Source organism: Pygocentrus nattereri, chromosome 27, assembly GCF_015220715.1.
Source record: "Pygocentrus nattereri isolate fPygNat1 chromosome 27, fPygNat1.pri, whole genome shotgun sequence".
NCBI classification, from domain to species: domain Eukaryota; kingdom Metazoa; phylum Chordata; class Actinopteri; order Characiformes; family Serrasalmidae; genus Pygocentrus; species Pygocentrus nattereri.
In genome coordinates this window covers 13,608,002-13,752,180 of record NC_051237.1, presented here as the reverse complement: position 1 = coordinate 13,752,180, position 144,179 = coordinate 13,608,002, and the positions used below count along the sequence as shown (strand labels likewise).

At 42.4% G+C, this 144,179-nt stretch overlaps 2 protein-coding genes across 6 annotated transcripts; one reads left to right on the top strand and one right to left on the bottom strand.

Moving 5' to 3' along the window:
• The first annotated feature begins 16,489 nt into the window (after positions 1-16,489).
• On the top strand, positions 16,490-20,326 carry actb2 (actin, beta 2). The gene is made up of 6 exons (XM_017703173.2): positions 16,490-16,643; positions 17,993-18,122; positions 18,230-18,469; positions 18,805-19,243; positions 19,344-19,525; positions 19,616-20,326. The coding sequence occupies exons 2-6, from the start codon at positions 18,000-18,002 to the stop codon at positions 19,757-19,759; spliced, it is 1,128 nt and encodes a 375-aa protein (XP_017558662.1). The 5' UTR covers positions 16,490-16,643; positions 17,993-17,999; the 3' UTR covers positions 19,760-20,326.
• Positions 20,327-58,582: 38,256 nt separating this feature from the next.
• Positions 58,583-123,850, bottom strand: tnrc18 (trinucleotide repeat containing 18). 5 transcript variants are annotated; one of them, XM_017703170.2, is made up of 30 exons: positions 123,656-123,850; positions 121,803-122,143; positions 106,606-106,764; positions 97,759-97,863; positions 95,206-96,915; positions 91,863-91,965; positions 90,122-90,324; positions 89,416-89,562; positions 88,806-88,993; positions 87,492-87,891; positions 85,768-86,748; positions 84,837-84,988; positions 84,167-84,300; positions 83,873-84,019; positions 83,604-83,784; positions 82,733-83,105; positions 82,168-82,428; positions 78,850-79,080; positions 76,939-77,327; positions 76,434-76,562; positions 74,084-74,225; positions 73,548-73,665; positions 67,670-67,745; positions 67,075-67,183; positions 66,247-66,363; positions 65,650-65,808; positions 64,075-65,378; positions 63,724-63,960; positions 63,219-63,293; positions 62,882-63,088 (listed from the first exon to the last, which is right to left on the bottom strand). In XM_017703170.2, exons 2-30 carry the CDS (start codon positions 122,011-122,013, stop codon positions 62,882-62,884), a joined length of 8,748 nt encoding a protein of 2,915 aa, XP_017558659.1. In that variant the 5' UTR covers positions 122,014-122,143; positions 123,656-123,850. The 5 variants fall into 5 exon arrangements, with proteins under 5 accessions (XP_037391331.1, XP_017558659.1, XP_017558658.1 ...); XM_017703169.2 differs by having other exon boundaries at positions 74,084-74,228; positions 123,656-123,849; XM_017703171.2 differs by having other exon boundaries at positions 74,084-74,228; positions 88,806-88,990; positions 123,656-123,849.
• Positions 123,851-144,179: the final 20,329 nt, after the last annotated feature.

Genomic DNA, 144,179 nt, shown 5'->3' with positions numbered 1-144,179 from the left:
AGGAATAAAATATGTTAGCTTAGTGTTGTGTTTGCTACCTCATTAACATGAAGGCTCAAAGTATTTTCTCACACTTGTACTTTACAGGTGTGGTGCACAAAAATGTCAGGGGTGGGTTATCATGCCACTGTCACTGATGCCAGGTTGTTTATATTGCCAAAGAGGCTTCACTGTCAGTCATTATGCTTTCTGACATGACCACACAGTTCTGAACAGACAGCAGATCTGAATTGTTCGAGTGTTTATCTGCTTTTAATTTGATATTGATATATATTTTTAATAATATAACACGAAAAAAAAGAACACTTATTCTATGGCATATCTTTACTATTAAAACAGTATTTTAAACATTTGAAACCATGTTGATATGGGCTTTTAATAGGATGTTGGTTGTATTTAAACTCAGCCTCATTACTTATTACTTTATATTACAACCCCAATTCCAGTGAAGTTGGGACGTTGTGTAAAACATAAATAAAAACAGAATACGATGATTTGCAAATCCTTTTCAACCTATATTCTATTGAATACACTACAAAGACAAGATATGTTTAATGTTCAAACAGATAAACTTTATAGTTTTTTGCAAATATTCACTCATTTAGAATTTGATGCCTGCAACATGTTCAAAAGAAGTTGGGACAGGGGCAACAAAGCACTGGGAAAGTTGAGGAATGCTCAAAAAACACCTGTTTGGAACATTTCACAGGTGAGTAGGTTAATTGGAAACAGGTGAGTGTCATAATTGGGTATAAATGTAGCATCCCTGAAAGGCTCAGTCATTCACAAGCAAGGATGGGGTGAGGTTCATCACTTTATGAAGAACTGCATGAGCAATGCAACTGCAAGGACTTTAGGGATTTCATCATCTACAGTCCATAATATCATCTAAAGATTCAGAGAATCTGGAGAAATCTCTGCAAGTAAGCGGCAAGGCAGAAAACCAACATTGAATGCCCGTGACCTTCGATCCCTCAGGTGGCACTGCATTAAAATCCGACATCATTCTGTAACGGATATTACCACATGGGCTCAGGAACACTTCAGAAAACCATTGTCAGTGAACACAGTTCGTCGCTCCATCTACAAATGCAAATTTAAACTCTGGCATGCAAAGCGAAAGCCAGATATCAACAACACCCAGAAACACTGCTGGCTTCTCTGGGCCCGAGCTCATCTGAGATGGACTGACACAAAGTGGAAAAGTGTCCTGTGGTCTGACGCGTCCACATTTCAAATTGTTTTTGGAAATCATGGATGTCGTGTCCTCCAGGCCAAAGAGGAAAAGGACTGTCCGGATTGTTATCAGTGCAAAGTTCAAAAGCCAGCATCTCTGATGGTGTGGGGGTGTGTTAGTGACCATGGCATGGGAAACTTGCACATCTGTGAAGGCACCATTAATGCCGAAAGGTACATACAGGTTTTGGAGCAACATATGCTGCCATCCAAGCCACGTCTTCTTCAGGGACGTCCTGTTTATTTCAGCAATACGATGCCAAGCCACATTCTGCACGTGTTACAACAGCGTGGCTTTGTAGTAAAAGAGTGCGGTTACTAGACTGGCCTGCCTGCAGTCCAGACCTGTCTCCAATTGAAAATGTGTGGCGCATTATGAAGCACAAAATACGACAACGGAGACCCCGGACAGTTGAACAACTGAAGTTGTACATCAAGCAAGAATGGGAAAGAATTCCGCCTACAAAGCTTCAACAATTAGTGTCCTCAGTTCCCAAACACTTATTGAGTGTTGTTAAAAGGAAAGGTGATGTAACACAGTGGTAAACACGCCCCTGTCCCAACTTCTTTGGAACGTGTTGCAGGCATCAAATTCAAAATGAGTGAATATTTGCAAAAACAATAAAGTTTATCTGTTTGAACATTAAATATCTTGTCTTTGTAGTGTGTTCAATTGAATATAGGTTCAAAAGTATTTGAAAATCATTGTTTTCTGTTTTTATTTATGTTTAACACAACGTCCCAACTTCATTGGAATTGGGGTTGTACTCTGTAACAAATTACACGGGCAGATAATGTTGCATGTTTCAAGCATGTGTCCTAAAACAAGCAAATTATCAGCCAGTGTAGTGAGATAATTTCATTTTACTAATGAAATGAATTTACATAATTTCAAATTACTTAAGTAAAAAGAAGTAATAAATAAAAATCACTCAAAAATTTAATTCATCTCAAAGTTAAAAATATAAAATATACCAAAATATATCATTTTTGCAGTGTACAGCTGCACTACTCAGGAGCCTTAACTTATTTTTAAAAGTGCATCCACTGGACCGCCTTCTCGTCTTTTGTCTAGGGCCCTAGAATCACTAAATACACCCCTGACTATAGTAGTAATCTCAATTAATTTTTAAGATTTAGTTGGAGACAATGGGGTTAAATTCCTGAACCGTACAAAAGATAATTGCCCAATCAGGATTTTCCCTCATTGTATCTAGATAGATACAGTTAATCAAGCTTTCCCATTGATTAAGACTTAGGAGCCGAGCTGAGCTAAAATCATCACTGGAGTTTCCTCTGTTGTTCAAAATCACATTTACCCTATTTTGGCATTGTCAAAGTTATCAACAATATTGAGCAATGACAATGAAGTCAGTTAAGCCTCCCATTCACACAAATACATCACTAACCCTGCCTGCCTTAAGAATAAGGATGTCTGTAGGGTCAACAAAGTTATCCACATGGAGATTTATTGAATTCCTATCAGCAGAAGGTGAAAGCCCTCTCCCCCACCCCCTGCTGATTGCATACTTTGCTCTTGAGAGAAAGATAAAGTGGCACCCAGAGAGAAGGAGATAAGGTGGCTCTCCTATGTCTAAATACACATAGTAAAATGCCAAAGGCCTTGTGAATGTTAGCATAGATAGGGATGAAAAGTTTGTTGGCAGTGTCTGGGACCGCTTGTCATCCAGATGGTGATGCCTCCTGATGGCTGGTGAATGGCTTGTGGTGGTGCAGCAGTACAAATATCTCCAGCTCATACATCTGAAGCTAGTATGGGTCATCCATCAATGGTCACCCCGCCATACTCCAACCCACCCCCACCATACCCTCAGAGCAAGCTTCACTCCCTTTCGTGCTGCTCCAATCCCATTAGAAGCCCCCACATGAAAGACCGGGGAAATGCCTTCTCCCAGATTAAAAGTGATCCCATATGGTTTATTGGGACTAATTAGGAGCACACAGAGAGACGCCTGGAGGTTAATTACAAAAGACTGGATTACAGTAATTATATTTAAGCCAAGTCTCAGAAAGCTGGGCCCATGTGGACTCCCTGCACCTATTAAGACAAAGTTTTGTTGTTGCTGTGATTTAGACTAAGCTTGTTAAGTCTTACATACAGGGCTATAAGCTGCAGTTATAATCTGGTGAGCAACTAAGTAAGTCCTTTTTGTTTGTGTTTTCTGAATTCTGGAAACAAACACGATTGAAGATGAAACTGTTTATTAGTAATGCCCTATAAAAAAAACTACTTAAAGAGTTTGTGGCATTGTGTTGTGCCACTGACATTCAGCCTGCATCTCTTGAGCTTTGGCTATGAATTCAAATTGGACGCAGATATCACTCTTTCTTCCGTCGTATTCCAAACCTTATCACATATGTTCCTTTTCCTCTCTGGGTTTAACTGATATGTTTTTTAACTTGTGTCAGGAGAACCTTATCCCTCAGTTCTCACTCACTCAGCAGCTTTTCCGGATGGCTGAAAGAGGAGAGAGTGCACTATCATACAGCTCTGCAGCACAGACCGTATAAAGTTGGCTCGTATCTCACCTTACACTGCGGCCACTGCTCTATTGATCTGCATGGGCAGAGAGGCTCCGTGACGGATGAAAGAACAAGATCTGAGGATAAAGCCGCTGATGCAAATGTGTGAGTCTATATCCAGTCGGCGCTCAAGGTCATTTTCACAGCAGCCTAAACATCAGCAGTGAAGGAACACGCTTAGTTTGAATTCAGTGGAATATGTCCATCGCTGTTGTTTAGCTTTGTACACATCTCACTCATGATCTTTAGATATGGGCTCTTTGAGACCTCCGTTAATTTTGTGTTAATTCATGGTTTATTCATATTCCTTTGATGATATTGCGCAAGCTCAACAGTGGACAAAAACAATAAACCCACACCATTTTTTTAAGGCATGAAGCAAAAAACAGTGACTCATGCAATAGGGAGTGTTCAAAAGCAGTTTTCTCTGAGCACTACCACCCCACCTACTGAACATACTGAAGTACTGCATCATGACAACATGTCTTCTAGGAGACAACATTCATTTACAGTGGTGGACAGCAACATAATACATGTACTTCATTACAATACTTTTTTCAGTATCTGAACTTTTATTAAGTACATATCATTTTATGCTTTCGCTCCACTACATTTTACAGCAAAATATCCTATTACTCCCCTACTTTTCAAAAACTAGATTTCCCACAATATACCAACTTTCTTAAATCAAATACATACAGAGCACCTCTACTAAATACCAAATCACCAAATTATAGCTTAGTAATAATAACTAGGCCAGGGCAACTCTTTCAGCTTTCAGAATCAAAGATTATGCTGCGCGGGATATGTTAGATGCCTGGAGTTTGGATGAGGGTTTTACCCATTTCCTAAACTGAAGACAAAAAATAGGAATGTTGGATTGTTAGAGTATGTCGCAGTACTGTTATATTTGGTACTTAAGTACTATTAAAAGCAAGTACCTTTGTAGTTCAACTCCAGTAAAAAAGATAAATACACTCTTAAAACATATGTGTTAAAAATCATTTTCTCTCTAGACACATCCATATGCTCGGTTGTAGATGACACATTTTGTGTTCCTTTTAACACGAAAAGTGTTGAGATATTTTGATACCCAGTTAAAGCTCACACATTTTGGGTTACTTTAAACACAGAATGTGTTAAATCAGAAAACAATATGACACAAAAAGTGTTAAAGTGGATAACACCGGCTAGTGTGTTATTATAGAACATGTCACTCTTTACAGTCTAGAGCAGTTTAATTTTACTAGTGTAATATTTCTCAGAGAGTATCTCTGCTTTCACTCAAATACGCAATTTATGTCATTTGTCCAACGATCTGTATAGCCAATAACCATTTTAAAGCATGCTTTTCTCACAAGTATTCCCTGTCTGTGTGGATTTTTCTCAAACACTGAATATGTTGTCTTGAACCAATGAAACAGACACATACATACATGCCATTTACATAGATCATTATGTGTAGACCATTTTACAGAACCTCACATGTCTGATTAACTCCTGATGATACTCAATGAGTGTTTGTAAGATGGCTGCTGCTTTCAGAGGCGTCCTCTGTCCATTGCTGTCTACAGTTCGAACCCAAGGCTTTTCTCTTATCACCCAGCTGTCTACAGCCTTGCACTGCCATCCCTCCCCCTTCTTTCCAAACACAGCCTCTTTGGCTCCTTGTGGTCAATAAGACATTTTCGATGCTAATGATATGCACTGGGCCAACAAAGAGCTGCAAGCCTCCTAGAGGGCTCCGTTCTTCAACCCACAGCCATTCAGCTAAAAACACACACCACCCACAGTCAGCTGTTTGCTCACTTTTTTACAGCTTATTAAGCAAGATGATTAAAAAAAGGTTGATTAATTGCATATTATCAATGAAAAAGTATATTAGCATTGATAATTATACTGTCCAAAGACGCTGATCAGGAGTCTCATCTTTTTAACTCTAGAGACACATACCATCTGTTCAGAAAGACCACTCATTAACATCTGGCACAGATGGCCAAACACACTCACATACACCACACACACACCACACTACTATTGACACTCTACTGATACCCAAGACAAGTCTGGTCCCCTTGGCAGAGTGCCTCTTTGTATGCTGATTACTGGTGTACACCATGAATCCTGCCCAATGCATGTTCGCTTCACCCATGTGGTGTCTGATTAGCAGAAATATTATTTTTTCATCTCTCTCAGAATCATAACAATCGCCACAAAGGTCTTTCATCAATTAGAATACAGAAAATCATAACAAATACAGATACAATGAACAATGAGCCTTGAAGGATATTACAAAATGATTTTATTCATCATTATGTACACTACTATATAAATATACAAATAACTTTCGCCATGTGTAAAAGTTTGGACATCCTTCCTGTTAACATTTTGCCAGGTGTGCCCAAAATTTCTATGCAAATATATTAATATGACTGAAAAGTCCTGCAAAAATGAAAAAAAGAGGCCTTTTCAAAACTAGTTATTACCACTGACCCTGACATTGTCTGTATCATTAAGCAGAATGCATTCAAGCAGTGTTTGGCCAAGGGAGTGGGCGTAGAGTCCAGCTGCAGCTGGCTGGACAGGGTGGCCAGAGCTGGTTGAGGGGGGGTCTCTAGGCACCACCCTCTCTGCTCCTGCTGAGCCACGCTATTGTGATATGAGATGGAGCTCACCACTGCCCATCTGCCCAGCCCACCCTGACACACATTCTCTCATTCATTAGTCAAACAACAATCTGCTCCCCATGGCACTTGCCATGCTAACACACTTCCCTACCTGGCTCCACTCCATGTGTGTCTCATCTGAGGAACACCACATTGTAGGAATGACAAATGACCATTTTTTTCCACATCTGCAGATTATTCAAGACAGATACAGTGTTTACACATAGGAACATTTTTTTTGGCAAAAATGGCAGAAGGGATTGCTGTAAAAGTGAATTCTGCCACCTATCTTTGAAGTGGTGCAAGTGCTGCAGCCCAGTCAAAAACTTCTTTGCTTACTGTTGTTCCTGTCCAAAAAGACTTCACTTAATATATGATGCAAACAGACTATGATGATTTGTCTCAGCTTATTTTTTATACTTTGTGTTCTTCAAGCTATTAATATTTGTAGTTGGGAGTTTTATAGGAGAAAAAACAAGTTGCAGCACAGAAACCTGCTGGTAAAAAGTTAATCATTTAAATGGCTGCAAGGTAAGCCCTGAGATCATACAATCTCAGTAACACCCGCCTATAGATAGTATAGCCAATACCACTGAAGTACACTTTGCTCTGTTGTAAATTGCATAGCTGCGTTTACAACCAAACTGGCTTCCCAAACTAGTGAATGAATGATTAGTCCAAAGGAAAATGGATTGCATTGCCAGTGTATTGCAAAGGACATATTGAAAAAGTAATATTGAAAATAATTTTTGTATGAGAGTATAGTATTAAAAAGACCCCTGTATGTGAAAGTAAACAGGACTGGAAACCATGTAGAGATATGAAGCCCATTGTGCTCTGCCTTTCACGCTGCATATCACCCACTATGATATCCGAGTTACACAACAGCCAAACAGCACATCACTGAGTTATCAGCTTACACACTGCTGTTAACCAAAGGGGAGTGCTTTGTGACAAGTTTCTCTCTTATCTGAGGATCTCTCTTCCTGTAGTGTGTGAGAGCAAGAGAGAGAGAGAGATAGGATAAAGAATCTGAAACGCAGACTTTGCTGCCAACCCCCACCCCCCGTGTCAACCTTCAACCCTTCAACCTTGCCTTATTTAGGCAGCCAGTGTGTGCTTAAGGTAAGGGGTGGGCTGAGGGCTGAGCTTTACCTGTAGTAAACATCATAGGCTCAAAGGCTTAGCAGGGATTGTGGCTTGCGGCTTCTTCCCTTGGTTCCATTGAAACAGTCATAAAGTGGGACAAAGGGGGCGTATAATTGACCAAGGCCATAGGCTCAGGGGCTGGGAGAGAGGCCTGCTGTTACCTGGCCTGACACCTGGCCCATGCTCATGCCTCTCTCTCTTTCTCTCCTCTCTGTCTCCAGCTGGCGCTCCTCCCATCACTCATGCCGACAGATTGGATTGCCTTTTTAGGGAATGGCTGTCACAGGCTTGCAGTGAGCGGCACTGGATTTCCCTTCCTCTGAATTGTCTCTCCCCCCTGCGGCCTGGACCTCCATCTCTCCTTCTCCTTATCCTCCTCCTCCCTCTGTGAGCTGAGCCTCCAGAGTGCTTGGAGTCAGCTCACTGCCAGAGCAAAGGGGTATTCATTAAACATTAAAATCCACAACACTGCAAATGAAGAGTACACGTACATATTGCAGTCTTGAACGTAGAACTCAATGTATTGCTTTGAACCAACAACTCAACCAAAGCAACTAAAGCACTGCTTTCATGAGCCTGCAAAGCAAAACACTTGTGTGAAATACAACATTAGAATTATACTCAACTAAGTAGCACTGTATAATGGATCATCATGTAAGTTCATACTCCACCAAACTGCATGCCTGAAACAGCACACAACTGCCTCAAACTGTCGAATGTGTCAAGTTGCTTATATGACACTGTGTAACATACTGTTACAGACAAGAGTACATTGTATGTCTATAAACAGTAGTAGCACCAACCTTGAAGCCTGATATGTATTTTTACTTTTTATGGGTGACATTACGTTGCTGTATGTCAAGGGGAACCTCTTGACATAACCCTTAACCAAACTATTGCTTGAAGTGCTCTTTTCCCTTTTGGTATGGGATTATCGAATTTAGGCAATGGTCACACGCAACTCTTCCAGACCCTGGAGAATACTGATGCCCATTGCAGAAAGACAGATTCATAGGCTTCTTATGATGGGAGAGATGAAAGAATAGGGTCAAGGGGTCACAAGTGCTGGCTGCAGCAGAGCAGCCTACCACTTTGCCCAAAGCATGGCACCAGTCTGTGCTCCTCTTAAAGGCCTCTGACTGACCTTGTGGCAGGCAGGCTGGCTGGAGTAAGTTGGAAGGAATGAATGGCTGATGGTAGGGAAAGGAGCAAAATAAGAAAGCAATGAGGCTTCCCACTGCAGTGGAAGAGCGGCAAGGAGAGAGGCAGCCCAGTTGGAGAGACAGCCAGAATACCAGATGTCTCTGGTTCAACACCCTGTGAAACCACTGAGGCTTTTAGACTCAGACTCTGCAGTGAGTTTCCATACACACCAGAAAAACAAGAGAGGCGATAGAGAGAGAGAGACAGATCCCTCATGGTTCACTGATGCACATGGAAAACGGTCCCTCACAGAATTCTTCCTCTTGTTCTGTCAAGATCGCACAACGTTACAGCCCACAAGTAGGTCACAACATAAGAGTCACTGTTGGCTGCAACAAAGTTGCCTCTGGATAATTGATGAATTATAATCCTGAATAACCTAAGCTTGTGTGGAAGAAAAATCAATTCAGCTGAAACAGGGAAACCCTCATTTAAAGGAAGTACTCATCTGTTTTAACTTCATGTAAACTCTTTTTAAATGAAGTGCTTCTCCATTTTCAATTGCCAAAGCACTCAAACATAGTATGTTCTTCAGAATTAGCATGGGGTTACATGTGCTGATGCTTTGGAAGGCAACATAGTAACCAAATAAATTTCAGCTGTTTGAAACTTCTATTATGTAAGAGAGGGACAGAGAGAATGGGGTTCCTGACCTACATTCAGTGGACCTGGGTGTGCCAGAGTAGATAAATGAAAATGAGAATTCTGAGACACTTCATTATGATTGTAGACTTAGCGAAAACATTTTCATGCTTTGGTTGAATAGGTTTTTTCCAATCCCAGTCAAAAACACATTTTTTACATCTGAAGTCCAGGAAAGGGAAGTTATCTGAAACAGGACTCTCCATTTTTACAGTAACAGGAAACTGAGGCCAGTGAAGACTGAAGGGATATGCATGATCATGTTTTTTATGTGTATCTTTTTTCTGTTCTCCTCCTTTCTAACCACAAACAACACTACACCAACACAGCCGATCAAAATATCATATGTTCCCTGAGGTTTTTTTTTAACGATTAGATCACAGCCATTAAAAGGTTAATGATCCGGTGCTCACATCTTAATTACAAGGTCATCACTGCATGAGCTAATGATAAATTAGCTTTTGTTACATAAGAGCTTCATGTTACTCTAGTGGCAACCCCGGGGAGTTTCTTACCACGCCTCCCTCAAGAGAAAATAAGGCATCCGTGTAGACATTGGCACAGCTAGCCCTTCACCATCAAATAACAGTTATATCCCACAAAGTCAAGTTGATGATTAATTATATGAGTTTAAACCAATACATGCTTTAATTAATCATTTGCAAGAGTCAGAAACATGGCCTTTCTTTGCACAAACCTCTTGTTTATGGACAATATTAGGAGAACAATTAACATTTCTAAGAAGCTTTAGCATGCATAGACAGGCTCTTCATTCTTTGTAGCTAGAACTTTGTGCCTCTAGACCTTCAGGAGCAATCAACAGTCAGTCACTCTTGACAGTGGTGTGTTTTTTGTGAGTTAAGCTCAGCTTAATCAATAGAAAAAATGTAAAACTTAAACCTGAGAGACAAAGAGGCAGTGGTCAGTTTAAAATGGCTTTTTGTTGACTGCTAATGCACCGCTCTATACAGAACTGATATTTCCTCTTACAGATTTAGCTTCAGGAAATGACAGGGTGCCTCACTGCTTCTCATAAACTAAACCTGCAGACACTTTAGTTTTCAGAATATTAGGTAACAGAATTTAGTACAGAAATGAGCCAAAATAGTAAACAGGTTTGGGGAAACGTGTATGTGCCAGAGTCCACAGAGAGAAACACGCCCAGCAAAACATAGCCGGCTGACTGTACTGACTGAGCTCCACGCTTTGATGACTAAGTTTGGCAATAGCTACCTGCTGTTCCTGTCCATATATGGAACCTGAGACACAGAAAAGGAGAGAAGCTCCGCCCCCAAGGCCTTGAGCGGGCAATTGTTTGTCATCTAAACAGCGCAAGGAGGGGAGAGCTTGGGAGAGATAGTACAGCAGAGTGAGAGAATTTAACTGCCGTTGTGAGTCTGTGCATGTGAGAAAGGGTGTTTAAAAAGTGCTTACGTTGTTGAAAAGATTAAGATTAAAAAAACCTGTTGATGGGAAATCTACAAACTTAATGGAGTGTAACAATGTGGACCAGGCTGTACATACAAACATGAAGTCAGTCATGCTAAGTTGATACAAAGCATCAGTCATCTTTTCCTCTGCCAAGGCTGACTATATAAGGCCAAGACTTCGCTGTCATCATTTCAGGCCACTTCCTCTGTGTTCGCTGTGATGAGAATCACTGGCACACTATTTAACTTCACCTCTCAGAGTCAGGAAGGAGTGCTGTATCTCTACCACAGAGAGAACAAGAGAAAAAAGAAGAATCGACAAAGTCAGCTTCTTATAGTAAACTGAAATAGCAGAAGGAGTGAAAAAGAAAGACATAACACTTTACAGCCCATGTGAAGCAAGCCATACTCAAGCACACAGTTCACAGCTGCAGCAAAATAAAAAATGAAAATCTTCTTTGATTAAAAATCCCTAGCATCGCTTGGCAAGCACAACTTCATTCATTTGGCCCGGCGGTTTCAATCTGATTTCCTTGAGAAAGTCCCATGTGACAGAGGCCTTGAATTCTTGACATTGTTACCATGTGACACACTTAAAGATTTCCTTTTATGGTGGTTGCTGTTACATCGGCAAGAGGGCGAGGCCTCCACACTGCCAAAGTGCACAGTCTAAAGCTAAACTTTTGAGGAAAGGACCCATGGGTGGACAATGTAGGGCAATAAAAACTACCATATATGTTTTTGGCTCACTTCTTGATGCTGATGTAAAATGCTTTAAAAGTCCAAGACTGTGTATGGTGCTCTTTCTCACTAGCTCTATGTTTTAGGCAAAACAAGCCCAGTTATTGTTAATCAGTTTTTGTTTGGAGGTACTGAAATATTGAAGCTTACAAGCTTATATATCTCTATTATAAGTCTTTTTCTGATTTGACTTCTCTGTTAAAAAGTATTTGGAGGGCTCCAAAACAACTCAAATGCAAAAACCTGCTTGATTTCATGATTGTGCCACTAAAGGTTTGCAATAGTGCCCAGGTCCAGCCAAACACAACAGGGTACACTAAGGAGATAGTTGTTTAAAATGTGACCACTTAAAGTGGCCTGTTTGTATTGAGTAGTGTAGTCTTTTCCCACCACGGTGTGAGGCAGCAGCTTGTGGCAGGGCAGGATTAAAAGCAGTTGGCACATGCAGCCGCTCTGTGCATTCCAACGCAGGCCAAGCCCTCTCTCAGCTTTAAATACTTGAATGTGATTTCCTGTACAAACTTGCAGAAAAAAATGGTATCCCTGAGAAATTCACTTCCTGTTCAGAATGCTTGGGTCATTCCCTTATTTGGCAACTGAAAGTGGCCTATGGCTGCAGGCTATATCTCTCTTGCTGTGGAATCTATTTTGTTTTAAGCCTGAATGGCAACATCTATTAATGCCAGTACACCAAATTTCATTTGAATTTGTTTGAACTGCAAAGGGTAAAGCACAGCTAAGCGGTGGCGAGGAGGAAGCCTTTTACATTACGCATGGACACTGATGTCTGGCTAATGGTTATTCTAAGCAGAGGTGCTAATGTGGGGCTGGATGTTACATTTACAAAACCCAAATACAGGTCTCTGCCAGATATTGACGTTGGAACTGGGTCTTGCAGTCCAGTGCCTTAGAGTAGGGCTTAGTCAAGGGAGAGGGGTACTGGGGATGCCACACCTCAAAGCTCTCTCACGTAGTGATGTCATCGAAGCACTCAAGGTGAGTCAGCATTTCATAGCCATGAGGCAACGTAATAAGGCTTCTTTAGTGACTGATACATAAGCACTGGTTTCACCAGTTCCTACCCAGCATCAGTTAGTATATTAAGTTCAGCGTCATTATAGTAAATGGGTGGATTTGAGAGTCATCATTGATTAAGCACCATGAGTGATGTCAGTGCAACTACTATAACGGTCCATGATCGTGTATTATTATATGATTATTTGTAACGCTTGCTGAAGAGGCTAAGCCAATGGTTTCATTTACTATTGTAGCCAGGCCGATGTTTCAGTTGAGATTTGTGGATGTGGAAATGATTGACAATAGAGCAAGCAATGACAAACTTTCTGTTTCTTGTAGACGTTACTCAGCATCCTGAAGGCTTAAAGACCCTGTCAAAAGTGTAGAAAGCTCTTGACTCTCAAACAGAGATCTTTAAACAACAATAAGCATGCAATAAACATGCAATGGTTGTTTCTATCAGTACACTCAAGCTAAGTCCATGGCACAATTTAACAGTTTTAAGAATGCTGCTCAGCAAAGTAATCCCTTCATGCTGGTTTTTAAGGCAAAGCAAGTACTGGCCAGGACACACTGGTGTGACTCAGAGCGAGGCCAATCCCCTTCTAGGCCTACCCCACGCCAGCAGACAGATGGTGATGAGAAGATTAGCAGAACCAGGTTTGTGGGGGAAAACTATACATTGCAAAAACTGGCCTATCAGTCTAGTTGCATTTCACATCCCCCAATCTTTCCCTAAAACTCTATACATTAAGAGGCCAAATCTGTAATCCATGCACATAATGAGATTGAGACTATCCTGAATGCAGTAGTTCATGCTAATCAATCATAGATGCCTCAAAAGAGCCTACTTACAATCTGCTGCCTAATTACAAAGGTACGCATTTTCATAAATTACATTAAATGTTCTATACATACACTAAAATGTTCATAATGTTCTCCTTTATGTCCTGGAGTGAATGGCTTTGGACTGCACCACTATATTCACTTCAGAGACTGCACTCCATGTGAGCGCCAGTTTGCGGGTATCTCAGCAGGATGCTAATAAGCCACTGATCTGCATTGATCTGCCTGCACTGGAGCGAATGTTACACATGCAGCAGGCACACTGGCCATCACACCAAGGTGATGCCCAGAGCATGGCCCTAAGTGGCCCCACTCTAAACCATGGAGGTTGATAAGTCCAAACTTGGAAGTGTCACCATGCCAAAGACAAAGTGAGAAGGCCAAGCTGGTGACGTGGTGACATGAGCCTTTCCCCACCTTGTAAATCTTTGCAGCCATAAATGGCACCTGTGGTCCCCTGTCAACTATCACCAAGAAGAGGAAGCGAAGCAATGATATGGCGACACACAAGACACTGTCACCACTGATACACTTAAGAACACAAATGAGGAACAGTGGATTTTTTAAAAATTGTCACCAGTATCATATCCTGTTCCAGGGCCTTTTCTAATTGCCAGTATGCATCATTATACAGTGCATTTCTTTGTTGTGTTCAGTCACACTAGGGCTGTTGTTTAAGAACATACGGCATCACAACTGAAAGTCTCTCACAAACACCATGTTTGTCTTGCTAAACCAAGGTATAGCCCTCTCAAAGTGAGGAGTTAAAAACATTTGCATCACTTGTAGGTCAAAAGGGGTAAAAAGTGTCTCTTTAAGGGGTGCAAGGAAGAGGATATGAATCCATCTGGGACATAAATTGAGGCCTAATCCAATCTGCAGACTAAGAGGCCAGCTGGTAGAGTAGAATGTCTTCTGCGACTTCTGTGCTCTTCATTTGACTTACAGGCTCTATGTAGCCAGTGAAAATGCACATTTAAGTGATTCAAAAATCAATGTATTGCAGAAGCAATCAGTAGTCCATTTAAAGTCACTGGGGAAGCCACTAGATGCTAAGAGGGCGTGTCTGGAGAACATTCCAGGAGGAAGGGTGTAGGGTGGAGCATGTTTCTGTGTAATCCTTACAAATGCTAATGCAGAGGGATAGGCTAGTTTCTGTGATGCTGACAATAGGACACTGGTCTTTTTACTGTCGGAGTAAGGCTACAATATCAACAAGTGCTCACTCCTACATGAATGTAAGACATACAAAAATTCAAACCAATAATTCCTCAAACCTTCATGTTTCATATTATTTCCAAAGAAAACTCCCATGTTGAACAGTCGAGATCATGAGACTATTCTAATTGGTTCTAATATGTCAACAATCTGATGGTGTTAGGTCTTCAACTTGCAATGCTAAGAAAGTGGAATACGTATCTCCAAGATCAATACAAAAGGGAGGTGGTCCTCAAAGGAGTGACAGCACATCTGGAGTGTCAGGACCACAAATACATTCGGACAAAGATTAGGACAAAAGTGACAATAAAAATGACTTTAACTGAAATGACAAATTAGTCTACACAGGGGGAAAAGGATTTTGTTTACTTCTCAGTGGCTGAAACAGTTCTCAGAAAACATAAATTTAAATATTCAAGGTGTACTTTGTGTGGGGGGACTAGTGACAAGATATCACTGCATATCAACTGTGTCATTACTTTACATGCTTTTCCATTGAATAAAACTGTGCTCAGAAATTCAATTATTCAAATATTAACTTAAAATATTCTGTACTTTCACTCACAAATATCAAAAATGTGAGGACTTGCATGGGACAAACTAACATCTTTGATTACATTCTTTAGAGTAAAATACGTTAAATTCCTAAGGTGGAAAAACAACCTTACAAAAACGTGCTAAAGCAATGGATGAGGGCACAGGGAGAACAAGTGTTCTGCTTGGAATTGTGTAAACAGAGTCCTTCAGCTAATGTGGCATCTGAAAGCAGATAGGATTTGACATAATCAGCTGTTTCTCTTTATAACTATCATTCACAAATGTCTTGACTCATGTCTATAAGCATTACTCACTGGTTACATATTAAAAAGTCACATGAACGTCAGGGTCGTCCTAAACTGCAGAAGACTGTGTCTTTTACTGAATTATTTTAAATGGGCTCAATAAACACTTTCCATTACTGTTTTTTTTTTTTTTTAAACATTTGCAAATATTCACCACATTGATGGTGCCCTTTAACTATAAAAGCGTTCAAAAACTTACGAAGAAGCAATTTATACGAGCAGCCAGAATTAAGTTAAGAGACACAAAAAGCGGAATCACATCTGGGAGCACTTTGAAGGTAAAGGCTTGGGTCCATATAAAGTCATAGACCACCCTTCATAAACAGCATTATTCTTTTGAGTGTGTCCTGACTCTATGAAATCAAAGACAGCCCTGTTACTTCTGAATCTAAGAGTGAGTGGACTACACTAAGGGTTTAGACCCCCTCTTCATGGTTCCAATACATACATGCTCTCTGTCCTTCTGAATATAGCAGCTAAGCTATCTGTGCAACTCCCCTCCTTAACAGGTTGCAGTGAGGGGTATTTGAAGATGATTTCTCATCTACATATTCTAACATACAGCTAGTACAAATAAAAGAATAGGAAGGCTGAATGGCTTGCTCTCACAGCGTTTTATTAGAGTGTAAACACATCATGAAACCATGTTAGCCTCTATCTGGGTGCCGGTGTCCAAACCTTTTCACTTGCAACCATCAAGTGAGACAGTAGGTGCAAACGAATTGTATAAAGACGTATGAAACGGCACGATCTCTACCAAATACCGCGCAACAAGGTTTTTAATGAAGGCATTACATATAAAAAGCCATATTTCATCAGGGTTAGCTAGGCCTCTTTTCCTCTACAGGCCTAGCTTCCCCTTCTTTCACTCTCAAGTTGCAAGCAAGTGTAGCAATGTGCACGCGACAGCCGGGTGTGTGACGCCGGACCAATCAGAGCGCCGAGCTCCGAAAGTTTACCTTTTATGGCTAGAGCCGGGCATGCGACTCGGTATAAGAGAGAGCGCCCAGCTGTCCTCCCTCACTTTGAGCTCCTCCACACGCAGCTAGTGCGGAATATCATCTGCCCGTAACCAATTTTCTAAAGCCGACAACCCCCCCCATCTTAAGGTGAGTTTCTTTGTTTGACATTTTCTCTATTTACAACAAAAACAATTAATAGTCATAAATTTGAAACCGCTTCATGAATTTTAATTGTGTAGTGGACTCGGAAGCTTGAAGTCTGTTCAGTTTCAGGGTAGCTAAATTACAGCTATTGTGTTAGGAAAGGATGTTCTTTACCCATTTTTTAAAACTGGGCTCTGTAAACTGGCGAGTTTTTCTCCATCCGACGCTCAGTAAGGCTAAACGCGTGGCTCAGACGGCTGTGCGTGCGCCATTCCCTGTGGCCCCAAAAACTCCTATATTTGGAGATTAAACCTTAAGTGGGCGGTTTTCTGTTGCCTGTTGCAGTGTTTTTAAGGTTTATCTGCCCGTTTGTCGCGGTTTCTCCGCCGTACTCGCGGCGTGTCGGGGATGCCGGGCAGGGGAAGCTCTTTGTGCCTGTGCTGCAGCAGGGTGTGACCTACTTAACTGCCCGCGCTCGCTGGCTAGCATGCTAGCCGGCATTTGCTAACTAGCCGCCCGGTGGTCTGTCACGCTAAAGTGAGCCAGAAAGGCGGGTCACTCAAGCGCTCGACCCCTTGAGTGCAACAATGAGGTGTTTAGTCGAGTACTGTGGCGGTCCGCCGTCTGAGCCGGCCGTGCCGGCCGTGCCGGTCACTGGCTGAAAACGGGCAGAGTCCCTTTTCCTCAGCGCGCTGCTTAAAGCGAAGCCGGCGGTTGGCCGAGTTCAAGGTGTGGCCCAGTATCTGATCACTGAAATAACGGTTTAGCCGGAGAACCTCGGGCTGTGGCTTGTGCAGCAGTAGTTTAATATGTACTACATTACATGTAGTTTCCCCCAAATCAGCTGTTAAAGCCCAGCTGTAACTAAAGGGAACAGCTCCATATTAATGATCTGGGAGAGGCGGCCGGGTTTAAAGTGGAGCATCACGACCGGCTGCAGGTCTGTGACGCAGTAACGTTGGGCAGGTAACCTGCGCGGTTTACTGACTGCCTGTCGAAAATCCGCTGAAGGGCTTTTAGCCGGCTGAGCGGGGAGGATGCGAAAGTTGTTCTGGGAGTGGCTTTGGGCTTGAGTTTCGAAATCTGTTCCTTTTATTGAACCTTTCTGCTCTGGCTGAGTGCCACACCGCAGAGCGGCTCAAACCATTGCCTTTTATGGTAATAAGGAGAAAGCGGAGGGACTTCCTTTGTCTGGCGAGTCTGGTAGCGCGCATTGTTCCGCTCTAGTGCCATCTAGTGGCCAGAAAAATAAAATGCAGGACGGAAGAGGAAGTTGTTTCTTGTCGGTCACGTGTTTCATTTGAGGCGTTGCACGCTTTTTAAAACTTTTTTTTTTCTCTTCTCCTCCCCAGTTCAGCCATGGATGATGAAATTGCCGCACTGGTTGTTGACAACGGATCCGGTATGTGCAAAGCCGGATTTGCTGGAGATGATGCTCCCCGTGCTGTCTTCCCATCCATTGTGGGTCGCCCAAGACATCAGGTATGGTTTATTACTTGTAGTTTTTTCAGTATGTGAACTTATTTTTTTTGTGGCTTTGTTTCTCCACACCTTGTTGATGCTGACTTGACTGGCTTTTCTTTGTGCAGGGTGTGATGGTTGGTATGGGACAGAAGGACAGCTATGTTGGTGATGAAGCTCAGAGCAAGAGAGGTATCCTGACTCTGAAGTACCCCATTGAGCATGGTATCGTCACCAACTGGGATGACATGGAGAAGATCTGGCATCACACCTTCTACAACGAGCTGCGTGTTGCCCCTGAGGAGCACCCCGTCCTGCTTACTGAGGCTCCCCTGAACCCCAAAGCCAACAGGGAAAAGATGACACAGGTTGGCTGACTACTGAATTGTTCACCAATTGTCTCATGGCTAATCTTGGAATACTTTGGTCTCTTCAGCTCTCCCAATTCATTCCTTCATTCATTTTCTCCAGGCTTTATCTCTCCTGAACTCCTGAGTTTCTCTTCTGCTGGAAGCAGCAGGTTATTTCTTTTCCCCCCTGCCTGGTCTTTCTGTGCTCTTGCTGTTTCTGCACCCATTCATGTTGAATTGGTTTCTCTGCACTCCTGCATTTTCCTAACTTTTTTTATTCTAACTCCTGCATGGATTGTTGTGGTTTACTGGTTTAAATGTACAATGACTAAACACCAGTGTTTTTATTTCAGATCATGTTTGAGACCTTCAACACCCCAGCCATGTACGTTGCCATCCAGGCTGTGCTGTCCCTGTACGCCTCTGGTCGTACCACTGGTATTGTGATGGACTCTGGTGATGGTGTTACCCACACTGTGCCCATCTACGAAGGTTACGCCCTGCCCCATGCCATCCTCCGTCTGGACCTGGCTGGTCGTGACCTGACTGACTACCTCATGAAGATCCTGACCGAGAGAGGCTACAGCTTCACCACCACAGCCGAGAGGGAAATTGTCCGTGACATCAAGGAGAAGCTCTGCTATGTTGCCCTTGACTTCGAGCAGGAGATGGGCACTGCTGCTTCCTCCTCCTCCCTGGAGAAGAGCTATGAGCTGCCTGACGGGCAGGTCATCACCATTGGCAATGAGAGGTTCAGGTGCCCTGAGGCTCTCTTCCAGCCATCTTTCCTGGGTAAGTAGACTGTGCAGTAGTCTACAGGTGGCTTACAGCTGTAGTTCAGTTTTACTAGTTCAAGATAATGGAGTGGTTGTCTAATTGCTTTGTTCCTCAGGTATGGAGTCCAGTGGAATCCATGAGACCACCTTCAACTCCATCATGAAGTGTGATGTGGACATCCGTAAGGATCTGTATGCCAACACTGTATTGTCTGGAGGTACCACCATGTACCCTGGCATTGCAGACAGAATGCAGAAGGAAATCACATCCCTGGCCCCTAGCACAATGAAAATTAAGGTGAGCATGATTGAAACACATTTGCTCTCAACAGGTAGTTGAGTGCTAAAGCCCCTGTTCATGTGACCTAATGGTGTTCATCTTTTGCAGATTATTGCCCCACCTGAGCGTAAATACTCTGTCTGGATCGGAGGCTCCATCCTGGCCTCTCTGTCCACCTTCCAGCAGATGTGGATCAGCAAGCAGGAGTACGATGAGTCTGGACCCTCCATCGTCCACCGCAAATGCTTCTAAACAGACTGTTACCACTTCACGCCGACTCAAACTGCGCAGAGAAAAACCTGAAACGACAACATTGGCATGGCTTTTGTTATTTTTGGCGCTTGACTCAGGATCTAAAAACTGGAACGGTGAAGGTGACGGCAATGTTTTTTGGCAAGTAAGCATCCCCGAAGTTCTACAATGCATCTGAGGACTCAAAGTACTTTTTTGTTTTTGATTTTCTTTTTAGTCATTCCAAATGTTTGTTAAATGCATTGTTCAAACTTATTTGCCTCTATGAAGCCTGCCCAGTAATTGGGAGCATACTTAACATTGTAGTATTGCTTGTATGTAAATTATGTAACAGAAAACAATGTCTGGGTTTTGTACTTTCAGCCTTAATCTTGGTCCTTTTTTTTTCTTTTTTTGTGTTACAAAATGGAAAACAAAGCTTTACCTTTACTCAAAACAAATGTTTCCATTCCCCTGGGCAAATGTAAAAGCTGTATGGAACGTGGCGGTGCCAGACACTTTGGTGGGGCCAACCTGTACACTGACTAATTCAATTCCAATAAAGTGCACATGTGTAAGACATCCTCATTCTGTCTCGGTCCTTTTCATGATCAAGCAGTTACACCAATTAAGTCGGGTTTGGGGGGGAGGGTGGCAGGAGGGTGTCAGCTTTCATTGGAATGAATGGTGGCTATACTTTGCCTGAAAACAAGCAGCCTCACACTCTTAATGGCTATAGATTGACTACACCCAGGTTTGGGCTGTAAGAAATTCAAGACATGTTTTTGTCCTTTTTGGAGAGGAGTTAATTGCTTAATAGTTCAACAGGAATTTTTTTTTTTTTTTTTTCTGGTCTCTGCCTAATATGGCCTTAGTGTTGCCAAGACTCTCATACATTGAGCCTGGAGCAATGGTAGTATCTACATTCTCTTGGTTTGCTACCAATGTAGCATATTGGTCTGTTTCACCAGTTTGGTTATCTAAAGCTTGAACATTAATTTGATCAGCATAATTAGAAATCCTGACCAAGTACAGTCTTGGACCCTCTTATACATCAGTGTGAAGGTTAGGATAACTTGAATTAACCCTAATTTTGACAACTCAAACAAAGCCAGATGGTTAAGACCAGTATGTAAAATTTGGGCACCCCTGGTCAAATTGTGTTGGCTGTCTAACTGCAATAAGTTGACTTTCTCTACAGGGACAAAGCTTAATATTTCAGTGAAATGTTTCTTCCACAGTTGGAAGAAAACCTGGCCTGTGCAAAAGTAACAGGTTCAATTCAGCTCATAAATGATCAGATGAATGTAGGAGGTGTGGGGCCTCTGGATAGATTTTGATCTGTTAGACATGGTTTTTCCTCCCCTTTGACAGAATGACTAGGGAGCATGAGAGCATCTTGATCATCTGTGACCCCTCTCAGCCAGCACGGCTCATGTTTCAGCCCCCTGTCTATGATGTTTCATTGCCAAAGCAGACTGCCTCAGGATCTTCAGAATGTTTGCTGTTTACAATAATCACTCTTTAATGTCAGTATTTACAATGTTGTACTATTTAAACTAACTTCCACAGAGATGTACTGAATCCAAATACAGCATCAATTTAACATTTTTGATTATTTTAACATGTATCTGTACTGAATAACGCAATACACTGGTAATAGTAAAAAACTGGGCGCAGTTGTTTAAAGATTTATACTGCTCATATTCACATTTTGAATCTTGACTCTTAGAGAGGGATGACAAGACAGTAGAAGAAAAGCAGTAGTGATGGGAACCAGACATCTGAAGCATTTAATGCCTCTAAAATCTCCTGCCTCTAAAATAGCCAGAGGACGATTTCATAAAGTGGGCATGAATACACTTCCTGTTGCCTGAGACACTGTTTAATTTTCATGGCAGGGAGGTACATGCAGGGTGTCTAGATTTTCTAGATTCACCACTGCGTCACCACCATCAACATTACACACACTCGTAATCCTACACATAAAACTGAGAGGGCGTCGATTATTCTGGATAGCGAAACGATGTATTCGCATTGTACACACACGGTGACTCCTGGTTCCGGTCAAAGGGAATCAAAGTCAGTACATTTTAATGCAAAGAACCGTCTCATACTAAAACATACTGAATTACTTTCTTTACATTTCAAGATAAAAAACGGAGCCCTTCCCCTTTAAATGTAAGGCGTCTTGCTGAGAGTGACTTGCAGTATTTCAGGCGTCAATTCGTCAGTCAGAGCAGCAGATGGCGCTGCGCTCATTCAGCAGACGCGGCGCGGTCCTGTCTTGCCTTCAGAAAACTCAGCCACACGAAACTACGGCAAGAAAAACCTCCGAGCCTGCGGGAGACGGAGCGCGGTGTCGGAGTTTTCTCTTGGGAGGCAATGAAAGATGCTCCATTGGAATGAAAGTGGCACGAAGTAGAATAACAAAATGCGGCGCGGTCGTATCGGAGCTCTGCTAACAGCGCACGCCAATAAGAGGCTGTAGTTTTAGGCGCATGTCTCGGAGAGCTGGAGCCCCTTTGGTTACTGATGGAGTAGATGCTGCCCTAGTTGCATATGATTTACTCCAAGCTGCTCATTGTGCCCTGACAGCACTTGATGAAATATGATCAAGAGATTGTTCCTGCTGAGCCTCTGTGCCTGTGTGTGTGTGTGTGTGCCTGTGTGTGTAAGAACATAAGCAAACGTCACACAATCTGTTTTTCCACCCGTCGCATTTTTTCCCCTCTCAGAGCTGCAACTATGTACAATCTTCGCAGTTATGGTGCTTCTAACCAAACGCGACAGCCACGAGCTTTTAAAGCAGTCCTCGCTCTGTGGCGTTTAAATGGATGCCCCCATGACAGCTATATTCTTTTAATCTGTTTATTATCTCCAATCCAATTTTAATTTAATTGCACAGAGAAATCAGGTCATGTCACCCCCCCCCCCCCCCCCCCCCCCCCCTTCAACCCACGATGAATGGGTAAACCTGGCTGGAAAACAAATTACATTTAACTATGTCATTCATTAAGCTCAGTAATTCACAGCCTGGTGGAAATGTGCGGCATTAAAGACATTCAGGCAAGAAGACCTGTCTCCTCTACCACCAGCAGCAGCAGCAGCATTCACCTACAGCTGAGCCTCCTGTGTGGTCAAAGGCGCCCACTGTATCAGCAGTCAGGCGAGCTTTCCTGACCCTTGCTGATCTCTCCATCTTCAGATTCAGGACTCGTGTCCAGTCCTCTCAGCGCAGAGACTGAAGAAGAGCGGGCCACAGTGCACTGTGCACAGTTTGGTTCTTTAGTCAAGGCAGTGGCTCTTTATAGAACCATTTCGTGATTCAGTTGTTCCTTACGTGGTGAAATGGTTCCTCGGACCGATGGAGAATGTGTTGTACACGGTTCTGTACTAAAGCACGAAGTCAGAGAGGCCTTTCAGCCTGTTAGCTAGCCGAGCAGCCTAGTTCTGGTTAATAGCATAGCTAAATTATAAGCCCCTCAGTTTAAACAAAAGGCGGGCTCCTGCTTCATCGATATACTCGGTGGTCTACACGACCAACACACGAGTCAAAGGTGAATTTATTCCACTAAGCGCGGTGTTTTTCCCGTGCCGTGGCAGTAGTACGCATCTCAGTTGTTGTGAGGCGGTCACATCTGCGCGTACATTGTGTGTTTTACCACACTGGTCAGCCAGAATGGATTCTTCCATTATCATAAACTTGACATTTTAACAGCAGAAGGACCCTTTTTGGAACCCCTGTTGGAATCATATACAGCACATTCTCCATCAAGCTGAAGAACTAATTTCACCATGCAGAGAACCATCGCCTTTACGAAAGAGCCCTTGGAGGACCATCTTTTTTAAGTGCGTAGGGAAATCAGCACTTACAGAGATGTTGCCCTTTTACAGCAATCTGCAGTTCAAAAGGGACCAGTCTAGTGCCAGTTTACAGTCATCAGCAGTTCTCACTGATGGGTTCTAGTTTTACTGTAAAACGTGTGGCCTTACGTTCAGGAGGGCTTAATTTCACTGTGGTTCAGGGACACACTGTTTGAGTGGGAGAGCGACTGAAAAAGGTGGGAGGTGGGGGAGGACAGGGGAGTGTGCTTGTACAGACTGTTTGTGAAATGGAGGGGCTACGGTGGTATTAAATTCATCGTATTACAGGGGCCCTTCTGGAGTCATGGCGAAATGAGTGCTGGAGGTCTCAGAGCAATTTTGCAGGCTCAAGCTCAGCAGTGCTGTCAGGCCTGTCCTCAGGCCTCAGCCTGTGTGACGGGGTCCTCACTGCACACCGAGACTCAGTCAGGAGCTCTCACAACCACAGGCTCTCTGAGCCCCCCTTCTGGACTGCACAGCAGACTGAGTGGTACAGAAACCCAGGTTTCGCCCATGCTAACCTAAGACTAAAGCCAGAATGTATGGAAGGCATTCATTGAGGCATGTCAGTCTGAAGAAGCTCACCTCAAGGGTCCATATCATGGAAGATCACATTCTCCTAACTAGCGGAGTTAATGAGAAGAGTTAGACTGCTGTAAGTGTTCACATCACAAAAACACTGAATTTAAAACGTCTTCCATATGTGGACTGAGGAGTGAATAGTATGCTTTTTTGGTTATTTTTTAACTTCAGTAGTGTTTACATCAAACTAAAAAAAGTTTTAAATTGTGTTTTTTTGATGTCACAAAAGACAATGCGTTTATATATACCTGCTTACAGCAGTTAAACTCCCCCCTTACACATTCAAAGTTGAAGGAGTGTTTCAGCCTGAACTGCTTTTCCTACAAGGCAGCCAATCAGGCCAGAGGTAATTTACATATACCAATCTTAAAGGCATAGTAACAATTACAAAGTGTAAAAAAGTGAATTAGAGCTGTTTTGGGTGCACAAAACCACACTAAAATCCTAAGTGGACATAGAAAATAATACAGGAAAAAATGCATAACATGAGCCCTTTATGAAAATAAACTATTAACTTGTTTGACTTACAAAAAAATTAAATAAATCAAATCGTTGTCTTTAAGTAATTTACGTGAGTAAAACAGACAAGAATTAAATTAATTATATTCAAATAAATTACCCTGAAATGTTTTTCAAAGTTGTTCCTTCAACAGCTACATTTTATGTTGAGGAAGACTTGTGTTCACTTTAACTGATGAAATGGAAATGTACAGCATTATTAATCTCCTATAACGACATATTCTGGGTGTAGTTAAATGGGTAATGACACATTTCAAAGGAAGCTGAGTAATGTTTGTTTGACCTTGAGCTCTGACTTTTGATGAGGCTTCCTATTTGCAGGTTTCTTACTGGAATTTTAAATTCTGGCACTTAAGCTTTGTTTTCAGCTGGAAACTCTTATCTTATATCAGAAGGCAACTTTTCAAATTAATTTTTTTAGAAACAATTAGACAACACAGTTTAGCCAATTCTTTGCACTTTTTATGTAGAGATAAATTCAACAGCACTACATGATCACTAACTGAACTACAATGTGAACTACAATGTCCATGTGTAATTATTTTCCTTATAGCTTGACAGGATAAATGCAATAGAGGACCCTTTTTAAAAGTCTAATCTCAGTAGAAAAATCCTCGTTACTACAGTCATGTACTTCAACACCTGAGTAATTACAGGTATGTAAATATTTTTCTTTAGGTTTTATTTTTCCCCAAATAAAGTTTAAGTGAATTTATGCCCCAAACAGTTCATTTATAAATGACCATTTCCAGCCTCTCTATATCATTAGAGTTTTTGTTACTGGCCTTTAAGACTGGTATATTTAAGTGACCTCTGATTTGATTTCTTGTGTTATGCATCTTTCAAAAAATAAACAGAGCTCAAATACTCTTCATGCCTTCAGCTTCAATGGGCGGGGATAAACTACTACAGGCCAAACAGGTGGATATATCTGAATGCACTGGTTTTTTGTGACAGCACAAGAACAAGTAATTCAAAATAGGACACATATGCAGCTTAGTTTCTTATATAGACCTATAAACCGGGGAGTGTTATCTTTTGAAGCTTTACATAATACACCAAACTCCTTATTTCGAAAAATTCAGGAAAATTCTTTTTTTCGTGATATGGGCCCTTTAATTTTTTATGCTTACACCAACAAGAAGAAATAATTCATATTATAAGCAGTTGGGCTCAAAAGTGCAGCGATTGTTATCTTAATGTGGAGGCACATCATACTGCAGACAAGCAAAAATTTTCACAAAACACATTTCCTACCTACTGTGTTTCCAACTTCACTGTAAATTGTTTGATTAAAAGCACTGCGAGAGTGCCGCTGCAGAGGAAATTGATAAAGATTTTGTCTTGTGTTATGGATGAAGCTTTTGGGAGAGGCTGCTCTTTAGAACCGTTTCATTACGGCCTCGAATAGAAAACACAGCGACTGAATGGACGTGAACGCTGACTCTGCAGCTATTAGCATATCTCAGAATGGTTTGACTTTGTGAATAATGAATCATACAAATGAATAGATTCTTTGATTCTAGGTTCAATATCCTTGGGGATTATAGATTTTCTCAGCCATCATAGGAAACCTATACAATGTCTCGATTCATTGCACATTGCATTCATCACACCATTCATTATGGCTCTGCAAAAGCTCTTCGTGCCCTTGGATGATATACATGGTGTCACTCCACACTCATACATACAGAACCCAGGCACTGTAACCACTGCTGCTGTATTTCATTACTGTAACATGGAAAAAAAGCCTAACATACTGCAGCATGCCTGAGCCATAATATACAGTTTATGCATGTACTGCTTTGGGATAATTTGCTTGTTTTTCTCTGAAACACAAACACAGTTTTTGGAGTATGACCAGATTTTCACTGAGAGCGTGTAATCATGCAATATGGCGTGGTGATGATCACTGAAAAATTGTGTTTATGTGGCTGACCACAGCATTCTCTGTCTCCCTGGCCAGCTATATGTAAACATAACACATTACAGTGTCCACTGGAATTATTGGCACCCTTCTGTTCATCAGCTTGATCTTCATATGAGAGAAATCACAGTTGTAAGATTCTGTGGCTTGACAGATGAATACACACAGCTACAAGTACAAAACAACCAACAACACAGTGCTCCTTAAATTCGGTATGTACTCTGCCATTTGTTAATAATTTGGACACTGGGCTGTGAGTGTGATCTTCCAAAACTTTTAAGCCAAAACTTTTCCAGCTTTAGGAGTGGAATGAAAACAACATGGTCTTCCTGATCATGATCAGAATAGCATGTGTTTTAAGTAAATGTTCTCCCACAGACCTGTGCTGACACATGGCTGGGGCCCTGAAAAATTCTGAAAAAAGGTTGAAATCTAGGTTGAAATTGCCAATTTTTTTGGCAAAATAAATTGGAGGGGACTGCATTCACACAAACCTGTCTGAGCGCAATGTTCAGCTGCTTGGGCCACCTAGTGGCAGCCCCGGGAAGTTTTCCCTTTTTTCCCACATTATGGGTAGCCCTGTTCCCACATAAGACCTTTTCACACCTCTTAGCCTAATAATGCTGACTAATTTACTGCCATCAATGTTCTCACTACTGGCTTGTGGAATTGTAATAAATGTATCTTCCATTTATTTATAATAATAGAACATGAGAGGGAGTGTGTTATCGCAAAATAACATCAAGGCTGTGATATTATTCGCAATAACACATCACCTTGAGTGCTTTCATACAACAGTTAAATAAATAAAGTAATAAATAAATAAATTGGGCCGCGACTGTGGCATTTCATATGTTTTAACGTTAGCAGTTCCTTACACCAAATTATAGTTCCTTAACAAGCAGCTTACTCCGCTCACTCACTGAACAGTTTGCTGTAAGCCCAGCCTTTTAAAGTATGGACTGAGCCATAAAACTGCTGCAATATCAAGTTTAGCTCAGTTTTGTTAATTTTTGCTATTCAATATTAATGTTGTTTAGCCAGTCTGTAAAGCATCTTACAGCCCATTTTGTCATTTCTTGCTAATTCCAGATTGTTTACGTGTTTTTTTCTGTCACAGCTGCCGACTGAAAAGCTGCCCAGTGGTGATGACAGTTTCAGAATTTAGTGTAGTCTCATCTTCAGAGTCTGACCAAATCAGCGGTGGCTCAAATGTGATCTTTAAAGTGTCCATTTTCTGTTTGTGACAAAGTCAGTAAGTAAAAACGTTCAAATGTCTTGAGCATCTCCTACAGCTGTCAAAGTTGTTGCTTAGCAACAGCTCTCAGTAGAGTGATGGAGTGTTTGTGGGAAAAAAAAAGTGCTGTTATGGCAAAGTGACAGCATGGTAAGAATGCTTCTCAACCAATCAGCATGCGTGGCCAGAACAAACTGTTGTATATAATACAAAAATGAACCTTTTTGGAACTCGAGGTCATCCATGACGCCCTGTTTCTCTGATGTTAGATCCCCGTTGTCAAATTCTCTAATAATTGTTGGAATTGTAACTTCTTCAAAAATCTTCACTATTACAGCTTTTGTCTTCACTTGTTTTAGTTTATGATGTGCATGTGCATCTTGCCCCTGTGCACAATGATGAGGGTTCAAGAAGAAAAAGGGTCTCCCATTTTCTCTCAGTTATATTTTAAAATGTGGATTTCATCTTGGGGCCATGAAGTTTTAAAAAAAAAAGTGAAAGTTACTACTTCTTTGGCAAAAAAAAGGCTTGCCATAGACTGTAGAGGTGGATCTGGCAGGAACAGACGGCTGGTCATGTAGGCCACGGCTTTGTCAACTATAGTTATAGATGTGTGATATTATGAAACCCTGGGTACCTTGTTAAGAAATACAGCATCATGAAATCTGGCTATTTCTGCCAGAAATCTACACTGGGTCATTGCTGGTTCTTCCAGGAGGATTGTGATCCGAAACATCCCTCCAGATAAACACAAAAATGGCTCAGTGTCTACAGATCTAAGCTTGCACCCAGACCTGAACTCAGCTGAAAGCCTGTGGGGTGAGTTGAGGAGATCACAAGTGAGGGCCAAGTCCTCTAAGGATCCAGATTTATTCTACATGGAGGAATGATCTCAGATACTTTGCTTTCTCCAATTTCTTGAAGCATTTTAGGGGAAGAATTCTATTCAGGTTATAAAGTGTCAATCATTTTTCATCACAACAAGACCTTTTAAGGAAATATAGTGGATTTTCCCTCCAAATGATGGCATCAAAAAGATTATATAGTTTTCTGATGGTAAACATTATCTAGCATCATTGTTAATCATTTATATTAGGGATGTATCATAGCTGATTTGAAATAAAGTGCAGGTTTATTTAATGCTGCTGCTGCCTTGGACTGAGTAGCATTGCAGTAGAGAAGAGTGTGTTTTGTTTCATGGCAGAAAAGCACTTCTGTACAGCTGTAGTTTTGCTCCTCATTTGTATCTTTCAACATCAGTCTCTGCACTGTAGCTCAGTGTCAGCAGAACTCACATCCGAGGAGCTCACGTGTGGAGTTTGCGTCTTATCTGAGTTTTAGTTTAGTGTCCTCCAAAGCCAGACAAACACTGTGCAATTTTGGAAATCTTGTTTTTAGGTGGGTCACGCTGTACATTAGAACAGACCGTCACATACGGACAAGGCCTGCGATTTATATACGCTCCATCCATGCTATGTGAAATGCAGCTCTACAAACAGCTCTGTCTGCGAACAACTTTAAAATGAATCTGTTTCATTCAAAATAACACGCTGCATGCCGAGTACTGAGCAAACACACTGCAAAACTGTGCAGCTCTGCTAACACTGAGCCCTGAAGCTAAAGCAGGCAGTGATGTTCACGCTAGGGCAATATAGTCTCTCTACAGCCTCTTTTGCAAAAAAAGAAAAATCACTGTATTAACGCTTATTCTATTTAGTTAAACAAAGTAAAGTCAGCAAATTGACTTTGGTAGCAAATGTCGACTTCTTTCTGTCTCTGTCTGGCTAGTATTCAAGTGTCTGCTAGCAGCTATGATTGAGCTAAAATCACACAGTGTAGGTCTTGTGGGAATCTGCCAAGGTGGATCAAGGCCAAGTGATCAACGGTTTTGTGTCTGTAACGGTCTCAGTAACATTTCTCTGTATAAGCAGATCATCTTTCACTGCATTTGTGCATCTGTATCACCGTGGTGACACCCAGCTGGTCATTGGATATGGGAATGTTGGTATCGGTGCATTTTTTTGAGTACAGGTAAACAAGCTTCATATTGATCCAACTCCCAATATCACTATAAAATAATGTATGTCCATTTGTAATTGTTTTGGATATGACAAGATTTTGAAAACAATAACGACAGATAGAAGAAAACACATTCTCATTCTTTAATAAAGGTGGAATTAATCATTAATGTATTAGCATATGACTGGATTTGCTGCAAATGATTATTGCTGCAGTCTGATGCTGCTTCTTGGATAGAAACTTATTAGATTTTCAGTCTTTAGTGCACTTGTGATATTTGACCTGGGCCACAGCAGGAAAATTCCTTATTACTCAGAGGTGGATGAAGTACACAAATCATGTACTTGAGTTAAAGTAGAGATACCCATGGTAAAATATTACTCCAGTAAAAGTATATTATAAATATTTTATTATCATTTTTGTAACAAAACTCTTGCTTCATTAACTCATTTTAGGGGAAAATACTCCAGCGCCACTCTTGGTAAATCAATCTTTTAATGTCTATTAATATTATCATAAGCACAAAACACTGAAGGCACACAATTTCCATGAGGTAGAACCGCATGGCTCTGAAATAACTTTTTGCAAACAAGCAAAGTTTCAGTTTAAGATTTATTTTAAACTTAGTTAGAAGCTTAAAAACCTTAATCACAGGTTCTCAAATGAGTTTTCCTTTCCTATATTGCATCTGTAGGTCTTCATAAACTAGCAAATTTAGTAAACAAACGTAATAGTAAAAAGTTTACTGCAACATGAAAAAGTTTTTGTATAAATTAAAAAAAAAAGACAGATGCCAGTCACAGCTGCATATGTGTACATATTTCTATATTGTGGTCTATTTGCACAAAGTTAGGTTAGTTCCATTAATTATGTTTAAAATTTAAAAAATTTATGCTGCTGCACTGACATCGAACTGTGTGCTTGCACTGGGTCGGTGTGACCAACAGATCAAAACAAGGTCAAAACAAAGGGCGTGCTCTGCCCTGATTGGTGCTCTTGCTTCATGCTTCTTTCGTTTTAACAGGTTATGTTTTTATACGCACATAAGCCAAAAGGAACGTCAGATTTCGCATAATGTAGTGGAGCAAAAAGTAAGATATATGACTTAGGGGTAGGGGGTGAAAGTAAAAAGTCACCCAAAATGGAAATATACATGAAAAAACTACTTAAGTGCAGTAACGAATTACATTTACTTAGTTACTGTCCACCACTGTTATTACTACACATAGTTTAATACTGTACCACCGCATACTCTTTATAAATGATAAAATTATTAGACATTTGATCCTGGCATTATGCACGTCATCTCTTCACAGTCTTCTAGCCTGAACTGTTTCCACTGTAGCACCATGTCATGCTTACCCATTTCAAGTGATGTAATGTTTACAAGAATAACTCCATCACCCAGGCTCTGTGCTATCGTGCACTGTCAGAGGAGTTCTAACTCCACATACTGGCTCCAAACACTTACTCCAAGGCACACACGCACACTTCACTGACGTATTCAGACTCCCTCATTCTCTGCAGAGGAACCTAGTCTGCGGAGGTGCCGGCTGCACCAGCTAGCCAAGTTTGAATGTATGCTCGTTGCAACATATTTACTAAGCCAAGGTTTACACATTACTGAATTACAACAGGTTCCAACACAAGCCTGACATCTTAACAATAGCAGAATCCTCTCAGATACTATATAGGACCATTTTCAAAAAAGTTCTTTGCAGAACCAAAAACAACGCATTCTCCATTAATCCAACCTGAAGAACTCTGCAAAGAACCATTTACGCATGAAATGGTTCAAAACAGAATTCATGGTTCTAAATAGAAATATTGCCTTTACTAAACAACCCATGGAGAACCATCTTTTTTAAGCATGTAATATTGCTAAAACCAAGGGAAACCATCTAGATCGCACAAAGCAGAAAAACACATGACCTAGAAAAAAGTACTGTTGCAATGTTAAAAAGCCATTGTTAATGGTTTAGAGATCACCGTTTTGTCAGCTGGCCATAAACTGCGGTTTAAAAAGGTGTGAAATATGAACAAAAACAAACAAAAGCTTTAGGTGTTCTTTTTTTTTTCAATTCAGTTTTAGAAACATAAATGTGAACATGTTATTCTCCACCGTCTACAGTACCCCCATTTTTAAAGTTTCTCTTATATTTGCTTTGCTGAGCCAGTTCATGGCCTGAAAGTGAGAGTAAATGTTTGTACACAAACAAAGATCACACAGGAGCGTTTGGGTGGAATGTCCAGGCAATGCCCAAGACATTTACAGTGAAGCCTCAAAACAGGAATCCTGAATTCTCTGTAAATAGCAGCAAAAAGATAGACGATAGAGTCCACGAGTACAAAAGAGAGGGGTAGAGCAAACCTTTTACCCCAGCCTCTGCCAGATGCTTTCACAACCAGCTCTGTGCTCAGCCATCTTTTCTGTCACTCCCTCACCGCTTGACATTTGCAGAGGAAATGACAAGACAGAGGCTATCAGGCAAATAATAGGCTCTTTGTCAAACCAGGCAGCATTGCAGCTAACTAACACATCACAAGCTGGAGAGGAGATGGGCTTAGCCATGCGCAGCGCCTCATGCCACCCTGCTGGTGACACCTGTGGAACTGAGTAGGAATTCCCCTGAGATAATGAAAAGAGATACAAGGAGAGAGCAAGAGATTGTGTGTGCTGTAGGTATATATGCATGCATGCAGGTTCTATAAAGGATGGAAAACGTGTTTTCCCAGAGTAGTCTCAGCCAATAGGGGCCCTGAAACACATCACTGCTTTATTTGACTTTCCAAATAGAAGTGTCAGAAATATTCCAGCCTTTGAAAGTGATCTGCATACCCCCATGCTTAGGAAAACCAGAGAGTACGGCCTCTGAGCGCCGTCAACTGCAGCCCTGAAGATACGGAACAGTTGGACTCCTACCTTAATGGGCCCTGCGTTACAGTGGGATCATGGTTAGCCTGCTGCTCTCCAGATGTGGTGCTTCCAACTCTATACTCATCAATCAACTTGTAGGGACAAAAACAGAGCTTGAGGTAGGAGAAGAAAAGACCTAATGTACCTCTGCCACCCTCTATTCACTCAGTCACCATCACTGATCTGGACAAGACCTAAGCAAAGGCAGGGTTATTGTGAAATTTCACACCCTGCACAAAAGTGCTTAACTATTACCACAGTGGGGAGCATTATATATTTTACGCAACATAGGAAACTATTAAAAAGCAGTAAACCCAATGATGGATTGGCCTTTGTGTGAGTGGAAACAGTGTACTGCCATACAAGAGATGACTAAACATCAAAATGGTGGTCTAGTGGCAGGGAACAGGAAGACAGTTCCACCCAGCTCTCTCTAGGACAGAGTAAATACAGACTTTCCTTCCCTGGCACCACTTGACCAGCAAACTCCACCTACAGCAATAGTTCCCAGTTGTGGTTCTGGTGTCCCTGTGAAAACATTTAAGTGTGTTTCCTGCTTTAACACTAATGATCCAACTAATCAGCTAATTAACAAGCCTCTCCTGAGGTGAAGTGGATGTATTAGAGCTGGGGAGAAAGGGCAGGGTAACTCTAGCAAATCAGGGCTAACCTACAGCACAGATAAAACTCAAAGCTTTGGGTGCAATTCCAGTTGGTTGAAGCTTTTTATGCAGGCTAGCAAAATGGCTTAGCCAACTGCCCTTGTCTTTCTAGCAGCGGTGCTCTTTGGCAGCATAGCAAAAGACCCAGGAGTCCTGTGGAGCTCAACAGGGCTGCAAGAGAAGGTGTGCAGAGGGGGCATCTGTTTCCACACTTTGAGGCAGGTCAAAGTAAAACTGCAAGGTTGAAAGCCCCATGTTACCCTGGAGTATCTCCAGCCTCTCGTGGAATGGCGGGTGGCATCAGGTGCTGGCACACAGGGGGTGAGTCAGGGCTGTAGCAACTGAGAGGAGGTCGGGGCGGAAAGTCGACTCCTCGTCACTCTGTGCACAGCTTGTTGTTTGCATGCCCCGACTTTCATTTGCATATTGATTCAGTCGCTCAGTCAAGCTGAAATAGTAGCCCCGTGCTGAAACGTTCTCTCAGCACTTTTAGCTTCATCCACTTCACAACTCTCTCCTCGGGTTAGAGGAGTATTACTCTGGTTTTCATTAAAATTCAAAATCATTTTAACAGCTTTCCTAAGTGTGGACTGTCTGCATGCCCTCATGTCTCATATTAGTGTGTGGAACGAGTAGGAACACATGCTGCATCATTAGCGGCAGAGGAGCTGTCTTTTGCTTGCACATGCATTGCAATTTCATTTGATCTTTTCTGGAGATGCTTTTGTCAGATGAATAATTGGGGAGTATGATGTAAATGAAGCTGACAAATGCATTTCACTCATTTCTTTATTATCTGTTATTAGAAATATTATCACAATCAGAAAAATTGAGTGGAGAAGTAATAAATGTGGGGGATGAAATAAAGAGGGAGCAAATTATTCATATGGAGAAAACAGAAGTGCAGCATCCACCCCCCTGCTTCTTCACTTGGCCAGTTATAATAAAGCCTCAGGATTTTCATTCCAAACGCACAACGTGTGGTTCTCCTTTTCGGCTGACAGATGGTTGTACACTATCACACATACTGTGCCACCACTCACTGAAACCGACCCAATTCTCAGCTAAGATGTGAACTGAAAGTGGCTGGAGATCACCCAAGCATGGAACACATGAAGTGTGGCTTGAAGATCATTTAAACATGGAGCTCTTCAAAAGGGTAGGACATCAATGTTCACCGTTATTTTCATTGCCAACCACATATAGGCCAATCTTTGCCTTTCAGCACTTTCCCATCTTCCCCATGTCTATCTAAGGAATGTCTGGAGCTTTTAGGAGTTCACCCCTGCTGCTGTTGAACAGTTCTCAATCACAAGAGCAAAATTGCACCCAAACATACCTTGGTCTCCCTGGTGTGTGTGGTGCGCTGAGGATCCTGCAGAAGCTGAATTTGCAGCACTGATGGTGGGTCTGCCGAGCAGGCCTGTCACTATCTGATTACTACTCAACGACCTCCCTCCCAACCACCCTGACAGTGGGGAGGTGAGGAGCTTTTATTAACACCTCGGTCTGCCACCTCGATCGCCATGGCCGGCCTGCAGACAGCAGGGCCCGGCTGCTAATTCCATATAGATCGGCAGTAATTTGTTAACTGCGAGCCGACGGGGAGGCAGAGGCAAAAGCAATCCTCCTCTCTGATGGTTCTATTTTCTCCCCAGCCAGCCTCCCCTCAGTCCCGTGTACTCTGGCAATCTCTGGGCTGAGTGCCCTGCAGGATTTAAAGGTGGCCATATTGGAGAACATAATGGCTCTTGATCAAACCACTGCAATCACCCCTGCACCCCCTCACCCCTCTACAAAATGTAGCATTTCACCTGCTTTGATTTCCCTTCAACTGGCTCGCCCTCACACAGAGTCTCCTTCGAGGAAAAAGCTGAACTAGAAGTGAACTACTTGGCTTCTCACTTCAATATTCCCTCATAAGTCATCTATGACATATAAAGCTTGTTGTTGGTACAGTCAATAGGAGCACACTGCACACTAATTCCTGGCCAGTATTCAAAATGTCCATTTAATGTGGACAAATGGTTGAAGACGGATCATTACAAGCTACTTCTAATAAAATCAGTGAGTTAATTATTTAAGTAAAAAATATATGGCACATATAGCCCAAGATCAAGACATTCATATACTTGATGTTGTGTGGTAGAGAATTTATAAATTTGCTATTTAAGTCCTATTTTAGTCATTCAACATTTATTAATTACCTTACTTTACTTTTACCAATCATATCTTTTTTAAAACATTTCATTTTAACCTCTTATGTTTTTGTTTAACCTTTAAGCTTAAATTAACTAGCTCACATGCATCTTGCTATTAGAAATGATTAAGTTGCTTGTGTACATGTGGATTTCTGTGTGACCCAAACCAATTAAACAACTAAACAAACAACTAAATAAACAATTATAATGTATACTGTGTCTGTCTGTCTGTCCTGTGATGGACTGGCGACGTATCCAGGGTGTATCATGCCTTCCGCCCGATGAAAGCTGGGATAGATTCGAGCTCCCCTTGCAACCCAGAAGGAGAAGCGGTTTAGAAAAAGAAGATAAACAATTATATATAAGTATATATAATTGTAATTTTGTAGCTACACACCATTCAATAAATGTTTCCGCTATCTGTTCTTGGAATTTTTGCTTACATATAGATCTGTATTGGCCGTATTAAAGAAACTTCTTAACTCTGAAATCTTATCTCTTTCGTCACCACGACAACTTCAGTTAGGATTCAATTTGGGTCAGAAGCTATTACAGAACAATAGTTTATAAGTTCATAATCTTATCCTAACTCCAGATAAGAAAACAGTATTACAGAAACATCCTAACAAAATTTCCTAAACTGTGCTACTGTAAGAAAACCACTGAGGTGTCTTAACTTGTTTTAACCAGCCATTTCTACTGTTTTATACAGGGACAGGCAGCAGTTGACTATAACTCGCATAATGAAGTTACATTTATCTACACTGTCTAGCTAACTAACGTGATTATTTTGACTACGTGTTTATGTTTCAGCTGTGCGCATATAGTCGGTTGCTAGGTAAAAGACGCTGTAGGATAAGATAAAATTCTTAAAATACAATAAGTTGCTAAATTTGCTTCTGTAGTACGAATTTGTGAAAAATAATATCTTGACCTGTCAGATGTTAACATAAGACAAAAAAACATAAGCAGTTTCTGTAACATGGCCCCTGTATTATATGTAAACTTGTCAGATGTCTGTATTTACACTGATCAGTTATAACATTAAGTTATAAGTTTAAGTTCAGTGTCACTGCTAGACTGAGATTAGTCCACCAGCCAAAAATATCCAGCCAACAGCGTCCTGTGACCACTGATGAAGGACTAGAGGACAGTGAGTGCACACAGCGTTTAAAATCTCCAGCAGCACTGCTGTGTCTGATCCACTTGTACCAGCACAACACACGCTAACACACCACCACGTCAGTGTTACTGCAGTGCTGAGAATGATGTCCAGAGAAACAGATGGACTTCAGTCTGTAACTGTAGAACTAAAAAATGCATCTATAGAGTAAGTGGAGCTGATAAAACGGACAATGAGCATGAAGTCATAATGTTATGCCTGATCAGTGTATACAGACAGGTGACAAAGGAAAGGAAAAACTGAATAAATGAGTGGATAAACCTGAGTGCAGATGCTTCCTGACAAGCGTATTGCATGATACAGTAAGCATCCTACCATGCTCTGTGGCACGTAAAAAAATAAGGTAACATCTGCATTTAGATCTATGAGAAAGACATCAGTAATTAGGGTTGTGAACTACACTCAAAAGCCCACATTCAGTGTCCATAATGCTTGCACATTAGTGTTATAAGCATGATGCGATCATACTGTATCAGCTAGAACTGTAGTGTAGTACTGATTGCAATGTATTGTACTGCACTTGTGTATTACATTGTATTGTACTGCACTGTTCTGTGTTCAATGCTGTTCCTTTTTTTAGGCTAGCAGTATCTGAGCTCGGCTTTCTCTCTAACCTATTGGTAACTAGCAAAGTTACTTTCTCTAGATAGACAAAGCACTTCTTGTAAGTCGCTCTGGATAAGAGCGTCTGCTAAATGCTGTAAATGTAAATGTAGAACAGTCTTTACAAAACTGTATAGTGAACCTACAGTGAAAAAAACAAATGGACATTCGAGAGTTGTAAAAACATCCTGTGACAAAGAAGGCAACGACATTCTTAGTTTTATTGTAACTAACGGCAAATAGTTTTTGTTCAAATGATGTCAAGACTCACCAGGACTTAATTTTATTGGATACCAGTGGAGATTCTGAGCTGTCATGTTAGACAGAATTTTCCTCCACCATCATCAAAACACCAACTGAGAGAAGAAAAGGTGCTCACTCCAGTACAGTTCCAGAGACTTGTGGAATCCATGTCAAGGTGCATTGAAGCTGTTCTGCCACCACCAACACAAACTGGCCCAAAGCACTTTGTGTTGTTTTTCCTTTAATTTGTCACCCATCTGCCCTTTTTAACTTTGTGCAAACCTCCACAGCCCTGGTGGGCAGCATGCACCATTAATCACTCAGTATGCAGCTGTGGCCGCGCAGACGTGGCGAAAATGAGACTGGCTGCAGTCATCACTTAATGGGAAACCAAGGGGAACCCAATGCCATTCTACAAACATCTTTCGCCGCCTGCCATTCCGTCCTAAATTGCTGTGGGAACATATGCTGATAATAGATAGCCTACGTGAGTATGCGTGCTGTCGTGGTCAACACATCTCTTTATGTATCAGGGTATAGCTGAATAAATGCTCCTCCGCAAAGAAATGCTGAGGAATAAATTGGAAGCACTTGACTGCAGATTTCATTATGAAGTCTGCCGATAAGGCCGGTGCTTTGAGGGGTGAATAATGCACAGATACTATGTCAGCCAAATCGGCTGTGCTTGATTCCCATCATGCTAACACATGGTGTGATTTGACAGTACAAACCATCTGTACTTCCGTTTCGAGCCATTTCCTTAATGTCTTTGGGAGACAAAAAAGAAAAATCATACAACTGGTCGTTTTGGTTTTCAGTGATGCCCTAGTATTTTACCCACAGCTTGCTGTTTGAAGCAGAATGACACAGTGCAACATTAGCAGTGCTCTGTGTGTCTCTCCTCTCCCTCAATGGGAGCCCAGAGACTCAGTGACAGCCGGAATGAGGGGGTTGGGCACTAATGTATCCACACGGCGGGATATTGGAACAACAAGGTAAATGGCTCTCTGGTGAGTAGACAAGGTCCATTGCACACACACCCTGTGTTTAATTTGTGTTCTGCTATACACCCGTCCACAAGCACCCTCCCGCACACATTGGGGCTGAGCTTCATTTGCCCCCACCTCCTTAATGACAGACAATTCCCCCAAGCAAGGTTACAATATGAACAGGGACCTCCTGGAGGTTTTGTGTCCTGTGGTGAAGGCTTCGGTTGGGAGAATGTAGTCAGAGACATCCATCTGCTGCTGTGGACTGTAGTGTTGCCATAAATTCTGGTTCCCTCCAGGAGGCCAGTGGATGGACAAGGAGAGATATGGGCAGGACCTCAGAGGCCTTTCATCCCCAAGCAGACATCGGCCACTTGCATGCCGTCAGCACCACTGGCAATAAACAGGAGGCCTTGAACTAGGAGAGAGAGGGAGGCAGGGAGGGAGGGAGGCCAAAAGCGAGAGAACAGGAGAAAGGAAAGAGAGGTTATGGTTTCTATATCTGTGATCGCTTAAGCAGCCTTTCTCTCCATCACAGCAAAAGCCCAGAGGTTCAGTCTTCCCCTTTACCAACATTCAGACGTTTTCAGGCCCAGCAATCATTTCAACACTATATCACAACATATGATGGAATAAGGCTGTAAGAAAATGTTTGGTTCTGCAAATGGACGCTCCTTTCAAAAAGTGCCCACTTTGATGGAAGCTTTCAGCTTCAAGGGCCGCTGTGCCCTGTCATAAAACACAGCCGGCCATCTCTCAGTTCCAAATGTACGTGACCCAAGAGGTTGTGACAGAAGCTCTCCATGCAATCATGCACATTTCAACACAGAGGCCATTTCATGGCTGGACAGTCATGACGACGCACAAAATGGACCCTAGCTATCAAGGAGGAGGTGGGAAGTCATCCATTAGGGCAGTGTGTTCCTTTCAAAAAGAGGATGGGCTTGACTCAGACCGCAGGACGCTGTCATCTTCGCCCAATCTCCACACACAGCACGCTTTAATTGTCCCCTGCCTCAGTTCATTAAACGACCATTCCAGCTAAATGACTCCTGAATCCTTCATCATGAAGGACGGTATGAATATTGCATGGATGCTCTCCTCCTGTTTTTTTTTTTTTGGTGGGCCTTATTAGCATAATGAAGTCGTGCAAAGGGCTCCTCAAGCTAGCATGTGAGAGAACATAGCAGTAAGTGAACAAGGCTGTACTGGCGCGATTAATTGCTTTGAGCACCGACAGCTGAGAGCCACAGAGCAGGCCTAATTCTTAAATGGCTCGTGTCATGGGAAACTGAGTTTTCCTTTTGTTTTTTATAAAACATATTCTTCACTTCCCAGTCCCACTGTTTTTGTGATGTCATGAAAACCAATAATTTTGACATATATCCATCTGTTTAGCCTACAGCCTAAACTTAATTCACACTGAAGTTATAAGGAGTGTTTCAGCCTCAACTAAGTTGCATTAATCGCAGAACACAATCAAACTACACTCCCTCTCAGTCACTGATTCTTTCATTTTGTTTGTATGTGTGTTGTATGCTGTTAGCTGTTTACCTTTCAAACACCGAATAATTTTCTGATTTTGGATTAAATAAACTGCACAATTAACAGATGAATATATTACAGTAAGGAAAAGCAAAACTGGATCAGCTGCTGTCGTTGCTGAATATTAGATATGTGCTAAACAGGGATAAGTGAGTTAATACAGTTTGGACGCTGTGAATATTACTGTCTCCAGATGTTGAGGCCTACATGAACAGTAACAATACTGGCTATGCACTGCAGCCAGTTAGAACAATCTTAAAGGCACAGTAACAAGAACAGCCTATTTAATTAAGGGATAAATAAATGAAGTTGATGGCTTTTGGCCCCACAATGAAGTCACATAAACTTCATAAGTGGACCTCTTTAAGAAAACAAAAGCACCCTCTAAACGTCAACACGTATCAGAAATCAGAATGCAATTTTCTTACATAACACGACCCATTTCCAAACCAAGCAGGCTATTTGGGCAGGAAATAATTGTGGGTGTGACATGATTTTATTTTGTTCTTCAGGACTGGATTTTATCGTGAAAAGCGTGTGAAGACAGGAGGTCAGCAGATCTGTTTTACAGAAAAGCTTGATTATAATGTGTGTTACTTCAGTTTTTAAGACGTAGGCAAGATGAAGCGCTGGTTAGCAGGCTAACCACTTCACTGTGTTGGCACCACTCTCTCTTTTCTAACACTTTCACTGCAAAACCAAGAAAAAAAATGCTTCAGGAAAGACGAAGTCAGGTTAAATAAATCTGTGCATGAGTGTCATTTCCTAATATTTGAGAAGGAGATGGACTGTTTGTGTGGCTCCATCATCACCTCACCCCCACTTACAGCTAGCGCTGCCAACTTCCAGGGGGAGGGGGTAGTTATCCAATAACCAGGCCCATGTATTAAAACACACAATCCTGAATTTGATAGATTTTCTTTGTTTGTTTGTTTTGTTTTCTGTATGTTTCAGCAAGAGGAACATGTGTGATCATTATTAAAGAATGTTATATGGGCATATATTATTTATGGTATGTATTATTATTATTATTATTATTATTATGAGTAAAGTGGCAAATATTAGTTACTACTCAGTTACTGTTTACACTATATGAGACCTTAAATATGATGCACTTTCACTTTCATAGTAAAAATAATCACAGTGTATCTATCAGTGTTGGGGAGTAGTGAACTACATCTAATTAAACTGTAGTTTAACTACATTTTGCAGTGGTTTACTGGTAGTTTAACTACATTCATATTCAATTCAGTGATTCAAGTAGTAAAAATGACTTTTTTTATTACCATTTTTAGTAGTAGTTATCTATTGAAACTACAAACAACTGTGGGCCATGAAAAACTAACAATCCTTGCACTGGATATCTATCAACCACATTTGGGTTTTATACACAACCCTCAGGGACTTTAAAAGACCGAGAGTTATATGATGCAGACCAGCCCACCTTAAACTCTAACTGTACTTCTACGAGCATAACCTTTTTCTGAAATCTGTGTATTTTTATCGCCTTCTTTTCTTACTCTTATCTCTTATTTATGTGCTACACTGAGAAAACGGTGGTTAGATAGTGATAAAACACAAACTGCCGAAGGTTTTTGTCTTAAATGCGACACAATCCTGTCAGACAATATGCTGCAAACGACGCTAACGTTAGCTGAGTACCTTAAATGAGCATGTCAGCATTTCTCACAGCCCACCTGCTCGGGAATCTCGCCGACCCCCTTAACTAGCCTTTCCATGCCTCGGTGTGTCTGCAGGTCTTGTCGCTACCGTCCATATTCACACAGTTCACGTATGGAAGCCGTGAAAACAGAAGCTCGCTAAGTTATTAAACTAAACAGTGCCGCAATTTCACGCCAGCGACTGGCCATAAGTCTGAAAGCGCTGCATCATTTAAGGTGGAACGGGAAATGAGAAGAAGAGGCTAACTTCAACTTCATTTCATTTCTATCCATTATACGAGTTACAACCAGCAAACCAGGCCTTTAAACTTCAGGTGGGGGTCGCTAGTTTAGCCCCTACATTACTACATACAGTGCCCTCCATAATTATTGGCACCCCTGGTTAAGATGTGTTCTTTAGCTTCTAATAAATTGAGGGTTTTTTTAAATAATATAGGACCACGATGGGAAAAAGAGCAAAATCCAACCTTTATCTCAAGTGCATTTATTCAGTAGGAAAAAAATCCCACATTAAGAAATAATTGTTTAACATCAAATAATGTGTGCCACAATTATTAGCACCCCTGATGTTAATACTTTGTACAACCCCCCTTTGCCAACAAAACAGCACCTAATCTTCTCCTATAATGTTTCACAAGATGGGAGAACACAGAAAGAGGTATCTTCGACCATTCCTCTTTGCACAATCTCTCTAAATCATCCAGCGACCTGGGTCCTCTCCTCTGCACTCTCCTCTTCAGCTCACCCCACAGGTTTTCAATGGGGTTAAGGTCTGGGGACTGAGATGGCCATGGGAGGAGCTTGATTCTGTGTGTGGTCAACCATTTCTGTGTAGATCTTGCCATATGTTTAGGGTCATTATCTTGCTGAAAGACCCAGTGACGACCCATCTTCAGCTTTCGGGCAGAAGCCACCAGATTTTGTTTTAAAATGTCCTGGTATTTCAAAGCATTCATGATGCCATGCACCCTAACAAGGTTCCCTGGGCCTTTGGAAGAAAAGCAGGCCCACAGCATCACTGATCCTCCCCCGTATTTCACAGTGGGCATGAGGTGCTTTTCTGCATACTCAGCTCTTGTGTTACGCCAGACCCACTTACAGCATTTGTTGCCAAAAAGCTCTATCTTTGTTTCATCTGACCAAAGCACACGGTCCCAGTTGAAGTCCCAGTACTGCTTAGCAAACTCCAAACGTTTACGTTTATGATTGTGAGTGAGAAAAGGTTTTTTCCGTGCATGCCTCCCAAACAGCTTGAATAGAATTAGAATAGAATTCAACTTTATTGTCATTGCGTATGTCACAGGTACAAAGCAACGAAATGCAGTTTGCATCCATCCAGAAGTGCTTAGCAGCAATATAAATATTTATCTTACAATGTACAGTAATTATAGTATATACAGGTTAAAAAAATATGAGGGGGTATGAACATGAAGGAGGTTATACAGGTTATAAACAAGAATGTACAGGTTATAAATATGAGGGGTATAAGTACTATGAACAGGTTATAAATATGAGGGGGTATAAAGTACTATGAACAGGTTATAAATATGAAGGGGGATAAGTATGTACTTATGAACAGGTAGAGTATTTACACAGTATATACAATAATGCGCAGTATATGCAGCAGATGTAAGTGCCGGTAAATGGTGTTGAGTGGTGTGTAAGTCTGTGTGTACAGTCCATTGTTATTTAGATGTCAGGAGGCAGAGTTCAGGAGTGTGACAGCTGTTGGGAAGAAGCTATTCCGGTACCTGGTGGTCTTAGTCCGGAGGCTCCTGTAGCGCCTCCCAGAGGGCAGGGGGGTGAAGAGTCTGTGTGCTGGGTGACTGGGATCTTTGATGATTTTCCCAGCCCTCTTTAGACACCGCTTCCTGTAGATGTCCTCTATGGCAGGAAGTGGTGCACCGATGATGCGCTGGGCAGTTTTCACCACCCTTTGCAGCGCCTTCCGGTCTGAGGCAGAGCAGCACCCGTACCATACTGTGATGCAGTTGGTCAGGATGCTCTCAATGGTGCAGCGATAGAAGTTCACCAGGATGTCTGAGGACAGGTGATTCATCCTCAGCCTCCTCAGAAAGAAGAGGCGCTGGTGAGCCTTCTTTACCAGCTTGGAGCAGCTGGTCGTCCAGGTGAGATCCTTGGAGATGTGGACACCAAGGAACTTGAAGCTGTTCACACGCTCCACTGCCGTCCCCTTGATGTGGATGGGTGGATGTGGGTCAGCATTCCTTCTGAAGTCCACAATGAGCTCCTTAGTTTTCTCAGCGTTGAGCAGAAGGTTGTTAGTGTCGCACCACTCAGCCAGACGATCCACCTCCTCCCTATAGGCTGTCTCATCGTTGTTTTTGATGAGGCCAAGCACCGTGATGTCATCCGCAAACTTAATGATGGTATTGGAACCATCGACAGGCTTGCAGTCATGGGTGAAGAGGGAGTAGAGGAAGGGACTCATCACACAGCCTTGTGGTACACCGGTGTTTATGGTGATGGTGGATGAGCAGTGGTTGTCCCACCGGACATGTTGGGGTCGGTTGGTCAGGAAGTCCAGTAACCAGTTGCACATGAGAGAACTAATACCCAAGTCTGTGAGTTTTGTGATGAGTTTTGAGGGGATGACTGTGTTGAATGCTGAACTGAAGTCTACGAACAGCATCCTGATGGAGGTATTTTTATTGTCCAGGTGTGAGAGGACAGAGTGCAATGCTATGGAGACTGCATCTTCTGTGCTCCTGTTCTGGCGGTATGCAAATTGGTGGGCGTCCAGGGAGGGGGGGAGACAGGATTTGAGCTGTGCTAGGACCAACCGCTCAAAGCACTTTGTGATGATGGGGGTGAGGGCTACCGGGCAGTAGTCATTCAGTCGTGATGGTTTGGAATTTTTGGGTATCGGAACGATGGAGGTGGTTTTGAAGCAGCTTGGTACCACAGTACGGGCCAAGGACAGGTTGAACATGTCCGTCAGCACTCCTGCCAGCTCACCAGAACATGTTCTGAGAACACGTCCAGGGATGCCATCAGGACCCTTCTGCTATCCTATCAGCTCGGTGTATGTGTCGTCCTGCTAACTCAATAGCGTTGTCCGGGCAGCCGTTGTTTAGCCATGTTTCGGTGAAAATCATGACGTTTGAGTCCATAATCCGTCTGTCGTTGGTGATGCAGAGCCGTATTTCGTCCATTTTGTTAGCCAGAGAACGAACATTGGCGAGGAAAATGCTGGGTAAGGGCAGCCGGTGTGGTATAAGCTTTAGCTTAGCTCGTAGCTTAGCTCGTAGCCCTCCGCGCCTACCTCGCCTTTGTTTACGTTCTCTGCGCCGTCTGCGTGCACTTCCGCCCGGCCGGGAGGAGTATGCAGCCTCCGGTGTTCTGGAGATCTCTGGAATGAGTCGGAGATCGGCGATAAAACTGTCGGAGGTTTGAGTATTGATGTCCAGAAGCTCCTGTCTGCTGTAGAACAGAAACGCCGAGCAATTCAAGATAAATAGTCCAGTCAGAAGTAGATAGAAAACCGTTAAAAAGCAGATTCTGGAGAGACGCTGAGCCTCGCGTTGTTCACGCGCCGCCATCTTGGTCTGAAGGCGTGTAGATAGCGTCTGATGGTTGTTTTGGAGACTTCGTGACCCCAAGATGCTACCATTTGTTGCAGTTCCGTAACAGTGAGCTTTGGAGAACTTTTTATTTCTCTTATCATCCTCCTCACTGTGCGTGGTGGCAAAATAAACTTGCGTCCTCGTCCAGACTTGTTTACCACTGTTCCAGTTGTTTTAAACTTCTTAATAATTCCTCTGACAGTAGATACGGACAGGTGTAGGTGAGTGGCTATTTTCTTGTAGCCATTGCCTGACCTGTGAAGGTCAACACACATCTGCCTTACTTGAATGCTATGTTCCTTTGTCTTTCCCATGTTGAAGAGAAATGGCCTCTGTGTCACGTCATAATTATACCCCAGGGAAACAGGAAGTTGTGAATTGCTAATTAAATGTTCCTACATACTTTGATTAACTTCGTAAACTACTGTAGAAGTGACAGAAATTCTTTAATTACATTTATTTCCTAAGAATTGTTAGGGGTGCCAATAATTGTGGAACAGGTGATTTTATGAAGAAAAATGATTTCTTAGTCAGGGATTTTATTTTCCCCCTAAAACTCTACTTGAGTTAAAGGTTACATTTTTCTACAATTTTCAGTGTGACAGTATGTTTCCACAATAAAAACTGAATTTATTTTAAGGCTTTTGACACATCTTAACCAGGGGTGCCAATAATTATGGAGGGCACTGTATACACACTTATGTAAGGTTGATCTGAGTTTCCGCCGTTTATTAGATCTCGCGCGCTGTCAGGCGAATCGCTTTTCCAGGTTCTCTTTGGCTGCGAGTCTCTGTTTGGGTCCTGACCTTCACATGACCGGCGGGCTGGGAGAACTGCCGCTTCCTTCTGTCTCATTCAGATCGTCTGTCCTGCAGTCTAACCTGTAATATTTCTCTCCCACAGGTTTGCACTGCACTGATTCTCACAACACGGAGCAAAGCGCGTCCCTATCAGTCCAATAATAAAACGTCTTTTACTTTCCCATTATGGGATGATTCCGCATTTTACTGGACGGCAGGTTATAAATAAACAGGTGTTTTGAGCCCCTAATGCAAATATACCAATAAACAGTAACTACTAAGCTAACTGCCTAGCCAAGTGTCTTGGCTCCAAAGAGAGAAACCAGCACAAATATAATGAACTGTATTCATAAGTAACAGTTACATTACGCAGAATTCAAAGCAGTGGGTTGATATTTTTGTGACTAAAATATGAGAATGTAACTTTGTAAGAATATGATTTTGTCACAGCTCAGTACAGCACCCTTTCCATCACTGTTTTTCATTAGATTTGTTTCTAACCAATCGTCCCACAGTTACCGCTCTCTTTTGGAGGATCTGTAAAATTTGCAGAAGAAATGATGGACAGGAGACTCCAGCTGATGGCTGGGTAAGAAAAAGAGTTTGACAACGTAAATGTTGCATTTGATTGTTTGGACTGGAAAATGACTGACAGGTGCCCCGCCCACTTGCGCTCCTTCTGAATGCTTTTTCACAACTGAATGTTCTTTTCTTTTCCTCCTTTTAAAAAAAGAATCAAGCAGAAATTGAACTTGCACACCTGAAAGCAAGTTTTTTGCTTTAATTCTTTTTCTTGATTCTCCTGAGAAAAATTCAGAGGTACAGACATGGAGAAGAACTACAAGAAGAGCAGCTACGCACACCTGCCGTATGGAGATGTTTCTTACAGGCCAGGGACGGTGACACTGCATGCTCATGATGGCCCTCTGGTTATGTATGCATCAGCTGGAGGACAGGACGGTGGTTCCTTGTTCCCCCGACATGTGGGAGAAAGAACACAGAACTGGGATGAACCCTCCAAAGAAGCCAGGGCCCACAAAGTTCCCACCACTGCCTGTGAAGAGTGGAGCTGGAAACTCGTCTGTTTGTCAAGGCATTGGCATCAACATGGGTCCTCCTGTGAAATGCCACATGTTGCCAAATGCAGGTGAAACACTCGCTGATAAGGTTGTTTTTAGGAAGCCCCAGCTATCAACAAGCTCCAAGAAGTCCATCCTCGTCCAAGCTGGAGCTCCTGTGCCCAAACCACAAGTGAGTTCTCTGGAATTTTCAATACAGGGTGTGACTATTCCATTGAAGCCATGTTCAAACCCTGCTGGAGATGAAGATATGAAGATCCCCCTGGCTCCTCCTCCATCACCCATCCTGCAGCCAAGCCCTCCTCCTCGGCCGTGTCAAACAGAAATTGTGAGCTCTTTGGACCTTTCGATACAGGGTGTGGCCGTTCCACTGAAGTCGCGTTCCAACCCTGCTGGTGATGAAGATATGAAGATTCCCCGGCTCTTCCTCCATCACTCAACCTTCAGCCGAGCCCTCCTCCTCAGTCATGTCCCCACCGTGCCAAACAGCGGGTTGCACCAGCCAGCAGGATCTTCAGATACACCTGGTCCAAGTGGTGCAGCTAAGCTCCACCACTGTGCAGCAGAGTGTTGAGCCCCAAAATTCTCAGGGGGCACTCAACTGACCCCACCTGCTGACTTTGTGAAAGCATTTAGGAAGGCAAAGCTGGAAGCTGAAAATCAGCAAGAGAGCCAGCACAAACAAGACGTACCAGCAGGGGAACACAAGGCTTGGGTGGTGCAGAATTATAATGAAGGCCAAAAGCATGAATGGATGCAACTCCTTCACTGAGGATGATGATGGTTCTCACCAGCCTGATGAGATCACTAGCCTGATCTCACCTGCTTCTTGGGTGTTCCTTCTCCCTGAGCCTGTCTGAGGAAGAGGAGGAGGATGAAGAAGAGTGAGATTTGAAGACGCAGATTTGAGACACTGAGGATGGAGATCTTCTAGACTGGACCTAAAGACAGCAAGCACCACAGCACAGGATACCACCAACCACCCTTATGCCCAAGGCCAACAGTTTCCTTCACTACAGAATCACCAACAAAATAATAAATAAATAACAAATTGTTTTCTGCAGCCTTCTTCTGTTTGTTATATGCATAGGTTCAGTTGAATAAAGTGTATAAGTATAATTTAAAAGTATATTAAAGTATAACCCCAATTCCAAAAAAGTTGGGATGCTGTATAAAATGTAAATAAGTGTAGATAAAAACAAAATTAAATTAAAATTAAAATAAAACTTGTAGCAGGACAGTGTAATCTCATGTAGTTTGTTAAAGTAAACATTAGACTTTGCTTGACTCAATATCATAACATGCTGTTAATTAGCTTCTCACAAAATTTGTAGGTTTCTATAAAAAGTACCAGAATTAAAATGTAGTACATTCCATCAGTATTGCTCTGTGTGTAAAAGATGTGATATTATAAAGCCTCACCAAGAATAAACAGTGTTTCTGTAGAAAATCCCATTCTACCATTTTACATTCCATTTTAATAAATCAACACACATATAACAGCAGATCAGGGATCAGTTCTGGCTTTAAAATAGCCTCGTGCCATTGGAAAATATCACTCGCCTCTTTAGACACATGTTCTAGACATAAATATTGTCATGCTCTGTCCTTTTCTAAGTGTTACATAAGTTTATTTAAAAACAAACATCTGCAATGGAAAACCAATGTAGATCAGCTTAGACAAGTTTAGACCAGCATGGAACTCCTGCTGGTTTTTGTTGTTTTTTTCAGCAGTGATATCTGTTTAATAAATAACAGATAACAGATTCATATGATTCTTATTTGTCCCTGCAGACCTTCAAGTTGTGAGGATCCAGAACATGGAAAGTAATCTCTGCCAGGTTTAAACAGACAGTGGTCACTGTGCCCTTCAGTCTGTAAAGGTAATGTGACACTGCACTTGTCCTTTACACAGAAATAGACAATAAACCATCAGGAGTGTGAAGCCTTGACAGATATTGAAGTGTGTCCAGTGTCTTTAAGTGTCTTTGCTACGGTTGGTCCGGGTGCTTTGCTGGACAGTCATGCTGTAGTCCATGTTTCATGAAGTCTATTTTTCTACAGAGGACATTGCTGCAAAATCTACATCACCGCTGGGCCTCTAGAAGAAGAGAAGAAAGACAAAAAGACGTAAAACTTTATGATTTGTATACAGGTGTGCACACAAATAATCACATCAGAAACACAGGGTGGAAAAGACCTACATAGTACACTCTTAGCAAAAGGATTTCTATATAGTACTAAAAAGGGTTCTTTGGCATGTAACAATAGTGGAACCATTTTTTGGTCCTATATAGAACCTTTGCCTTGTCCAAATTTATATTACTCTTTTTTAAAATTGACAGAGCGTTCTTGTAAAAACATGGTGGCATAATGGGAAGCGCTGTCGCCTCACAGCCAGGGTCCTTTCTATGTGGGGTTTGTATGTTCTCCCTGTGTCTGCGTGGGTTTCCTCTCACAGTCCAAAGACATGCAGTCAGGCCAATCGGACATGTTAAATTGCCCCTAGGTGTGAGTGAATGTGTCTGTCTGCCCTGCAATGGACTGGTGACCTGTCCGGGGTGTATCTTGCCTTCTGCCCAATGACTGCTGTCTCCAGCACCCCCTGAGACCCAGAAGGAGAAGCGGCTTAGAAGATGTGTGAGTTAATTCATAATTATTAAGCAACACAGAGCAAATAAGTCATCGATTCCACCATGTACATTCATTCATTCATTGCTAGCATTGCTGATGTAGTCTATATATATATATTAAAGACAGATATATTAAAGACATAAATATTAAAGATGGCATTTTGGTACTGAAGGGTATCAGGCTGATATCAGTAGAAAATGCTAGATTGAATACTGAATGGAAAAAAAAGATAAAACTGATCCATCTTGTAACAAATCTAGCCTGAAATAGCACACACTCCCACTGTGTGATGTCGTTAGCTGTGTGTTTATTCCTGTGGGGTATCATGTTAATGTTTGAGTAGTTTGAGCTTGACAGCCTACTTTTACTTTTTAGAGAAAAAGTACTGTATCAGTATCAGCTGAGTACTCAGTGCTTCAATCTCGATGTCTGTGTCTGAAAAGGAAAAGTACCATGCCGTCTCTAATAAATATACTTTTTGATTTCAGAGGGAAAAGGCAGACACACAGACATGTGCACACACACACACAAAACAATATGTAAAATACACAGGCAAATGTTTGAAGTGCTTAAAATAGTTAGCATAGTGTCTGTAAATATGTCCATATAGGGGGCTGGGGTTGAAGTGACACATATGAAGCCTAATTGGCAGCTGGCAGAAAAGACGTCCAGATGTACTTTCTGGAACAGCAAGGTGGAATAAGCTGGTTGCAGTCATGGAGGGGAAAGTCAGAAATGCTCAAAATGGTCTTTAAATTCCTCGTTGGTCTCAAGTGCACTAAACATTAGTTTGTGTTTTGCTAAGCTATATCCTCTTCCAATGCATATATAAAAGTAGTAGAGTTCACTGTGGCTTCATGACTTGCTACATGCTTGATGACAAGCAGCTAAATATCTAATTTATTATTTATGGGCATGGTGGGTAGCGCTGTCGCCTCACAGCAAGGAGGGCCTGGGTTCGATTCCCCGGCCGGGTGACTGGGGTCCTCTCTGTGTGGAGTTTGCATGTTCTCCCTGTGTCTGCGTGGGTTTCCTCCCACAGTCCAAAAGACATGCAGTTAGGCCATTTGTGTAAAATGATCAAATTGTAAGTCGCTCTGGATAAGAGCGTCAGCCAAATGCCAATAATAATAATAATTTGTACATTTACCATGTTCTGTTGGTTAATGAATGGGGGTATATTTGGCAAACAATGTAAATAATGGTGAAATGCTTGCCATGATCATGGTTGTACTATTAGACGAAGACACAGGATTTTTAAAGTTTCCTCACCCTTTTTACAGAACCTTCCTGGTCTTCCTAGTCTTCCAGGGTCTCCAGGCATCTCTGGAGTGTGATGCTCACAGTAAAATCATGGGGGAACATTTTGTTCAGCACTGTTGTGACTTGCTTGTCTGCATCAATTTGTTGGAGGTCTTTCATTTCCAAAAGGTTGTTAATGTTCCTGTGTAACAAAATGTGTTAATTGCATGACTTGCAAAGGCACGAAGTACCTACCATTTCAGACCATTTGAGAGAAGGGAATTCCATCAAAATCTCTCTTGTAAACTGGGAGAGGATATATGTCCTACGCTATCCTTGTCTTTGTCATCTGATCCTGTAGAAGCAGCATATCTGGTCGGAACCTTCTTTACTTCATGAGCATTTGTCTGGACAATTTTTGTGATGCTTTGATGTTTCCTCCACCCATACTTCTTCTGTTGCAACAGCACCATTAACCTACATGAATTCATAAAAATTTACCTACGTGAATTGACACAGTGGACAATAATGGTGACATAAGCAATTCTACCCATGTAAAGCATGTATGTTCCCTTGTAATTACAGCAGGCCTCCCCCTTGCGTTAAGTAGACAACCAGAATCTGAAATCCCAAACTTTGTACTTATCCTGGCCGCTTCCTCATCGTTTATCAAACATGTTCTTTAGGGACTTGTGTAGAGTATCCAAACAAGCAGATTTCAAGGCAGACATATAGATCTCATAAAGCCATTTATTCTAACAAAATATTGCTGCTCTCAGAAAAAAAGCTCATATCCCTAGAATGGAAACTTCACAGGAGAAGGAAAAAACATATTTAGCCTTTAATGTAGGTAAATGGAAGTAATTTTGGGCCATTTCTTTGGTCCATTCATCATGATTTTCAAATTATGTCAAAAACTGAAAAATTGTGTTCCAAGAGCAGCAGTATGTGAGGGATTAAATAAATGCTGAAAATATTAAATGCATACATAACCTGAGCTTCTGGGTTCAGGGTCTCTCCTCTCCAGTACAGCCAACACCAACATGGGAAAAAGTTAATACCAGATGAATTCTGTGTTGTTGAGCAGCTTACTTGAGCATCCCCCTCAAAGATCCACAATTAAATGTACAGATGTCAAAAGATGACACTCGATTCGTTATTTCAGCTGAGTTAATAGACTTGTAAATAAACAATGAGAACTGAATTATTCTCAGACTGGACAAAGTTATTAAGCCACTTTACAATGTACAGTACAGTATATATTTTGGCAGAATAAGTACTTACTTGCGTGATTTGCTTGTTTTCAGTTTTTCCAGAACAGACATAAAAATGCTTCGAAATGTTAAGTATCAAAGTCTCTGCCATTTGCTCTGTGAAATTCCCTGAAGTTGCTCCATCAATCTTATGCTTATGGAATAATGAGATGCAGAGATCCAGAACAAGATCATTAAGACCCAGAGAAAAAACAACAATATTTTAGACCTTACAGTGACAAACTGTAAAATATAATACAAATAAGCACCCTGCAGAGAGAAGAAAGTGTTAGTTTGATAAGAATTTAGAGCTATTTCACGTTGTGCATAATTCACTGAAAATTCATATATATATATATATATATATACTGGCTCTACAAGGCTAATGTAGCTAACATGTAGTGGAAAATTATCAATGTCAATTGTATAATAAACTGTGATGATTTGGCACATGTTCAGCATTGATATTATGGATGTAAGACTGCATTACTAGTCAACTGTGCAAGTCCTCCAGCTCTTGTACAAAGTCATTAAAATAACCTTTCGATTTCACACATTTCCCGACTAGTGAACTTGGCTAGTGTGTATGTACTTAAGGCCAAATCATCTCTTCAACATTCTCACTTTTAGTCCAACTATTTTCTACTGAGGATTAAGTTTTCTTGCAACATGATGATGCGGGGTGATGTAAGTCATCCCGCACTGTCTGTGTCACAGTCAAGGGTACGATAGTCCACTTCTTCACCATAGTGCAGGGCCATTCAATGGGTAGTTGACCACACACCAAAGGCATGTAAATGCTCTCCACTTTGGTAAATCCTTCCAATTTCCACTCTTTACCGAACTTAACTATATGAATCTCCTCAGCATATAACAAATCAAGAATGTAAAATTCTCCAACTTTATACTGGACTGTCATGCTCCAAGTGTTTTGTTTTCCACACTGATTCTTCTAAGCTTGCAGCATCTCTTGCAACAATTTGCCTCAGTTGAGAAGAGAGTGCTTACAGAGGTATTTCTGTCACACCATCTGAGACTGCTTCAGAATTCAGAGTGGTACTAGACCGGGACTAACAACGCTGTGTCATTTGGTATCACTTTGCAAGAGTTTTAGCAATATTCTAGTAGTTGGTGAGACGAGAGGAATTTGAAATCTAAAACACTTGTGTGCCTGAACCAAGTAATGGATGCTCTGTATGAAATCATCAACAATCTTTGAAAACCTGTCAGACACTAGCTAACATGTTTAATAACAAGTGCAAATTATGTCATATAGTGATCGCAGTAACAGAGAGAATTCCCAGTAAGTATTCCGTTTAGGAACAAAGTTTCCTGTTAGGGAGGGAAGAAGGTGAAACAACACAAGTTTTTCAGCAGCTTTTCCGTATATGCTACTTCCCTGCAGGTTTGCCTGTTTAAACAACACCTGCTTGTGTGTAACATCATTTTATCCAAAACTCCTGGAGTCTTTCATTCAACTGCTGAGTTGTGATCAGTAACCTTGGAACATGTGGAATTAAGGAAGAAAGCATTAATATTAGTTGTTCAACATATCATGTGTGCTCATGTTAATTTGTGACTTGTTAAAATTCTCACCAAATATCAAGAAACTTACTGGAACCACTAAGAACACAATAGATTTTAACAGCAACCAATGTGGGCTTTATCCAACCGCTCCGGAATTTTAGTGACCAGCAACCACAGATCACTGAGGAAGCAACACCTCTTTTAGAATGAATAGGATATTTAAAGCTATTTGTTACTTTGAACTGATTGACAAGAACGCTGTGAAAATGAAACCTATTATTAATTTATATTTGGAGCCCATCGGTCAACACGCCTCTGCGTGTGAGCTGCTTTCCTGCTTGAGCACAGGAGGTGTAATGGACTAGGTCTCTCTCTCTCTCTCTCTCTCCAAGGAAGAGGAGTAGGTTTCTCTCTTACTCTCTCTCTTTGAGTAGGCATCCCTCTCTCTCTTACTCTCTTTGAGGAGGAGTAGTAAGGGTGCCTCTCTCACTCTTTCTCTCTCTCTCACTCTGTCAGTGTAGAGAAGGTCTCTCTCTCTCTCTCTCTCTTTGAGGAGGAGTAGGTATCCTTCTCTCTCTCACTCTCTCTGAGGAGGAGGTCTCTCTCTCCCTCTCTCTCTCTCTCTCTCTCACTCTCTCCTTGGAGGAGTCTCTCTGTCTCTCTCTCTCTGAGGAGGAGAAGAAGGTTTCTCTTTCTCTCTCTGGAGGACAGATGTCAGTATTTGTCTCTCCTCATCAGTTAACCCTCTCCACTAAAAAAAGTTAAAACAACAGAGGATTTCTTGTTTTATAAAGGAGGACAAACGCTCTTTTACTCCTCATGCACCACCGACTCCTGAGGCCACTGGAAACGCACTGACAGTTCAGTGCGCTGTGTTCTCTTAATTCAGCCGTGTAGGCCTCAGCATTTACACATGAATAAAATATTTTACTGTCAACACAGTTTTATATCTTTGTGTTTACTTACCTGTGGCAGTAGATGTGCTGTTTTGATATATTTTATTCATGCAGAAGAGATGTACACTATGAATCAAATAAACTGAACACTATTTTTTTCAGCGTAAAAGAGGCGACACACAACAACACCATTAAAATCAATTCCTGTTGACAAACAGTGCCTGTCCGTGGGCGCAGGGTGAAACATGTTAAAACTTAATCTTATTGTATGTTAATCATAGTGCGTTTCGCTTCAGTCTTTTACTGCATTAAGGGAATCTATGAGAAATGATGTGGAGCTAAATAAACAGGATACAGTTTGTCTAATAAAATTAAGAAGCACTTCCATTAGATTGCATTATGCTAATTTTATTCCATTACAAGGGAAATCAAAGGGATGCATCCTCAAACCTCATCTTTATGGTTACTGGAAATCTAGAGGCTTTTTTCCCTCTTGAAGGGAAAAAGCTTGTTTTAGGTTGAGGAGAATCTGCTGATACAATGTAAGCCTTCTGTCTGGTTTCACAAGCTTTTAGTAAAAGTGATGCTGTGCAGTTAATTGACGCCAATGGACATGTTTAAGGGCTGTTGAATGGTTTCAAACAGTGACCCCAGTCATTCTAGCCCACGGATAATGCAGAGGCCATATCCCAGAGCACACTTCTATGTCCCTCTATATGATGAAATAGTCTGTTTATTAATTGCGCACACTAAAACAAGTCTGTTTGTCAGGGCAGTGATGTAGGACCACTCGGAGAATACATGTCTAAAGGGCTAAGATTGCATATACCACTGTACTGTGGTCATTAAATGGCACAAGACACTGAAATGTGCGTCTGTTAACATTTTCACTGGGGAACGTGAATAGTTAAATAGCAAATTACTGAAAATCTATACTTGTTTATGTAAAGATTTTCATAGCATTCTTCAGTATTTAGTCCTGCTCGAGTTAAATGACAGGCAGTTGCAAAAACTTTTATTGGTGACTACAGCAAAACACATTTATCTTTTAACAGAGTGGTGAATTTCACCATAATGGCTATAAACCACAGAGGAGCAAGTTCCACTCCAGCTCTAATTACTGGGCTCTCTGGTCAGCTGCATGCACTCAGAAAAGCCTGCAAGGGGCATCAGTGACAGGAGCTGTGAGAATCTTATAAAAATTCAGTGATCCCCGTAGACCTACCCAACAACAAATCATTCAATACATTATAGTGAGGACAGTGTGGTCATTATGTGTGCTTTACTAAGAAAAATGTGAATGACCTATGCCAAATGAATATTTATTACATGATTATAAACAGTTTTAATAGCAGTATAACAACGTGTTTAAGCCCCGAGTGCATAGTCCAACGTGCAGGGGTGCAGATTTGGTCAGATTGGTGGAGACCAACAGAACACTGGTGGGGACCAACACTGAAAGGCTATAACCTACGTGGACACAGATTACTAGTTCCAAAAAAGCCTGGACATTATGTGAAATGCTAATTAATTTCTGTTCGATGTGTATTAAATTGTTTTACATTATGAACTTTGTTGTTGCTTTTTTTGTTGTAAACACTCATTTGAAATACGATGCTTGCAACACATTCCAAAAAAGTTCGGACAGTAGCATGTTTACCACTGTGTTACATCACCTTTCCGTTTTACAGAACCTAATAATCATTGGGGGATGGAAGACAACAACTGATGAAGTTTTGAAAGGCGATTTTTTTTACAAGTCTTCGTTGTTGTGTTATGAAGTTAATAATGCGGTAAATATTTTTAAAGAGAGTCAGTTCTGGACTGCAGGCAGGCCAGTTTAGCACCTGCTCTCTCTCTCTGATTACCCAGCAATGCAGTTCTAACATGTGCAGAATGTGGCTTCGTGCTTTCATGTTAAAGTAAGCGATGCCTAAAAAGCAGCATTTGTTGTTTCAAAATGTGAAATAATCAGGAAGGTCCTTTTCCTTTTCAGCCCAGAGAATACAAAGTGGCTTGTCAGACCACTATACACATTTTCATCATGCATCAGTTCATTTCAGATGAGCTCGAGCCCAGAGAAGACATCAGTGTTTCTGGATGTTGTTGGCATGATGCCTACTGTGCACAGAACAGTACTGCTACTTTCATGGTTGCAGTGAAGAAGAGCATTTAATGACAGTGGTTTGTCAAAGTATTCCCATCACATGCGGTAGTATCCATTACAGAGGCGTGTTGGTTTCAAATGCAGTGCTGTCCAATGGGGGCAAAGTCATACACATTCAGTTGTGGTTTTCAGCCTCGTCTTTTATGCACAGAGATGTCTCCAGCGGGCCAATTACCTAAAATTCTTATAATTGCTCACTGAGAAAAACTATTCTTAGAATGTTGGATTATTTGCTGATGTATTTTTGGCAAAGTGGCGAGTCTAGTCTCACCCTTGCTCATAGAGGACTCTTGTCCTCTCTGGACGCTCCTTTTATACATAACCATGATTGCACCACCTGGTTAAAGTGACCTGTTTAGTGTTGAGTTGCTCCCGTCCCGACCTTTTTAGAATCCGTTTGAGGATGAGTATATATTTATGAAAACAATGAACCTGATCAGATAAATCATTTGTCTGTTTTCACTTTAACTTTTTTTGTTCAAATACAGGCCAAAGTAGATTTATTAATCATTGTGCTCTATTTTTATTTGCATTTTACCTACAATCCCAATTTCATTGAAATTTGGTTTGCACAACACTGCCACAACAGAAAAGTTGCATATTTTTATTTAATATTTTTTTTTATATCTACACTTTGTAGTGAAGATATAAACAGTTTGTACATCCTCAGTTGAGTTATTTTTATTATTCAGAAAATCAACAAAACAAAGTTAACAGATACTCTACAGGGAGAGGGCATTTATGGCGGCGTGGTGGCACAGTTGGTAGCGCTGTCGCCTCACAGCAAGAAGAGCCTGGGTTCCATTCCAGGCTGGGCAACCAGGGTTCCCTCCGTGTCTGTGTGGGTTTCTTCCCATAGTCTGAAGACATGCAGCCAGGCCAACTGGATATGCTAAACTGTCCCTAGGTGCGAGTGTGAATGTATATGTCCGTCTGCCTATGATAGACTGGTAACACGTCCCGGACGTTTCCTGCCTTCTGCCCATTGACAGCTGGGATAGGCTCCAGCCCCCATCCCAGAAGGAAAAGTGGCTTAGAAAATGTGTATGTGTAAATTTCTATTTATTTATTTGTGAGGTTAAACAAAACAATATTCAATGGCCTTTGCACAGGCCACAATGTTTCACCCCCTCCTGAGGAACACGTGTTCTATAGCACTCAAAGCACTGTGGCACATGGACAAGGTTTTGGAGCAGCCCAGTGTGCACACTGTGCCTTTTTTCTTAGACAGTCGTCTGTTTTAGCATGTAATGGCAATGCAAGATGACTGGTGTGGGAGATTTAATGGGAAATATTATCAGTGATAAGTTATGTACTTTTTTTTTTTAACAGCCATCCCTCTACACCACAAAAATCTGCTTGTATAATGTCACACAGTGGGACTACATGCCCCTCTCAACCCCATTACCCCCCGCCACACACACACATCCCCAAATTTGCATGTAATTGGGTGCAGTGTTTAATGCTACTGACAGAACACCAGTACAGTTTTCACAATGTTTATTGATGAACTAGAAAATTGAGTTGCTAAAAGAATTGGAAAGAACACTGATTAAGCTGGTTTCTTCTGTTAAAAAAAAAAATACACAATTCCATGAAGTTTACACACAGGTCAACAGCAATCTTACAATTGGTTTTCAATTCTTCAAAAATGTATCTTATTATTTTTAACAGGATTAAATGTGTGTACAAAGTGTATGTCCCCCTCTCATAAAGGACCATTTACAAAACCATGATGCTTTTAAAATTTCAAAAAATCATTTTAAAACTATAGCTTTTTTTTTTTGTAACAGGACTTTACCAATGCTGACGGACCAGCAGACAAAGACCAGCGAAGGACCAGCCTCCAGTCCACACTCTCTCGCTCGCTCGCTCTCTCTCGCTTTCTCTCTCTAACAATCTTCGTCCCTCACTAGCAGCTACCTCACAGAAACCACATTCAGCAGTATTGCACATTAAGCATGGAGGACGATTGTTCTGAGAGGGGGAAATGTGACAAGATAAACCCCTGACTGGATTAGAGAAACAAAACGAAATGAAAAAAAGAAAAAAAAAAAGGCCAACAGAATCATGCAAACAGCAAAACCTATTCAGGTCTGGCTCTCCTATACAAGAGCTTTTTCTAACGAGCCAGTTAATCCTTGTACATTATTATAAAGGTGTCCAGACACGACTGGACATGTAGCAGAAGACACTTATCCACTAAACTCATCCTACATGACTGCTACCAGCAGAGGCCACTGTCTCTCAGTGACCACAGGATGGGGCAAAGGGATGGACTCAAAGCTGGATTTAACGGACACCGTGTTGAAGACACAGCAAGCAAAAAATATAGTTTTGTTGATTGCTCTGCTCTAATATTATTCCTAGAGGCATAAACTCTATTTCTACAACATGCAGACAGAAATACTCTAAAAAGTGCTTTACAGCTTGACTCAAGCTCCAAGTAAACGTTTGTTTTGAGGGGCACTTAAATTGTACAACTTGATAAAGACACATATCTAACACAAAAATAAGCATATTTCATATATTTCAGAGTTTTGGACCATGATTGCTTGCTCAATGTTGCTTCAGATTTTTTCGCTGATTTTAAAAGATCATTGGCACCATTTCAGTCAGCTTTGGGTCTGTTAAAAATCCTCGACCAAAATAATCAGAAGACTCAGAAAAAACAGTCCGAACCTGATATAAAGACAGAATATACAATTTACCTCGAGACCACATATAATGATTAACATGTTAAGAAATAACCTATTGAATATCAACAAGATATCATCTCTTTAAGAGAGACTGGGCAATGTTATATGAAACATGAAAAAAAATATTTCAGACACATTTACTGATATACTTTCTCTCTCTATATATATGCAATAGTGTCAACACATTTCTACAATATAAAGACGTTCTGAAATACTGAGTAGGCCTAAATCACTCTGGGTTACAAAGCCCAGATGTTTCTAGTGTCTGTTCCCCTTGTTTTTTTTTTTTACCCCTCCCTTAAAAATGAGAAAAAAAAAAAAAGAAAAAAAAAACCTAAACCACTGACTAACATTTCGGCCGAAAGCAACGGGGTATGAATAACAACGGAATTAAGGTCAGAAATGGTGCTAAGCACATTTAGAGATAGATGGCCTAATGTGAACCTTTAAAATATGGCTGAAAATAAGGACAGCAAAGGAAAGGAGGATGTGGTGAGCTGAAGAAAAGGGAGGTAGAAGAAATATGGCAATGAAAAGATTTGGCTGGATAGTTTACATATGGGTGAGATTTCAACAGCAAAGCTAAACCTCATGAATTTACCCATGTACTAACCAAGAATTCTCCCAATTCACACGCATTCAGATTCATATACACTGGAGGAAATTTTAGTGGCTCAGATAGATGGATGGACCTACTACAGTTGGAGCAGGTTATAAACAAACTTGGAAAAAAAAACATGCCAAATAAAAACAACATCCCCATAAAACCTCACCCTAGAAGGCCTGAAACATGCTCACAAGGAACACTTTCCACCCAGTATCAAATACAATACAATTTGACTGGATATTAAAACCATGTCTGATAATTAGACAACATTCATTCTTTCAACCACAATGAGGCACCCAAAAGAAAAAAAAAAAGAAAAAAAAAAAATCACAATTAAAAAAAAAACATGAGTGTTTGCTAGTCTGAAAAATATTCTCAGCACATAATGATGCCAGAAATCAAATACATTTGATTGGTCTTGATTAGAGGAGCAGCGAATAAACAGCCTGGTCCTGTATCGGCGTGTACGAATGCCTCTGGTGACTGATGGTGCTTTCTTTGGAATACAATATCAATCAGAAAGACCTATTTACAAAAAAGCAACATTCAAACGGTGTGACTGGGCCAACATTAAGCAGCCTCTGGGGACCAAGGTTAAGGCTATTAAGGCCATAGACCAATACCAGCAGGATGCAGGAATGGGTCAGAGGGACAGATCTGGGCAGGCAAATATAGAAAAGCAGGTTTCAGCACAGGGGTTTCCAATACCTCACTCTGATTAATGATGTATTTTGTCGCTGTTCTGTGCTGCTTAGCTAGTCACATATTCCAACAAAGTGCTTTCATTGCATTTTAGAAAGAAGAGATTGGGCAAGGGATTACAGGAATGCTTAAAAACAGAAAGTTAAACATAAAGCCAAGCAACACAAACATGTCTGTCAAAGGGTTTAATTTAGCAATAAGCTAAAAAAAGCCTGATCAGGTGGTGATCACTAAGTACAACTGGCAGTCATAAAATACATCCTCTGTTGGGGATTGTCAAAGAAAATTTGTCCCAAGACAGACTGGAAGGGCAAAGTTTAAGTGCTTTTTGTTGTAAAACTGCAGTATTGGACAACATCTGAATATCAATGCATTCCACAAACCCAACGTCCTGTAATAGTATCCTCAATATTATTATATTCAAAATTACATTGCATTGTCAATGTAGTGGGCATCTGAGATGAGTTTCAGTAACAATTTCTGAGATCCTTGATCTAAAACTGAGTTCCTGATTTTCACTTAATTTTGATCTCTTATTCACAGTTTTGTTAAAGCTTTTTTTTCTCCTTTTACCACTTTAAAAAAATTATTTTTCACATAAATCTATGGTACATGAAAATAAAATGTGGGTCTATACTGTATATAGAGTGTACGTCTGTATGTATTTACAAATGTAGCTATCTGTACAACGTTTTAGCTCGCGACAGCCCATGAGTCATACAAAGAGCCCTTTCTGCCTCGCTGGAGGACAGGGCCATATAAATATTCTGATAGATCTTTTGGGCTGCTTGGTGGAAAAGTGACTCACACTTTCCTGTGAATAAACAGTGCAGTGTGCAGGAACAGCTCCGGCTCCAGCACAACAGATCTCAGACCTGTCCACAGGTCATAAGGCCTGGGGCAGTCTGTTCTTCCTTTTTTTTTTTTCAAATTTTTTTTAAGGGCTTCAAATTGTTCCCCTACCCATCCTCAAGCAGAGGTGTGAGTGTGAACTGCAGCTTTAAGAGTCTGGGCTTGTGTCAGCTGTCCAAGTTCATTAGTCGGCCATTGCCCCATTAAACTGCAGCATGGTTTTATCGGGAGGTTGCTGGACAGCAGAGTGGCTGACAGGGACAGCTTCTCTGGGTGGACTGAAGTAGTAAGTGTGACATTCACTGTCAGTCTGAATCTCTTCCTCCAGAAGCTGGTCCCTGGGCCCTCTAAGCTGGTTCCCAGCAGGTCCCTCCCCATCACCCAGCAGACTCCGTTCCACTGGACTGCATAGTTCCAGCTCCACCACTGACAGCTGGAGACAGAGGAGCTCTGCTGTACCGATGTACTTGACCTTAAAGACAATTCTGACACGTTCAGTCTTCGTTTTCCCAAAACGGAGCTTTGTAAAAACCAACGCTATGGCTTATCCACTGCGCTCTGTTGAGGACTGCTTAGGCATGTCCTCCATGTTTGCCTTCTAAGCTTGTCCACACATGTACTTTAACAATACTGACAGATCATGAGCTGCCGTTGACTTGAATTTGTCCAAAGTGTTTGAAACCAAGTATTAATCTGTCTCAGGGACGAAAATAAGAGTAGCCCTCAAATCTTATCTGCATTCTCCCTCTAGGCCTACAAGTACCTTCACCATGACCTCTGAAACCTGTTCTTGGCAGGAGAATTCCACTTAAGGCTGCAACATCTATTTAGCCCTTGCTCATCTTGTACAAAGATTTTCTCTCAATGTTGTGGTGCAGCTCTTGCTGGCTGAGCTGAAACATTCAGGTGTTGAGAACACTCCTCAGCAGATGACAGGAACCCCATCAGTGTTGAAAATCATTCCGGTGGTGGGTTCATAAGTGCCAGCCAAGTAGTAGAGGTCCTCACTGTCCTGGTACTTCTTGGTTTTAATCATCTGTTCATACTGCTCCAGGCTAACCACCAGACACTTGTGAGAGATTGTCTGAACATCGTTCTCATCAACGTGAGAGGACTGGTACAGGGCCCGCTGCAGAAAGAAACATACTTCAAGTTAGATATTATCTTTTTCATTTATTGAGTGGGAGAAAAACCATGTATGTGTGTTTTTAATTCATAAATATACATAGAGTTTTACATTACAACTTAAATCTACTTACTTCCATGAAATCCTTTCTCTGGTTGGAGGCCTGCAGAACAGCAGGAAGACTCCTTCCAGACAACTGATCCCAGTTCTGTCAAGTTTTTTTTTAAGAATGGGAAAGTGCAAAATTTTGAAAATACACACTCTTAGCAAAAAAAAAAAAAGTTCAGAATAGTACTGAGAAAGGATTCTGTCACAGAATGAGTATATTATCCACTCAAAATGACTAGTAATAATTATATTACATTATAAGAGTCTCTCTTTTTGGTGCATTACAGAACCATTTCTAAAAGGGTTCTTTAAAGAACCATATAGTACAGGTTTCCCATTATGGAGGCTAACCATTTGATCATGTATTCAAAAGGTTCTTTGAGTGTTGATGGTTCCTTATAAATCCACTGATTTTACAAAAGAATCCTTGAACCTTTTATGTGTAGCAGGCCTCAAATAATGCATTCAAACATTGTCATTTATAGTCAGTTACAAATCTATAAATCTTTAAGAACCATAACAGTAGTAACCTTTTTGTCATGAAGTTTCTTTCCAGGGTTGGTTTCCTCTGGATGGTAGAACCATTTGACACGAACAACCATGTTGTTCCCCCAGGACTCCCACATGCTCTGGATGTGACCAATAAATGGAAGATTGGGTCGTCCAGCAGACAGGAAAACAGCGCAGTCTCCAATTCGGATCATTTCTTTCCCACGCATGATGGCCTTGTAGAAGAGCTTCTTTGCCTTGCCCTTCATTCCCCGTCTCTGCAATCAAAATACAAACGCTTTTCAGTCTAGATGAAAGTTAACCAAACTGGAAATGGGATATAGGAAATATTCACTTAAAAACATCTTGAGAACTGATCTCTGCTGACACACCTGAGTAGGTTTCCCAAACCACTTCCACAGCTGTCTAGCTGGAAGAAAGGCAGAGATTTTGGGTCTGTTCTCCACAGAGGGCAGTCTCTGTCTCTTGGCCAGCTCCTTTGTGGTAGGCAAGTGGATGCCCTCTCTCTTCTTAGGTCGGCCAACGCTCTTCTTCACCTTCTGCTGCTGTTTCTGTTGCCTCTGCTGTTGCTTGGGAGGGGCCTTCTGCACCTTAGGGGTGGTGACTGTGGGCTCAGATTTCACATCTAGCTTCTCTTCTACATCCTCTTCCTCATCTTGTGGCGGAGCCTGTTCTTGAGAAGATGGGGACTGAGGTGCGACAGGAGTCTCGTCATCTGAGCTGCAGGATGACTCCTCGTCACTGGTGGTCGAGGAGGAGGAAGAGGAGGAGGAAGAATTGAATCCAGCAGATGAAGAAGAGCTGCTAGTGGAGGAGCTGGACGAAGTGGGACTGGAGGCCCGGGAGCTGGTAGAGCTGCTGTCCTGCTTGGCCTTTTTCTTCTCCTGCAAGGTCCTTCTCTCCTCCTCTCCCTCAGACTCTGAGCTGCTGCTACTACTGCTGCTGCAGCTGACTGATTGATCCTCTTTCTTCTGCTTCTTTTCCCCAGAGCTCTTTACCTTCACAAGGCCCTCACTTGCACTGCCCAGTTTACGGATGCTGTAGGTTGACACACTGTCAACATTCAAAGCCTCAGGCTCAGGTTTGACCTTGGGTTTGGGTTTCAGTGTTTTTTCTGCAGGGGTGGAGGTAGTGACAGTAGTGTAGCTGACGCCCATCACAGCCTTGTTGTCTCTCTTGGTGGGGTTCTGGCCCTCCATCATCATCAGGGCTTTGGTCTTTTTGGTCTTGGGGGACATTACACCCTCATGGTCCAGCTTGATCAGAATCTCAGTCTGAGGCTGCTTGCGTTGGCTTTTAAGCCCAAACCCCGCGCCCTCATCTTCACTTTTCCGCACCCGCTTGATAGGCTTTGCCTTTCCACTCTCATTAGTGGATATAAAAGAAGCTAGCGAAGCAGAGGGGTCATTATAGAGATCCACGGAAAGAACTTTTCCATAAAGTGCTGATGAATAGATGGACTGGGGCTGTGAACGTACTTTGGCTGGGGTCTTGGCTATTGTGGTTTTCTTCTGGCCTTCGGCAGTTATAGAAATGGAGGGGCTGCTTGTGGTGGTCGGCTGGGTCTTACTGCCTGGCCTTGGGCCACTTTTCTGGGCAGACAGGGGCCTTTCCTGGACCTGTGGAGCGGCTGATGTATCAGCTTTTTCATGCTCTTTTGGAGGAACCTCAGGCTCTGGAAAGCAGAACAGAGAGGAGGGCTTTAATATGCCTGAGCACAACACTGACCTACATGGAATGCTGTGAAGCTAAAAGCTGACACTGTTCTGCCAGGAAGCTTGTTCACCCCAGCCATAAGAAAATGATTTAATATCTAAGAAACCACCAATCATATCCACCATCGCCCAATCAGTCTGTTGCATTTCATCAATTCCAGTACAGCCAGCTGAATATTCTTTAAGGTGAAAACAATAAAAGGAGTGACAAAGGGTTCATGTTCAAATCACCTGATTTGGGTTTAGGTTTTCTCCCTCTCCCCCTGTTCTTCGGAGCAGGATCCTCTGTGCTTTTGGGGGCTGCTTCTTTGCTCTCTGAAACATCCTTACTGCACTTCCTGCCACGCCTTTTAGTGCAAGCCACCAGGAGGGCAGGAGAAGGCTCCGCACCTGTGCAGAAGCACACTTTCTGTTTAGTCTGCATTATTAACATACAGCACATACAGTAAACAGAAAAATTCAAAACAAAAATTGACATGCACTGATTCTCTTCATGTTTACATGAAACTTATGCTTTACATTTTGCCCCCCCCCCAATTCATTAGTCTAAGTAAGTACACACCAAGACTTCACTTTCAATATAAATTTTTAAAGAACGCTGTCAAAACGTTGCACAAAAATACAAACGTGTCAGTCTAAGAGCTGATCAACTGCAATCCAACAGCAATTTAAAGGAAAACATCTCTTCCATTGAGTCCATCACATCTCAAGTACGAAAGTAAACATATCAGCGACTGCCTAGGCCCCAAATCGAACACTGTATTCATAGTCCATTAGCGTAACATTTAGATCTGGGCTGATGATTCACACAATCCCTTGAACACTCACATTGGATCTTGTAGTCTGGGGGTAGCAGTCTAATGTGCGACAGCGGGATCCGACCAGTGTCCCCATCATCAAACTCCACCGTAATCAAGTCGTCCACCTCATCCATGTCGGGGCTCCCTGGAAGCACGGAACAGGGAGAAAGACTGATGTGCAGGAATGTATATCACCTCAATTTACATTTCCACTGAGTGAGATGGCAAATCCTCCCATGCAAATGACAGTCAAAAGGAGAAAACCACCAATTTCTCAGATGCGTCTCGTGGGCCACTGCGCTGCACACAGGGCCCTTTTTATTCTTGTAAGCTGACAGCAGCAGTAGCTACGGCCTCCTTTAAGAGTTTTTTTGACAAGCTTCCAGCTCACTCCTGCCTTAGTGGGAGGGAAAATAAATAATAATAGAAGCGGAGGGCTGCATGAAACTAACCACATCATCCTTCATCCCCCTGGCCCCTGCACTTCCCCACCTACTCTGGCAGGCCTGCTGGCCTTAGCTAAAAGCTTCAGATTAAAGAAAATTAAACAAGCCTCTGCCCTGAAAGGTTAGCTGTACAGAGGACAGTAGAGATTTGTGCCTTTTTTGTTGTTTTTTTTTTTTTTTTTTGGCACCTGAGAAAGGCTGAGCGAGTCAGTGAGTCTATATAAAATGTGCCAATTGATGTGCTATTACAGTTACAGGGGGTGGGAGAGAGAGAGAGAGAGAGAGAGAGAGAGAGAGAGAGAGAGAGAGAGAGAGAGAGAGAGAAAAATTTATATATATATATATATATATATATATATATATATATATATATATATATATATATATATATATATATAAAAATCTCTTACCTCTGACAACTGTGCCAGGGTAGAGGCAACGGTACTGCTGGCTCCAATAGGCTGCAATCCTCGTCCCCTGGGGGAGGTACCTCACAGAGGGGGGCTTTACATCGATAATCTGGAGGACGGGGGTGGTGCGGCCCAAAGGGAAAAATTAAATCAAGACATTTGCGCATTTTGCAAGCTATGCTGTATGTGTTCATCTATATGCAATGCACATGGACTACTGTCTATTCTAATTCACAGCTGAATGACTCATACACTGCTTTTTGGCAACGCAACATTTCTCTTTTGTATATAATCCATCTGAGAGAGTGCTATGGCTGGGGTTGCTTTTGGCTGAGCTTCTACTTCCTACGGCCCATTAGGAAGGAGAGGTAGAAGCTGAGAGCCCTTACTGCCTAAACCAACAGTCAGAATTAGTGGAGCAAAACATGCCCTTAGCGTAGCAGGAGTGGAAGGTGCTAAAGAGGTCCTATGTTAGAGCATGTCCAGAGCCTGTTAGCGAAGGCAGAGAGCGGGCGCCCCCGGCCATGCCGCTGTGTGCTAGGACGTGCACGGGCCTCATTAGCGAGTGGCGAGGACAGTGTGTGGAAGTACTGACCGCCTCCTGCAGCAGCTGCTCCAGGCAGTAGATGTGAGGCCTGTTCCCTCGTTCGCCTTCAACCACCACGCTGTATCTGCAAGACACAAGCTGCCGTCATTAGCACACAACCTGACCGCCTTAGCCTGACAGGCGAGACACTGTTGAGTGACCTGCTCCAGTGAGAGAGAAAGAATACTCACAGGTACAGACACAAGACATGGACCCCTACAGGGCATTCAGCTAGGAGTACAGTAGACTTCAGGAAAGTTTTGAAACACCTGAGTAAGCAATATACACACACACACAAGCAGATTCTAAAAATAGCCTAAATAAGAATGGCCACATATCTCACTACCCTGCAAAATATTAACACCACAGTATGTCAGAATGTCAGAACAAAAATAAACCAGTTGACAGAAATAGGCCATGTGTGGTACGGTGCATAAGGGGGGGTAGAAAGTGTGCTGTGTGCCAGAGGAGGGATGGACAGGACTCAAATGAGAGGGTCTGAGAATGCTGGAGCTGAGGCAGTCTTAACATGAAGACAGGGGTCCTCAGAGGATGAGACAGACAGGGCTTTGAGCTGCCCTTTATCCCCCCCAATACCCAAAGGCTTTCTCTGCTGCCTTCACTCAAACGGTGAGCTTCTCCCCTGGCACTAGATTCAGAAGCGGCTTTGCTTTTTAAAATTTGTTGCCTGATAAGTTCATCTTGTCTATGACTGTTTCATTTTTTTCCCCGGTTAAGAAGCTAGAAGAAGCTAGGTCAGGTGGGCAGAGGAAAGATAAGACAGAGGCTTTTCATTACATAGTGCCTGACAGAGCCAGAAGGGGTACTACCCAGCCTCCTTCAACCAAAAAAAAAAAAAAAAAAAACCCTCGGATCTTGTATTCTTAATAAAAACTCTGCAAGGCTGAGTCACTATGTGGGAGTTGATATTTGGTGAGTCTAGAGTAAGAGGACGGTTAGATCTCTGCAGTATTAATATTGTAGCCAGATGCTTTTCAAACCATTACACAGACAGGAGGGGGTCAGTAAGCGCTTGTTTGGGAGTTATTAATATTCCATATATACAGTCGTATGAAAAACCCTTAGCATGCCTGATTAAATTGCATGTTTTGTTGATTTTATAAGTAAAAGGTAAGTTAACAAATCCTCTACAGAGGACACATCTGCACATCAATGCACGGTTAAATTTAAAACACTGAAAGGGAAAAAAAACAAGAAAAACATGAAATGAGGCCTGTGTAAGTGTTACGGCATTTTCTATGAATACATTTGCCGAAAAATATTTAATTTTTTGTTGGGGGGGGGTGGGGGGGGGTCAAACTTTTGCATACAACCGTACATTAAATAAAAGGTGTGAGTGAAGTGTATAATCCTTTAAGATGCAGGTCAGAACACAGTACAACAAAACAATAAAATGTTTTAGATTGGAAGCAGGCCTCCTTACTTATAAATAATTTAAAAATGAACAACTTAAAAATAATACTCAACGCCACCACCCTGACGGTCAGATGCTTGACCTCTTCTCATCTGGATGCATGAGGGTGCCTGAAGGTTCAGCGTGGGCACAGAGCCAGCTGTCAGGCACGTCCGTCAGAGTGGCAGTCCTATTACTGAGACACGGGCCCGCAAGGTGATCTGGGACCCCCTCCTCCTCAAACACTTCCTCCAGCCTGGCCCCAGACACACTCATGAGCAGCAGACTCTCTTGAGAGGCAGGCTGAAGGGGGAGGGGGGGGTTGTGCTGCTGGGAACAGCCGATCGCCCGTGTCTGGAGGCTTCGCTTAAATTCACACCAGCTGCTCCCTGACGGGAGAGGGCGTGTGATTGGGCTTGAGATGCTACTAGCAGGGTTAAAGACTGAATCCTCCACACAGACTAGCAAAACAAGCAGGATTTACTGAGAAAATAGTCAACAGGGCTGTTCATGTAAAACTACCTATTTTTGTAAGAAACCTACAATTAGAAACCTACAATTAGGGGTGCATCAATAAGAGAATTGTGGGCTGATTATTATAAACATATCCAACATTTTTCCATATGCATATCTACCAAAGCATATAGACAGTTGTATGCAGAAGTTTTGGCACATTTTATATTTTTCCTATGTTAAACTTAGCAAATAAATAGAAATTGTGCACTAAAAAGCGCAAGGCATATTTAATAATGTTCCCTGTAAAAGATGCTTTAATTCAATTTCACTTAAAAAAAAAAAAAAAAAAAAAAAGTGTACATCCCTTCCTGCAATTCTAAATAAATACAGTGTTTATTGTAAAATAAATTAATTAAACAAATCCTGAAAAGCTTCAGGGTTTTTGAGGATTTGTAACTTTCAGAATTAATTTAAACTTTTCAGAGTGAGCATGGAACAGTAAATCAGGCTGAATGCACTTTAAAAACACAATCTCAATATGAGTAATGAGAATAGTATTCGAGAAAAAGGGTAGCCATGAATGGGCACAAAATGCTACTTGCAATTTACAATTTTCACATATACAGAAATCTCTGATTATGAGTGGAACCGAGGACCAGAACTCGTTTTCTTAAAGAAGGTGATAATTCCTGTTTTCACACATTGCCCCAGAGCTCAGAGACTCAGTACATAAATAAAAAATGGGAAGTCACTGAAGGGTGAAGAGAAAGCTTCAAATTATTTTCCCATTACCCATAAATAATGGGCCAGAGCCATTAGCATGGCCTGCACGTCACGTGAATGACAATGGGCCTGCCAGCAGTCTTTTCTGTTCTCACCGTGCAGGGCTGGTGAAAAGCAGTGGCTCAGGGGAGACATGACCACTTCTCTCCTGTCCTTCTGGATTCCAGTCCTAATTCAACACTGATCGCTTTAATTACTGACCCCACAATTTAACAGTGAGTGGTTATGGATATGGCCATGCATGCAGACAGTGTAATGCAGTTAAGGGGAGGGGCTACAATTTGTTCACACACATTCATACACCTTCATTATGGTGAAGGGTAATGAACACGGGCACAGGAGTATAAGCAGCAGTGGCTCACACACGTCTGATGGCCTCTGTGTGGACTCTCAATCTCTGGCTGCGTTTAAGGTGTCGTGTAGCACATGCTGCTACAGAGCGGAACAACAAGCGATCTGTTCCAGTAGGCTCTTCTGCTCGCGCCTCGCCCTCTCCACAGTCTGGATATTAAATCTCCTCACAACCAGTTCTCACTGTCGTACTAACCATGCTCCTTGAAGAGCGTGGCTGAAGGCCTGTGATTCAAACACAGCTCTGCACAAAGGCACCTTCCACTGCAGGGAGGAGGATATTTTTAGCACAGGGACAGTTTGTGAATGAGAGAGAGAGAGAGAGAGAGAGAGAGAGAGAGAGAGAGAGAGAGAGAGAGAGAGAGAGAGAGAGAGAGAGAGAGAGAGAGAGAGAGAGAGAGAGAGAGAGAGAGAGAGAGAGAGAGAGAGAGAGAGAGAGAGAGAGAGGAGAGAGAGCGAGGAGAGAGAGCGTTACTAAACGTGACCGTTACATCTCATTATCTCAACTGCTAAATGAACCAATAAAAATACGCCTCTGCAGAGCTGAGTAACAACGATAACTCTCAACATCCGTTCTTATTCCAAACATCTGCTCATCACAATGTAAGAACAAACAGGACTAGGTTTTCTTTCTCCTAAGGTGGAGTGTTACTTGACCCCTCTGGCTCAGCAGCCTACAGTCATAGATGATGAGGGGAAGAGGGGAGGGAAGGAGATACGTGGGTTTCCAATCAAGACCACTGAACATCTTAAGCCTCATCACTGTAAGACTTGCATGCTAACAAGGACTACAGTGATTAGCTGATACCAAAAAAATAAGGGAATACTTATATCAACTTGTCATTTGAGATACACAGCACTTTAACCCAGTGCCATTGCTAGAATTTTCCTTGGGGGGGGGGTGCAGCTAGGAAACATTATATACATTTACATTATAAAAATTATATACCAGAGACATCGCTATAGTGACGATGACAACCACAAGCCAGCCAACTCCACTGAAGCTCCCATAACCAGACAGAGAGAGAGAAAAGAAATTTTTAAAACACAATGTGTTTTCTGACCTCACATAGGTCATAATAGCATATATAACATAATAGCACTCATTTAAAATTAGTGTTATTATTTAATATTATCACAGTTATTAAAGCTGACTGCAGTGCAGTCATATGCTGCAAACACACACAATGTGACTGAGTTAATAAATGTAAATAAATGAAAGCAGTAAATGCATTCATTGGAACATAATGGGTGTACTAAGAAAAAAAACATGGTGCTGTAACTGTTTAGAGGACAAAGCTGAGTTATGTCTGTAGCTGGCAGAAGGATTTTTGTTTTGCTTATTTTCACTCTTGTGAAGGACATGCAGCTTTGCTTAACTTTGCAGATGATTGCGTAATTGTAGATCTGTGTGTTGAGCGCAGTATTGATTTAATATTACAGCCAGTGTCATCTACTAAACATAGCTAACAAGTAAGGTCAGCCACTTTGGCAACTTTTGGCTTGTTTTAGTAAATCGCAAACAATGAACAAGAAAAGACAATTAAACCGTTAATCGCGTTTATATGATAATTAACTATCAGATAAAATGACAGCCCTAACCTCGCATTTAACTGCCTTGCTGACAGCAAGTCACAGCAGATAAATCCTATGTAACCACACACTCTCTTTACAGCACAGGGATTTGATGGTTAAGAACTGATTTTCTTGTCTTTTTTTTCCTAGCAGTAGCCTATGCTGGGAGCTAGCCCAGCTCAGCTAAACTAACAGTCTGCATAAACACTCTAGCTGGGTGATGTCGTTTTGTGCCTTATTGCAGCCTTTGTGCCTAAGAATGTAAACGCTGCATCTGCTGCTGAAAAATTTGTGATAACCTAAGCAGAGTTTTAGCAGTCCTCAATTTTGGGCTCATCTTGTATTATATAAGAAGTCAAATTTGTTTTTAAAATGTTAATTTCACATTTGTATAAATTTCCTTTTTTCTGAGCGGTCAGAAATCTAAAGCAGGGCCATACGCCCACTCCCCCCCCCCAAACCCTATAATCTATGTCCATGCTTTTACTATTTTATACTTTGACCCGGTGTCATTCAGAAAACGGCTAGCTCAACAAGGCCGCCACATTCTCATACCTTACAAAAACTGTTAATGCAAAATTATTGCTAAATGTATTTGACTGCATTCTCTTGATTTGGCCATGATGAAAGTCTGTTTCCTGTACACCATTAAATTATATTTTTAATTAAGTAAGGAAATGGCTAAATAATTTGACTCATTCTCAGTGACATGGTAGGCTTTAAATTTATTCCATTAACTGAAAATATAAACTGCAGATAAGTTAACTGCTGAAATATTCATTTTTGCAGCCCTAATGCTAATGCAGATCAGGAGCTGTTGAGGGCTGATGCTCTAATGAAACTAAAAATGCAGGACAAGGCTTTTTACACTGGGCAAGTGTTCACTTTAGCTCCCCACGCCAGATGCTTCAACACAGATTTTTGCCTCCAAATGTGATTAGCCCTCTCAGAGATGACTTTGAGGGAAAGTCTTTTCATCTTCAGTGGTGTGCACCTTGTGTATGCTTGACTACAACAGGCTGCGAGAGAATAATACAGCAAAGAAAAAACACAAAACAAAAGCAAATAGTATGAAGAGATGAAACGTATATTTTCATCAGCTGCAAAAAGACATCCAAACCCCATTTTTCACTCAACCCTGTTTCCCAGAAATTGGTTCAGTTCAGCTAAAATAATCATTCAATGACCTTATAGGAGTTATAGCACAGGGCCATTGTTTAGAGGGTAGGTTAGGGATGGAACAAGGGAAGAGAGATGAACAGAGCACAAAAAAGCAGTAAAAGTGAAGTGGGGGTGAGGGTCTCTTACATGTCAGGTGAGTGGACGGTGTTGACATGACCAGCATACAGCAGCTTGTCATCCATGGGGATGAGCACGCGGAGTCCATCTTGCAGCTCATCTTTGTCTATCACACAGTTCCGAGGCGCTGCACAGAGAAAGGCAGACACAAAAGATGAGCAAAACGGTGTTTTTGTACTAAGAGATAATCACTCAGCCAATCCAAATACTGTCATCCCAGCTAAATGCTGTCTATCAGGTAAACTCCAGGTGCAATAACATTCATCTATGCATATTACCATATGAATGCAATCAAGCTAAATGAATTGTCAGATTTTTAATGCCGGATTAAGAGAAGCAAAAGCGTGAAATGACTCTTGCCTCCTGTCACTCAAAGCCATTTGCTTTTTAACTGCGACTTGCGGGCAAGAAAAAGAGGGGTGATTTAGTCGTAAAACAGCAATTAAAAATGGGAGAGCACTGATGAAGAGCTCAACAGCCCTGCTGACGGAAAAGGTGCATGAACAAGGCTGAGAGTTGTTGAGAGAGCGTGTGGGTGTACTTACCAGGAGTGCAGGGTCTTTCGGGCTGAGCGCTGGGAGGAGGGTTTTCGTCCTCTGAGAAGCTGCTGTCCTGGTTGGGCTCAAAGTCCTCATCAGCTGCCATGCTCTCCATCAGCTTGCTAACAGCACCCCCTTTTCCTCGAGCCTGCTGGGGGAATTCAAAAAACATGCAGTGTGGCCCTTTAAACAATATGCACCAATAGGGATTTTTCTAATTAGAAAAATTAATATTAGACATATATTAATGCAGCAGTATTGGCTATATTACCCGATCCAATTCTGATCCTTGTTAAGGCTAGCCGCATGTTAAAGTGTGTGTGTGTATGTGTGTGTGTTTATTACACACTTTGGCTTATTACAACTATTATCAACTATAATGAGTTTAAATTAAAGTGGGGAAATTTAGCCTAATAACTCAGGAACCACCTGTAATTGAGCTGGACTAATCAAAAGCAACCATGTGCTGTGTGCATAATACAATTACAAATAACTGGCAGTCTGGCTTAAGTCAACCCAGAAAAAATAGGATTTGCTGGTGACCTTGGCCCCCCCCAATTGATAGTGGATCAATTATTTTTTCACAAAACTGTTTAGCTCAAACTGTACGTAAAAGGGGTCCAAATCCAATTTATTGCCCAAATCAGCGGTTTTGGTTGTCACTTTTTAAAAATGCAACCCATCTCTGCCATCGGTCTGAACAGATCACTCTCCTGAATTGCAAAAGAACACTGATCCACCCAGCATGCTCATCCAATAAAAAACGGCTGTTCTCTACCATTCCATAACATTTATAGACCCTTTTTATGCAACATCTGTAAGTGAGCTGTAAGTTTACAGAAAAGAAGTGTTAAAAAAAGGGTGATTATGCACTGTTTTAGAAGCTGTTTCCTTCATTTACCTGCTGTGAAAAATAATGCTAGCAAATCAATTTCAATGTATACTGTACAAATAGACTTGATCTATACGAGGCTCTTTCAACCTCTTTGCTTTTTCTCCTGTGAGGGGTCTGTTCATGCTCACATAGAATGTGTGTGTAATGAATGTGACTGAACATGCCAGATTAAATGTTTTTTACTGCTTACACTGCATGATGTATGAAGAAGAGATTGGATTAGACAACTTTTATCTGCAGGTAATGTAGTTTCAGAGAAAAGAATAACAATGCATTCAAGGCAAAGAGCATGGAGTATTTCAAACATCTTAGAGCAATATGAAATATGAAGGTAGAGTATATAAAACACCATAAGAAAGAGGGTCAGAGAGTCCCACTATGCTCATTTTAAAAATGTAGCCATTTAATCTGGTATTTTAAAGCAGCTGGCAGCTTAGTATATTTTACTTAAATTAGATTTTTCCAACTTTAATATACTTGAAACGTACACAGCGCCACAATAATCCAAATCATCAGATAGTCAATATTAACAGACACAGATTAGGATTGCAGGAGAGAAACTTGATCAGGACATCCCTACGCACCACTGAAAACACCCAAGCATCGCTGGTTTAATTCCATGTGCTTGTGTGGCGAGAATCGATTCAGTGAAACCCATTTAGATGAGTGACAAGCTCGACATGCCAGACACAGGATTCTCCATTTCAAAAATGCCAGAACTCCCAGGGGAAACACCCGCACCTCAGGATGCCACATCAGAACATGTGATTTATACATAAAACGGGGAAAGAGTGACTGTGGTGAATTTTAAAACGCAGCCCACATTTCTCCCTCACAGAAAAGAAAATAAATGTCTATAGAAACAGATAAATGAGGCAGGGGGGCAGGGAAATGGATGGAGGGAGACATCCTTTAGTTCATTCTGCTCCCCTCCCACCGAGTGTGCAGTCTAATTAGGCTTGCTGTTCTCTCTCTCTCTCTCTCTCTCTTTCAATCTCTGTGCAGTGGGTTTTCAGACCAGTGCTGTACAGCATGGGACAAGGGCCTGGCCAAGCTCATTCAAATGCATGGCTTTTCCCAGCGGTCTGCAGGAGGGGCCTCCAGCCTGCCAGGTAAAATTATTCTAATCCTTTTCAGTTTCCTTCTCCCAGGCTTGACTCTCACTCTCTCTCTTTCTCTCTCTCCCATCACCAACAGCAAAGAGCCTCACGAAATGGCTGCTCCTTACACCTCCTCTTTCAAATATTTATCATCCGGCCTCTTGTCTTTGCACCGTAAAAAATTATCACTAATGCTGCATGAATCATATATTTTATGGAGTAATGCATCAAGGCCGGTTGCATTAAGGGATTTCAGAATTTAAATGTTGGTAGTGGGGGCTAACTGGAAAGGGAAAAGAGAGGGGTCTTTATAATCATTAGCATGATCTTAGTGACTCACTCACTGCCAGGTGGAGCTTACCTCTCGGGCTTTGGGCTTGACCTTGTTCTTGCGACCTGGACTCACAGGGGGCGCTGCGCTGCCCTCTGAGGGAGTACTGGGGAACTGAGCCAGGGGCAGATGCAGGGGGCTCTCCTTCAGCCTCTTCTTCTGTAACACCAAGAGACAAAACTAAGCCACCAGCACTAAGAGAGCAAAAAGCTTCACACAAGTATGTGACAGGACACAAGCCAGAGTTATTCCCAGACATTGCAGCCCATCACACAGCAATGGATGGGGGCAATAAACATTAACAGGCCACCCTGTTCACAGCACTATAAAAAGGCTGAGGGAGGATGTGGAGGGAGGGACAGCGATGGCTGGTAATTGTAGCCTGGCAAGCTACAGTCATCCTTTCGCTTCCAACAACATGACATTCACAGCAGGAGGTTTTTCTTGTCCTACAAATGCAGCAGGACACCTGCTGCCATGCAGCATTGCAAGCTGGCAGGGAGGGCTTTCAATACATTAATAAAGCAGCACCCACCTTTCCCAGTGCTTTCGGGTCCTTGGCCTTAGGCAACTCCTTGGAGCCTTGCGGAGAGGTTTTGGAACCACGGGCCACTTTGGCTGCAGTTGGTTTTGAGGGGGAGATGGGGTTAGCCTGGGCTGCATCATGGAGAAAGATGCGCTCACTCCTGCGGCGGGTCCAGCGATCTTCGTCACTGCCATCAGCCGGGAAGTCCAAGTTGAGCTCAGGTGGAGGCTTGGGCTTCTTGGGTTTACGGCCACGCTTGCTAGGACTGGAATCTTCGCGCAGCACGCTGGCTGGGGGTAGCAGAGGAAGCTCTGGAGTGGACCTCTTGCCGTGCAGAAGAGATGGAAACTTACGGATCTTGATGTCAGTCTCTGAGTCAGTGAACTCAAACTCTGTGCCTTGAAGAAAAAGAAAAAAAGTCAGTATTAAATGGTTAAAACATCCTAAGTCTATAGAGACACGAATTTACATGCATGCGCTAGAGTTAGACATAATTCATCTAAGTGCAAGAAGTGACTTAATTATCCCACATGTAGGCGACATTCACCAATCTCTTAGTTAATTAATCGATCAATAGCCAACAGGCGCTAATATAACTATTATTCCTTATTCAGTTCATCTACTTTGGCTGACACCATCATTCAAAGACCTGTCTGCCTGAATAGCAGTGTTGGGGTAGTTACTCAAAAAAGTAATTCATTAAAATTCTCTCAAATTGTACTGGTGAATTACTTATTACCTTACAGAAAAGGCAAATCTTCACATCTATGTTACTATAAAACCCATATACATCTGTACCAGCTGGAAAATACAAGGGAAAACACCATCATTTAAAGGTTCACCAATCCCGACTTCTACAATAAACACAAAAGACTTATAGGTTCTCTACAGAGGACGTGTTAACTTATTTAATTGCTTTTTCTGAAGTAAAATATGTACTTTCACCAGAGTAGCCCAACCTTTCGCATATGACTGCTTCAAATACATTCCACACAATTAATATTGTTCTCTTAAAGACATGTGAGTAACAGAAGTAACAAAGTCTGTATCAAGTCAGTAACTGTAATGCAATTACATAAACTTTTACTGTAATACATTACGATACTTTGATACAGAGAAAAGTCACCATAATGTGTTGCTTTCTACAACATTAAAGTGCAGCAAATCAAAAGAAGCCATATTGCTCCCAATGCTTAATGTAGTGTATAGCAATTTGTCTGCCTGTGTAACAGGATAGTTGTAGAGCAATTAAAGCAAACAGTGAGTTTATAAGATATCTTTTTAATTGATGTGTGAACTTCATCAAGCAACTGTTGCAGCTTTAAAGTGTAACCTAAGATATGTGCTGGAGGGAGCCAAGTGGATCCAGATGCTGAGAAGAATATCAAGCACTAACGCTGCTGGGCCACTCTAGATTGGGGGCTGGAGGGGGTGTTAATGAGAGGGGCCGGGGCTGTCTGCTGGAAGGCCTGCCACGAGCCCCTCAGGGTGTCCTCTCATCATCACAGATCCACAGCAACACTTCATCAAAGCAAAGCCCAGTCAGTGTCACATGATGAGCAAGGGAAAGAAAGGCCCACTCACACTCACTCACACACACACACACACACACACACACACTCTCCCTGAAAGGATAATGGCGCTCCAGTATCCAGGTGGCACCAAACTGATGTGTGTCTATATTCAATAACACCCCTACTGAGTGACTGCTCCAAGCACAATGTGTTTTCATCTGCCGGCACCTTTTCAATTTTACCACACACACAAAGAGAGGCAATAACAGTGCATCGCCCAGTCACCAAGGTATTCATGTCCCATGGGCTTAGAAATACTGTTGATCTCGCGTTCGAGAGATTACAGATATATGAAAGGCGCTAGAAAAAGACCACAGAGCCGTGCGCAGGGGCAGCTTTCACTCACCTAGCAGGCTCTGTCTCTCCTCCTTCTTCTTGGCTTTCTGTTTGGCCTCCAGCTGAACGAGGGACAGGGGGCTGGAGGTGATGGGGCTGGGGATGGCACTGGCGGCAAAGCGAGCCAGCAGGCCCAAACCGCTCTCCTCCAGCGAAGAGGAGCACAGCCCGTCGCTCTCATCGAGCTCGTACTCCTCTTCATCATCCTCATCCTCGTAACCGTCCCTCTCCGTGAAGTACTCTACGGTGAAAGGAGAGGCGTTAAATACGTTTGTCAAAACATCTGAAGCGTGTTGAAATGGGCTGCACTGGACCTGAAGAGTCCCTCAGACGGAACTCGCGCGGCGATTGTGCGCATTCAGTTAGAAACACGGCGCAACACGTGGACTTTCGCCGCATCTTCCTCTGGCTGTGAAAACCATCTGGAAGACGCGCATGGCTGTGAATACCAAATCACGGCTATTCATCCATCATTCTGTCTCTGCCACACAGAGGACTTCCCAGGACTTAACACCGCAACTGGCTCTCCTCGGATACAAACGCTCCTGAGCAAACACAACCGCCCGCCCACTACTACACAAGATTACTCGTGTACGGGGGGAGGAGGGTGGAGGGGGGCAAAGCTAGGCTTCATGCGGGAGTGAGCGACTAGGCTGGGTGGGCAGCATCTCGCGAAAGACAGCTTTCACATCGGAGGCAGCTGCAGGGCAGGACTTCACTCAGCGCGGCCGCTGGCTTTCAGAAACGAAGGGAAATGTAAAGATTATGTGGAGAGGAAAAAAAACTGGACTAAGTAAGAGCTGAATGGCGTTTTGCTGAATGGGCTCTATGGCTGGAAAATGGAAACAGGAATAACCCACGAGCACTGCAGAAAGCTGGACGCGGGTTACAGGCAGAAAAAAAAAAAAAAAAAAAAACACTGACTAAGAAAGTCATCAATTATTAACGGCCCTGCTCGGTGGAGCTTGTCTAAACTGATAAAGGGGGAGAAAAATTCTCAAGGACTAAATGTAAGACAGTAGGTACCCGCTTTAACCGACACCCCCCATCTCACTTTCACGGAAGGGTGACGGACACATTAGAAGACAGAGGAGGACACAAGACGCACAGAATGTTCCAGAGTGGTTAGGTTTGCTGACAGGAGGAATGAGCCGGTTAACATATGAGGGGAAGAAGCGCATGGAGTTTCAAAGCAGACAAGGACCTCTGGCTCGTTACGCTGTGCAAAATAAAAAGAAAAAAAAAAGGACACAAACGGTTAGAAAGACACCACACGTTTCTGACAACGGTGTTAAGCGTCTTAAGCAAGTGGCACACGCAAGTAACGGCAAGCAGAGGATGAGCACAGGTAGAAGCAAGCGAGGCACACAAAGCAGGCTCTGTGAGGACAGACCTCCATGGCTCCTGGGGCTCTGTGGCTGCTCTGAGTCGCACTCATTCAGGGACAGAGAGGAGTTTGGGCCCTTCGCCTCTTAAGCCATGGTTATATCCTTCCCTGTCCTACCCCTGACTTTCCCGCCACTATCTGTTGAGATCTGCACTACACAGCAGATAAGGAAGCTGACAGCCAAAGCAGTGAAATTGAATGGACTCTACAGAGGCAGAGAGAGAGAGATAATACACAGCCACAGCCTGGCCTCCAGAACCTAGCTCACACAGGCAGTACAATATTTCACAGTTTAAAATTTCTGTAAACAGTCACTGTGTAACTGACCGCACATTATCTGAATGCCATCTTAAACCTATTGCCATCAGGTCTTCTTACAACATCTGCCGTTTTCCACCAGATGGCAAGAGGTTTCTTGTTCCAGTTGTGTAGCAGGAGTATCCCCGTTATGCATTTAGGGGTGGCAAACTAAAAATGAACAAGAGAGCTGTGAACCCATAGACTAAAAAGACCTGCATTTATTAAAAAGAAAACAAAACTAAAGGCTAAACATTCCATATACCATCTAAACCAAGAGTCACCAATCTTATCTGCAGATGGCTGGCGGGTGACAGGTTTTCATTACAATCCAGCAGAAGCACACCTAATTCCACTCTTTAAATCAATTGGTCCCAGTCTTCAAATTGATTTGTCAAAGGAGGCGTGCTCCTGCTTGGCTGGAAGGAAAACCTGCAGGGCACTTCAGCCCCTTTTGGATAAGGCCGGTGACCCCTGATCCAAACCTACTAAAGGCATAACCATGGCTTCTGGGCACAAGTGAATTTGTGAGAACATATTATAAGATACCTCATTCAGTTTTTTTTTTTGTACTGCAACACAACATAAGCACAAATTTCGTAGAAATGATTAATCGAAAAGTCACAGCAAGAGAGGGTGGTGGCCTACTTACAGAACATTGCCCATGGCTCAGGTGACATGGATAGTGACCTCACGTTGCACAGCTGGCTGCCCTACTCCGAGCCAAGCGCTTGGCTTCTTTTTTTGTCGCAGCAGGACAAGCAAATGCACAGACCGAAAAACATTCAAAAGTGTCATGGGTAGGAGAAGGGGTCAGAGGTGGAGGGATGGCCAAGCAGCTGCAGGGAGAGAGCCAGCAGTCTACAGAAGCTAGGTTATTCATTTCTTTTCTTTTCGTTAAACAGAAAGCTCCCCATTTTCCAAATATCCCAGATCATCAACAACAGACAGGCATGACTGTCTATAAACTGCCTTTTCACTTTGAAAATGCAAAAATATTTACCTCACGTTTGGCAATGAATGTAAAAAAGGACATGCACTAAACAGCTGTCCTCAAGATTTCAGCAAGGCACTTTTGATATGTGGATATAAATAAGTATAAATAAAGTGAGCACACTTTTGATGAAGCAAAAATATTTGCCTAGACACACTCCTCTCTGCAATCTTCAGTCTCTTCAGAGAGTTCTACAGTTTGAGTAATGCTTGTGAAAAGGGATATTTGAATAACAGGAAATGAGGAATGTGTAGAGTATTGCAATCTAATATTCTAGCAGGAGACGTAGCGAGAGAGACATTCAGTGAAAATTAAAATCAGCATGTTTAATAAAGCTTGGGTACCAAACTGCAATACAATTAAGAAACAGTTTCCACACAACCACACAAGTTTTAATGTACAATGCTACATATATGCCTCAAATGGAGAGACAAACTGGAAGGGAAAAAGAAAAAAAAAATATAAAAGAATAAAAAGGACTCTAAAAAAGAGTCAATAATATTATATACAAGAATACAAGAGGTGAGGTAGAAATACACCATAACTATATGATTATGGCTTCTCAGAATAATGCAATCAATAGCCATGGCAAAGAGAGGCTCTGGGGGCCTGAAAGCAACTGTGTGCATAGTGAAGGTTTATTTAGTAACCTTGGTCAAATGAGTCCTCGGAGGAGCTGACTCCTGCCTCTTGCAGTAATAAAGCAAAGTGCTTCTGTTTCCTCTCTTTCGCCGCCTGTTTCGTCTTGATTGAAGATGAGGATGATAGAGAGACTCTCTTGGATGATGCGCTTTTCTTCTTGGATGGAGTGCTGCATAAGCTTGGTATCTGCACACAGGACCCAGGTCTGCCCAGAATGGAACGAGGTGGCCAGCCCTCCTTTATGGAATCCTCCTCTTCAGAATCAGTGTCTGCATTACAATTACACAGAGCTTAGGATTTATGGTGGCAATTCTGAGGCAGTGCTCAAACTGTAATGAATTTCAGTGCAGATTAAAAACACAACAAAGGCAGATCCACCAGACTAACAACACAGTCTCAGTATTAACACTTGGCACAACGTTCCCGCAAAAGCCTTATCCGCATCAACAACTCATGCAAATAAACAGAGCTCATCAAAGCCAATATGTCTTTCTACTATCAACAAACTACAGCAATAACAGAAATACCATGGCTAAATATACTACTAAACCAAACACGATGCATTCAACTTACTGTTAGAGTAGCTGCTGATCTCTGACCTCATGGGAGAGTAGGGAGATTTCCGCTGGCCTTTCCCCTTAAGGCATGGGTCAGAAGTCTTTGACTTGGTAGCCATTTTACTTTTACCTCCTTTAGAGGACTTGTGAAAGAGACCAAGATCTTTGGACAGGCTGGACTTTCCCATCTTGTTTCTCATGTCTATATCTGGGAGCACAGGGAACCTGCTCCCAGAGGTAGCCCTGGACTTCCCTGAGGAGCCCTCCACAAACTTACATGAGACCTTGTTAAGTTTACCCAACTTTGTGAGGGACAAGGCCTTGTCGAGCTTCGAAGCCAGCTGCTCCTGTTCGCTCACTCTGCTCTTTTTACTACCCGCTTTAGGCACCTGTAAAAAGCACAGTTCTGCGGTTAGAAATGTACACCTGGTAATATTACAAGAGATATCATTTATCGACTGTTTTCTTGCCATATTTAAATACAGTTTGAACACATAGTTTAATACACCGGATGTGTGATGTATAACCTCAAAGAATGCCAGGGCACAAACAGCTGGTACTGTGCCTCATGTAAAATCATCTAAATGCAACCTATAAAATTTTTTAACAAATAGTTGTACAATGTAAGGTGAGAAACTCGCATGCCTGAACATTAAGAAGAAAAAAAAACCTGCCAACGTTATTCAATTAATGACTTATTCAAGCTGGGCTTACTAAATCTTCATAATAAACCTAAAATGTTCAACTTTCTTTTTTCATTTCTCAAATTCAAAACTGTAATAAAAATGAATATATATATTATAAAATATTGTAGATTTAAGCAATCAAATAGAAAACACGGTTCAAATGCTCATCCCCGAATGGGAAGTCACTCTGTGAGGACACACCTCGTGAGAGCAGCTGGAAGACGCCTCCTGGTCATTCCAGCTCTTGCTTCTCCTCTTCAACTTCGGTGTGGCAACATCCACCTCTTCGTCTTCCTCCTCCTCCCGGTTGGATGTGCGGAAGCGCTTCCTCAGTACTTCTCCGCTCTCAGAGTCCTCAGAGTACAGTGCACTCCTGGGCAGCCTGCAACAACAGCATATCGCTCAGCTTTGGAATCAGAGTTTTGCAGCACAGCTGGGCTCTGTTTGGGCTCGGGCCCACGCACACTTACTTTCCACACTTGCCGTCCAGCTTCCCTAAGGTCGGAGACAAAGTGCAGAGCCCATGCTTGCGCTTTCGGGGTCTGCCTGGGCCTCTCCTGGACAGGTTCCTGTTCCTGTCTTCATGATGGAATTGTTGCTGCAGTTGTTGCTTCTCGCTAAAACCACAATAATGAAACTGAGAAATTATATGTCCATACTCACATTATTCGTTTTAAAATATTGTTTAATAGTCAAATCATCAATCATCATGGAAAAATGGACACAAGCTGACACACAAACAGGGGTGAAGGTGTGCAACTCACACTTTGTCTCTCCGTCTCTGCAGTCTGATCAGCTCTCTCTGCTTGTCTTTGTACCGGCGCTGCAGCTCAGCCAGTCTTACGCGGTAGTCCACCTCCATGGCATCCATCCCCTCCAGAGAGGATTTGGAGAACATCTAAGAGTGAGAGGAAACTACATTACTGCCCATGGCTGTACTTCTGATCCAAACTCTGACACACACACAGACACTTTACTTTATCCCACTCTGTCTCCGTTATCCCTTGATAACAGCAACCATTCATCCGGACTAAATAAGGTCTCACTCTCCTCACTCTCAAGGTGCCCAACGGGAGACAGAGCTTGCAACAAATTCCTCTCACAGTTTGAAATCACTGGAGTGTTACCAATACACCACCCACATCTTTGCACAAGCTGGATATGAGTAATTTTCATATAAACATTATCCTTATTACATAACTCAGTGAAGTGGTTCATTGCCTTCCCTGTGCTTCAAAACTAAGACTACATATTCATCTTACAAAATCTTCTTAACAACCTTAAAATACATATACACAAAACAAAACAAGTTATTCCTGTGAAACGCCATTCCCTGAGAACACTGCCTTTAAGGCAACAATGACCCCCAGCCCCGGCACATGAAAAAAAGCTTGAGCAGCCTGAGGGAAAGATTGAGGAGAAATGAATGCATACAGGTTCATCCTTCTTCTGTCTCCAGCTGTATTTCTTGTTGGGGTCAAGCTCTCTGGGGAGGCGGATGCTGACTTGAGGGAGGCACTCGATGGCTTCCAGGAGCACTTGTCTGCCAGCCTCCAGGAGACTCTCTAATCCATAGTGCATTACGCCTGCACACACACATACAATCAATACAAACATTCATTACATAGAGTTCCATACCCCACTGCAGGGCAACCTATGGTAATACATCCCGAAAATATGGGTATTTTCAAGATACTCAAATGGATCTTGAGTGTTATGTGGAAGGTGGCACAATGAGCTTGTTGCACCTTTATTTCTCTTTTAATCTACTTATTTACTCTAAAATATTGGGGTAGTCGTGGGCTGGAACTGGCCCTGTGACCGGAAGGTTGCCGGTTCAATTCCCAGTGCCGGCAGTCCATGACTGAGGAGCATGACACCTAACCCCCAATTGCTCCCTGGGCGATGTGGATAGGGCTGCCCACCGCTCCGGGCAAGTGTGCTCACTGCCCCCTAGTGTGTGTGTATTCACTAGTGTGTGTGTGGTGTTTCACTTCATGGGTGGGTTAAATGCAGAGGTGGAATTTCCCCATTTGTGGGATTAAAAAAAAAAAAAAGTATCACTCAACTTAAAAGAAGTATGATGCATTAGTGTGTCAGATAAAAGGAGAGAGTCATTGGCACAATCCTCATTTCTGCAGCAAGAGCTGTGCTCGTTCACTGGAGCTGAAAGCATTCTTGCTGTGCACCACACATTTTACTTTCCAATTCCAGGGTGAACAAATCTATGCATTACCCCAACCACTCACCCCCCACCCTTCTTCCTGCTCCCTTCCCACAGATGCGTGTGGCCAGAATGAGCTAAATCACAGACTATTTGCTTCATATTAGTCATGTTTCAAGTTGTTTTGGAGCAGAGCCTTACCCTGCGAGATGTCCCTCTGCTGCCTTTGTATCTCCAGCTCAGCCATCTGGCTGAGGAGGGCCATGCCCTCGGCTGCACTGGACTCGAGGAGGCTGATGTCTGCAAAGCACGCTGTTCCAGAAGACAGCGGCTCCGTCAGGGAGGTGATGGCTCCCGCCCGGGGGAGCTCACTTGCTGTGACCAGAGCGAGCATGCCTGCCATAGGATCCTCTGATAGCATGCCTAGTGATGCAGGGGAAGGCTGGTGGCCGTGAGGGAGGGGCAGATTGTCACATGATTGTTCCAGGACTTCGGGAGTGTCGGAGTTGGGTTCTTTGAGGTCATGCACTGAGGTGAGCCCGTTTGTGTGAACGGATGGTGAATTTGAGGGACCAGTGTCACAGTCTATAGGGCAAGGGTCTGTGTAATTTGAGGATGGTGTGCAGGCTGGCTCTGGAAGGGTGATGGAACTCTCAGCAGTTTCCAGTGCTGGGCCTCTGTCAGAGTCCCGTCCTGATATTTGGTACAGCCCAGGGCAGCCTGAGGAGGAGAGAGCCACTTTGTTGTCTTGGTCTTCTTCGTTCTCCTCTGGTGGAACGGGTGAAGCAACAGCTCTGGAACAGGTCTCTGCTTCAGGTGGAATATTAGAGTCTTGGCTTGGGACAGGAGCAACAGCATGAAGAGGCTGCCCACAGCCATCCTGGACCACACATTCCTTGCTTTCCTCCAGGCATGGCTCTTCTTTCAATGGCATACTGCTGTCCTCCATCGATTCAGGCTCCCTGGATGCCTGCAGAGCATCTGCCGGTGCTGGAGAACACAAATGCCTAGGCTTGACATCAGCCGGCCCGGCCAAGCGCTCAGAACCCTCGGTCTGCAACGGCACAGCTGGAGCGAGGCCGTCTGCATCAGCTGCAGCAGCCGCAGCCGGCTGGAGGAGGTAGGAGTAATGGCTGCCGAATGGCGCCGTTATTGATTGGTACGGGTAGCCAGGAGGAATTTCTGCCAAAAAAGAAAAGGAGGAAAAAAAGGAGAGGTCTGAGTGGCTTGGAGTGCTTATGCAAAGAGCAGAGGGGGTTAGTTCCTCCACGACAGAGTGACAAAATGATTAATCACCCCACACACTCTACAGCATGGGGGCTTTATGAAACTTTCATGAGCCAAATGGCCCCAGTACAAGCATCCCAAAAGCCCTTATATACACACACACACACACACACACACACACACACACACTCCAAAATGCTCATGCATACTCGCACGTTCAGAGAGAGCATAAATATCTATTCATTCCACGCACCAAGAATTTTTAAAAGGGAGAACGTCAGGGGAAACAGGCACAAAAGTGCTGCTATGGGTAAGAGGTCTCCATCTGATTGGAGTGGCAGCTGGTAATCCCATATGTGGGGATATTTACAGCCTACTCATTAAGGCTCCTGTAGGCTGCACATACTGACATGAAGAATGGCACTATGGCTTTGATTGCCGTCCTGTGTGGATTCCTAGTCCACGCCCAGAAACAGAGGCAAAAACAGGACAAAAGAAAGTTGAGCTTGATGGACCACAGCCTTCATCTTTCATATTAAAAGGCAAGAGCTTATCACAAGGTATGCTAAAAAAAAAACTTCCATTACACCACATTGAGGGAAAAAAAAAAAAAAAAATCATAGAACTGATGAAAGTTTATAACCATGTATGCAAACCAGTTTAATTATAGAGCACATTACAAAACGTTATCTGCTTACCAGAATACATAGATGGGAAGGAAGCAGGCGACCGTTTCTGCAGGTCAAGCATCTCTTTTTCAGGCACCTCCACAGTCTCCTGTTTGGGGTGGATAGGGGACGGTGGAGGGGGTGAAGCAGAGGCAGGACTGACAGGGTGTGGGGCAGGGGTAGATGGGTGGGAGTAGGACTGCTGGGGTAAGGTGCTCTCCCCTTTAGACCTGTCCTCTGACTTCAGGGTAGTAACAGGAGAGGGCAGCGGTGTGACTGGCAGAGGTGTAAGTGCCTTCCTGTAAGAAGTAGAGGGAGTCGGGGAGCGTGTTGGCGGCTTGCGAACATGCAGGACTGGAGCTTTGGTCCCCTCTCCGCCTCGCTTTTCTGTTTTGTCCTCCAGGTCTGCCCGCTGTTCTTTAAGTCTCTCCTGCAGAAACAGGACAGGAGAGGACAGTCAGGAAACTACTTCTACAAAAAATATTCGCACAACCTAAGCTAATTTACCCCAAACATAGTGGACCAGTCAAGACATGTTTAGTTCCCAACGTTTGCTTCTTTAGTTTTGCACTTAAGCCAAAAAGTCAATGAAGCCAGCAAGTAAAGCCAGTAACCTAAACCTGCATGCCCAAATTACACTCTTGTCTAAAACTGAATATAGTTGTTAAGTAATTTCAGATAGACTCACATATTTTCTGACACTGTATATGGCTGACATGCTGTAATGGACAAAAGTCTATTGCAGATTTAAAAACAACAATTGCACCTTTCTTGGAGCCTGAATTATGGCTATAATTTAATCATTTTTTTATGTAATAGCATGCATCAGAAACAGCATAAGCCAGTCGGTTTGAGATCACTTAATGGCTGTGTCTGAAGCATAATAAACGCTGCCTACTCAAACAGTATTCTGAGGCAGGAAGGCACCCAGTCGTGTCCGAAAAAATAGCAGAAAACACTAGCATTTTGTGACGCATCGCTGCCTTCAAAGTATGTCTCAGGTGTAATTTAGTTGCAGGGACCTTCATTACAACACTGCCTTCTAAGATATAAGCTTATAAGACAGCACAGGTAGCAAAGCAAAGCATCAGGACTGCTGCCTTCAGTTTAAGTCACAGCCAATAGCATCATTTAGGCTTGCGGTTTAAACAATGCTAATGGTTGGAGTATCAGCTCATGCTTGCTCCAGTGCAAAACCTTGGACACTAAACATGCAGTGGTTGATTAAATCAGATTTTTTTTGCAGAACTGTTCCTGCAAATTATGTGGAATGGTAGTGATTAGAGGAACATTGACCCTGATGCTGTAGCCACACCCCCAGAATAAGGAGTTGTTTTCCCTTACCACAAACTGTGCGTTCCTCTGCAGCTCCATGACCTGTGCGGCCTGCTGCTGGATCATATAGAGTTCCTGTTGCCGCATGAGCTGTTGGTGGGAGAGAAGCTGCAGCTGGTGGGCGTGCTGCAGACTGCTGCCTGCTGATGGGTACACTGCCGACCACAGTGGGGGGCCGCGCTCCAACATCTCTGCTGCTGCAAGAGGAGGAGACATTAGTGCTGCACATGCCCAATATGTGACAAAGACTGTGCTCCTGACAAGGGGATACATAATACTCTGTGATATGGGCATAAATGCCCGCACAGCACGTTCAGAAAGAATAACAAGGATGCCGCATACAAACATGTCAGACGTCTCACCTTTTAATTCCTGGGAGGTGCTACAGGTTCTAAATAACTAAAACACCATGTTTTCTGAATACAAGTAATTAAACTTGTCCTACTTGGTGTATATTATTATGGGTAACCTATAGAATTCTCTGGTCATTGTAAGAATGAATTTATGATTTTTACTATCCATACATCCTTTTGCTGTCCCACACTGTGTCAAGTATTCAGTATCTATCCATCTATGTACCTATAAATAAAAGCAAGAGAAAAGAAAGGAGAAGACCTACTGTAGTGTGGAAGGTGCTCAGTGGGAATGACAACCAGCTGTCCTGTCTGGGGGTCCCGGGCAAACTGGTAGGGTGGGGGGATTGAGCCAGGCAATGTGGGAGGGTAGCCTGGAGGCAGGGCTTGGTGGAGAGAAGGGGGCCCCAGACCTGCATGTTGCACAGAGGGGAGAGACAGCTGGGTTAGAGAGGTTGAGCTCCTCAGAGGCTCAAGTTGATGGTCCATTTGTGCTGGCTCACCGGTGGTTTCATGCATGCTCTGGACCTAATCCTCCAGAGAGCCACTATACTTACTGTAACGTCACCTCAGAGCTTTCAGCACAGACCACCCTCCACTGCTGCCAGCAGTTTCAGCACTTTAATTGCTGTCATTTTCTTAAGAGATGCTGGTGCTTTTCCAGTAAATTCTAGACAGGAATTTTAACGTCTCTGAGCTGTGATAAAGCTGCGCTGTTTGCTGTTATTTTTGGAAGGTTACAGGGCCTGCAGGGCCTGGGTGTCTTTCTAAGAATGTCTCAACCCTGAGCCCCAGACAAAAAAACACCAGCACCGCTTGGCAGGTCAACAAAGACCAAAAGATGAATGAATTCAGCACTCAGAACTTACACTTTCCCATACCCTTAAAATTACAAGAGATGCTACTCCACACAGATACGTACTTCAAACACTTATTCTTACAACTTATGTAATGTAAAAGTTTAGCAGGTACCGTATGGAGAACCAGGCAGCCACATAGAGGAGGCTCCAGTGCGGGGTAGCCAAGGGTGGGAGGCCAGATGAGAGGTGGGGTCAGCAGGCCAACGGCCTGCCCCAGCTAGGGCAGGCCCACCAGTCACCATCAGGTTTGGGTTCAGTCCACTTGCAGATACCATGGGAGGATGCAACTGATAATCTGCTAACTCCTTACTCTCTCTGGAAATTAGAAACCAAAAAGAAGTATATATAGGTTTAAGCTCTAGGAGAACATGTTTAAATCAGATCAGTCAAATGGCTTGTTTTTGTGTAAAAACTAAAAGAAAATCAAACGCAAATCTCAAACCGAATCAAATCGTTACACAAGTTTATTGCTGACTTCTCAGGTGACCACAGCTGTAAACCGTTCAGGCAGCCCTTTAACACATTCAGACTGGTCAGAGCTATAAAATATAGACATCTCATCATGCCTCAGCAGTCTGTGACTGTTCCTGAATTAAATGTAAAGTGCAACGCTGAGAGCAGCATCCTGCTGAGAAAGCTGGATGTTTTTATAAGCACCAATTTCCACTGTGGAAAAGGCTGGCATTTTCTGCCACTCTAAATGACTGCAACACTTTGAAAATAGACTCAGAAGAGATGGAAAGTACCCCTAAATCCATCTACTCTTTAAAGAATCTCATGCTGAGAGAGACACTAATAATAAGAAAAAAAAAGCCATCTTAAGCCTGTGAAGAGAATCAAAGCTGCAGGACTGAGCAGATGTGTTCACAGACCTTTGCAATAAAACTCAAACATTTCAATAATGAGATGTTTTTTAATTAACTAACTCTAGTCTATCCTGGCATTCTCGAAAGATTGTATCAGCTTTCTTGAGAAAGAAAATGTCTTTTTTGGCATATCCGCCTCACTCTGGCTTCTAACCAGCCTAAGCAAAGCCTTAGCACCAATCTCTGAGGTGCAGATCTTGCAGGATCCAAAAAGCACATTCACCTGTCACTAGTTTAAGTAACTTTAATGAGTAACCTTCAAAGGAAACATCCTTTCCTTTTGCAGCCCTAATCAGTAGCTCCCACTTAACTGCATGGCCTTCAATGCCATCCACATGCTCTTTGAGCACTTTCTACTCCTTCTCACTGTCAAGAGCCAAAAGAGAATCTAAATCTACAAGCTTTAAGACATGGCTTACTTATCAGAAAGCATAGATGGCAATATATGATTCACATAAACTGAATAGAGGAGAATACATCAGTCAACAGAATCAAGAAGAGCAGAGAGAATATAATAGTAAATGGCACAAAAGGCTGACATTCTGAACTCCAACTTCTATGACAGAAGCAGACATTCAACGTACAAACACTGAACATGCCTTTTCCAACTCCAAATAGCTTAATGTTTCTTTACTATTACATTTCCCTCTGCTCTTCATGTCTGGCTTCCCACAAAAATGACCAGAGGCCAATGTGATTTTAACCCCCGTAGTCTCCTTCAGAGCAACATAGCATCTTTCATCACACTATAAAATTTATGGTCTGTGAAACATGAAACGAGTTTGCAGAAGCTCCCCCAAGAAAAGAGTTATGGAATAAAAATGGCAGAATTCATAAATATAAAACAGGGGAGGGAAAGTTCTGGAGTCCTCTACAAGAGCATGAGCTATGTGATGCCGCCAAATGTTAGTAGCAATAAGCCCAGACAGGCAGGTCTTTCCCCGTCAGGCTTTTAGAAGAGCTCTACATCAGCAGTCAAGATTTCACCTCAACACTTTCTCCTGCTCGCGCTCTAGGCGTCCAGATAGAAGGCGGTCATTGCGGTGACGTGCTCTCTCATCTCCTTGCTCCTCTTCCTCATGGCCTGGGCCTGTGGGACAAAAGCAGCCAATCAGAATAGAGGACAGAATGATCAATCTTCAAGCTCTGCCATGAGGTCCTTCTGGTTTTGTGACCAAGGCATTATTGACCATGACGGCACAGGTCTGGGCACCCTCTTGTGCTATATAAAGACTCTTGCATTTTAAAGAGAGTCACTGACTTTTCAAAATTTAATTCAGAGTGGTTTCATGTGTAATGCTTCGTTCTAGTGAAACTTACTGAGCAGAGTGGTAGTGATGGGAACCAGATGGCAGAAGTGTTCAATGCCTCTAAAAGCTAGATCACGAAAGTTATTACATGAAATGGTTACGAATATGCCGCCTGATGCCAGAGGCATTGTTTTATGATATTACTGAGATTAGAGTACGGTCTAAAACATATTTCTTTAAAATACACTCAAGGCAGAGAGCTACATGCAGTGTAAGGCAAAACTGCACCCAAAGGACAACTTGAAATATTGGTAGAATTCCCTTTTAGCCTGCAACACTTTAGAGCATATAATGGTAAACAGTCTCACTAATATCCATTTGGTAACCATAAAAGTTCAATGAATATTTGGAACTTGTGATGGACACATGTCGAGAAACAAATAGCTGCTTATTAAATCACTCAACGCTTGACACAAAAATGTATTCTACTGGAAACATTTAACACAAATGAGCAGCAGGCAACAGTGCAAAAGACAACTACAGCAAATCAATATATAAATATTTATTAAAAAATGCACAATTTTCTAACTACATTTACTTGCATCACCAAAGCAATATAAATACATTTTATTTCTTTAGGTTAATAAATAGTTTTAAAAAAAAAAAAAGCTCAGTAGCCCAGTGTCACATAAACGGTCTGTCCAATAAATACGCCATCAAATATTTGAAACAGTTTGAAGCACTTGTCTGATCATTTTTAATGCAATCATCTGCAGACAAGACAGGATTCTGATATCATGCAAACCAATACACTACACAATTCTACACAATATGCAATAACTATACAAGCTTTAAGCACAGGACAGGAGAGAGTACACAGGGGAAGGGAATAGAAACAGATCAGCTGTCAGGCCACAGCAGCAATGACTTATGCTGGTACTATTGACAGTTCACTGATAATTAGAAACAGTCCTTCACAGCTTAACCACAAGCATGGTCAACTGCAGACAACACAGACTGAAATGTCTGCATGTGCAAAATGAGTAAGGTATAAATGTTATAATGTTTCACGTGTAAACCGACTGTCATATTACAGAAGAAAAATGCCACATTAGTGAACATCATATGACAGAACGTCATATTTCCAAAGGAAAATGCGTTATGATTTCCAATTCACACAGACCAAGACAACGCGCACAGAATAAAAACTTCACTTCAAAAACTTCAGAGCCATCAAGCAACCACATCAGCACTGTAACAGCATTATCTCTTTGCTCTTAAATGTCAGATGGGATCAGAGGATGGGGCCCAAGATGGACAAGTCAAACATTTCTCAATCATGTTTACACTCCAAATACCAAAGAATAATAAATAAAGATGTAGACCCACGTTTACTTCACCATGAATGTAGCCAGAATCCCCGAGAGCGATTCAATGCAAGTGTATTGAACATTCCTGAAATTGAAAGACACTGGCAGAAAGGACACCACGCTCCTCGACCTTAGACAGGACGCGAGATCTCAGTCAAGCCCCAGGGGAAAGGTTTCAGTCCGTTTCCAAGGTTACCAAAAACCTGACCAAGACGCCATCGTTGGCATCAGAAACACTGCAGATCACTTCAGGAAAGCTCTCTTGCAACAGTTTTTTTTTTTTTTTTTAACATAAAATTGTGTAAAATCAAACACTGCTGCACGAGAGGGCTAATGTTATTACTACATTCCCTTTGCACTCAGAAAGACATAAATTAATGCCCCTCTTTCCCCATGCCTCACTCTCTCCCTCTCCCTAGGCTGATTCTATTGCTTAGCAACAAACCTAGTCTTATTAGAACTCAGTGCTTGTTTACAGCTTTTAGTTCTGCTCTGTAAATTACATTTCTAATGCAGGCAGGCAGGCTGTGTCTTAGTCAGTGAAAGGTTTAACACACTCCGTGTTGCTAGCGGGAAGCAGTTTGGGCCAAAGCGATAGTGCAGCTCATGGCCAGGATCTGGAGCCTCTAGTGAGTGGCATTGAAAGCATGTCAGCTCCGCCTCTCATGCATGTTTTGCTTTCATACGGAGGGCAAAACGACCTTGCTGTTGAGGCATGGCCAAACAAACAGCCTCTCACCAGATGAAGACAGACAAGGTTGATGGGTACTTTCTTAATTTTTGCAAATAAATTTCAGACTTTAAAGCATGCATCGAGCTTAGGACTGTAATAATACACAACTTTCAAAATACAATACATCCATCCATCCATTTTCTAAGCTGCTTCTCCAACTGGGTCAAAATACAATACATAATGTTTTTGGAGCACAATATTATTTCCAGCACAGAATTAGAAAAGTAATGGTAGCTTTTACATTTTTCGGTAATTCCCACCGTTGGTTCTAAAGACAATAAAAGCTTGATGAAGGGATAACTTGCTCAAGTCATTTTCTTAGAAGACATTAGATAAGTAAGTAAAGAAAGAAAAACTAAAGTGTGATATCTTTATAGACGTAAACAATCTGCTCTTGTATTTTTGTAAGTGTGGTTCCTCTGGAAATGAGTGAGGGGACATTTTCTAACATTGGTTAATCACCTTCGTAAATTTTCTGCTCCATTCCAGTTACATGTTATTGCTGCTCCATTTAAGGTGGAACAGATAATTCAAATAAGAGGCTGGCTAACGTTTAGCTTTGCATTCTCTCCTCTCTTTGGTAACTCATTTGGCTAATGTCTTCACAAGTCATTTCAGGTATTAGAACAGTTATTGGGTACTATGAGCAATGTCTACACACTGTTTTATAATTAATTAACTTAATGAATATTACATTGATCAACTAATCCATTACGCCCCATGCAGTTTCCAAGGAAATCTCTGGCCACTATCATTCAAAGATTCTTCTTGTGCAACAAGCAATTCATTCTTTCATAGTACAATGAAACCGAAGTCATACTGCACGCAATCTGCTGGAATGACAACGTGCATTATATCAGTATTATGGGTCATTATGGGTTCTTTTTTCCCCTCCAAATACATCACAAGTCATTGGTTCTGTAACTGAAAATCAACTTTGTTTTTTACTTTAATATTAAAGCAAAACAGTGTTTTACCTTTCATGCCTCCCCCAAGAATAGGTCTGTCTCGGTCCGATACAGAGCTGGACTTGTTGCTGTCCCTCTGTCTAGCCACAGCCACTGCAATGCCCACTGGGGGGTGCCGAACTTCAGCCTCCCCCTGAGAGGAGTTTCCGTCCCGGCCAAAAGACTTGGCACTCTCAGGCCTCTCGGGCTCTCTCTTTAGCTGCTTTCCAGGCTGCTGGGGTGGCAGGTGCTGAGCCTTGGACCTCGAGTGCTGACTGGCCTCGGGCTTCAGGTTGCCCAGTCCACCAAATGGAGTGCTGTTATCCGTGACCTGCCTAGAGCCTGCCTCGCTCGAAAAGTTCCCACTGTACTTTATGAGGCTCTGCATGGCAGACACCTCACCATGGGACTCTGGGCTGCTTCTGCTGCCCGCAGGTCGGGCTGCAACCACTGGGTCTAGGTACATGCGCTTGCCCTCCTCATCTCTCCTAGGTCCGTGGATGTGCTGGGCTGCCAGAGCAGCCATGTGGTTGGTGGCGTAGTTGCCTAACTCAAAAGGCTTCCACTTGGCCTCGGCTGAATGAAGAACGGTGGAGTCTAGGCCAGAGAACGTGGGGCCGGACCTTTGAACAATTTCACGTTCTTGGTTGCGGCCTTCCGCCTCCAACCCTGTTTTGATCATGTGTTTGGGCATGCTGCTGACTAATTCCCTGGCATCTGGACTGTGGCCAGATTTGCTCGTGCTCACATCTGAGGGCGGTGGCCTTTTTACTGCTAAATTGTTGGCCCTGATTACAGAGCCCTCTTCCCGTACCACGTCTCTCTTGATATCACCATGAGCAGGAGGAGATTCACTCCTAACAGAAGAGCGTCCATGATCTCCAGGTGTTCTTTCACCCCCCATTTGCAGCAGCATTCTGTCTCTGCTCTTGTCACTCTTATTATCTCGAGCTTGTGAGGCAATTTGGATGGGTCCTTTCCGCTCGTCGTAAACCTCAACAGAAGGCACGTAAGTGGGAGCGGTCACTCTATGTTCCTTGGCTGGCGGCTCTTTGGCGGCCGAGTAGAGTTGGTACAGGCCTGGCGGCATGTGGTGTGGGGGAGGGTATGTGCCGGAAGGCACCAGCCTGGGTGGGAGGTGCTGGGCTGGGCTGCTCTGCAGGGAAGAGGCGCTGGTGTAAGACACATGCAAAGTGCCGAGTGTAGTGGCCCCTGAATCGCATCTTTTCTGCTTGTCGTAGGGCGGCTGGGCATGTTCATCATCCCGCTCCTTTCTATCCTGCTCCACATTCTGGTACCTGGTCGGTGTTCCGCTGTTGCTGCTACTCCTGCAGTTGCTAAAAGAGGAGGGCTGGTGTGGGTGTTTGGATTTAGTGTCTGCAGCGCCTGGTGTGGGAGAGTGCTGCTGAAAGAAAGGCCACGCGTGCTCGGCTGTCTTGATGGGCCGCTCTGAGCTGCCGGTTCGCCGCTCATCCTCAGACTTCACATCCAGGGTGAGGTCTACCACACTGTGAGGCCGTGGCTCCTCGCGCCCCTTCTCACGCTCCCTGCGCTGGACGGAGTGGCCTGGGTCGGCCTTGAAGGGTTGTTTGTCCCTCCCCAGCTCCCGGCTCAAGTCTTTGGAGTTCTTGTGGGGAGGCATGGCCTCCTTCTCTCTGGAGAGGGAGCCAGGCATGTGCGCTGCCAAGCTTCGGACCATGGCAGACTGGGAGTGTACCGAGCCTGCCAGGTAAAAGCCCTCTGGAAAGAAAAGAGCACAGATAGAATAAGTAAATCTGAACTCACAGAGTTGGGATGTAATGTGACATAACTCGATAGCAAGAGCATGAATAGATGAGCTGTCCCTCATTTAGCCTGAACAACTCCATACAAGAATCAGCTTTACTCCTTATTGTTGTACAGACACATTTAGCTTAAGGAGCATTGGGGCAGCAGTATGCAGGCCTTTTAATTCTTCTAAAATGGAAGAGATAGCTTTGAGATTCATATAGTAAAAAGTACTTACAATATATGAACAGTTAAACAGATCAGGGTCATAAAGATTATTTGAGGAAAAATATATAATAATAATAATAATAATAATAATAATAATAATAATAATAATAATAATAATAATAATAATAATAATAATAATAATAATAAATTATTATTATTATTACTTCAGTATATTAGGCTCAAAACAACATTGTGTAACTTCAGGCTATGAGTGCAAAAATAAATTCCACTCAGTGATGTCACAGAAAAAGATTGTCAATTGTATATGACAGTGTGCACTAATATAATATTAGTGTAATAAATTTGAACACTGAAACAAAATTACTTTAACATCCAGTACAGCCCAAGTCATTTCAGACTACATAAAATGATATTTTGCAAATGACATGATGTATAATGAATTTCATTATATTCACAGTAAACTGGTCTTTCTTGCTACATTATACTTTCTCCTATTAAAACTTAAACATAGACTGACTTAAAGCTGTTCTAGCTGAGACCATTATGAACAGTAATAAAAGCAATTTCAGGGGATGTTAAATATCTAAAGATAGAGAATGCTTTTCTCCACTTCTGTGTCAGACGGACCTTTTTGGGAGTCGAAGAGTGCATGCTGACCTAGCTGCGGGTGCTCCAAGTGACCCAGAGGAAGGTAGGGGCTGGGATAAAGACCACTGGGGAGATGTGGAAAACCTAAAAAGAGAAAGAGAAAAATAAAAGGTGAAAGAAAGAAAGGTAGAAAGAAAAAGCATGCCCAACATCGTGAGGTTATGTCAATTATCACGTCATATATGGATATTTCTGAAGGAAGAGGGGTGGGTTTCATCTATTGCAGCATTTCTTTAACGACAGTACATTTTGATTGGTACTCAAACAAAAACATTTTGCCATCCTTGCTTACTGTTTCAAAGCCTTTTTCTCTGCTTTTCAAAAGATAACAATGGACTTCTCATGAACTTGCTTTAACTCTAGAGCAATGTTGGTAGCACCATAAAGTAGAATTATGCACACTGAGAACAGGAGAAAAATATTTTTGTCTTACAACTGGTCAGGCAAGACTTTAAGATTAAGACTTTAGCAAGGACACAGGAGCTTGTATTGAGTAAATAAGAACAAAAAAATCCCAGACAAGAAGGCCAGTGAAACGGATCTGGAGAGAGACGTAACATTTCCCTGCTCTAAACGGCACTCTACTGAGGCACAACAACGTTGCTGGCACTAAGAACAAAACAGGCCTCAAAAGATAAAAATAACTGCCATTTCTCAGAGAAAGAGGGAGAAGCAGATGCTAGAAGTCAACACCCCATATGAATAAAGAGTCAGGCAAGTGCCTCCTTCATGTTTTGGCCCTAACGGCTGAATTCTACAGGGGTGGCCGAGTGGGGGAATTGGGCTCTGGAGTGCAAGTCTCCAATGTGAGCAGCACAGGAGAGGTGGGTGTATATTTATAGGCAGAATGAGCCCAAAGCAGCGGAGAAAACTGCCCCGACCTGTTGCAGCTATTAAGGAGAAACTTGGCAGCACAAAGCAAGCATTAAACGCCCTGGCCCCCGGCGCGTGCTGAACCCACAGTAACTCTATCCTTGGAGCCATGCGCACTACTACAAATGGATTGTTTCTCTCCCCTCCCCCAACAAACCAGCACTTCCAAAGCATATATTATTGAAATCCCTTACAGCCATATTTGGGAGGGGAGGGGGGGTTAAGGGGCATGGAGAGATGTCAGAAGGTGGCACTATGACTCATAAGAAACCCTAAAAGAGATGAGTCACCACCAACTCATACAGTCCTAGATTCAATCCTTTCCTTATAAACACTGGGACTGTTGAAGGGAGTAGAGGGCAGGTTTGGCAAAAACCTGCCAAGCAAATCAAAGGAATTAAAACAGGCCTTAAATGCTCACTTCCCCTCAGGGTACATTGCCACAAAAAAAAAAAAAAAAAAAAAAAAAAAAAAAAAAAAAAAAAAAAATCACTGTAGGAGGTCAAGTAGCCATCACACTGGATGTTTTTCCTGCTACACTGGAGGACCCATAGCCACTGAACACTCTTAACATTCCCCTACATCTTTCTTTCACTGAAGAAAAGTAGGCATAACAGTTCAGTGTATTAGAACTCCAAAGAAACTGAAAATACCTTTCACAACTGACTACGCATGGAAAATTCAGCAAACTAGGCCACTACACACACACACACACACACACACACACACACACACACACACACACACACACACACACACACACACACACACACACTCTTCTTTTGAGTGTACCGATGACTCCATTTCATGAAGAATTCTAAAACTTAATGGATTAGATGTGGTCTCTATGTAATTACAATCAGGCTCCATCAATACATGACTCAAGCTTTCATTGCATGGGTCCCTCTTTAGAGAGACACACAATAGATACAGGGTCTTCCAGGGGCAAGGTCAGAGGCCAGCCAATCTTAATGAGTGTTTCCAGAAGCCTGAATGAGTGTTTATTAGAGGGTAAACGGCAGAAGCACTCAGGTTATAGAGGAGGAAGATCAAGGCTGTTCTGCAGCAGTAGTCTCACATGCCTGGGCAGCCTAGGTCCTTAAACGTACTAAAAGCATGAGGTCAGCAGAGCTCTAAATGGAGTATTGTGTCAGCTGGAGACACGAATATGGTCATATTAATCAGTCCTTCCCCGAAGTCACTAGGCAAGCTGTTTATTTGCATGTTTTGTACAACCAACCTCAAAAAGATAAGCACCCCAAACTTAAATTTCTTCTGTTTAGCAGGCCTAGACTTAACTGACCTGTGAGAAATAGCAACAAACTCCCTGAAGCTCAACAATCAACAACAAACAAAGCTCAGAGCATCATGGCTGCACTTTTTTGATAATCTGTGACACATAGTGGTCACACAGTCTTTTTGATCAGAATGCAATGAAATCAATACCATATTAACCGAAAGTCCAATATTGGCCTCTGATCAGTAAACTGCGGAAGGAACTAATCAATGCATTTATGCTGACTATAACCCAATCAAGCTCTTCTAAAGACAAACTTCAAATGAGTACTTCATCTAAATCACACAATTCTGTGCACCATGATATTTCCAATAATTAATTGATGTTCTTTGAGTGTTCTCACTAATCAGAGGTGCTCATGCACATGGAATTCACTGATGTTCCCAGGAAGTGCAGTGTGGCTGAACATCAACATCAACTGCATTTAATATCAACAAATCACAACCACCACAGACAAAATCACAGTCTATTAGGATGCCTGATTTCAGCCAAGAAACAAATCAAGCCAAGTACTGATTAAGATACACCAAGACTATTTATGACACCAGTTGTAAAGCCCTCCAGCATGCTTGGAAGTTCAAAGGCTCTCTCTTTATATAGTCCATCTCAGGTAACATGATGGTGCTATGCTGTTGATGGCATTCCGACACCATTCCAACAGAGGACTGAAGAAATCCTAGCCATAGCAACAGGGACAGGGTGGAAACCATTCTGTTTATTTCTGTGTTCCTGTATATACCCCCTAAGGCGTGGGAGAAGTGCAAGCAAGCAAGGCGCTTCCAATTTAGGGCACGTCTAATCTCTGTTTCTCTAATGTGAGAGTAAGCAAATCTCAGCCTCGGCAATATCTGCAGGATAATTAGTTTTGGCTGTCCATAGCCCTTTCCTGTGGTTCTGCTTCCTTAAACCACAATGCACCTATAAAGCCACGACGCAGAGCAATGTCCAGACTGGCTAGTCAGGCGATAGATAACCTTTCAAGACAACAGCAGTAAAGTTGGAGGGCATAAAAAAAAAAAGAAAAAAAAAAGCATAATCCATCTGACAGATTAAACGGTTTAAGTCAGTGTGATCATGAAATGGCAAGATAGAGGGTTTCATGAAGCTCAAGAATGATTTAACCTAGAATCATTCTCCTGGGATGTATTACTAAGGAGTGAAGGTTACATGTGAAGTGGCCCATGTAGTTTGAAATCTGTCTCAAAACAGAATCAACAAGGAAGCCAAGAACATTCAAAAGCATGAATGCCAGGACTTCAAGATGCCCTCACTGACTGACAATAATTTGAGGCTAGAAAAAGTCGTAGTGCATACTCATGTAACCCTGTAGAAAAGTGAGGGGTTGTTTAGAGAGAAGTTAGGGGATGGACACTGTTGTGGTTCCCAATTCTGGTCCTATCCCACCCTTGTCCTGTTTATTCTGGTGTTTCTTCAGCAGAATAATAATCTGTTCCAATTTTGGGATCAGCAGATTATTTGCTATAAATAAATAAAATCAAAATCAAAATCAAAATGGACAGCTGTGATTCAGCTGACCAGTCTAACCAACATTTGACAATGTATTCACTGCACTCCAGAAGAGCAGATGATGCTGGAGTAACATGCTAAGACACACACAGAACAGGTATAAAACACAGAACACAGTTTGTTGCATGCAAGTGAAAAAGTTAAAAATACATTTAAAAAAAAATGTTGCTACTTCTGCCATTTGCACCCAAGTAAAACATCCTACCACAACCTTCAATTATTTGGCTGCTATTTACTTGGCAGAACTAGACTGGCAAAACAAAGTTACGGTAAGCCTATAGGTTGGTGAAAAATAACCAATAATCAATATTAAAACTTGCATGTGTAATGTAAATGACCTATGAAAACAAGAATGGTGATGCCCTGCAGGGAAATGCACTGACCAAGCTCTTTATTAGGAACACCAGTACAAGTACTCATTTCACACAATTATCTAGTCAAGCCAATCATATAGCAGCAGTGCAGCGCATAAAATGCATGCAGATACAAACCAGCAGCTTCAGAGCACATTAAATCCTAAGGCAGATGGAATACAACAGCAGAAAACCACATCAGGTTTCACTTTTGTCAAAAGAAAGCTGAGGCTGCAGTGGACACAGCTCGTCAAAACTGGACAGTTAGAGACTAGGAGAAATATAGCCTGGTCTGATGAATCTCAATTTCTGGCATACAGATGACAGGGCCAGAATTTGGCACCAACAGCATGAATCCATGGACCCAACCTGGCTTATATTAGCAGTTCAGGCTGGTGGAGGTGATATAATGGTGTGGGGGTCAATCATCAAATCAATCATCGCTTGAATGTCACAGTCTTTTTGAGCATTATCGCTGACCATATGAATCCCTTCATGACCACAATACACCATCTTCTAGAGGCTACTTCCAGCATGATAGTGCATCATGTCATTAGGCAGAAGTCACCTCAAACTGGTTTCATGAACATGACGATGAGCTCAAAATTCTTCTGTGGCTTTCCCAGTTACCAGATCTGATTCCAATAGAACTCCTTTGGGATGTGGCAGAACAGGAGAGTCACAGCATGAAAGTGCACTTAAAAATCTACAGGAATCGCACGATGCAACCATGTCAAGATGGGCCTGAATCTCAAAGGAATGTTTCCAACATCTTATGGAATCCATGCCACTAAGAACTGAGGTCGTTTTGAGAGCAAAGGGAGACCCTAACAAGTTCTAGCACAGTGTTTCTAAATGCTCACAGAATGCATAGTTAACGATGTACTATACATACAGGTTTTGAAGCAACATATGCCGCAATCCAGATGACATCTTGGAGAAGGCCTTATGTCATCAAGACAATGTCAAACCAATCTGAACATATTACAGCAGCATGGCTCCATAGTAAAAAAGTCCAGGTGCTAAACTGGCCTACCTGTAGTCACCCAATGAAACACTGGTGCATCACAAAACGAAAAATAAGAAAGGAGACCTCAAACTGCTGGGCAGGTGAAATCTTGTAACACGCACGATGGGAAAACATTTCACTTTCAAAATTACAGCAATTGATCTCCCAAATGTTAAGAGTGTTGTTATAAGAAGAACTTCTCTGAAACATGTTCTTGGCATCAAATTCAAAATGGGCATATATTTAAAAAAATTAATTTCAGTTTCAGTATGTGAAATATTGTCTTTCCAATATTTCCAATTAAATACAGAGTCTAAATGATTTTCACATTAGTCTATTCTGCTTTTATTTACATTTTGCAGTGTCGCAATTTGGAAACTGTTGTACGCACACATGCACAGAGATCCAATTTCTATATTTTGTTTATATACGTGAGCATCAGCAGATATTTACAGAATTCCCCATATCACTGCATCCCTATTAAGAATCCCTTCTTGAATTTAAACAGGTGCTTTAAAGCAAGGAATACTGGAGATTAATAATACACTCAGCCCATCAAATCAATTGGCTTTACAATATTGGGTCCAAGACTACATATTTTCACACTATTTTGGACAAAGTGCTTCATAATCTTGTAGATGCATGAAGTTACTAATGATACAAGAGCTGGGACACAGCTGAAGTGAGGTGCTAATCAGTCAATGACCATCCTCTATGATGCACGGTCATAATGCAGTTTCACCCATACAATAAAACATTAACATGATCGGGGGGGTATTTCACAAAGCAAGATTTCAGTACTCCAATTAAATTAAGCCAAAAGGTAAGTACAAAAGCCAAGATCATTCATATTTGACAATTTTCATTTTTGGCTTAAGTTATTCAACTGTTAAATACTCCATGTGCTGCGGGCCCACTGTAGCCCCCCCACCCCAAACAGAGGAGGTTATTAAAAGGGCAGAACAGAGTTTCCACTTTCACATCAACACCTTAACAACCCCTTTGGCTCTCCTGGCCTCCCTTAGAGTTCCTCTAAACTTCTTCGTCCTGTCCCTCTCCACTGCACGTTGGCAATCTCTCACACTCCCTATTTTATAACCACGTCAACATTTGGGGAGGTCATCTGGATTCCAATCAGCAGCAGGGAGCATCACGCTGCCCCAACAAATCCATCAGCAGAACTGGGGCAAAGCATCCCCTTCTCCTTGAGTGCAGAATATGATGGCACTGGCACGCCTGGAAACTTTATCAATCACATCCTCGTGGCAAACAGTGCTGTAGTCGCCACGCCATACCACCCCAGCACATGGTCCAAAGGTGAGCGCCACATGCTATCTGCACATCTGATTACAGATCCTGTTTGCAGAGCACAGTGCAGATAAAGCCACTGGGCAAACACTCATCTTATCATTCCAGCATTAATTATTTGATGACTCCAGAACCAAAGGCTGCATCACCCTCTGAATTACAAGCCAAGGCAGGCAATTTCTACTACATCGTACATGCATACAAATGAGGTGCTGGCTTCCAACTCTGCCTAGGCCATGCACAAGGGCTCTACGGTGTGGAACACTACTTGCTCGACCACAAAACAAAAAAAAGCAGATGATCACATACATAGAGACGGCCTATTTTAAAGTCAACTGCCGCTTGAGAGGTTATCACACAAAGAACCCTACGTATACCAAGGCCGCTGTTACAAACTCCAATATTTCACAGTTTGCTGTGATTCATGTTTATTAAGTGAACTTCAGAGAGAAATCTGATGAGACTGTGTCTGTTCTTCTGTGGATGTGTGCCATTTTCAATGTAGTCTAGGGAGAGAGAGGGAGGAGGGGCAGGAGCGTGATTGTTTCACACTTCTTACATAAAAATAGCAGAATTCCACAGCTGCCACTTCTACTTCCCTCCGTTAATAAGGGCCAGGTGCGCCTTTCAGAATAAACACGCATGTTCAAATATTTTCACAGGCCACTGTGACCGAGTACACTTCAATGTCAGCTATTCATCACATTTCTATGTGGGCAGAGCAGGCATACTATGATCGGTGCCAAAGCTTCAGAGACGATCTGCACTTTTCTCTGCAGAGACTTGAAACATAAGCCTGCGGCTGCAAGGCCCCTCAGCGAGCCTCGTTAATAATCCACCCACACCCATGCTCGTGTCGCATCCCTTTCATTTGTTTGGCGTACATGCGAACCATTTTGTAAGCTCAAACCGCAGCCTGCTCAAAATGGAAGGGTGGGAGCTCCTTTGGAATTTGAAGGAGTGACGCCAAAAACTTGAGTCCAGATCAGATCTACAGTCCATGGGCTAGCCCCACATCGGCAAACGGCTTTTTGCATGACGGTAAAACAGTAAGGTGTGAGGCATGTGGGAAAAGAAGACTTAAAATGCTAATGAAGGAACGACAACACTTTAAAAGTGTGGGCACCGCATCATTAATATTACATCCATTATAATACAATAAAATGTAATATCCTTTCTTCTTTTTAGCTATTGCTCATTGCACTTCAACAGCTATCGCTAGAAAGAAAAAAAAGCTACAAATTTGGTATTCTGTAGCAGTAACAGTCTACCTAATGTCAGAATTGCCAAAACCCAATTATTGCTTCAGCTGTTGCAACTGCAGGCCACTCAGAATCTGTGGAACTGACTCTGAAAGAGAGGATAAAGCGATTAGGCCTGGATAGGCACGAGCAGATATTGAGTAGATACTGCCTTATCATTGGACGCACACCTTCTTACAAGTTCAACTTTGCTTTCTTTTTGTACACTGCCAATCTGGAGACAAATCCTATTAACTACAAACCCAAAGCAGCTCAAGAAGAAGCCCCCCATGGGCAGGAACGAGGCTACCAACAACTGCTGCCTGCCACACCCTGCCTGTGATTCTGGTCTTTGTCTTGGCCTGATGATCCAACAACAGACCTGATCATTAAGCTCAATATTGCGAAAGCAGCCTTGTGTAAAAGAAGGCTTCTATGTTTGTTTAAAACACTGACTTGCTAATATGCTTTTCCTCCACCCTTTAATGTAGAAGAGATGAAAAGACAGATACATCCGTACATAATGCTGTGAACAAGGATTTGCTCTTCACCCAATTTCATCCAACTAATTTTAATATAAGATAGACAACACAAACACAAAATGCAGCTTTCACACGATCAATCCATGTATTGAAGGTAATGATTTCTTCAAAACACATACCAAAAAAAAAAAGTAATTGCCCCTTGAACCTAATAACTGGTTGTGCCACCCTTGGCAGTAACACCTGCAATCAAACATTTGCGATAACTTGCAATGAGTCTTTTACATCAGTATGGAGGAATTTTGGCCCACTTCTCTTTACAGAGTTGTTTTAATTTGGCTACACTGGAGGGTTTAAGTATGAACTGCCTGTTTAAGGTGCTGCCACAACATCTCAATGGGATTCACTCAAAAAACCTTACATTTTTTGAGCCACTCAGAGGTGGACTTGCTTGTGTACTTCGGACTACCTTTTGACTACTGCGATGATGTTCTTATGGTGGGATGTGATGTTAGCTTTACGCCCGATATAACAAGACCTGCATCTTTCAAAAGGTTCCACCTTTGACTCTGCAGAATATCAGCCCAAAAGTCCTGGGAGTCATCTAGATGTTTTTTGCCAATTGTAAGATGAGCTGTTCTTTTTGGTCAACAGTGGTTTGTGCCCTGCAACTCTCCCATGAATGCCATTTTTGCACAATGTCTTTCGTACATTTCATACAGTGGCTAGATCTTACCTTCATGAGAATGTGAAGCCCAGAGCTGGGCCATCTGCAGGCTGGCTGGGTTGGGGGCTCTGAAAGCAGGGTCAGAGGGCAGAGGGCTGGGCCCCGCGTGTGGACTAGATGAACTCACGTAGCCGCCAAGGAAGCTGGAGGCACCTGGAAAGGCATCACCTACAAGGGAAGAAAAGCACAGGCTTTTAGGGCTGTGCATTGTCCACTAGTTCATGAAACCATACTAATCATCGCTCATGTTGTGGCTTAAAGTATTGTAATCCATCAATAAACAGCAACGGGATCACAATGACCGTTTTATTCAGGTTTGGTACAGCTAACAAACCTTTTAATCTTCTGTTGCAAACATGAGTTTTATTATTTAAGCCAAAGTATGTGCATATCTGACTTGAACAAGGCAGAAACTGGCCATATCTTCAACAAAGCTTGGTACAGAAGCTACAGAAGAAACCTTACAAGATTCAGCAGCCTTCTCTAGCTGCTGTCTATAGGCGTTAAGTACATATTTAATGTACACTGATCGCACTACAGCATCAGTATACATACAGAAATGTAAAATGTTGATGAAAGTATGGATAGTAAATTGTGAAAAACAATTGCAATTCAACAACACACGAGCAGCAGCGCTACAGGTTTAGAATGAGCAAGGCAAAAACACGTAGCAAACAAAGCTAGAAGTGTCATGGTGTCATCTGAGATGATCACATTCCTGAGGGGACAAAAAGAGCTCGGGCAAAACTGAAATGATTACCCAGAGGAGGGTGAGGTTAGAGGGTTGTGGTTTCTTTTGAATTTCAGCAGGGCCGCAAACCTCTAACCTGGTTCCACTGCAACGGCGGTCTCTTCATGTTCTTTCAAAGAGGAATGTTTACCAAGCGGCGCAGAGAGACCACAAGCGCAAATTGGCTTTTGCTTGCAAACAAATGTCATGAATAATTATTAGTCATCCTCAATGTTATGTTAACTGTCATTACAATAGCCACCAGATGTGCAGCTTCAAGAGTGAGAATGTTTAAATAAAAGTGAGATTTCATTTGCCAGCATCGCAACTGGTGCAGGGGAGGACACGCTGGCTTTAGTTCACCCCCCCACCCAGCACCCCCCCCGCCCCCAACCTCTTTCAAAGGCACCCGGATAAAAACAGCAGCCATACCACTTACATGGTTACTCCACAGAGACCTGGGGAAGCATTTAAAAATGCGGGTGGGGTAGGTACACAGTGGAGGCGGGGTGAGAGCTTCGCTTTTAATGAGAGCGTCTAAATCTAGCAGAGAGAAGGAGATAAAGAAAAACATTCCAGCCCCTGAAGAATATTCATAGCATTTAAAATCAGTGAATTAAACCCTGACTTCGAACAGGGCTCTATGTACGAAAAACAAGCACAGTCTAAATTAATGACCGTTTCATTTGCAGTGATGTAGCTTCGCAGCCTTCCCACATAGCGTCTTGGACTGGCGTGGGAGGAGCCTTTACACTTATTACACAAACAGGAGATGGACACTCTCATACAGACGCACACGCACACGCACACGCACACACACACACACACACACACACACACACACGCACGCCTCTTTCCACAATGAGCCTGTTTTTTTCCCTCCCCCTCCCGCATGTGTAAACGGTCCATTAGCATGAGAAGAGGAGGAGGAACAACAAGGCATCAACAGCAACATGAGGCCTTTGTAGCAGGGGTTAGCATGTGATTAACCTGCTGCAGAAGAAGGTCCTGCTCCGCTGAGGAGCTGCTAGGCCACGCAGGCGGAGACTATCGCTGCTGGCAGATGTGAACCTTTTGGACTGCATCGAAACATTAACTGTGGTTTTGTGCGATTTGTGCCTAGCTTCTAGCTAGCAGCCTAGAGAGGAAGAAAGGAGGCTGAGGAAAATCCACAGGAAATCCACTCTTGGTAGCTTGGTCTTCAGTAAGCTAAGCTCAAAAATCACATGTGAACTTAAGTACCGCTTGACAAACCTAGAAAGAAGAAGAGAAAACACATAGCTGGCTTTCACCACTAACTGGACGCACTCATATGCAAGACTGGTCAACACATGGCCCGGAGAAGTGAGCGGCAAGAGTAGTCAAGTGATTTGACAAAGGGCAGTGGTGCATTTCAGACGGCAAGCCTTTTTGTCGGAGTGGGCCGCTGTCCCTCACACACACACACACACACACACACACACACACACACACACACAAAAATGGCAAATCTGGACAGCATTTTCTCACCAGAGAGGGGGGTTGCATCCCAGAACAGCAGAACCATGTGCTTCGACTTATGCTAACCAAAGCCAATATTCCAAACATTCACAAAAACATGAGTGGCTTGGATTTATAAAAGCAGAAGTACCATAGGAGAGTTGTTCCACTAACTTCCAGCTTGCTCTAGACTGACTCAGGATCTATTCTACTGCGTTGATGGCACCCTTACTTCACTCCAACCTGGAGAGCTGATTTAGATCCCTTTTAAAGTACTTCAGCTTAAATGCTAGCCTCAAAAGGCACGCATGGCAAAGTCTGCTGAGCTGCCTGAGCAGTAAGTGGGAGCCCCTGACAAATAAATAAAGCAAAACCTCAAAGCTGACACACTATCTGCAAACAGTTTCCCAAAAAACTTGCATGTTTTAAAGTCACTCCCTCTGTCGGTGGGATCATTTACCTGCACCTACTTCCAAATAGGCCTTGCAAAGAATTTTGAAAGTCATTTGTTTCACATTACTTCTGAAATATTCATATGCCATCTGCAAGTGGTTCCCGCTGCCTCAGAACCTGCACGCTTTCGGCCTTTTCCAATCAGCAAGCTTTACGCCAGACATGGTTGTCGTCTTGGGCGCATGAGAACGAGTGAGGAGTTCAGCAGGTCAGGAGCAGTTCAGCTTCCTAAACGCGAGAGCTTTTCAGAGAGCTGAGCGTTTTCCCTCCTCCAGCTATGAGGGCACTGTCAGAGACGCGCTGAATAGGGCCCAGGAATTTCCTAATTGCTCACGTTGCTCAACTCGACTGCAACCCACAGGCCTTGCGGTAAGCTTTCGCAATCCCACCCCTCTCAAAACCACACACCCCCTGTAATTAAAGCCAGACCCTTAAAGACAATTTCGAAAGAACTGTTGTAAATTAGAGAAAAGAGGGACACTAATTAGAATTCAAGACCTTAAACTAAGACACAGGACGATGAAAAAAGACCATTAAAATACTCAGACCCACTCTTAGCTGATCCAAAGTACAACACCTGCTCTAAAAAACAGAGCACTACACAACAAAGGCCAGCATTATGACCGGCATTACAATGCAGAAAAAAAAGCAAAACCTCAAACAACACAGCAATTCACACAAAGGGGAGAGGACAGCATTTACAGTTAACGTGAGTTAGTTAAGTAAATACAGAAAGGAAAAACCAAGCCTAAAAACGCCAGGAAGCTGAACGATGAGGTGAAGGCTGTACAAACCAGGCCTACAACACATGCTTTAAAAGGCAATCTGTTAAAACTTGAGCCTACAAAATGACTTCAGCTGACCTCTCAGATAACATGACAGCATGACATTCCAACATGGGCATGCGTTCCATACTATCCATACCAAGGAAAAAAAAAAAAGTGGCACCATCCCAGAAACAAGATAAATTATGCAGTCATAAAACAGTTAATTACTATGCTCTTGAAAGCTATTCCAACAGCCATAGTAAAGGGGCAGGTTATTTCTTTTCCAACATCACAATAAAGCATGATAATGACAAGCAATGGCTATGAGATAAAAGACAGTATAAGATAATCACAATTAGCTAAATACTGCAAAGAATAAATAAAAAAAAAAAAAAAAAAAAGACTGTCCCACTACCTTGGGATACAGCTAAATTTCTGAGAAGCCCAAGTGTTTCCAGAGTCTGCGGTTTTGTTCTTCATTTTCTTTTGAAAATGCCAAATGCCTGGTGGCTTGAAGTCCAGCTATTTCTGAAACCACTGAACTGCATGGAGGAGATCTCCGCATCTTTGCTTTTCCTATTGTTACCACCCACTGGAAAACAAGGCATTTGGGATCACTTTCCGTCTCATGGCAGCACCTGTGAGAAAACGAAAACATGCCAAAAACGTACCTGTTCTAACAAGTCAACCTGGATGTCACACAATCAGCCAAATTCCTACACCTCTCCAGCACTGCAGGGCTCAAACCGAAAACTTTTGTTCAGCTTCAGTGACAAAAGGGGAGTGACAAAATAATTGCAGCATATAGCGGCAGTTCCTACACGCTGAACTAAGCTCTGCCTAATAGATGAGGGTGCTTCTAAAGCTTTAAGCCAAAGGCGTCACTGCCTGTTCACTCCACCAAGCCCTCAATTGTGTCAAACAATGTGTCTCGTTTGGACTGGGTCTTCAGACAGTCACAGATAACTCGCTGTTTTACAGTACTCTGTATACACTCTGTACACATTAGTTTATGTTTAGTTTCAACAGCAGAGTCCGTCCCCTGCAACACTTAAGCACTGCACAAATTCACTGCGAAGAGAGAGGAATCTAGGATGACTAAAATGTACCAAAATTGTGATTTAAATAAATATATAAAACTGCTCCTTTGCTACATTTTTATTTTAGGAAACACACCATGTGGTGAAAGCACTGGCCTCTTAAAAGCCCCACCCAGCGGGTGCAGGCTCAACAGAGAAGGCAGAAATACGAGCCGGCTTCACACAGGTCAGGCACATTTGAGCGCACAATCATCTGTCTACAGCCTGAGCACTGCTGCGCTGGGGAGCCATTTAAAAGTAGCATTTGTTAGCAGGCTCCGTCTCTTCAAGGCCTTGCTGTTGTATTCGCTATGGCCCCGTGTTTTACAGGACACTAGGCCATGGTTAAATAATGCCCGCGACACACTGCAGTGGGGGCGTCACTGAAATTTTCTGCACTGAATTGCAATTACGTGACCAAGCTTAATGATGTGCAGCACGGCACGAGCACGGCACACGCACACCCACAGATTTATACCGAGCATCGGCTTGCTCTAGAAATCCATTTCAAACAGCATCTGTGTGCAGCACAGTGCCCTTCTAACACTAATATCGGTGTCAAAGAAAAGCTTCTCACCACCTTTTCATTCCCCACATAAGACGCGTGTGTAGATTAGCAGTGTGCTCTGGCAAAATAAGGCTCTGTACTCACACAAGCCTCAGCATTCAAGACAGGCAGGCAGCTGTATGCTCACATGACCCTCCCATCTGCAGAAAAATTGTCATATGATGACAGATGCGGGACAGGTTAACAAATAGGCCTAACAGTAATGAATCACACCATTCCCTTTTGTTAACAAACACCAAGCAGCTCGCCAGGCAGATACTGTCGTCAACAGATGATGTTCAATATAGAAAGAAAAAGAAAAAAAAATTCACTGAATTTGCTGACATGAGCTTGATAAAGCCAACTAAATTAAAATTACTCTTCCTGTAAATCAGAGGTAAGCCTTTAACTGTAACACGACCATTGAAAACTCAATTTCAGGTCATTTTTTTCCCCTACTAATCATCTGCTCAGAATGCAATTATGTTCATGCACTTTTTTATTAAATACGCTGAGGTATGACAGATGTGTCTCTGTCTACCAAAGACAGAATAAAGAACCATAAATAAATAAAAAACCAAGGCAGCAAAACAGGCACACATTAACTGTTCATAACAACTGCTGAACTCCTTAAAGTCTACCTAACGGCTCCTTCCACAGTATGAGACATCCATTACAAAAATCACTGAGGGCTTCGCGTTTTGCAACAGACCTGTTCTAGTGAAAGTACCGGTCAACTTATGCACTAAGGAGGCATTTACTGATTATCTATTCCTACACACAAGCATAAATCCCTCCTTCTCATTACTTCTCTAATCCTTGGAAATTTCTGGGGGAAAAAAAAAAAAAAAAAAAAAAGCACTCGGTGAGGGTGAAACGTCTGGTATACTTGGTTCTTGGAGGAATATGCATCTTAAAGGATGAATAAGGTTTTCATTCGTCAGATTTAGATCGTTTTCACTGAAGAGCCGTTTTGCTTGTTAACGCCTTCGTAAAGAAAGCTAGTGAAGCATTAATAACTGCGGAACTAGAAAACAGTAATACCAAGCTTTTTAGATTATTTGTCGTAGTGTTTAAAGCATTTCAGTAAATGGGGCATGGAGGAGCAAATACGAGAGGAAAATGTCAACCTTCTTGTTTGGATTTCCGGAGCGAAATAATGCTCTGCCATGTCTGTCTGATGTCTCAGTTAAGGTACTCCATCTACAGAGTCATGAAAAACAGTGCAGTAATGCTTTAGGGAAAAATCAATTCATCACATATTTAATATATTCCATCAAACATCGGGGTAAACAATAATCTACGTCTCAAAATAAATAAATAAATAAATATAAAAAAAACCACTGTGGTGAGCACTGTAACACAAGATATGAGTGCCGAACAGAGGAGCTGGTTTTCATTTCACATCCTTTGTTAGCTTTTCAGAGGCATAGTTTAATCCCAGTCATGCCGGCCAGGTCACTGCTTCTCTGTGTGGCCCTACCCCGCGAGAGATGGACACAGATACACTTCACCAGTGGGCTCTGTTCCAGCTCTCAGACCCATGTTTCTGTACATTCCCCAACAAAATGCAGATTACCAATCTACAGCAGTAACAGTACCATCATATCACCCCCATAGGAAACTGGACTAAACAAAAACATGGGAACTTCAGTGATAGGTACAATTATCCCATCCCTGTTACATATTTATTCAAGCCATGACAGGAGCATTATACAGAACAACCAGAGCCAGACAACAAATAGGAAAAGACCATGTGTCAACAAAGTAACTTCCTACTAAACTAAAAAACTTCCACCACTAATATGAAGGGGCACGTTCCTAAGCACGTCTGAGATCCTCACAGACAAAACAAACAGGGCTGTTTCTGTCTTCTATTTCAGAACAGGGATGTGAATTAAACAGCACAGACATGGTGTAGCTTTTCTAGGCCACACCGAAACCCGATCTCATCAGCTTCCAATCACTTACCATCAAATTACATTTTAATAAGGCTTTTTCTACAGCCATCTCTGGCAGATGTTAAATGAGGGATTCATCAAGACGAGGTGTTCCACCCCCCCCTACCACCACCACCACCACGTACAAGACATTTTCTGGGGAATTAACATTATTTCACAGAGTTTCCAGCACGCTGCCCATTGAGCAAGTTTAAAAAGGAGAAACAAAGATCAAAAGACCTTAAAAGAGGAAAAACATTTCCATGTAGACACACACAGAGTACAGAAAATTAAAAAGACAAATATGATAAGAAAGCTTGCTTCCTTCTTTTCCTCACTAATTACAGAGATTTATCCAAACACTAAGAGCAGGAACAAAAAGGGTTGCAAATGCCCTCTAGGAAGACACCATCTCCCATCATAAAAACACATTCATGAGTGCATGCCAAACAGCCAGAGCACTCCATTTCAAAAGCGCAGAGTACGTAACCCATGAAGGATGAGCGGATGGGGTCCGTGCACTGGGACACTAAACACTTTATGTTTAATTCAGAGAAAAGTCAAGGCTGCAGGAGGCGTGCACACATCCTCCTCCTCCCCTGCACCAAACCACTCAGGAAGGGGGTGGAGGGGCCACATGAGTACCCCGCGTTTCAGTGCTCACCATTTCAGTGCTGCTCCCCGCCTGTCACAGCGGATCATGCTGAGGGACTCGTCTCCGAGGCTTCAATAGTACGGGTCTTGCCCACACTAGGGACAGACCGCAGAGAAAGCCCCTCTCTGCCAGGCCAGAAAAGTAAAGAGCTGAAGATGAGCACAAATGAATTCAGCTCTCACTATTACAAGCTGCTAAATAAACAACAACAAATCACTGGTTTAGCGCCTTTACCCTGCACTTTATAGGAATGCACCTATAACCTTGAAACCAGAGCACAGAGACGAGGGCGGAAATAACAACACCTGGACTGCTGGGCTATTTTTTACAAGCAATTTTCCCCCCTACACCCTTCAGGGCATAATTCTGGTTTTGTGCCTTTTCTCAAGAGTTAAACAGGATTAGGCAATGCAGCCATTCTCAGCGGTCATCAAAAGACAGCGTAATAAATGGCAAATTGAAAGGGAAAAGGCCGACAGGAGAGCGCAGAGGATTGGAGCCTTCATGTGTGCTCTAAGCAGAGCTTCACTCGGAGCACTCGGGTTCAATCGAATGTAACAAGAGGCTGAGGAAAAGCTGCAGCGAGAGATCAACGCCAACACATATTCGGGGGAAGTGGAGCCTTGATCTGGGCAGCCTGCAAGTCTGCCAATCCGCTTGGTGCCCTTGGGCGAGCTTGTCTCCAGTGTCAGTGGAGGTTACACAACAAATCATGAACATGTCACAGCCATGGCCCTCAAGTGAAAAAAAAAGAATAAATAGATAATATTCGACTTTGTACAAACATAGAATACATAGCATACAGTCATGGATTTACTAGTGAAAGGGCTGGGGGTTTCATTTCCCAAAAAAAAAAAAAAAAGCCTAACAGAGACTTGGAAGGAGAGCACTGAGATCGATAAGAGAATGGAAAAGAGGGAGGTGAGGTGTCAGCAGTCAGCACTATCTGCAGGCCAAACACCAGGATCCTCAAATTCAAACCAGGCCCTGAACCACCAGCAGGGCTGGAACTGCAGGATCCTCTGATGCTCCATATGAAAACTGATCAATCGTGCGCTCCCAAAGGCACTCCACTTCAAACACACATCAAGTCAAGATTTACATTCCCCCCACCCCCCGTCCTCTAGTTATTCAAGCTTCCACGGAACCCCTGTTAAACGAGTGTGCTCTGGTGCAGAAATACGTACTCTTTTCACACTGTGCACAATAAACGCATTAAACAAACATGAACTTTAGCCATTTGCACGGTTCTATCAATCTCTGCAATCAGTATGAAAGCAAGTCGAGGATCTGCAGAAATGTGCTCAACCTTAACAGAAAGAGAAAATCATTATCTAAAGAAAAAAAAAAAATAAAATACATAAACCAGCAAAGCTAGATGAAGTGAGTTTGGTAAATCATTCTCCAAAGAGTAGAAACCCATATAAACGCTGGAAAGGTTCATACAGTTTGACAGATTTAATTTCTTTAAACCATTACTGTTGACTACTACATAATTTAAAGTTGTTTCCAACTTAATCTTCCATTTGCATCGGTACCATAAAAGTTCCAGCCGAGAGACAATTCTCAAATACTTGGATTGGTTATGAAATCTTAAGAAGGTCCACTCTATCCTTCTAACAAGATGCTTTAAAATAAAATAAAAAAATAAATAAAAAATAAAAACACCCACCCACACACACACACACACACACACACACACACACACACACACACACACCAAAGTACAGCTGTAATTTTGTTTATTATTTTTCCATTTAAGTACATTAAAAAAATAAAAATCTGTCACAGATTTTTCCACCTACTGCATCACTACAGCTGGGCCTGCACTACAGGACTCCAAAAATGGAGAGAACAGACTTAACATCCATCTTTAGCAGAATCTCCTTATGCCTTCTGTGTCAGGAGGACACTAGACTACAAAGCAAAGAGAGGGTAGAACACAAGCTTTAGCTAGGAAACGTAGCCAAAACCGTGCGTCTCCCCATTCTCACTCTGCACAAACAAAGCTAAACCGGACTGGACCTGTTTGTGCTTTTATGCACATACACAAGTACAGCAAAAACGCACACTGGGGATGGACATGAAGCTTAAACACACGATCAGAACTGCAGAAATATTTTACCACAAACTGGCTGCTGACTTGAAATTGTAAAGGGAGTGATTATTTACTCTCCTCTGTCTCCGCAGTCTGCGGCTCACACGGCACAGTACAGGCAGGTCTCTCTTCACCCCTTCTCTGTCTGCCAGCTCACGCACTGGCTGCTGCCTGAAACACCACATTAGTTACATTACTGAACATCTCATACTACAGGACTCCGAGTCCAGGCTTGTCACAATTATTGCATAAGCACCTAATCGCAACCATTTGAAATAACTGCAATTATTTGAGATGATCATAGTTATTTGAGATTATCACAATTATTTAAGCCGCCTGACATTATTTTCCACAGTTATATATTGCTGGAATGAAGACCTGGTCGATTGTGAATGGTCTGAGGTTGGGTAACACAAATAAATGTAAATAAATGTAAATAAATGAAAGCATGTCTGTGAGACATTGCGTAACTTCAAATATTCTGACTGTGCTCTAACATGTTTACAGGGCAGTGTTGAATAATGTTTGCTTATTTTTTAGCTTTGTAGCCAATTCTAACGTTTTTAGCATGTGTGCTGGCAGATGTTTTTTTTTTCTTTTACACTCACGAATGACATCTAGTTTTCCGTGTAACTGTAGACATTTGTGTGAGTGTGAGCACAGTATTGATTTCAATAACACCAGCAGTGTTAGCAACTAAGGTGGCTAATCAGCCAGTCTGGCCACTTTAGGCTTGTTTTAATAGGTGCAAAGTAAAGATTCCTCGTTAATAGCGATTATTTATATGCCAATTAATCATCAGCTAAAATCTCATGACCGACAGCTCTAGCAGAAAAGAAATCAATTGTGTGAAAATATCAGGGGGCCTCCGATCACTCCAGACCTCGATTGGATGGCTAAAGATTGACAGATTGGTTTCTTATCTCATATTAATAGATCACCAGTAAGTGATTGACGGCACGGATGATCTGCAAAACTGCTTTAAGCTACCAAGGTTTGCCTGTTTTACTAAAAGCATTGCATTAGCCACTTTCATTGCCCTGATAGATGCAAGAAGGATTCCTTCAGATGATAAAGCAATAAATTAAATCAATATTAAAAAAGAAGAAATAAGACTAACACTCTGAACCACTATTTTTACCAAAAAACATTTATTTTAAGCACACTTGTTAGAAGGACACTACTTTAAAGCAGCGATTTTTATAGTCTTGGCAAGTTCCTGAGGAAAAGGAAAAAAATAAACATGAAAATAAAAAAAATAAATAAAAAAAATAAAAACAGCCCATACTGAGACACCGAGTGCGTGTATGGCAGCTGGCCATGTAAAATATGAGAGTACGGAACAGCATGTCATTTACATGAGATCTTCAAATAAGCAGATGACGATACAAGTAGACAACTTCAGGCAGCTGACAAGAGTGGATATGCAAGACAAACAGATACAGCTTTTTTTTTCTTGGAGTCCATTTCTAGGGAGGTGCAGACAGGCAAGCTCAGGTGTGCTCGTGAATCGGTCTAAGCTGAGCTAAGGGGTAGGGAAGAGGTTTCTGGAAGCTGGCTGGCACACGCGCAAGATGTTGTAAGTCATGATCTTTATGAGCTCTCAGGTATGACTGCCAAAAGCTTGAAGCTCATCTTCACAGAATTCCTTCCGAACTCCTTTTCAATTCAATGAAAAACATTCGTCTGATGCTGTGGATTCCTGTCTGAACATTTTTGAAAGGAATATCTAGTCTTCTGCCTAGAGGTTGCATGAGCTGGCTCAAGCTTTAAAAAGGTACGGCTGTCTTTCAAATGGTAAGGACTTGCTGAAGAAGAGATCAGTGCAACAGACTATATAGAGATACTTTGGAATCTGTTAGTGGGGTAAAACAGACCGATGTTCATCTACACAGACGCATGCAGCACAGTCAATGTGAATTCAAGAACATTTCACTCCATATAAAAGTTGAGGCATGGGGCTTCGCTCACATGCCCCTCCACTCTTCCAGCATGTGACTTGGTTCAGGTCCAGCCCGGCATAGCTTTTCCCCGCCTGACAGAGAGCAGGGTTCAAATGGAGGCTTCTTTTACGTCTAATCTAAATTCCGAAAAGGTAATTTCCCACAACACTGCTCTGGACGAGAACAGTTATCAAATAACCTCCGTTTAACCCGCATGTCTCTCAAACTGTTTTATTCTATGAAAAAACCAACACAGATTGGTGCTCGCCAAGATGCCATTGAAATTATGTATTTAATATAATCAGGGAGTCTGGTTCAGGAGGAAGACTAACAGAATGACAGACCAAATCTGGTTTGCTTTTGGATGATTGAAATTTGGCTGTTGAGGAGTTGTTATTAGTGGAGGACATGGAATGTTCATGCAGTTCCCAGGAAACTGAGTCAGTCTACAAACATATGATGCATTTTCAGCTCGCTGGCTATGCGCATGAAGGCCATTTCAGTTAAATTCAAGTTCATTTATGACAAAATGAGGCATGAAGGACAAACAGCGCTGCAGTTAGAGTGAAGAATGTATCATGACCACTTCAGAGAAGTAGTGCTTAGAAGAGTTCTCTCCTAAACTGGTCAATTTTAAGGGGGGGAAGAATATGAAATATGAAAAATATGAGGTTCCCCTTTGCGCTAACAGACGTTATGGGGAAATGCAATTCTTGCATGACCAAAGAACGGCTAAAAGACAAGACAACAAACGCTCACTGGGGTAATGACGTTTCAGAGTACGTCCATATAGCAATGTTTTCATCAGTGCACACCCATTATGTCAAAGCATACAAACAGCGTACATGCATACAAGAGATGACCAGCTAGACTCTCCGCCTCAAACACAAACATCATAATATAGACTGCCTTATCTACAATCTTTAAAAAAACATGGAAAATCATCAAAGCTCTGCAATAAATAATCATCCATTTAAGTTAATCATTCAAAAAAAGTATCAAAGAGCATGTGAAATTCTCTGACATGCCGGTTTCTTATCAGTCTTACTCTTATGAATACAATCAACAGCATCGGACACATACCTTATGGCAGTCCAAGACAGTACGATACCAACACAAGTTATAGTTAATTAACGTCCACTAACTACAAATGTGGGCTTAGTCTAGGGTGGGTCACCTTGTGATGAAATTATGAAAGGGCTCATGAGGACAAAAGCTCTTCTCACGGAGAACATGGTGATGCAGGAATCAAATTTCAAAACGTATAGCAACACTGCAGAGGCCAGCTTTAGAACAGCTGAATCGCTCTCAAAGCCTAACAGTGAGCTCATTTAGACTGGAGGAAAATATACAGGAGAACATAAAGAGAAAATCCTCACTACATTTACGCAAAAACTGAATGGACTCTAAATAAAGCTCAGGTCTCAGGTCATTACGGTGCCATGTGGAGATTTTAAAGAGATGCAGAGTTGCTGGAACATACTGTATTTGCTTCCACTATTCAGAACACCGACAACACTTGATGGGAAGGGAAAAAAAAAAAAATCCAACGCAAGTTCAATGCTTAAAAAGGAACTGAACCTGGGTGGAGCGTATTGCATAAAAGGAGCAAGACAAGCTATTAAGGTACAACTGAGAAGAAGGAAAATAGAGTACAACATTATGTTCTGTATTTAACGGTTCAAGATACTGGTAAAGTTCTGCGTTAAAAATACTATGCACACACACACACACGAAGAAAAAAACACCCTCATTGATTTTTGTTCTCATTCTCCCCATATCACAGACTCCACATCATAGTTTTAGATTTTGATCCACAACCTGCATAAAGAGCTTGGTCTTCCATAAAAACAACCACAGTAAGACTGAACTAACACTTTATAACTCCATGAAAAGAAAGAAGAAACAAAAACACGCCCACCAAAGAAAAATAATGCTTGTGCCACAGCCTAGCTACAGGTCACTACATTTAAAAGATTAAGTGAAGACTAACTGCACTCCATATCGCTGTTCTCATCATTTCCACCGCTGATGGGAATTACAGACCACAGCTACAGACACGGCAGCTTTAGCTCAACCTTCTCTGCAAACCTACGAATGAAGGTGATCCCATCTTTACATTAAGCGTCCAGGTGTGTGTTTTCTCCCCTCCCTGACCGATTTCACCCATCAGACACTACAACTTACAGGCCCACGCCCACCAGGACCTATTTTAAGTTTGTGGATTTTTCTTGCAGCGGATTATCATCGCTACTCCAGACTGAACGGGTCGATCTGCTCGTTCAGTGTGTTTTGCACGGCAATACCTCAGCCTTCATAACGCCACGGTGAACACGGAGTGTGCGATCTGACTGCCGTGAAACTATATCTCAAACCCACAATTACCAAAAGGGTGCCAGACCTTTTATAGCGCTGGATCACCAGGGGTTATGTAAATATGACGAGCGCGGTATTTCGGCAGTTCACGGTCCTCTACACCAGCGCTTCTGAAGCAGGGACGTTCATTACAACGCGGAAAGTCCTTTTACACCGAAGCAGCACGATTTGCAAGACAAAATGGGGCCGAAATTCGACTCGGGATAAAATCTGAAGATGAGTATTTCCCCCCACATGCCATCACTAACGAGAAAACCAGCAATATCCACCCTAAAGTACAAGCAGCGCTTCCACAACACTTAACGCACGCTGGCCGAGCGCGGCCGAACACGGCGATCAGTAAAAGTAGGCGAGAGAGCGGAGCGGAGCGGCGGTTACAGCGCCCGCCCCGGCTTTGAGGGGAAAAGAGGACAAATGGAAGCAATTTCAACAGTGATCAACTTCCACCAGACGACTTTAAATCAAAGAGCAGGGCTACGTTTAGCCACATCACTGAGATCAAACTTGGGCTTCTCCCACCACAGTTCTACATCAAGCAGCTCCATCAGCAGCCGTTGGCCCGATCAGTGCCTCCCTCTGCCCGGGCAGCTAATGACGGCGCACGGCTCATTTATTCCTCAAGACGGGCTTTGCGCGCAGCAGCCTACATTACACATGACAGCCCTGTAGCACATCACAGTATACGAAAATTATTTTAGGCCGTTTTTAGTCTTAGCTTTGCTACAACACGAAGATTTGAGCTGCACTCTATTATTAATACAGCAGACTCAAACAAAGTAGTGAGCAGGACCAGCATCGCACAGCCATTCCATATGTTTATGTCCGTAAGGAGGCCGGTAAATTGTGTTTAGCAGGGCTGAGCACACTCATGGGAACTGAACGGAGTAATAAGTGGCGTAAAGCTTGAGATTTTGCACGAAATTACACCCGTAACAGGCCGTCTGAGGTCGGCTGTATTCCTAATAAACAACTGAGCGTAGCCGCTCCGCTAACAGACAGCGGCAGACGCCACACCGAACAGCACTTAGCTAGCTTCACGACTTCCCACTTAAGTTTCGCTCCGAAATACTCGCTAACGAGCGAATCTGTGTGATTACCACATCCATGCGCTCTTTAGATGAAATTAAAGCGTTACTTACTGTGGTGAGACTGTATATTAATGGCCGGTGAGAGGAATTTTCCGGTGTGCAGAGGCGCCGGGTGGCCCGCGCCCAAGTGGCCGGGGGACGGTGGCACTCTCCCGGGTGCAGCGGCGGCGCCGAGCCGGTGAGACTCCATCGCCAGTCCGGAGAGCAGCGGTGGAGGAACGTGAACAGACCTGGGGGGGCCGAAATCTCGGCCATCCATCATCCACAAAAGCCAAACTTGATGATGGAAAAAAAGGAAACTGCTTGCTTGGTTAGTCCGAAGGAGCCTGTGGAGGCTATAATGTCCCTAGATTTCTAGGCAAATCAGAGTCCTTATCCGGCATTGTGCCGACCTACGAAAACAAGAAGAAAATCAGGGCCAGGGTAAATACGGAGGACAACTTATCAAATGTGAATCGATGAAAAAAATGCAGACATGCACAGGCTCTTCCTAACAGGGGCGTAATGACGCAGTTTGAATGCAACACACAGGGAACAGTAATCCTTCCAAGTTCGCTCGGCGGTGAACACGGCGCGTGAAAATCGTCCCCTACGGTGAACCGAGAGAAGCGAAAGCGCTGTCTAAAGTCTAAACTTTGTGGAGGAACGGCTCCTGCCCTGGTCTCTCCTACACGTATCGCTCACGGCTCTGCGTTTGGGCCGCAGTGGCTGTGAAGGGAAAGCCCGGCGCTCGCTCGCGTTTAGGTGGGCATTTCAGAATTCACAACGGCTCTCCAGCAAAGTGACCAGAGCTCGTGCAGGGGGCGAAAAACACCAGCTGGCTCGTTTAAAGCCTAATATGGGCGACCAGGACGCGAAAACAAAACATTCGTGTCCGCGCGCACATCCTGCAAAAGCAAAATAAGAGACTCCTGGAGCCGAAAATGTATCTAACCGCCGTTTTTTGCTTATTTACTAACACCGAGGCACATGGTTTGTTTTTTACGATCAACATATTTTAGTCGATTCCTGACCTCGATTAAACGTAAAAAGGCGGAGAAAAGCAGTGCATCCCGGGAGTGAAATGCCCCCTCATTCTGAAAGAACACGAGCGTACGAGTTTCAATTTCGACTAAAATACCGAGACCTAAAGAAAAGGAGGACCGGGGCTCGGATCAGGGTTTGGGGACCGCCGTGGTTTTTACTCAGATGCGAGCGACTCGATGTCGGTTGTGTGTGTGGTGTTCAGCTCACTGCCCGTCCCGGGAGCTCACGCAGCGCCGGGGGTGTGGAGACCGAGAGCCGCCACAGTCCACTTACTTCCACCGAACACGCTGCGACCGCGGCGGCTTCCCCGCTCGAGTTCTCGCGCCCTTGCTGTTTACGCTGGTTTCGAGGGTCGAATCGGTGGTCGGTTTAAATCCAGCGGGCTAGTTCACTGTAGCAGACTACGGCTCAGGAACGACGCTTCCAGGTCCAGCACCCATTTCAGCGCTTGGAGCAGCTCGAAGGTGAAGTGGAGTGGAGAACAGGGTCGGACCGCTGGGCCCAGGACACGCTCACCACCCTGCTGAGACTCGGAGCGTGGTTTTAAAGCAGCCTTCACGGCGAACAGCAGCCTAACTCGGCGGCCACGTTTCAAACTTTCAGCCTACGTGCTTCCATTTTCAGCAGCGAAACTTTTTTGGCGGAAACATTAGCTGGAGCATTCAGAGTCTTTTTATTCGTGTGATGCAGCCTGTGGACGGACTTACACGTACAAGACGCTTTTAAACGTAACCGCGGTAAAACCAGACTGTTCCCCGCCTTTTCAGCCCCAAGAAGCAGAGGAAGACTGCATTCTTTACTAAGTGTCTCCGCTCCGCTCCGCTCCATGAAAAACAACCAAACTAGGTCCTTCACTACCAGCGCCGACAACGTCTTACTTGTAATGGCGATTCAGTTTACAGAATCCCGTTTCTTCCCCAAATCCGGACGCAGGGCTGAATATTTCTTACACTCCATTTACAGACCATCCGCAGCAGCGCAGAGGGACTGCTTAGACAGGGGAAGGCCTCGCGCACAAACCACTGTATCTCTCAGTAAACTCTTCTGCAATGAAACAAGCATTGTTTAACACGCCCCGCCCCCCCGAACCCAGCCTGACAAGCCCCACAGCGAGCCGTGTGATAGGTCTCCCGGGCTGTCCGTCATCTCCATGTAAACACTTTGGCTCTGCGCCAACACTATAAAACCAATTATGGACCAAGGAGGCCGAGCTGTTTCAAGCCCCCCCTTCCTTCAAGTCTTGAATGATCAAAACAAGCAGAGAATTTGTGGAGGGCAGTTTCAAGGCCGCTCAAGCTCTGCTGATTAAAATAGACGGATACAGTCTTGATTGTACCACAATGGACCCAGATTACGAGACTACGGGCCAATCTTCGTTTATTTCGACACGCATTTTTACAAACGTTCGACGTATGAGTGGAATTTGCCTCAGGCCTGCGGTGAACTGCGTCCCTGGCCGAATCCGTGTTTGGTTTGTGTTTGGTAAACACCGCAAGTCAACGCCTGTTTTTTTAGGCCTATTAAAGGAACACACGGGTGAGTGAGTGACCCGTGTGTCTGATTGATTTATATGATCTGTTACATAATCCGACAGTATGACTGACAGTGTTTCTGTGTTCTCCCGTTCTGTAGGGCCGTATTAGGTTGTTCTGTTACAACTGGAGTTTTTTTAAAGGCTTGTTTATATATTTCATCTTCATGTTAACTGCACTAAGTTTTTAGGATTTTTTTTTTTTTTCTGGCAACTTCAGCATCATACTGTTACTGTGCAAAGAAAAACAAGTGTTTTCGGAGCTCCCCGCTCATTGGCTCCAGGGTAGTATACAGAATTGGTGTTTTTAATCATGACAGTAAACGTCTGTTTTGAGTTTGACTAGCGGCGCGCGAGGCCCGGGTATCCCTCCACGTTGGAATAAAATGTTGATTTGTAAGAAGGGAGCGAGAGAGACCAGAGGAGGAGAGGGGAAAGAAAGTGGTGCGGTTTCAAACTACCCCCTGTCGCGCCCCGACGAGGCGGTTTCAAGGCATCCTCTCCCAGCAGTGCAAGGGAGAGGCGAGCTGGCGAGGGGCTGAAGCCGAGAGTGAGTTTTCTCGTTCCGAGGAGCAGCTCCCGCGACTCCGACGCCCCCAGAGACTTTTAAGGCACGCAGTGGGGAGAAATCCGCGACGCCGGCTTCGGATGTTCCTGGTTTTCGCCTCTCCGCGAGGATCGCTGGAACAATGAGCCGCGGGAACGAATGGCTCGCCGAAACGAGGCGCTCCCATGCGGGCTTGTGAGGTTCCCGGCTGCCTGGGCGAGTTGGTAATGACCAGGGGAACTACAGCAGCATTCGCCTTCTTTACAGTTCACTTTCCCCTTCTTACGGGTTTTAAGCTGAAAAACTAAATGACCCGGCGGTGTCTTTGTGTGCTGCTGTCTTAACGCCCCGTAACACGGGCGCCTTTGTTCCTCGCGGCGGAGCCAAGCACGGACGCTTGCCTTTGGATCTCTATTTCTATCTTTCAGCTTTTGTTAACGGTGACAATCGCTGCGGTTGTTCAGGTGGGTGATCAACGCGTTTTATGCAAATAAACGTTACAAACATATTCCACCCTTTGTTGTCTGTTTCAATTGTAATACAGGCTAGTTCACGTAAATGACTGAAGATTTACGTCAAATAAACGAGTGCGTCATTCAGTATCGCAAGAGGAGGTTGGAGTCGAAACACGGGCGAGTGAAGCGCTTTAAGGAGCCTAATGTGGATGAGGAGGCACCGACGAGGGTTTTTGTTTTAGCGTCTACTCCGCTCCGCTCAGTGAGGTGGTTTAGGCTGAACGGTCGACATCCCTTCACTGCTGGTTGGTATCAATAATTCAGCATTAAGGACCTTAAAACTTGTGGTCTTGGATCCCGTGTAAAACTTAAAGGTGCCTGCCGCTCCGTCTGTCCTTATGTTTATACAGAGCATGTATTCAGTCTGTAAGGAAAAGTTTGTAGGAATTATCCACCAAGTCCTCCGCCCGTGCTGCCTCAGCAGTCGGAGACTAATACAGTAGTATTAATACTCCCAAGTCTGCGAAGATTTTAAAAAGACGACGACAAAAATCCCTGGTAGTTTAAAAAAAACTCCAAGCCAAGCTCCGACCTCCCCGAGCCCCCTGAGCTGAGCTGAGGTTTTTCGAGAAGTCTTGTTTTGCTCTGTGATGCAGGCCTGGGCTGGTCTCTGTAACACTAACCCCGATTCCTCTCTTCAGAAAACGCCAACACGCTGCTCAGAATTCACCTCAAACACCGAGCAGAGCAAGAAACGTTTTAGGAGTGAAACTTTAATTCGGTGTGTAAAAAGCCCCTTTTAACGAAGTCTTAAAACGCGCTAATGGAGATGAACTTGAATTACAAAACTCTTCAGCTAACCGCCGCAGAACCGAGAGGAAGGCCAAGTGTTATGTTTTCCATCTTCGAATTGCTTTAAAAATACTCAGAAAACGTTCCTGCTTGTGTTTTAAGGCCTATGTGTACACTAAATCTGGAGGAGGGGGGAAGCTTGATGTAAACTTAGATACTCAAAGTATAGTAAAGTAAAGCTGTGGTGATATAAAATATTTCCCCCTCAGTGGGAAGTGCTGCTCCAGGGTCAGTCCTCGGAGTTAAAAGGCTGTAACTTTTTAATCCACTGCTCTTCCCTTTTTATGACTTCACATGACGAAAGTACTGAGCCTAAAATGTAATTGGTAATTTGATTAAATTGGTTTTGTAATCTTCAAATAAAATGAAAACACTCTGGTGGGTCTTCATAAGTCACTTGCTTTACACTAGAAGACTCTGATGAAGAAAGCTCCTGAATCCTTACATTTCCATGCATCTACCGTTCTTAGGATTGTTTGGTTGTTTTCTTGAGTTCCTGTGACAATAAACCAACATATCGGAAGTGCTTTAAAAATAACCAGACTTCTTGTAATTGACACTGTAAGTGGTTCAGGAGAAGCATGCATTCATGCACTTTCTCCTAAAATCTTTTAGTTTTAATGGACAAAATCAAAAATAGAAGAAAATTAAAAATGCAACACTGCCTTACCCACGGGTGTTGAGAAATCAGGATTCGGAATGGCAGCTGGTCGTTGAGAACGAAGCAGATTTTGGTTGGAAATTAGGCGGTTTTCCCTTCAGTCACAGATGGTCATCTTTGAATCCCTACGATCCTTATTTGATCTGGACTTGATCACGCCCTCGCAGTCGAACTCCAGTCTGAGCCAAGTTCAACATCCCTATGTGGCTTTAGTGGTTAAAAGACTACTCGATAAGCAGATTTTATAAAAATGCACAGGCTGGTCAGCATTATATAACATGCTGTTGCAAAATTGCAGGCCTATAACTTCAGATATCATGTATCTGGCCTGAAATGTGGTCTGAAAAATGTGCTGGTTTTAGTTCCCCCTAGAAATGAGGGTTTTCTGAAATCTTTTTCATGAGTGTGCATGGGGGTGGAGGTTACTGGAGAACAACTTAGAATTATTTAATTTATGTATGTATGTGTGTGTGTGTGTATGTGTGTATATATATATATATATATATATATATATAGCCATGTGAAGATGAGTATTCCTTTAAGGAGACGATTATTATTTAAGTCCTAATAGTGTTTTCTGTGTGCTTGACTTCGGCAGCGCACGTTGTGGACTGGACAGTGAAAGTCATGGAAATTGTTTTGTGCGCACTGGAACAGCTGACGTGTATTATCTGGGCATGAAAAAATGCCCACGAACGTCCTTTAAATCACGGCTGTGATAACTTTGAAACATGGCAAATACTTGAACATTTCTGAATAGTTCCATTTGGCAGGATAGCACATCATGGATATGAGGGAGTATGGGCGCCTTGGGAGAAATCAGGGTGGAGAGTTGTTTATGCAGGCTTAAACAAGCTTTGCACATGTCTGGTAGTGAAAATACCCCCTGATCATGGGGGGGAAATGAGTTACTGCATGACATTTGGGTTTCCTGAAACAATACACATTCTGTCACTGCTCACTGTCCCTGAACTCCTGACACAATCGCACCATAGAAAGTTAACAGATGCAATGCAGAAAGCTGAGTGCTTGCCGTTTTATAACTTGTTACGTTGTGAATAGAGCTATGCACTCCTACCAAAAGGCCGGTGCGAGAGGTCCAGATGACTTCAGAGAAAGCAAAGTTGCTGATGTAATGCAGAATTATGGAAGTTTTTAAAATGCCTATAGAAAGGGATGTGTGTGAGAGAGAGACATTAGCGTCTGGGCTGTGAAGCCAAAAGAGGAAATGTGCCTGGCCTTAATCTGAGCGATAGTGTGTGAAGCCCTAATAACAGGCTGTTATATACAAGCCACATTATAAAACTGGTCACGGCTGCCATTTGATCTGCATTCAGGGTTAAAAAAAAAAAAAAGACTAGGTGGAAGAAAGATGTCTGATGTAATGGTTTGTCATCCAGTACTGGCCAAAAAACACTGTAACCATATTTAATATAGAGTCTATGCTTCTCTTGCTGCACAATAAATGTACACATAATACAGTAAGTTACTAGTCTGTTATCTCTTACTGATGACATTACTGAAAGCTTCCGTTAGTTTGGATAAAGCCTATAAAAACAGTTGTAGGGGAGGCACAGTAAGGAATGGTGCCCTCTAAAGGTTGGTGTCTTATACTTTCCAGTTGATTTCTCTGGTTTTAGTTTTAAGGCCCTACATAGATGATTGGTGCATCAGCAATTAACCATAGTTTAATCTAGTCTTGGCATTAGAACAGTCCTGTGATTTTTAAACAGTCCTCTAAAGGAAAGTTGCAGCCATTTCTGGAATGGCATGACCTCCGCTTGTGAAAGTGTGGCAAGTGAAGGAGAAGCTAAGCTGAACACCTGCATCTGCCCAGCAACCTCACATTGCTTACTATGCATGTGGGCAAGAAAGCACAATGTCTTGGACCCTGGCCAAAAACGAGGCTTTTGTTCTCCATCAGCAACAGTGAGGCTTGTTAACCTGTGTGTTCAGCTCTCTGTCAAGGACAAAGTAAAATGCTAGCTGTGGACTGGCTGTTTAGGAATTTCTACCTTTTAAACATCACTTCAAGGAGAGTAAAGCTTTTTTTCCCCTTGAATACAGAATCCTGCCACACGATAGGAATGGTAAACACTCACATATTTGATTCAGCAAGTATCATAACATTTTAGTCTTAGGAAACTTGTAATGTTGTTAAAGTTATCAGGCCGGCTTAAAAATAAGTGGGATTTGGTGCTTCATATTAAATTTGCAATGATTACGAAAAATGTAAAGTAATATTTAGCACTGTAGTTGCTCAGTTTGTCTAACAGATTTGAATGTATTAGTCTATTAATTTCAACCCTAACCATAATAAAGGTAGGATGCTCTGTCCACTTGCAATATTTTCATGGGTATATGTACTAAGAACAGTCATTCATCTTCATGTGACCATGTTCCAAGCTTTTCTGTGTCCCTTACAATTAAAAATGGATTTTAAAGAACTCATTCCATCCTACGTTTTCCTTGCATGACATTTCTGATTTTATATACAAAAATATATATATTTCTTTTATACAACTTTTCTTACAACCTCTCTTTATGCCTTAGAACTAATCAGGCTGTTTATATAACAGTGCTTTTAGGACTCGTATATGTAAAATGAACTCTTTCGATTGACAATCCTGTATTATGCCTCATTCAACAAGCAGTCCACATAACTTGCTTGGCTAAACGTTTTGAATTGGTGTGTACTGTGCAAAAGTCTTAGGTACCTGAGTACATTGATTAAACCATTTATCTCAGCAGTAAGTATGATTTTACTTGTAAAATATCATATCATTAGAATAAATGCAATAAATATGAATACAGTAAAAAAACAGATTTTAGTAAATATACTTGATATAGGCCAGTTTGAAGAGTCAGAGTTGCAGATGCTTCCAGCAATCGTGTGGGTTTATAAGTTCCATCACCAGCACACTTGATTTAACATAAAGCACTGATTAGCCAAACCAGGTTATGCATAATGAGTACAAGTCATACTGGGCAGCCATGAGGAGAGATCTGGAAATGGTTAAATGAATACAATGGCAAACATTAAATCACAACTCCTTATTGTTATTTGTATTTATTGTAACATTAGTGGTTTTCTGAAGAATTAAATGCTTACTCTCCAGATACATTTTTAAATATATTTTTCACAGGTGCCTAAAATGTTTGCACAGTACAGTTGCTATTTATATAACATAAAAAAATAAATAAATTAAAAACAGATTCCGTATACTGACTGTATGGATTTGTGAGTGAACACTACGTTTTAAATCTTGAATAATTTTTTTAATTTTGTTTTTTCATGATGTGGGCTCTTCAGCCCAGAACCTCATCAGTGAGACATGTTGTTAGTATGTGGTTAGTTGGTTCAAAGATGCATTACTTTGCACTGTATAACTTGCCTTGTACAGTAGGTAATTTATTACTTCAGTTGATTGTCTGTCAGCTCCATGTGAAGTATGTGGATGTCACATGAGCATCTCAGAGGTAATAACAGCACTTAGAGAATCCTGTTTTTAACATTTGTGATCTTTGTCTTTTTAGCCATGCTAAATCCACGATAAGCAACTGTTTCCTAGTAGTGCCACCCACAAGTCATGGCATCCTTTTAAAACCAATAGAATTTTTCTGATTTAAAGCCTTTTGCCCCCATGTGGCTGTTATTTCAATCACATGAATCCTTCACACCAATCCCACAGGCCAGATGTAATCTGCTTTACTGCCTTCTCTGTACTTTATGGAGACACAACTGCAGTGCCTGGTCCACAGAAATGCCTCGGTGCATTGGAAGTCGAATTGCATGTTCTGAGATCTCTTTTGAAGCTGAGGCCAATTCCCCTCCTCTACTTCTCTAAACAGGGGACAAATCATCTTGTCTCTTGAACACCGTCCACCTTTTATGTGCAGCACTTAAGTGAAGTAGCAGCCGTGGGATAGAGAATTTATTGAACTTTTCACTCCCCCCGTCGTCTCGGAGGGATCCTTGGTGTTGATCCCGGGGGACTCTGACTCGATGCCCTCCACTGCCTTCAGTCTTATGGCCAATGACAGCTCTGCACTTGACAGGCGGACCAGACAAGCTGCCACCCAGCACAGGGCCCCTCCCAGGAAGACGGGTCCTGCTGGGGTTTAATCTCAGCGTGGCGGCTCGTCCTCCTGACAGGCTTTAATTCTCTCCGGGCCCCATTCATCATGCACTGTCTGTCATGGGCCTTTAATCAAATGTACCGCGGGATATTCGCATCTCGGCCAAACTGTCCTGGACCACTTTACGCCATCGCATATATTCATGGTTAATTTATTCATGAGTTTGTTTGCCTTTTATGTTATGTTGTCCTAGCCTGTGTTGACTCTGTCAATGATTGACAGGAGGGTGGCATCCAGACTACACCATGCTGTGCAGTTCTTATGTGACAGGAACATTATAGTAAAATAACACTGAAAATATCACAGTTTTGCAAAGTTTTCATTTTCCTTTGATGTACAGTAAGAGGAATGATGGTGATTAAACCATTTCAAAACAAATCAATACTTTGCAAAGATGCCAACTGCAAAGCTAGTGACAGCAATTTTGGCAACAATAAGAATGGAGAGGAAAATAAGTTTAATAGGCAAACCAAACAATATAAAACAACACAAAAAAGGGAAAGCTGTTATTGTCTGAAAAACAGCCATATTAACTTTGACAAAAGTATTTTAATGAGCAGCGCATTTATACCGCACAATATAATTGTGGTAATCCTCATAAATTCTTATTTCAAAATAATTCTTCAACTAGGAGTGCTGTTTCCCCCCAGTCAGAATTCCTCAGTATTAATCCACTTTTTAATACAGCAAATCCATTTGTAAAACCTTTAATCTGCCTCTATTTGGGGGAATAAGAATTTTGTTGTGGCTTAAATTTACAGTAGAAACCAATAAAGCACTTAACATAAAGCTCGAATAAGAGATTTCAGAAAATCAAACTGACTTCAGTGAAAAATGAAACACCATTGAAGTGAGAAAGGGCTTCTTGTAGGGGACGGCGGGTGTTTCACATTTTAATTATCTCTGGCTTTATAAGTAGCCCAAATTATATTTAATTAATTGTTTTGCATTGATTTACTACACTTCTTAGTGACTTAAAACCAGCTCCTCCATCTGTTGCATTAACCCCAATTATGGAGTGAGTTGTGACATTTGCACATTTGGCCACATTTATCTGAGCTGCTCATGCTCTGTAGGTGTGGAGGCAGTTTGTTTTCATTTGTAGGAGACATTTAGGTTGCTTGTGCAAAAGCTATTAATCTTGCTCAATATTTTTAAAGTTATTAAGCAAACACCAAAATGTGCCCCCTACATCATAGTTACGAATTATTTGTTTCCTTCTCCTATGAGGTGATGACCTCGGAGATAATGTTAAGACAAAACACAGATATGAAGAATCTTTCCAGTTATTCACAATCCTAGTCATAAGCAAAGGTTTGCGTGCCCCTGGTCAAATTACACATTGTTTTGATTTTCTAGGTGAAAATACTTTAAGACTCCCTCTCTGGAGAACAACCATGAATATGACAAACTTTAGAGCACAGTTTCTATTTATTTACTGAAATGTACATTTTGTTAAATTTAGAAAATAATCAACGAAAGACTGCCCAGACTTTTGCATATGACTGTACGTTCTGTCCCATCATGACATTAAGTCCTCATATAGCTGTAACAGCAAACTGTATTCAGTATAAGTGAAAAATGTCCAATCCGAGTCTTTCAGACAATCGTGGCAGCTGCACAGACGGTCCCTCGGGGAGAGATTCTGCTCTGTTCCAATCAGCGGTCTATTCCAGTCTTTAAAAAGCCCGAGCCCAGAAGCAGGTTACACGCAGACAGCCGTATCAGCAGGCCTGCCCTGTCGCCCTGCGTGGCTGACCTCCAGAGACGCTCTCTCATTCTCCTTTCCCCCCCACTGACTCCTGGTCATCAAGTGTCAGTCTGCAGAGCATTCTGTGACCACAGCAGAATTCAAATCCCCTTTCCTTTCCATCCCTTCCCTTCCCTTCCCCGGAGCATCGGTTCGGGGTTCCATATGCTCTTTCTCCCGCACGCACATGCACTCACTCCTAGTGGTGTGAAGTAGCCACATCCTCTACCACATTCTCAGCAGGAGATGAAAACGGCCTCACACTTGCCTGGGCATGCTGCTCACACCACCCACTGATTTAATAGGCTGCGACTTTTGATGACCACAACTCACTGACAAGATAACACCACACATTATGAGCAAGCCCCTCATTTGTTCTCTTAATTGGAAGCTTCTAAAGTTGTTTTCCAAAGTGTGGATTTCTGCAGGCATAATGAGTCTGAAGAATTTTATCCTGTTCATTTGATGTTTGATAAAGTATGCGCTACATGCACACAGTATCCAATGTTTCTGATGAAGAAAAAAAAGATTTGACTATGCTAGTCTTGTGCAGCTTCATAAATGTATACAACATAATTTCCTTCTAAAGGTCTACAAATTAGTTTTAGCTAAAAGCCCTATATACATTATACATGCTGCATTTTATATATTGTCTGTGTCAAATAAATAAAATAAACAATTACAGATACATTGTATCTCTAATTACATTAAAAAAACATAAAAATGATTTCGTGTGGTAACATGCAATTGAACTCATTCATTCAATTAAAACTTTGAATAAATACTACCTTGAATAAATCTTTAAAAATAATTTGTATTTCAGTTAAATAAAATCCGTTGCATGCTCCCACAAAGCTTTTGTTTTTGAACTGACAACCATTTTTTACAGTATACTGTACTGTAAATAACCACAACCAATAGGTAGCTGTAAAAAATGAATACATTTTAGATGTGTCCAGAATGATGAACAGGACTTCAGATTATTTTAAGTTAAATAAAATTAATACAATTAAAATCCATAATGCTTTATTTTGCAAAAGTGAATCTTCACAAAAACTCCTCTACATGATGATTATAGTATGTTGTTTATAATTGAATAACTTGCCAAAATGCTTGAAATATTAAACAGCATATGCAATTTATACAACATATAAAGTACCTTTTGCTGTCTAATGTAGAACAGTTAAGTATATATTTAGTATATTGTGTTTAAAATAGGGAAAAAAAAGATTAAAACAAAAAATGAATGCAAACTTCTGAACATTGTCGTGCATAACTTTAAGGGCCAAGAAAAAACACAGCTAGGACAATTTGTACAGCAGAAAAATCAGACTAATTACACTTCCAGTATGTGTTTTTTACAGATGACTTAATAAAGTAACCAAAGGATGCTGTAATGCACAATTCTGAATGTACTCTCCTTCGCTGGTTTGTTTAACTCTTTGAAAAGGGGTCAAGTTGTCTGTGTAGCGAAGTGTTTGAAACAAATCGGTAATTGAGAAGTTCTTCAGTTCTTCATGCTCAGTTAGCAGAGAAACTGCTCTAAATGCAAAATGCCACATGGGTTCCAAAGAAAGCATCCCACCCCTGGAAAAGTTAATTATCCACTCAGTTTGACCCAGATGATCCTCTTCAAGAAATAGAGCCAATTACCAGTTAGAGCTCTGAAAGAGGATGTTCATGTGTAGGAGTGCCGCATTTAACCGAAATATCACATCATCTGAGGCATTAACTATAATGTGAGAAATGTAAATATTTTTCAACAATAACTTTGTTGCATTTATATAAGAAGCTTGTTTGGATTGACTTTGTCTTCTTTCTCACTCAGCATTCAGAAAAGGATGGTGGACATAGTCTGTGTTGATGGAGTGCAAGTGGAAAATTACACTGGAAGTAATTTGGTAAAAAGGGGCTACTAACATTTCCTCATCTGCTGCTGCCAACTGAGGGACAGTAATGTTAGTATGACTCAATTGCACAATTTTGGTCATGTATAATGTCGTTAAATGTCTTGCAGAAAGTCACTGTACTTGCTCAACTCAGTTAGAGTGGGCCAGGAAAGCTCATTAACAGCTTCTAATGAGACGGTGAATGGTCCGGATGGTGAAGTGTGTAAAAAATGTAGAAAACAAGACAGAGATTGAACGAGTTTCACAAACACCAAATTGTAAGCATTTGTAGTTTGTGTGTATGACTGGCACTGGTGCCTTGTTCGACCGAGCAGTGGAACAAACCCATTCGATGACATTTTCACAAACCATTGTATGCCCATTGATCCATAGGGAAAGGGACAAATGACAGTCATTTGGGGTTTTGTTATTGGACTCAGTCAATCTTGCTGATTTGTACTCATTGTGCTTCATGTCATCAATCACATATAACAGAGGTGATTTGGTTTGATGCATTCACTTCTAGTCTCAAGAACAACTGCAGAAACCATTTCTGAGAAGCCACATAAAGCTCTGGTAATAGCAGCCTATCACAGTCAACTCCACAGGCTTATGAAAATGGCAGCATCCAGTTGAATAAACTTGACAAATACGTATCACAAACTGTTGTCTGAGATTTGCTCGCTTTTTTCCACGTGTTGAAACACACTGCCTACACGGACTGAATGTACCAACATCATTCTGGGCAACGGCTCTGGGGACAAAGCACCAAATCCTGCGTCTGTGCTGGGGTATGGAAACTGTGACACCTGTGAAACCAAGCCCAAGTCGGAGGCGGCAGGCTTACAGAGCTGGACTATGCAATTTTGTTTTTCTTCTAGCAAAATTTAAATGAGAGTCATCGGCTTAAGCCAATCTGAAGATTCTGTGATGCGAATTTCTGTGGAAAGAAACGTCTCTTTAGATGAGCGTTGATGAAAGAAATATGATACTCCCTTTTGAATTGTGCACACAAAAGGCACTAGTAACATAGAGCAGACATTTATGTGTAAGAGGGTGACTCAGAGTTGAATGGTAAGAGGGGCTGGCCGTGAATTCTGGGAAATATGATGTGATGTGTTGATGTGCTTCAACTGTTTGCCATTAACTCAGTGGCACCTGCCTCAATAAGGTCACTTCCCCTCTCCCATGTTAAATGATAGAGTGGGGCTTTGAATAAATTGGTCAGATGAAGAGCAGAATTGCTTTTGCACAGCATGAGTGTACCGTGTCCCGTGTACAGTGACCTGCAACACTGACGATTTACAATCCAGGTTTTTATTTAGTGATAAAAGCTCCTGTGATGGAAGGTGACAGCTCCTACCACAGGAATAAATCACACAGAAAATAGAAGGCTTTAGCTTTGAGCCTGAATATAAAAAGTGTCATTTTGCATTATTGATCTCCTGAAAGCTATGACTACGAAGATGGATGCCTGAGTCTCTGTAAACATGGATGCTTTTGAAAAAATCTCCAATGCATACACGAAGGCTCGATATTTCCCAGAGGCTCAATATTTCATTGTTTTTGATGGAGGACAGCTTTCCCACGATCAACTAGGTAGGCTTATTAAATGTGGAGTCAAGAGGTTACGGGCCCAGCGCACAGGTATGGAAAAAGGAGCGCCTAAGATGCTGAAATTCTGTAAAATATAACGAGGCCTCCAACGACTGAATTCCCACATAAGAATAAGAATAGCAGCAGTAATTAGTGCAAAAGAGAAGGTGGTGTTGTACGACGTCCTTTCAAGATTGATCTCATTTTCAAGCAGATAATTAATTGGTCTGGGAAATGTTTTACATTTCCTGAGCATATTTGCTAAAGCTGAGCGCAGGACGTGGTTTTCTTGTATGCATGCTATTGTGCAAATGTGCAACAAAAAAAAAAAAAAAAAAGGATGATGAAAGGAAAAGTCCTGTTCGGTAGGCTTGCTCCGAGCACACCCACGCATCACTTTCATTTTTTCACACGTGTGGTTTGTTGTAGTCGGAGAACTGCAGGCCTCCCTTTCCACCACAACATGGATGCCATTATTGGGCATGAAGCGCAGCACTCACCTCAGAGCCAAACAAAACAACAAGACACTTTACTATGACACAAGCCTGCTACTACAAGACACTCCCATTACAAGGCATTCAAGAACCTACTCATCTTGAAAAAAGGCTCTTTAGACTGATGCAGTTCTCACATTTTACCCAGCTAGGAATCAAACCATTCGCGCTTAATACCTCTGAAGGGCTCATATCATGCTAAACAGATTTTTGTCTTGTATTTCTGAAATAAAAGAGTTTAAAGTAGTATGTAATCATTGTTAACGTTTCAAAATGTCCTGTTCACTCCCCAGCTGCATGCACAGAAACCCTGCAAAAACAACCCGTTTTGAATTCAGTGTTTTTGTGATGTCACAAAAACCAGTGCACTGACAGATATCCATCTATTCAGCCCACAGTGGCTTAGCTCGGCTTACACACACTGAAATTGAGTGTTTCAACCTAGACTGCTTTTTGGATGAGACCAAACAAAACAGAGCTCATTGATATATCAGTTTAAAGGTACGGTAACAAAAAACAGCCTGATTAATTATAAGGGATAAAGACAGGTTGAGAAAAGTTGTGTAAAAATAAATTAGGACTGTTTTTGTATATAAAACCACACAAACTTCATAAGTGGAAAATGCAAAAAAATATATAGCATATTGGCCTTGTAAAATCTGTATATAGTGTTGAACTGAGCGTGAATTCTACACTCTGCAGGGGTGACACACCCCTCAGAGTCATTATACAAGATCCACTTATTTTACTATCAGTATTTGCTCCTGTCTTGCTTACCTTCAGTTCAGCTGACATCTCTGAAGTTGTACCTAACTATAAAACATTACAGTGAGTAAATTATGCAGCAAAATATGTGATGAGAAGCATACAGGGGCAATCACCTTAAAGACAAGATATCTGTAATGACTTCAGTGTATGCTATGTGTCATTTCAGTTTGAAAGGACTAGTTATTATTACCATGCCTTACACTTACCATACACTTAGTGCTGTTCAGATTAGCATCATAGTTGTGATGAATACATTAAAAATGTAAGTTATAGCATTTTCTCCTGCATTACAATACATTTAACTTGGCATACATCACTAGCTTTCTGCTTGCTCATGCTGACTGAATGAAATTTGAGAGTAATATAACTCAAACAGCTTGCTGTTATAATTATTAGTGTATGTATAGCTAGCTCAGTCCAGCTCAGTCCAGCTCAGTTCTGCTCAGTTCTGCTCAGTCTAGCTCAGTCCAGCTCAGTTCTGCTCAGTCTAGCTCAGTTCTGCTCAGTCCTGCTCAGTGCAGCTCAGTCCAGCTCAGTTCTGCTCGGTCTAGCTCAGTCCAGCTCAGTTCTGCTCAGTCCAGCTCAGTTCTGCTCAGTCCAGCTCAGTCTAGCTCAGTTCTGCTCAGTCCAGCTCAGTCTCGCTCAGTCCAGCTCAGTTCATCTCAGTCCATCTCAGTCCTGCTCAGTCCATCTCCGCTGCCAAATCTGCTACCAGCTAATATTCAAATTCCATTCATGCATCAAACTTAAACAGCCATGTAGAAAGTCGTGCCAGCGGAAGTTCAAAATGCTTCATGGTCACGTGATTCACGTAGACTTCCAAGGAAGTCTTCCAGGAAGCTCTTTGGCAATTTGAATGCATAAACACAGCAACAGAACTGCGTCTTTTGGGTACTTAGCAGTCAATAAATCCGATGATTTACAATATTTATATTGAAAACCAACACTTGTATGTACAACCCCAATTCCAATGAAGTTTATCCGTTTGAACATTAAATATCTTGTCTTTGTAGTGTATTCAATTAAATACAGGTAGAAAAGGATTTGCAAATCATCGTATTCTGTTTTTATTTTTGTTTTACACAACGTCCCAACTTCATTGGAATTGGGGTTGTAGTTACAACAACATATTTTAAAGCCAAATACGCTACTATTTGAGGATTAAACAGCTATCGTCACTCGCCTTGTTGACATGTTGGGTTAAAGTGAACATGGTTTCAGAGTGCGTTTTCTTTGTTTCATTGCTTTGTCTCAGTATTATAGATATTATGCTCTTAAACTTGTATAGTAGTTAAGATCAGCCAAATCCTAATGTTTATTGATTTACTTAGAGGGAGGGGAAAGGAAGGAATGTTTCAAAATTGAGATCAGATTAATTTTCTAACATAATTAATGGTTGTTTCTGTAATCCCAGGGCCTAGATCATCTCAATGACTTGATGACTACTGCAAACGCTATGACTTTCCGAAAGGACAAAAGGAGAAGGAGCCAAAGAAATTTGTTTGGCTTGCATATGAAAAAAATCTCCTATTAAAAAGCAGACATTAAAACACATCACAACAGGACAGGACATAATAAACACATCTATTTATATTTGTAGACATATAAACATATTTTATGTGTCTTATCTTTTTACTATGCACATATTTTCTGCAGCCCTGTGACGGACTGGCGACCTGTCCAGGGTGTATCCTGCCTTCCGCCCGAAGACTGCTGGGATAGGCTCCAGCACCCCCCCGCGACCCTGACGGAGAAGCGGATTAGAAAATGGATGGATGGATATTTTCTGCAATGGATTCATTAAATAAAGCTATAACGAACTCAAACATGAATAGCCTGGCAGGCAGTTTGTCTGTGCCCTTTTCTCCATGTTGTCCTTGCATATAGTCCCCAGCATGGTTTGCTCTGCTGCATGGAGATGCTACAGTTGCTCTGAGAAAGGAGTAAAAATGTTTGGTTTCTCCACTGACACAGAGAAGAAAAAACGGCTGGCTCAAGTCAGCAGGAGCAATTACTAAATTACATACCATCACTAAAGATTACAACAACAACGTGATGTTGCATACGTTTCACAAGCAAAAGCCACACCACTGGGAAGCTTAATGTGTTGTTTATTAAAAATAGGGAACGGGTAAAAACCCAGGGAGCTGAGACTCAGGGTGCAGGGTGGGGTGCTGTCTTATTGCAGGGAGTCTTTAGGCTGAGTTGAATCCCCTCCCTGTGGTTCTTGCCATTAATCCAAAATCAACTAAACAGCAGCATAATGAACAGATAATAGTCAACAGAATCACAAAGCCTGCAAATACTCAAAAGATGTAAGTCTTATATTTGTTTACTCTTTACATACTCTTTAACTTTACTCAGTATTCTAGCCTAATCTGTTATCTGTTAATGTTTTTTTAATCTAATCTAATTTAGTCGGGGACAATCCACTGACATACTGTAATATACATGTTCATTTAACTTATTATGTACAAACTGATTCTTTAAATGTCTTACCCTTTGAAAGTGCATCACAACCGGGCTATTCTGCTGCAACTCAGCTGCGCTGCTAGTATTTGCTGCTAACGTCCGGGAACTATTGAGAGGCCATAGCTGGGAAAAAAAACTTCCATTGGCGTGAATGGAGTCGACGCTACTCTCTCCATATGGCTCTTACTTAAAAGGGCTGTTTTGTGCTATTTTTGTCTGGGGGGGTCTATTATTCTTTTTTTGTACTGGTCCTAGTTACATCACTGGTTGTTTCCTTGCTGATAAACAATGACTGTGTTACAATTGTAAACACCAAGGGAGCAACGACTAGGAACGAAATTAGACCAAGGCACCTACCTTCCACCAAGGCAGCTACAGTGCTACACCATATATTTATTGTACTGTTTAGCAATCATGTTTTTTTATTTTTTTACTTTAATTTTCTTCAGTCAATTTTCCGTCTCTACACAGAGACTCTCTGGTTTAAAGATGCCCTTCTGTAAGGTCGGAGGGACCTTTGAAAAACTACAAGTGATTAAGGTGGGCATGTGGGTGGACTGTTTGTAATGTTTTTCTTTATTTCAGTAGTTGGCTGGTGCAGATATTAATCTCTATATCAGTGGCTAATCTAGCAGTCATGATTTCTTTATTGCTGTGGAGGGATTCCCAATGGTTGTATGGTGTATTTGTGTAATACATACTGGGCAGTGAAGCGAGAGAAAGGCCAAAAACAATGATGGACAAAAATACAAAAAAAAAACAAAAAAAAAATCACGAATCTTGTCAATTCACTGAGGCTGGTGGCCTAAAGGTGGGCTATAGAATATATCATAACACAACAAATAAATATTTACATAGCTGAATAGCTTTCTGCTCTGATGCCCCTTTAAGTTTGATTAAAATTCTAGTCATTCAGCTCTCACATAGCATGTTACTATTAATACAATATACAGTAACACAGTCGGCTTTATTTCATACTGACTTAGACACCAAAGAGCCACAAAAGCAACTATAAGGGCTAAAATAAGAGCGATGATGGTAGCCAGGGAGCTAACGGCCTAGTGGCTAGCTGAGGGTTAGCGGATAGCCAGCGTCAAACACTCAAACAACAGCCTATATAACATTAGCTAGCTAAGTAATCTAAAGGCAAATGATGTGGCCCGTTAGTTAACCTAGCTAACTGTTTCATTGAAATGACTAAACCCCATTACGCTCAGACAGCTAGATTAACGCTACTCACGTTTCTTCTCCACCGCGGAGAGTCAGCTAACGGTCAAGACCAAACGGGAGATGGAGCGGCCCACTTCAGGGGTGTTCAAAAAGTCTGTTTTTCTAATAAAGCCGAGAAGAACATAATCTACTGTTTAACACCACACTTACTTTTTACGAACACTTTATCTCCATTTTTTTGCATGTCTTGATAACCAGGAGCACCTTCGCCTGAGGTGCGCTGAGGCTAAAGCTAACTCGAGTCTGGCAACGTTACTGAATGTAAACACGTTATCAGGACGCTGCCCGTCTGCCATTTCCCTGGTCTGAAGAGGCAGAGGTTACTAAGCGTGGTTATTTGTTTGCTGTTTAACTTTAGTCTCTGATACAGACGTGGCTGTGAGCTCTTCACTCCACACCTTCAGCAGCTCCTCAGCACCTCGGGATTAGGCGTAGTCGTGCGTTCGCAGCTGCCGTGCGTCTCTCAGCACAGCACAAAAGCATCTTTTGCATTACAGGGGCTGAGGAGGCAAATGTTTGAAAGGCTGTAATGAAACAGTCGTTTTGTCATATCCAGCGGACTACCATACCACCGACACGGGGAGTGTCTTATATCAGTAAGAGGGGGTTAAACTGTGAGCCTTAAAATGTCTGCGACTAGCTTAACTGCAGGCCTGGCAGAGACTCATTAGTCACTTTTATCTGTGGCCTGTTTTACAGTTAGGCGGTCATCCTGCTCCTGTTTTGGCCTCTCCCCTACTCGAAAATGGGACTGAACATGAAGCTCGTGCTCACAGGACCTTGCAGCACAGCACTCTCCTCTCTCAATGCGAGCAACACATTGTATAATTGCAGCTCGTTATCTGCAGGGACGAGCTGTCGAGCTCGGGTTTGGAGCAGCAGCTGAAATAGCACTTGGCATCGCCGAGACGCTGCCCGTGGTGTTTTCTGCTCTCAGGACCTGGCCTCTCTAAAACGGGCGCAGTCATACTAACGCACGGGTGGAAATCTTCATTACTCATGCTGCTATATGAGGCTCTCTGGCCAGCACAAACTGGCAGAGACCGCCCTTCCTGCCTTTCTCCTGCTCCTTCACATGAATAAAATATCTGCGACCACGTCGCTGTGGCTTCCTACGGCTTTGCCATTTTAGTTTACGCTAATTGTGTAAAGGGGAACCCCACCAATGTTTGAAAAGTTATACATAATTAAGTGATCAAAATATAAACAAAGTCATTCAGAGCGGTTTGATGCAAAGTGCTCCGTTCTAGAGAAACATACTGAGGCAGAGTTGCTCACAGTGGTGGTGATAGGAACCAGACGTCCGGCTCAGGAAGCTCCCTCACAGAGAGTTATTACAGAAACTGGTACTGAATACACTACCTGACGCCTGACTCATTGTTTCCCAATGGTTTTGTGGTAAAATTGCGCTATAAAAACGTCTTGTTAACAACATTTATTATATTCCATTCGTGGCAGAGGGAGATTTTCAGATTTTCCACTATTCTACCGTCATCAGCATCACATATCAAAACTCAGAGACACATATAGGTTTACTGGTAGGTTTTGGATAGTAAATAAAAGAGCTATATTTGTGTTGTGGACATGGTGACCCCTGGCTCATCACTACTGTAAATAAATCAGAGTCTGTAAGTTTCTCTGCAATGAATCATATAACATCAAACCACTCTGAATGAATTTGTTTACATTGCAACCACAGAATTATGCAGTTTTTTAAAATGGTGGAATTGCCCTTTAATGGCCCACCAGAAATGGGATGACGGTTTAGAGTGTCACTATTCCAGTCATCAACACCGAAGGCAGAGGAGCACGTTGGACTTTCCAGTGACTGACAGTGAAGTCCAGTCCCAGAGGGGCTGACCACACTCTGCTTCCTCCCAGAGCTGTACGGTTCCATCTCTGCTGCTGCTGCTGCTCTCTGGGGTGTGTGCTGTGTCCAGATCACTGAAACAGCTGGCTGAAATTAGGTCATGCTAGCTTTCCCTTTACTGTCTTCAACAGAATAGCAATGGCAAAATGCAGACAGAAATCTGCCTCTCCCGAAAGGCATTTTTCAAAGTCGTACACACAAGATTCGTCACAATGTTTTATTTAAAAAAAAGGGCTGCTGTCCTTGTCGTGACATCATTTCTCCAGATTTGTGTTTGTTTGAACAGTTGCAGAGCCAGATGCAATTTTCCACAGGAATCCCAGACATCCTTGAAGGTGCTTTATGTGACAGCAGATGTGGCAACAAGATTGAAACAAGCCCGAAGTACACAAGACAGGTAGCCTCATGGTTGTTTACTGTGAAATGGTTCTTCCAAAAATACACGATTACTCAGGGCATTGTGGATGGATCCAAGGTTTTTCAAGCCAAGTGACATTTGTTCAGCTTCTGGATTCTTTTGGCTCCTTTTCAAATGGTGGCTGATCTCCAGAGAATTCTACACTCAGAAATACAGGTCTAAAACTGTCACTGGGGCAGTAACCCTTTTGTCACTAGGGTGGTACTCTTAAGGGTACTTCTCAGTACCTTTGATCAGGGAACATAATTGTACCATAATCCATTGAAATGATATTTTCTGAGTTGACTCCACATACCCGTCTCATCTCCAGGCTTTTTATGTTATTGTTCTGTTTTTAACATTAGATTATGAAAAGGTACAAATATGTACTTTTCCACTGGGAAAAAACTTATTGAAGGTACACAATTGGACATTAAAACCACTTGTGTACCTTTGAATTAACATTTACATTGTTTGTACCTTGATGAATGAAAAACGTGCCTGCACAGAACCTTCATTTCTAACAGTGTACAAAGACCTGAGTCCTATCGACTAACTTTTACTAACAGACAGCAAATGTAGGTGTGAGATACCAGCATAAATTTAGGCAGCATGTGAGGCCTGACCCTTTTGATATTTCAGAGAGGCCAGAAGACTTTCCACACATTTCAATAATGTAGCTAATGCTGCAGTGGAGCTAATAATAACTGTGATAACATTTTCACTAGGTAGATGACTAAACTTTAACGC

Bases quoted from the DNA above. Each gene is read 5' to 3' on its own strand.
- actb2 (XM_017703173.2), top strand. From the start codon at position 18,000: ATGGATGATGAAATTGCCGCACTGGTTGTTGACAACGGATCCGGTATG. The intron at 19,244-19,343 runs GTAAGTAGACTG...TTTGTTCCTCAG, and splicing joins CTTCCAGCCATCTTTCCTGG to GTATGGAGTCCAGTGGAATC. The intron at 19,526-19,615 runs GTGAGCATGATT...CATCTTTTGCAG, and splicing joins CTAGCACAATGAAAATTAAG to ATTATTGCCCCACCTGAGCG.
- tnrc18 (XM_017703169.2), bottom strand. From the start codon at position 122,013: ATGATGGATGGCCGAGATTTCGGCCCCCCCAGGTCTGTTCACGTTCCT. The intron at 65,809-66,246 runs GTGAGTGTTCAA...GCTTCTGCACAG, and splicing joins CCCAGACTACAAGATCCAAT to GTGCGGAGCCTTCTCCTGCC. The intron at 63,961-64,074 runs GTGTGTCAGCAG...TTTTGATTGCAG, and splicing joins GGTTTGGGAAACCTACTCAG to AGACGGGGAATGAAGGGCAA.